Source organism: Adiantum capillus-veneris, chromosome 9 (assembly GCF_014529385.1).
Source record: "Adiantum capillus-veneris isolate H3 chromosome 9, ASM1452938v2, whole genome shotgun sequence".
NCBI lineage: Eukaryota > Viridiplantae > Streptophyta > Polypodiopsida > Polypodiales > Pteridaceae > Adiantum > Adiantum capillus-veneris.
Genome location: NC_140939.1, coordinates 26,748,382 through 26,892,560, shown reverse-complemented (window position 1 = coordinate 26,892,560; position 144,179 = coordinate 26,748,382). Strand labels below are relative to the sequence as shown.

Below are 144,179 nucleotides of genomic sequence, written 5' to 3'. Positions count from 1 at the left end.
GCATTGGGTAGAGTGTAGTAGGAGGGATTGACACCATCACCATCACCATCACGGGGGAGGGGGTCTTGTGTGTTGGGTTTGCCTTGGAAATTGCACCATGCAAAGGGAACCACATCCACCTCTCGACTCCAATGGTCGATGCACACACGTATGCATGCTCTTGGCAATGAGCATTCACGGTCATTGAGTCGCCCTAGAGAACGCACCAAGTAGGTTGCACCATCTCCTCTCCCCACCTCTCTACCATCACGGCATGCCACCTTGTAAATATTGCAGAAATAACTCACCCTCACACCCCCGAGGTTGTTTTCATCAATTGCAAGTATTCTCTCTCTCTCTCTCTCTCTCTCTCTCTCTCTCTCTCTCTCTCTCTCTCTCTCTCTCTCTCTCTCTCTCTCTCTCTCTCTCTCTCTCTCCCCTTTTCTCTCTCTCGGTGTGTAGGCTTGCGGTGTTCATATCACCGTGGGCTTTGCGTCCTAGCCGCTCAAAGCTAGGTGGTGTCCCCTATTCGCTTTACCGTGGCAGGCTCGAGGCGAGCCATTTGGCCCCCGGCGTTTTAGAGGCCGTCGGGGTTCGGGGTCCGCTTTGCGTCCGTCAACGTAAAAAGATAAGTCCAAGAGGCTGTTACATCCAATAAAGAAGTTTTATGGCATAGACCACCTAAGGGAATTCTCGAATTGGGTAGCCTCCCAGGAAGAGTCTGAGGAGTATGCAACAAAAATCATGGAGGAGTTCTTCCCAAAGCTGCCAAGAGAAATCAAAATTGCAATTGCTCACAAGGTAGTTACGTCATTTTTACCTTTTGGTGCATGCAATTTTCCTTTGTGTTATAGCTTGTATGAAAGGAAAGTTTTGGTATAGTACTTAAGCCAAAAGAGAAGAAGGAATGCATGAGTGAGTCAGAGCAAGGGTTCAATGTATCACAACACTCATAAGGTACAAGGTTTACATTAAGGAGAGAATTCTCTACAAGGGAGGGCAGGAAGAAGAGTCGGGTAGTAATGCCCAAGAAGAACATGTAAGGGGAGTAGTTGCAGGAGTAGAGATTGTTGGGGTGGTGACTGAACTGCAAGGACTTGAACACGGGTTGCAAGAGACCCCACTTACAAACCAACAAGGCCAACAAACAACTCCTCCCACTGTAGAGCCACTTTTGGGACAATTGGTTAATGTACTGCTATCTCAGATAGTCTTAAGGGCAAGAAGATAGTTGTAGTTTGTACCAACAAGGACAACCTACCTTATAGCACTCGAAGCACTCCCAATACCTCGAATGGCCGCACCAAATCTCGAAGTGGACGTGGAAAAGTTCAGCGGGAAATGTCCCACGATGCTAACAGTCACGTTGGTCAGTTTCAAACAAGGTGGTCTGCAAGTGGTTATGGGGCATTACATCCAGATGCGGTAAAGAAGGAAAATTTTGCGGTAACACTACAGGGCAAAGCCATGGTTTGGTTCCTGCAGTATAGCATGGCCGCCTTTGTTGCTAACTATAATAATTTGAAGCAAAGATTTTTATCAAGGTTCAAGGAGATAAATCACCCGAGGATATTTTAAAGAAGATGAGGAAATTGAAACAAAAAGTCTTGTTGGTTGAATATTATGCACAAAAGTTTAGAAATTTGAATAGTAGGGTTGAAGCAGCACATCAGTCTTCCATGGAGCAATTGCTGGGAGATTACTTTTGTAAGGGCATCAAAAAGGAATTTAGAAGTGCAGTAGTAGGGAGACCTCCGTTAGCAAATGCGAAACATTTTATTGATATGGTTGAAGCAGCTGCAAGAGTTGAAAGAAGATATGGAGGTAAGGTAGAACTAAAGGAAAAGAAGAAAAAGCAGAGTGAGGATTCAGACTCAGAATCGGATGATTTCGAGTCACAAGATGAAGATTTGGATCCAGATACTGAAGAGGAAACCGATACTGAGGATGAAGATTGGTCAAAAAAGAAGAAGAAAAAGCAGGAAAAGAAGAAGCAAAAGAAGGATAAGGATAAGGATAAGTAGAAGAAGGAAAAGAAGCAGGTAAAGGAAGTAGTAATTGCATATGCAGTCAACAAAATTATTGACGATAAACTACAAACAGTTGGAACCAGTTTGGAATGACAGGGAAACCATATTATCAGGTATGTCAAAGGTTTGGGCATGAGTATGAAAATTGTTATTATAACCCAAATTTCATGGGAAGAATACCTGAGCATATTACTCAAAAGATGAGGGAGGCATCTGCAAATGTGATAGCTCTTCAAGGTCCTAACAGAAGATATCAGAGACCAGCACCTCAAAGAAGGTTCCAAAACCCGAATAATTGGGGGTAATAGAACAGAGGTCAAAACAATATGCAACAATTACAAAGCAATTATTGTGGACTTTGTGGGACATAGACAAGGACTTGATTGTGAATTGTGGTGGAGACATAGGATTGATAGGGGTAGTCGTATTATCACGTACAACAATAACAATAGACCTCCTAAACAATATTAACAAACTCCACCAAAGCAGCAACAAAGACCTCCAGGTCATGCCAATTTAGTGATGTTGGAGGAATGGATTGAGGAAAAATGGACTCAGGTCAGGGTAGAGTTTCATAAGGAGGAACAAAAAACTAATCAAAAAGTACAGGAGTGTCAATTTGTTCAGGGAATAGCTAAGAATTACAATTGTGATTGTGCAGCGTGTATCCCGATTGAGGATATTTCAAAGAGCAGTGGATGCATTGAAGTCATGGTTGTAACAAGGTCAAAAGCAAAGCCAAGAAGAAAATTGTGCAGAAAAAAGAAGATGTGGGTAGACTGAATTGGAAGGAGCAGAATGCAGTAAGAATAGAAGCATTCAAGGAAGTGCAAGAGTCCCAAAGAGGGATTTACCACCCAAAGAATGGAATTTTTTTGTAGGATCCTTGGTTGACCAGGGGAGAAGAGCATCAAAACAAAAAGAGCATGATAGTGGTGATGAATTTTATGAAGCTTTATTTTCAGCTCCAATAGTAATTACTATGTTGAGGTTGGTACCTGCATTTTCACAAAAATTGTTGAAAAGACTGACTAAAGAAGTAGATGAAATGAATCATGGAATAGGAAGGACAGTTGAGGAATTTTTTTGTGGTGAAGTATGTGAAGTCCTACCTATGGATGTCGGTCCCAGTAGTGGGGGCATCTATTGGAGGTGTTTTTTCTAGGTGTGCTCTTGGATGGGGGGTCAGGAGTTATATTCTCTCGGAGTCAATCTGCAAACTTCTGAATCTCTTAAATGGGATCCATCAACTTTTCAAGTGAATATGGCAAACCAAAGATGGGTTCAACCTTTGGGAATTTTGAGAAGTTTGCAGATCTCAATTGGGGGACTGCGGTTTGTAGCCAACTTTCTATTTCTCAAGCTGGAAGAGTCTGCTTCCTCTTATCCAATGATGTTGGGAAGGCCCTGGTTAAGAGCAACAAGAGTAAACCAATTATGGGGAGCAAAATCCATAGTGATCAAAGGAGGAAAGAAGAAAGTTAGAATACATATGGATGCAAAAAAGGTAATACCACCTGGTTTCAGGGCATTGCATGCAAAAGGACTGAATGAGGTAGAAGAGATTGGAAAGGATGTAGAGGAAGAATTTCTTAGAACTAATTCATCAGTTGTACATATCTTTGAAGTTGTTGTGCAAAAAATACTAACCAAGTATGTGTACAACCAGAAGATGATGGGATCCAATCAATAACTCAGAAACCAATAATTGCTCAGGAGGGTAAGCAATCAACTAACAAAATGGATAATGAGAATTCCCCTACAACCTATCTTACCTTTAAAACCATTTCAAAAGTGGGGATTAGATTTTTTTGGTCCCATCAAGCCACTTACAAGCTTCACACAGGACAGGTACATCTTGGTTCTGAAGATTGTTATTGCACAAAATGGGTAGAAGCTATGGCCTTGAGGGATAAAAAAGCAAGGAGTGTGGCTAAATTTTTGTACAAAAATATTATGACAAGGTTTGGATGTCCTATTGAGTTGGTTTCTGATCAAGGAGATCATTTTCTCAACAAAGTGATAAATTAATTGACAAAATTGCACATAATGCTGCACAAGAAATCAACAATGTATTATCCTCAAGCAAATGGGCAGGCATAGCGTACCAATAGGATCTTGATCAGAATAACCAAGAAGTTGGTGAATCAAAACAAAACAAATTGGGATGAGCAATTGGATTCAACACTCTGGGCTTTCAGAATAGCATTTAAGGTGACTACTGGCATGACACCATTTAGATTGATATATGAATTGGAAGTAGTAGTCCTCCTATGGAGTTTCTAGTACCAAGTCTCAGGGTTGCAGTTCAGGGAAGTGTCTCTTGAAGAGTCAATAAACTACAGAAAAGAAGCATTACTACAGAAAGGTAAGGTGGTTCATTGAGAGGGTTTTTCTATTTGTGAAGTCTGAATACATAAGTAGGGAGAATTATAGAATTAGGGTGGTAGAAAGTTGGGATTGGCCAATATCCAGTTTGATAGGAATAAGTTTGTGAATTACACAAAGCAAAGGAGGAAGGACATAACTACCAAAGTGGGGCCTTATTTGGCTACAATTAGTCAGTATGTTTGTGATGGAAATGGCCTATGAACTTTGAGAACATCGGAATTAAGAGAATTAAAGTGAGCATTTTTGTGAGGTCACTTTGAAAACATAGAGGGCGAACTTAATTGATGGTAGCAACATAAACATGGTACTTAATTAACTTGTCATGAACACCACTTTTGCAAGAGAGGAGTATTAGAGAACATAACAATAGTTGTGGACCTGATTTACTTAGAGCCGATCTCCCCTCCAAAAGGCTTTTGTATTATAGATTCTCCCATCAAGAGAGACTTGGTACAATACAATCTTTGTGTTCCTTGTGACCTTGGTGACTCTATGAAGATGGAAAGCTTCATGCATCACGAGCATAACATAAACTTTGCAAGAAGCATTAACTATCCCAAGCCTCAGTCCCAAGGCCTCAAACACCTTCGAAGGTGAAGAGAGCTAGCGGGGAATGAGGGTAGAAAAGAGGAAGAATAATCATTCATAGGAGAAAGAAATATAGCTCCTCACTTATCATCACTCTTCTTGCTTAGCATAGCAATAATAGCATAGTAATGAAGATGCAGAAGATGGCAAGCTTAAGCATTGAAGCATGGCTCTTGGTTGTATTTGCATTCCATAGCCAAGAGTGTTGGTGTAGGCTCTCCACTTTTCAACAAGCTTGGAGAAAGAGATGGATCTCTTGCACTTTGCACTTCACATAATGAGTGTGTGTGTGTGTGTGGGAGAGTACACCTCTCTCTCTCTCTCTCTCTCTCTCTCTCTCTCTCTCTCTCTCTCTCGTATTATTTAATTATATCATTTGGACATGTGTCCTCTTTTTCCTCTTTGAGAGAAAGAACTTAATTATTTATTTTTATGCATCTAAATTCTCATTGGACTCCTCTAAAGCCTATCCAATAGTATTCGAGCACATCATGAGGGCCACAGGTGGAGGATTTTGACATGTGTCTTTTATGCTCTTTTTATGCTTCTTAAGTCATTTGGTTTGAATACTCATCTATCATAAAAGATAGATCATTGTGAGTTGCTATAGACACCACATTTACCCTTGGCCGTTGTGAAAGTGCATCGACCACTTGATTGTGCTTGCCAGCAATGTGAGCAATATGAAATTTAATTGCGAAAGAAAATTTGCCCACCTCATTTTTTTTGCTGGAAAACTTGGTTTGCGTCATGAAATACTTGAGACTTTGATGATCTATTTGTAAAATGAATGGAGTCCTCAATAAATAGTGATTTTATGTGTCTAGGCATGTAGAACAACTAAAAACTCTTTCTCGTAAATTTCCAAGACCCGTTCATCCATATTGAGACTTTGGCTCTCATATGCTATGGCATGCCCTTCTTGAAGCAAGACTGCTCCAAGGCAATCACCACAAGCATCACATTGGACCTCAAATGGCTTTGAGAGATCCGGAATCATGAGGACTGGTTGAGAGGTAAGCTTCTCTTTGAGCTTGTCAAAAGAATTTTGCTCCTTAGTAGTTCATGAATACTTAACATTCTTCTTTGTTAAGTCATGTAATGATCCTACTATTTGAGAAAATTTTGCTATGAAGCATCTATAGTATGCACATGTACCAATAAAGCTTCTTAGATCATTTAGATTCCTTGGATTAGGCCATGCTTTTATTACCTCCAACTTTGATGGATCCATACGGATACCATCTTGAGAGATAATGTGACTTGAATATTAAATCTCTTGTAGAAAAAAATCACTTTTCTTTTGATTAATGAAAAGCTTATTCTCTCTCACAACTTGAAAGATTACCTGGAGGTGTCACTTGTACTCCTCAAAAGAATTTGGGTGGCCTGAAGATTTTTGTCCATCATGAGTTTGAATGCAGCTGGATCATTTATAAGGCCAAAACTTGTAACTTATCAATAGATCTTCTACCCGTGGCACGGGAAATCCTTTTTTTTATAGTAACCCTATTTAGTGCTCTATAGTCGACACACGTGTAATATGTGCCATCTTTCTTTTGCACTAAAAGTAATGGTGAATAGAATGGAGAGGAGCTAGGCCTCACCATCCCTTTTTTCACCAATTTATGCACTTGCCTCATGATCTCCTCTTGTTGAGCTTGTGAAACTCAATAAGGAGGTTTATTAGGCAGTGAGCTTCCTAGTAGAAGCTCTATTGCATGGTCATCATCCCCTCGTTTTGGAGGTAGCTCACTAGGGATGTCATCAATGAAAACATCTTGGAATCCATTTAGGAAATTAGACAACTTTAATTCCTCTTCATTACCTTTATTGCTACTTGTGAAAACATTAGAATCATTTACAGATTCTCTAACAAAAATCATATACGCAAAAAATAGAGGTTTTCATTGACTTATCAAAAGCAAGCGTATTTACCAGGGATATGGTGTTCCCCGACTCATTAGCATCTATGTACATGCTCTTTTCCCTGTAGGTGAAATAGATTCTCCTTTCATGGAACTTCATGTTGGCAGCCATGTGGTTGAACCATGGTGCCCCTAGGATAGCATCCTCATGTTGGAGAGGAGAGATAAAAAAGTCTTCTTTGTCCACATAGCTTTGGACATGAAGCATCAAATTCCCAATCAAGGGAGTAATGGAGGCTTGCTGGCCCTTGAAAGCTGTGTCAGTAGTTACAATATCTCCCATCTCAAAAGCTTGAATGCCCAACTAGGTGGCCAACTCTATTGATATGAAGTTATGAGTAGAGCCACGTTCAAACAAGATGAAGCCATCATGTTCCCTTACCTTTCCCCAAGCATAGGAGAGGAATGAGCCTTTGCAATCAGTATCCTCTTTTGGAGCTTCAACCATGGAAGCTCTAGGAGTGTCATTGTGTACATTTCTTTTGGGGCAAGAATGATAACCATGTCCTTGCTCCCCACACTTAAAGCATTTATGGTCTTTATGAAAGGCCTCTATTTCTTCGGGAGAGAGCTTATTTTTATCTTTTTAAACTCCTTTCTCCTTGGCCTTGTTGTTGTTGGTGTTGGTGTTGCTTTGGGAGGAGTTTTGAGTATTGCTCTTCCCTTTAGCTTCATTTCAATCCTTGTTTTCCATGGGCTTGAAATTTCTTCTCGCCCCTTGTTGGAAATTGATCCTTGAAGCAACCATAGTGTGGTGGATGACTTCAGTGATAATGCTAGGCCGTTGTGAGTTGACATACTCGGCCATTTCTTCAGGTAATACCGCACAAAATTGTTGCTTTTTTTTGACAAAGTCTATCCTTTGAAAGACTGTAGTGTTGAGATGTAAATCCAAAAACTTGTCTACATATTTGTGGATAGACTCGTTGAAGAGCAGCTTCAAGCTCTGCCATTCAGTAAGCACTTTGTCCTTTGCATCGCTTGCAAGGAATTGCTTCATGATGGAAACTCATAGAGTTTTGCATGTCTTTGGGGCCTCTCCATTGCCACAAAGGCTAGCCTACCATTGACGAGCAGATTTCTCGAAGTGCATAGCTACATGTCATAGCTTGGAGGACTCCGTGAAGTCCTCGTCTCCAAAGGCTAAATGAATTTGTTGGATGAAGGCCAATACATTGTCTGCGGCACCAAAGGTGCCATCACAGGTGAGAAAACATAAACTTTCCAAAAAGCATTAACTATCCCAAGCCTCGGTCCCAAGGCCTCAAACACCTTCGAAGGCGGAGAGAGCTAGCGGGGAATGAGGGTAGGGAAGAGGAAGAAGAATCATTCATAGGAGAAAGAATAGCTTCTCACTTATCATCACTCTTATTGCTTAGCATAGCATAACAGAATAGTAATGAAGATGAAGAAGATGGCAAGATTAAGCATTGAAGCATGGCTCTTGGTTGTATTTGCATTCCATAGCCAAGAGTGTTGGTGTAGGCTCTCCACTTCTCAACAAGCTTGGAGAAAGAGACGGAGCTCTTGCACTTTGCACTTTACATAAGAGTGTGTGTGTGTGTGTGTGTGTGTGGGTGGGAGAGTATAACCCCCCCTCTCAAGCTTGGTCCACCTCTCTCTCTCTCTCTCTCTCTCTCTCTCTCTCTCTCTCTCTCTCTCTCTCTCTCTCTCTTTCGTATTATTTCATTATATCATTTGGACATGTGTCCTCTTTTTCCTTTTTGAGAGAAAGAACTTAATTATTTATTTTATGCATCTAAATTCTCATTGGACTCCTCTAAAGCCTATCCAATAGTATTCGAGCATATCATGAGGGCCACATGTGGAGGATTTTGAAATGCGTCTTTTATGTTTCTTACGTCATTTGGTTTGAATTGAACACTTCAAGCACTTAGTCAATTAAGCATGGAAACCGTTTATGCCTTTTGAGAGTTTATCTTTGAATTGAATGCTTCAAGAACCTTAGTCATTTAAGCATGAGAATCACCTCAAGCTTGGAAAAGGTTCCCACAAACACTTTAAGCACTTTAGTTAGCAAGCCGACAAGCACCTCATGCTTGGGTAGGATTCCCACCTTAAGGTCAGCCCTAGCTTGTCTAAGGTCAAAGGACTTTTCAACACTAACCTTTGGAGGTCTTTAATGAAGCTAAACCTAAGGTCTTTTAAGCTCCATTAGATGCACGTTGCTGTTACCATATACATGTGGTAGTAATGTGTGTGAACACACTAGGACCGCCGGGCATTTTTTCCCTCTTTAGGAGGTTTTTTCCCCTGTGCATTGTATATACGCCCATCACTCTAGGGCTATCAATCTTTCCATTGCACACTAAGTAACACACTCTCTATTGTGTGCCTTGAGCTTCCTTCGTCTTCTCCAAGCTGTGTGTGTTTCTCTACAACCCTAATTCCAACAATTGGTATCAGAGCAAGTCACGTCCTCCCGGGCTTAGTCTCCAGCTGCTCCAGCACACGCCTGTTGACTTTCTCCGATTTCAATGAGCTTTGGCAGGCGTTCGCAGGTCGACAAAATTTTTGGGAAAGCTCGAAGTGCATGGTCTGCTCAGAATTTTGATTTGGGCTCATTTCAGCCTCCGTTTCCACTACAGGCAGTACTGCACAGGCTATTTCGTCATTTTGTGCAGAATTTCTGTCAGTGCCGTTTTCTGCATAACAGGTGCCTTATAGTCTTCTACGGTTTGTGCTATATAGCACAGGTTGTTCCCGCTCCATTTCTCCTATTTTCGGGCAGTTTTCACATCAGGTGCAGCATTTACCATGGCTGACAACAACAACACAGATGTGTTCAAGATGTTTGCTGCTGAGGACAGGTTGGATGGGGACAACTACCCTATGTGGGCTTATATGATGCAACATGTTCTTGTGTCAAAAGGTGTCTGGAACATTGTGCAGGGCATTGATGTACGTCCTGGTTCTCAGGATGTAGGCGATGTTGAGGATGTTGCAGGTCTTGCTGCAAGGATTGCAGCTGTTAGAGTTGTTTTGCCTACGGCAGAACAAGCTCGTTGGGGATTTGAAGGATGTGCAGGATCATGCATTGATTGCGTTGTCTGTGAAGCGCACCATTGTTCCTCACATCCGTTCAGCAAAATCTGCAAAACAGGCTTGGGATATTCTAGTAGGTCTTTATGCAAGCCGCAATGAGGCTAAAATTGCTTTGCTGCGTAAAGAGCTGGAGTCAAAGATTATGCATGAGGAAGATGATATGGACACTTTCCTTGCTAGTGTCAAGGATATCAATGAGCAACTCATTTCTGCAGGTGAAGTCATTTCAGACAGTTCCCTAGTGCAGACTGTTCTTCATGCCTTACCAGATTCCTACCAGACTTTTGCTAGTACTTGGAGACTGATGACCCAAGGAAATCCTGAAGTTGTCAAGTTTGATGCATTATGCACATTGCTGTTGCAAGAGTCACTCTCCAGAAAAAATAGGACTAGACAGCGTGCAGTTGAACAGGCTTTTATTGCTTCTCAAAGAAAGGGTGGTAACAGTAATGCAGCAACTTCTTATGGTTATGCTGCGAGTGGCAAAAATTATGTTCTACTGGCAGCACTTCGTCTGGCAATTCTGGTGATAAGGGCAAAAAGAAGATGCGTTGCCATTATTGTAAAGCCAATGATCACTTGATCAAGTCGTGTCCTAAGTTGAAGGCCAAAGAGGCTAAGAAGAAAGAGGGTGGTTCCACTGCAAATGCTGGTTCCACTACAAATGCAGCCATTGTTGAGTCTTCTGTGAAAGGAGACTGTGTTGCTGATGTTGATGCAGAATGGGCGTTTAGCACAGAGTGCACTTACAATCCTGTTGTCCATGATGCATGCTTGTCAGTTGCTGCACATTCACATGTGTGGTATTTCGACAGTGGTGCTACAAAGCACATTACCTCACATCGTGAATTGTTTACCTCTCTCGAGTCTGTCCCTCATGGGAATTTAGTCACTTGTGCCAACAACGCCTCTTATCCAGTTCAGGGAGTTGGAAAGATTGTGCTCACTGCTGCTAATGGCAGTTCCTTCACACTTGTTGATGCATTGTATGTACCTGGGATCAAGAAGAATCTCTTGTCTGTATCCGCACTTGCTAGACTTGGACTTGTAGTCAAATTTGTGGATGATAGATGTACAGTTCATGATCTCAGTTTTGGTGATGAAATTGTTGCATCTGGCCTTTTGTGCCGTGGGCTGTATAAGCTCACTTTGTATGACAAGTGTGGACAAAATTTTGCAAATGCTGTTGTAGATTCAAGGGCTATTTCAGATGCAAAACTTTGGCATGCACGTTTTGGTCATCTAAATTTTTCCAGTTTGCTGCGTTTGCAGAAATCTGATATGGTTGCTTCTTTGCCGCCTCTTGAAGTACCTGTCAAACATGTTTGTGAAGGCTATATTTTGGGTAAGATGCAGCATTCTAAGTTTCCAAAGGATGGTTCAGTTTGGGCCACATGTAGGTTGCAGCTTGTGCATAGTGATGTTTGTGGGCCCATGCAAACTCCATCCTTGGGCAATTACCTGTACTTCGTGACTTTCATTGATGATTACTCCAGGCATGCATGGGTATTTTCGCTTAAAGTGAAGTCCGAAGTTTTTATGTGCTTCAAACAATTTATGGCTATGGCTGAAAATGTCTCGAAATGTACTATGGGCACCCTCCGTTCCGATCGAGGGGGGGAGTATATGTCTCATGAATTTAATGCATTTCTGGCTAGTCGTGGGATAAAACACCAATGTACAGTGCCTTATACGCCTCAGCAAAATGGTGTTGCTGAGAGGAAAAACAGGTCACTGACGGAAATGGCACGATGTATGGTCAAAAGTCAAGCTTTACCGCATTCTTTTTGGCTTGAGGCCATCATGTGTGCCACTTATGTTCTTAACAGGTGTCCTACAAAAGCTTTGCAGTCTATTACTCCATATGAAGCATGGCATGATAGAAAGCTTTCTATTGAGCACATGCGTGTTTTTGGTTGTTTGGCATATGCTTTGGTGCCACAAGTGCAGCGCAGAAAATTGGATGATAAGGCTGTCAAATGTATTTTTGTTGGTTATAGTGCTGAAAGCAAAGGTTACAGGTTGTATCATCCGCAAACAAAACGTATTCTGGTTTCTCGGAATATAGTGTTTGTGGAAGATTCTGTTCAGCCCTTGCTGTCATGTACTAGAGACAGTAATGTAAGCTCACAGGACATTTATGACACTTTGTTGCCTCTTTTTAGTGGTGGAAATACGAATGTAAGTTCCAATGAGGCAAATGTACAGCCTATGGGGGTTTCTGAAAATGTTTTAGATCAGCCTATTACTGATGCAGATGTACATGATGTACTTGATGAGGAAAGGGCTGAAAAAGAGCAGGCTAGAGGTATGCCAAAATGGCTGGTGCACACTTTGCGTGACAGTAAATTGGATGCACCTTTGTCTAGTCGTACTCGTTCAGGCTCTCGCCATGCATCCTATGCATCAGATTGTTATGCTTTGGCTGTGTCTAGTTTACATGATGTTGAGGAGCCTCTATCTTTTGATGAAGCACAGAATTCAGAAAATTGGATGGCTGCCATGCAATCAGAATATGATGCACTTATAGAAAATGACACATGGACTTTTTGTGATTTGCCTCCTGGCAAAAAGGCCATTGGTACGAAGTGGGTTTACAAGTTGAAACGCAAGCCGGATGGTGAGATTGATCGCCATAAGGCTCGACTTGTTGCAAAGGGTTATGCACAGCAAAAAGGCATAGATTATGAAGAGACTTTTTCTCCCACTTGTCGTATGACTACTGTGCATTTTCTATGTGCATTGGCAGCTCATTTTGGTTGGGATGTACATCAATCAGACATTGTTACTGCTTTCTTGAATGGTGACATATTTGAGGAAGTTTATGTAACGCAGCCTCGCGGTTTTGTCATAAAAGGACAAGAGGACAAAGTGTGCAAATGTAACAAGGCTTTGTATGGGTTGAAGCAATCTCCTCGTGCTTGGTATGAGAAAGCTGACACTCATTTGGTCAAACAAGGCTTTCGTAACAGTCCAACAGAAAGCACATTGTATGTAAAGCGTGAGGGTGATGTATTTCTCATCGTGGTTCTTTATGTTGATGATTTGCTGATCACTGGACCAAATGAGAGACATATTGCTGAATTTAAGGCTGATTTGAATGCTACTTTCAAGATGAAATATTTGGGGCTGTTGCATCATTACTTGGGTATACAGTTTAAGCAGTGTGATGGTGGTATTGCCTTGTGTCAGAAAAGTTACATAGAGACATTGCTATGTAAGTTTGGACTTGAGGATTGCGAACCTATTGCCACTCCCATGGAAACAGGTTTGAAGTTAAGTCTACATAATGCTGGCGATCCTGCTAATGTCACTCTTTACCAAACTGCTGTTGGCTGCCTCATTTATGTATGCAACACGAGGCCGGATATTCAATTTGCAGTCTCACAGGTCAGCAGATTTATGCATAGCCCAGGGTCTAAGCATTGGCAGGCTGTCAAGAGGATTTTCCGCTACCTTAGTGGCACTTTACATCTTCGCTTGTTTTATCCCGAGTGGGGATCATTGCCGCCATACTTACATGCTTTTTTGGACTTAGATTGGGCTGGTTGTTTTGACACGAGAGTGTCTACAAGTGGTTTTTGTTTCATGCTTGGCAGTTCATGTATATCATGGTTGAGCAAGAAGCAACCTACTGTGGCCACTTCGAGTTGTGAGGCTGAGTACAGGGCAGTCTTCACAGCTACAGTTGAGTGTGTATGGCTCAGACGCCTTATGGCTGATTTGGGTGTTGGATAGGACAGTGCCAACACTATCTACACTGACACTCAGAGCGCATTGGCAGTTGCGAGGAACCCATTTTTTCATGCTCACACAAATCACATTGAGGTGCATTACCACTATGTCAGGGAGAGGCTCTCAGTAGGAGAGATCAGCTTGGCTTATGTGCCAACAACCTTGCAGATCTTTTCACAAAGGCATTGTCTCGTGAGAAGCTTGAAGCTTTCCGCAAAGCTTTGGGCTTACTCCCCTTTGTGGACTGATCCTGTCCTCAAGGCACGGAACTTCCCTTTACTCATGTGCTAGCTCTCATTCACCGCATCACTCCAGGGGGGATTTGTTACCATATACATGTGGTAGTGATGTGTGTGAACACACTAGGACCGCCGGGGCATTTTTTCCCTCTTTAGGAGGTTTTTTCCCCTGTGCATTGTATATATGCCCATCACTCTAGGGCTATCAATCTTTCCATTGCACACTAAGTAACACACTCTCTATTGTGTGCCTTGAGCTTCCTTCGTCTTCTCCAAGCTGTGTGTGTTTCTCTGCAACCCTAATTCCAACAGTTGCTCTTTGATAGACTACCTCCTGTTGGACCCCTATTGAGATGTAGCCATCTCTCCTCTTGGTTCCTTGCTGAGGTAAATGTAGAAGCACTTATTGCACATTGCTCTTGGTAGACCATCTCCTTTTGGACCCCCATTGAGATGCAACCATTTCTCATTTTGGTCCCCTATTGAGATAGGTCTAGAAACACATATTTATATCCTAACTCTTATTCCCCTTTTATCTTCCCATATTAAATGATAAATTTAATATGAGAAAATCATTTGGTAAAGTTAGATATTATATTTTATGACAATTTTAATAATAATAGTATTTTGTAGGGCAAAAAGTTTCAGATGTTAGGATAGTTATCTGAAGAATCAAGGTTTATACAAAGGAAAGAGTAGAGGCAAATACTGAATCAGGACCAGAGAACAATTCAAATGACCAAGGATGTGGAGAGTTTGATGGATGCAGGTTATTCCAAGACCGATTCTTTGGAAGCAGTTAAGGGAAGGTTGGACAAGGAGTTTGGGGATTTATTCCCTACATCTGATTTGGAACTAAGTGAGAAATCGGTAGTCCTAATGTTAGCTAAAATTGGTTTTAAAATCAAAAGGGTAAAAGAGAAAACTGCAAGGGAAGCAATTGTAGTAAAGGGTGGAGTAAGTGGTATGGAACAAACTGGTATTGCTAAGACTTATTTTTCAAATGTGTCATTTGATGAAGTGCAACAAGCACTACATTTGGTGAAGGAATATGTGGAGCAGCAGTCTATGGACCTAACATTGTTGAACATGGAGAAGAATGGTCTCCATAGTGAATTGAAGTAGATAAAGGAGGGAGCACTTAGAGACAAGAAGAAGAAAACTCAAATTGTGACATTGCAAGAGAAAGTAAGGGAGTTGACTGACAGTTGTGAATTGATGCAACAACAGTTAGCCTACTACAAGTAGGTGGTAGCAACCAGAGAAAAAACTTCATTTAAAATTAGTCAATGGAAAGAGGAGTGGTTTCAAGTGCTCTAGGAACAGTTGACTGAAATGGCTAGTTTAAATGCTACAATGGAAAGCAGTAACAGGGTGTTGGAAGTATAGTTACAGCTTGCAGAAAGGTGGAAGAAAAGATCAGTCAAATGTCAAAAGAAGAATTGGATGTTGAAGGATGGTACTTAAACTCGGGGGATGTAGAGAAAATGAAAATTGAAATGATGGAGCATATAAAGGGAGTTTCGGAGTAGATCAAATTCAGAATGTATGATGTGTTCAATAATCCCTATCAAGTTTTTGCAGAGGAAGAAGCAAAGGAGGAGAATTTGCTATTACAGAAGTAGTATGATGAATTGAAGCAGCAGTATGAGCAGTTGGAGAAGCAATTAGAGTAGCAGGCACATGATCAACCTGACCAAATGGAAGTTTAGGATGATGCTGCAATGTTTGACAAAGTTCAGAGTGAAGTGTAAATGCAGTTGACTAAATATGCAGTCACAATTGCAGAAGCAGGAAACATAGGTAAACAATAGCAAGTTCAAGACCAGTTAATGGATACTTTGAAAAACATGGCGGGTAAGGAGACTCCTGAAGCAATTGAAGTGGATGCAAACATTGGGGAGTTTAGCAGGACAACTGATGCTGAAGGTGTAGATGGAAAGGAGCAGCAGAGTGAAGTAGAGGATCATTTTGATTTTGATGTTTCTAATCAAGGGATGGGTCCTCATAATGTTTGTTAAACATTGCCCATCGGGTGTGCCAGGTGTTAGTGCATGACATGTCAATATTTACCTTTAACTTACTTTTTGGTTGTAACTAAGGCTGAAGCTTTGGACCTTAATGGCATATTTACATAAGTGCCAAAGTAGTTATATTTACCCAAAGAGTATTATGGCTAGAGGAGGCACTTGTTCATGAGACTATCGTGTAGATTGTAGTTATTCAGCAGTTGTACTGCCTTTATGCAGGTGTATCTTGATGTTGATGATGAACACCTAGTGATCAATACTCTTTCTTTTCTCAGTCATGGTGTTTTTTCTACTTCTACTTTGCAATTTTATAGCTTAATGTGCAGTTTTTTGTCATCTTTATTCATGCATTGCATGTTATCAATATTGCACTCTTGTTAGGCATGTGAGCCCCTAACATTGAGGACACATAATATTGTCAAGGGAGGAAGCGTAAGAAGATAAGAGAGTAAGGAACGTTTTGAGTTACAATGTAGAAGCTTAAGTGTAAACTCTTAAGGCTAAAGACTAGCAACCAATCAAGAGCTCAATGTAAGTCTCAAAGGACAATAAATGTTCATTCTACATAATGAGGGAGACTTACAAGTCCTATTTACTCAATTCCCAACTATGAATGGCACATACATCTATGGGAAAAGCAAGATTATTGTGTTAGAAAGTAGTAAGTTATTGGGTAGAAGGCCACATATGCAAAATCAATAATAGTGAACCTTGAATAAGTGTTCTTTAATACTTGGAGTTCTCACTGGGCCAGTGGTTTGTAGAGAAACCTTTGCAGACAAAAAGCTCATCATATGCTGCACAACAAAGAGCCCTTTGGCTCATCTACAACCCTGATAGTACCTATATAATTGCGTTGTTGCCTACTTTGCATACCAAGAAAGTGACTTGCATCTTCCAAATCCTTCAAAGCAAATTGTGTGCTAAGTGACTTTTTCAAGATGGCAATCTCATCTTTAGACTTCTCCGTAATGAGCAACATAAAGTATCAAGATGACAAGTGAACCATTGGTCAATTTTTGGGTATGCAAGCACTGGTCTTCTTAGCTTTGTTCATACCCTTGGACTACATGTTCTTGTCAAAATTCATGTACCACTACCTTGAGCCTTGTTTCAGACCATACAATGCCTCACACAATCTACACACTAGCCTTGCCCTCGTAGGCTTCTCAAGTTTGACTTAAACCCTATGGCTATTTCATGTAGAAATCCTCAACAAGATCCTCGTGAAGAGAAGTGTAAGAGATTGGGGACTACCACATCTCCAGCCAACCACCCCATATATAGACCCTTGACCTGCTAAATATAGGCCCCATGTACTGCACGTGTGTCCTGACCCTTGGTTAGACCCATCTTACCCTAGGCTAGACATTTACTTCCCCCCTTGAAGAAGCATTTTTGTCCTCAAAAACAAAAATATCTTTGTAAGAACACTAATGTTGTCCACAATGACATCCCTCACAAATCTAGCTGTCATTTGTTGTTTGACCCATACACAGTCGAGTAGTGTTGGGGTAAAGCCCCATGTGGCCGGTTAGGCCAGGTGCCTGCCCACTATACTTATTCATTATGTACATAATAGAATAAGGGGGCTCACATATTGTGAGTGAGCTTTAGCCCCTGCAAACACAAGGTCTCTTCTTCTCCTCTCTTCTCCATTGTTGCACACACACACACACACACTCTCTCGCACGTGCACTTCAACTATTGTTGGGGTAAAACCCCATATGGCCGGTTAGGCCAGTTGCCCGTCCACTATACTTATTCATTATATACATAATAGAATAAGGGGGCTCACATATTGTGAGTGAGTTTTAGCCCCTGCGAACATAAGGTCTCTTCTTCTCCTCTCTTCTCCATTGCTGTACACACACACACGCTCTCACACACGCACTTCAATTGGTATCAGAGCTCAGGGATTGGGAGCACCATAGGAGCTCAATGGGGAAGCAGGCAAAGAAGCAGCAAAAACTGCAGCACGTTTTTGCATATCTATTTTGACATAACGTCTTCATTCAAGCCAACTCCCGTGATTCCTGACCGAGTTTTTGTCCTCTTCAACTTTGCAGAAGAAAGTTCTCTCAATATCTTCACCAATTTTGAGATACGTCACTCAGACTGTCTGCACGTCTAGGGTACATAGCTGCAGATTTTTACAGATCTATTTGGACCTGTAAAAACAACACATTTCAGGTCCATTCCCACGATTCCCAACCATTTTTGTGTGGTCTACAACTTTGCAGATAAAAGTTTCTGCAAATTCTGAACGGTTTGGGAGATATGGGTTGACCGGATGTAGGGTATTCAGAAAGTTGAAGATTATGTATGCCTATTGTGGTGATTTGCTACATTCGGAGAGCTTGGATCGAGCTTTGTCATTCTCTTGTTTTGTGCATTGATTTTTTTCTCTCAGTGAAGAGAGTGTGGGTTGAGATTTTCAACAAATTTATGCGCATAAGTTGAGAACACTTTGTGGATGTATGCATTCTTGTGGGACTCTTAGGATTCGAGAGTCGGATTCATCACAGATTATGTACATTGACTTGTGCGATTAAGCAGATTTCAAGAGTGTGGTGCACGGATTCACACAGAGTTTTGTAAGCATTTTTAGCATGATTGTGAGCTGAATTTTCAGCTAATTTGGATGTTCATTTGCTACACATTTGGTACATGCTCGATGCTCGTTTATATTGCCATGTGGATGCACATGATGTGCACTTTTTGGAGGATGATATTCTTCACCTTGCAATGACATATGTGGGCTGATTTTCAACTATTTTGAGCATCAATTTGTGCCATATTTTGGTTGGTTTGCATCCAAGTTTATGCTAGTATATGCCTCGCTTGTAGAGTGCGATTGATGCACTTTGTGTTTTGGATTACATGATTGTTTTCCAAGTTTAAGGAGTTGAGACTTTGGGGCAGCTCATGTATGCTTGAGTGTGGATTTTGCGCATGATTTGCTCATGGTTTTGAGTATGTTTATGGCATGTACGGTTATTATGGTTAGATAGCCAAATATTGCCGAAACTCTGCCCGATTTTTTTCTTGCAAGTTTATTTGTTTATGTGCATGGTTTGCAATTGTGTTTTGATTGCATGTGGCACTCAATGGTTGCTTTGTCATAGTGTTTTGCCATCACATTGTGAGAGTGTTTGCTCATCCGATTATGTCATTTGACATATATGTGGTAATCTCTTCACGAGGGAGATTGTTGATGATAGTTTCATCGATTACCACGTAGTGCTCTTGGATTATAGCAGGTTTTTTGGCATCATTTGAGGGGTTTTGCTCATTTTGTTTTTTGTTACATTGATCACCATATTTTCTGATACTTCTCTTAGACAGCTTATGCCAGCTTATGTTGTATTTTGACAGTACTTGGTATATGAGTTAGCCAGGCTTTGCCTATTGTCAGTTGATCAATTTGTGCTTGGTCTTGTCACAGGTTATCGCCATGGATTTGGCATGTACATCATTGTCAGGGTTTGTGATTTTCTATACAAAATTTGATGGTTCAAACTTTGAGCATTGGAAAGCAGGTATGCATGATGGATTGACTCAGTTGGGCCAAGTGTTGCCACTACAAGGCAAGGATACTAGGCCAAAGTCTATGACTGACGATGAGTGGGAGGACTTGGATGAGCTTGCATGTTCGATGATCATGTTACACCTTGGTGAGTCTATCTATCGCATTGGTTTGATGCATGTACAGCTAGAGAGTTATGGCAAAGATTGTGCAATGCTTTTGGCACAAATGAGTCTTGAGAGATGCCTACAGTCAAGGGACAATCTTGCAGATATAGAGATGTTGTGTGTTGGCATTGTGGTCATACAGGGCATGTACGTAGGCACTGTTTTCGATGGATGAGACAGCACAGGAGATAGCACAAGAGGGATGCTATCACTTTGGATGATGTGGGAGCAGATGTAGTGTATGTGGCTATGCATGATGGAGAAAATGACTCTGCTTCCATGTTTACTCTTGACTTTCTTATGTCGGTTTTAGACGACACATTACCTTCGCATTGGATACTAGATGTGAGTGCTAGATTTCATGTCACACCAAGTCGTGAGCACATATGGTAGTGGTATGCTTGGACATGTGTGTCTAGCTGATGGTTCAGTGCATGACATGGTTGGTGCAGGAGATGTCAGACTATTGTTATCGAGTGGTGCATCATACATTTTGCGAGATGTACACCATGTGCCAGGTTTAACGTAGAGCTTGATCTCTGTGAGTCAGTTACGAGATAGCTGGATGAGCACAATTTTAGATTGCATCGTGGACAGCTAGTCATAGCAAGAGGTGCTAGTGTTGGCACGATTCGTGCCATGTGAGTACGTCGTGTACGAGACGACACAATCTTCATGAGTACGCAGCCATGCAGAGAGACAAGGCATGTCTCCTTTGTGGATAGGTTGCATGATGCTCCAGTTTGTGAGCATGTTGAGCCAGTTGTGCAGACAGTTGTGAAGCAGGGTATGTCATTCGTGGATATGATGATAGATATGGATGACTTGAGTACTGAGGATTCAGCCATGATTCAGTCATTCATGGATATGCTTAGGTCAGAGGGTGATGTGTGTGAGTTAGAGCTAGGCATTTCTCTTACCACACAGGGTTCATGACAAACAGATGCTCTTGGTGTGCATGTGACATGCGATGGACACGAGGATGGATTCCAAGGATCGTAGTTCGGGTGTCAGAGTGATTTCCATGATAGTTCTGAGCCAGATTTGACTGAGATGGTCAGATTGGCAAATATTGTTAGGATTGCATCAGCATTTGGGAGTCTCATGTACGAGATACTGATCTCGAGACTCAAGATTGCATTTGCAATAGGTGCATTTGCAATGGGAGCAGTTAGTCATGCAGTGACTGACGTTGGCCTTGAGCATAGGGACACTTTGCACCATATGGTGAGATACCTTCAGGATGTGTGCGGCTTTGGTGAGGAGTATGGTGTCGATCGCTCTATACTTTCTCTATGATTAGAGCAGGATGCACGCAGATTCAGTGAATCAGTGGGTGTTGGCTGAGGTCATACTTGTGATGGCCTTGTACAAGTTTTGTACGGTTTTCTTTTCTCTCTCATGGCCACATTGGCCTTTACGTGGGAGGTTGTTGGGGTAAAGCCCCATGTGGCCCATTAGGCCAAGTGCCCGCCCACTATACACATTCATTTTGCGTAACTGGCTTATATCCAAAATAGTGTATAGACTCATTTTATAGCTCACTTGAGTACTTTAAAGGAGGTACCACAACTAAGAGTTGTCTAAAAGAACACCTCTTCTCAACTTTGCGTGAAAGTGACATGCTTACATAACTTATTAGCAAAGATTAAGTCCTTGCCTTGCTATCGGTGCTCATCAAGAAACGACCCCACCATAAGTGGTGATCGAGTTTGAAAAGCTGACCTAAACATGAAGGGACTAAACCTAGATGCAACATGCATTGCCTCATGGTAAGCAAACTCTAACTAGAGAGATAACCTTTCCAATTGGATTGCTTCATAATAACATAGGCACTTAGCATATCCTTTAATACATGATTAACACTTGCAAACTATCTATCCATCTCCGAATGGCTAGCATTACTAATATAGAGTTATTTCTCCCCAGTCGTTTATAGACATTCCTCCAAAAATGACTGGTAAACATGGGTAATTATGACTACCAATATTTCTAAACAAGCTATATAATCCATAAAAATTATAAACAACCAACTTGGTTAACTTTAGAGATTGAATAGTGAATTGAATAAATTGTACAAAGTTTAGTCAACTTATCTATAAGCATCCAAACTGAGCCATGACCTCTTATGGTGATTGTAGATCCACAATTAAACTCATAGTAGAGATACTTCACATAGAGTGTAAAATGCTTCATAATCTATCAATTTCATGAATTTACATGTTGGTTCCAAATAGGCCTCTACTAAACACCAGGTCCCATAACACCTAGTGTGCATGCATTTAGCAAAAATTGATCCAAATTTGCATTTTCATGACTATGCGAATGCTTATGGCAGATGTGGTGCTCATAGCACACATGAAAGAGGAGGATAAATAGTCTTATGAAAAGAAACTAAATACTTCCTACTACAATCACTTGAAAACCTTGCTAAGACGTTTGAATCATAATAGAATGTGAAAAAAAAATCACATGTAGGTACAAACAATGAAACATTTTCATTAACAATACATAGCCTTGCTATATGCACAAGCAACCATCTTGAATGTTATTCAATAGTACTTGTAAGCTTCACAAGTCTTGCAAAGTGAGTGCCACGTATCCGAAAATTTCTGGCCACTGAAAATGTCCTAATACGATGAGCTTAAAATTGTCTAATATACGAATGTGACTAACACGTAGGGACTTTGTCACGACAGATAGTTGAAATAATAGTCGTAGTGTCAGTCTCATATTCTCCACATGTGGAATATGTCTCATATAATTATGTTTAAAAATATGACACCCATCAAGTAGGAGATGTATCTTTGTGTGGAGGTAATTGTAAACACTCAATGATGAGTGAGAGAGACCCTCATAACTTTTGCTCCACAATTGGCTAAACCAAAATCCATGAATTTATAAACTGTGTCGCATCCCTTGCATCTAATGCATGTGTCAAGGAAAACCCCACCATGTAGGTCTGTAACTACAGGGTACATAAATGTATCGAGTGCACTAATGTCTACTATTTTTGCTCCTACATGACCTTGTCGTATGTTTAAAGAGAAAAATGGATAAAATCTTTCTAGCATTTGCATCACACTTGGAAAATTCAATCAAAGCATTTACAAAATGAAATGAACCCAAATAATATGGTTACCTCGTCATATGTTTGAAGAGAAACTAGCATATGCATCCCATTTGGAAAACTCAATCAAAGCATATTCAAAAATGAAATGAAACCAAATGATATGATTAACTAGAGGTTGAAAATAACACTCTTCAAACCTGAAAGCTACATTGCTAAAGATCGAGCCTGAAAAGGCTCAGTATATCGTTGACCTGTAAAACATTAAATGAGAGATTAGTAAAAATAAACCAATATTTAGCTAATAACCTTGGGTGTTGCCTTGGTAATCCAAACCCCTTGGTTAAAATCTGCAAAGAACTAATTAAACTATCAATTAACTTTGACCATTATAATTTAACGTGTCACCCATAGTGATTGTAAGCAAACTTGATAAGGTGAACTTATCTACTATCCCTTGGCAGATTGAGGATTTCTTTCCTTGAAAGTATAATGGTGAAGAGACCAAATTGTGACCCGCAACACCTATGGAGTGATTTTGCATTAGCTAGGTCACACCCCTAAAAATACCACTCTTATAAACACAATCAATGCTATAAAGTAAACAACAGATCCTCTCAAGATGGAATCATATGCACAACTAGATCTTGAAACCATCATATTTTCCCATGAAAAGAAGAGAAAGATCCCAATACTTAAAAGAAGGTAGTCATACCAGATTTTCTTTGGTGTTTGAAATAAGATATTACCTGGTTGGAGGCTCTCTTGGTCGATTCATGCTATTCCATGAATTAATTGATTGATAGGGAGGCCAAGCTTACTTGCTATCCACAAAATCCATTATTCGTATTGGCTTGCACCTTGTGCATAGAGCCAATGATGTAAAGTATCCACCGCTATAGTCATATACAATGATCACAAGTAAGTATACCATCATAAATTGTTATCGAGCAAAAGGTTGTAGCTATGGGTAACCCCTGCAACAATACCAACAGGAGAAGCTTTAAGAAAGAACATTGAAAACAAATCAGGTCTTATCTCATCTTAAAAATCATGTGAGTCCAATGCATGTGGACACCACAGCAAGTAAATTCACCATGACAATGAGGCGGATAAGGATGTCCTTGACATAGTAGCTAATGTTACAGTGGAAGCGTAGACAATGATTCATTTGAATTGATCCCACCGTATTGGCACGCCATGCATGCATTTTAAAAAAAGGAGTGATAAGCCATTGGCTTCAATGGCGGTCTCAACAAATGCCACGCGTGCCTTGCACAATTTTTAGTGGCAAGGATACATCACACTTCAACATTGCCAAACATAAAATGTGAACTTATATCCATATTTTGCCAATTTTCCAAAGCTATGTGCCATTACGCTTGATCCAAATTCAAAGGGTAGTACTTTGGCACATAATAGGAGCCTTATTTTTTGTTAAGTATGTCAAAGCACTTTGCTTTGCACTACAGGGAAATCTTTTCCAAATGAAAGATTTTAACACAAAAAAAGAAGAACTTAAACTTGTCTAACCTTGTCGCTCCTCTGTGGCTAGTTGTTCTCGCTCAAATCTGGCTCATAGCCATATATACTCTTAAATTGAGAGATGTCGAATGTACCATGCATGCCCTCGTAGCTTGGTTCATACCAAATTCCAGTTAAAAATCATGCAGACATGTTGCAAAGTTTCCCCAAGTTCGTATGCTAATAGCATATTTCAAACTTTGGGAACTTCTATTGCAATATGCCCTAAATTGAAGCCTTGTTTCGCATAAGTACATTAGAAGGATAAAACATGATGGAACATCTGTGCTCTTAGCTAACAGGTGCTCTTGTTGACATACAGATGTCAAGGTAAAAGCAAATAGACCTTGCAGAACTTTCATAGAGTCGACTGTGTCAAATGGTTTATCTTATTGAGAATCATAAAATTAGCATAGATTATTCAACATTGAAAGGAGATAGCTCAGGAGACTTAGCTATCAAATTTCCTCCGACTGCAAGCTACTTCTTGACTGAAGCAACCTTTGCTTGCTAAGCTAGCTTATAGAAAAACTTGCAGCGTGGAATAAGTTCAAAATTTAAAACTCAAATTAATGTGCTTACCAATTTTCTTGAATCATCACCCTTGGCACTGCAATTTGTATCACCCTGTGGTGTGATTTGATGATGTGGGATGCCTCACATGTGTAGAAGTCGTGCTTCACCATGGACAATTGCCTTGATTGACTAAAGCTCAACAAAACTTTGCCTAGGAGCTATGCCTTAACAAAAATTCAAACTCCAAACTTGAAGATGAAAAAATTAGACTCTTGCCAGTTTCTTGAATGGAAACAAAGAGTGCCTAGCATGTTTGCCTCCTTTGTCAAGCATAGACATGAGAAAGAGAGCTTTGTCTTACGAGGAGGAAGCCGGCCATGCCAAATGGCTTGCATGCTTTATCAAATCTATGCATGAGACACATGGGAGTTGAACCTCACACTCCTGCCATACTCTAGCCGCAATCCTTGCCTTTGCTTCAAAAATCAACTTTTGGAGACCTCTTGGAGATCTCGTGCACTATAAAATCATATATAAAGCTAAAAAGCCCATAAAAATATGAAATCTCAAACTTGATGATCATACGTAGTCAAGGTGCTCTGTCTAATGTCATGCATGGGAGAAGACGTGCTTCTTGATCATGTTGTTTATCGACTGCTCAAGCATGAACTCGTGAAATTTTGTGATGGCACTGGCCACGCTAGTTGTAGCCTTGCCTGCTTGGTTCAGCTTTTTCAAGTTCACTCTGCTTGCTATCCCAACCAATCTGCACAAGCTTTTCTTCACTTCACATGGCCTTTGACCTCATGAATTCACTCTTATGGTCGATAAATTTATACAAGCCTTGCAAGGTCTTCCTAAGCCATCCTATTCCTTGCATGGATTTCTTCTTGCTTTACCATACCTTGTGAGCTTCACATGCCTCCCCCTTTGAGTGGGAATGGACACCTTATTGGGAATGGCCACTTAACCAACCCCAAAGGAGCGCCCAAAAGCTTACCATATGAATACAAAAGCTTGCATGCTGATCTACATTGTAAAGGAAGAGAAAGAGGCTTGCGCAGCTTGCTCTACTACTCCAATGGTAGCACTTCAACAATGAAACATGCTCGCAAATGCATAGCGATGCTTTGTGGAGCCATTTTTGTGGATTCTACCTAGTCTAAACTGCGGCCTTTCCTTCATGCACATCGCCTTTCCCACACTGTGGGTCGCCAAGCTCCTCCCCGACTCGTCTCTTTAGGGGCTACGTCCTACAACCTCTCATCCTCTGTCGAGCTTGTGTGTCCTCGCCCTTGGCTTGGCTCGTCTTACCCTAGGTCTGACAAAAAATTATCTTCACATCCATCTGGACCAATAATACTCAATCTCTTTCATAGGCTATCTATGCATCTTTGATTCATTAAAGACACTCGTGAGTTGTAAATAACTATCAAAGATTCTAAAGCTAGAAACAATAACTCATCTCTCCATCTACACCACAGCCCATGCACTTGTGTGACTTGGGGTCCAGATTTTTTGTAAGCTCTTTAGGCACATGTGAGAATTCCTCACACCCAAACACACGTAATTTATCATAAGTAGGCTTCTTGCCTATCCACATCTCCTACCGGATCTTGTACTGACCTATTGATTATATACATTGGTGTCATAACAACCTTTCCCCAAAACTTGAGGTAAATTTGTCATATATAGCATGGAAGTGACTCTCTTCTAAATAGTCCCATTCATGAGCTCAACAACTCCATTTTGAGCAAGTGTGCATGGTGTAGTAAATTGTTGCCGAAATCCTCTTTTGCTACAAAAGCCCTAAATCTCAATGGAGATGTACTCTCCCCCATTGTCAAGGCGCAAAGCCTTCAACTTCTTGCCCGACTGGTTTTTGACCATAGCTAGGAAATTCTGGAAGACACTAAAGACTTTGTCTTTTCTCTTTAAGAGGTAGACCCACACCTTGCGAGTAGATATAATGTCCCCCTAGAGACTTATGAAGCATAGGTCCACATAGATCACTATGAACCGAATCGAGAGGATTCTCTAACTTTCCATTTAATGGCAAATTGGTATGCCTAGTCTGTTTCTCGTATATACAATGTTCTTACAAATTAAAATTAGAATAGTTTAACATAGGGATATAGCCAAAACACTGCAATTGCTTCATTCCCTTTTGACTCATATGAGCAAGCTGACTATGCCACAACTCAATAGAAGGCAACTCGGCTACATAGATGAAGTTCTCTTTCATAGAAGAGACATATAAGGAATATAACGAGCTAGACTTTTGTCCTTTGAGCATGACCAAAATACCTTTTTTGATAATCCAGGAACCATTGCAAAACATTGCAGTGTATCCAAGTTGTCTTGTTGAAACCAAGCTCTTAGTTAGCTTTGGTACATGTATGACACCGCACAACATAAACTCAGTACCGTTGCATACGCAATTTCACATATCCAATGCCACATATCTCAAGCTGATAAGAATCACCCACCTTGATTGAACCATGTGTAGAAGCTTAGTTGGAGAACCACTCCTTGTGAAGAGTAACATGAAAACTGGCATTTGAATCAATAATCCAATTTTGCGTATAACATTTGCTAAGAGCTAACAACACCTCTGGTCTCAAATCAAAAGTGAAGACTAGTATATCTAATCGTTGTGGCACATTAAGAACAATTCAATACATGGAGACTCAACAAAATTGAGGTCCTATATCTTCACATTGCTCTTAGGAGGTGCAAAGTTACGACAATGGCTTTACTCTTCTCTCTCTGGAACAAACACCAAACTTTTTTTATGTGTCCTTTCTTGTGACAATAGTAGCATTCAATGTTCCTTGTGTCACATCCATGCTTTTGCTAAATGCATTCTCACAATTTTGAGAACGAGCGCGACTCTAATTACGACTTCTTTGCCTTTGATTGTTCCTTTGGCTACTGCTACTAGCTAAATACGCATTGCCATACCCACTAGCGTTAAGAGGCTGACATCGAATTTCTTCTGTGAGCAAAGCACTAGTAACATTACTTAAACCAAGCTTGCCTTTAGATGCAAAGTTACTAATGGTAGTATTAAATTTATTCCATGATGTACGCAAAGAACATAGCAAGAAAATGGCTTTCATTTCATTATCAAAATTAAGCCCCTTTGATGCCAACTAAGTAAACACATTGTAAAATTTGTTCAGGAGTGAGCTGACATTGCTACCTTCTTTCATGTTAGGACGCATATGCTTTTTGATCAGAATCACTTTGTTTGATGCACTTTTACCATCCCATGCTGAGCATAAAGACTCCCACGGTTCTTTAGCATTGATCTTGTCTATAATTTTGAGGAATATAGACTCACCAAGATGCAATTTAGCAATTGCCATCGCACATCTATGGCACGAGCATGAAGCTCCTCCCACTAATCATCAATGTAAAAACCCTCTCTTTCAATGGCTCTGTAAGTCCTTTGTTGAATAGCACTTCAAGCATTATCTACTTCCATATATTGAAATTAGTGCTATCAAACTTCTTAATGTAGTAATCTTCTTGCTCATAAGTGTTTAAGATTATTTTGAGGTTGGTGGAGAGTGAAGGGGCACAAAACCCATATGCAATGTAGTGCTTCTTATGAACTTGTGATCACTTGCACTCAACTCAAGATCGTGTTTATGAGTCCAAGCTAACCTATCTTGGAACCTTATTCGCTTGAGTCATACTGTTATTTACACTTCTCTCTCCCTCTCTCACTTATGCATTATGGGTAGGCATCACCCACCCTAGTTTCCTTGAATCCATAGTATCTAACATGGTATTGAAGCCATGGTAACTATGGTTGAAGCGCTCTTATGGGAATAAGAGCTTAGTGGAAGGAGGTCTTGATTTGTGTATCAGGAGAGGTTTTCATCGAGCGTGGGTAGAGCTCATATTTAATCACCCTAATGACCCTTAAATAAGCTCTCTTCTAGTCCATTGCAAATGTGTGGAGAGAATACCTAGCACAAGGTTCCTTTTTTATCTGAAGCATGACTTCAAGATGGTGTTGAAGGTATAACACGGTTGAGAGAAAGTTTAACTCATTTTTTAATCAAAAGTAATATAACTCAGAATGACCAAGCAAAGGAGAGCTCGTGGGCACTGGCATTTGCATCTACCTCTTCTCACGTACCAAAGCTGACCAGGCAAAGGAGAGATTGTTGGCACTGGTGTTGGCTGCAACATTTTGCTAAGGCTATGGTCACGCGAGGCTTGGTTTCCACAGACAACATTCGACCAAGCCTGACAGCGTGCACCTTTCCACCGGCATAGTGGTGTGAAATTTTGTAACTATGCCTTTTTTGGTTTAGTTTTCAAACTAAGCCCGTTGCCTGTCAGTGACTTCTCCTTTTCTCTCTCCTATCTGCGCCTCACACTCCCTCTCACTACTGGCTGCTCCCCGTTACCCTCTGAGCTGCCGTACCTATTGTGGTCAGATTCTGTCGCGAGTTACTGAAAACTAAGCTTCGCGTGACCATGCTCTAAGCCGCACACGGATTTGTAAGCCAGCTGCACGTGAAGGTTGCAAGGCTAAAATGCGCACAAATTTGCAGGGCACTGCAATACAACAACCGCCACCAAGGCTGAGGGTTTTCATTAGTATTGCGCACGGCTCAGGTTTTCTTATTCTCAGTAGGCAAAGCGCATCCGCTCATGTCACTTTTGCTCACGACAAGGGAAGCAAATTTCATATTCAATTACCTTAACATTTCTTGGTCTTGTCAGCGTTAAAGTTGCTGACTTCTAAAAGAATTGATTAAAGTCATCTTCTTGATCTTGGTTAAGGCACCATTCCCACGTTTGTCTTTTTATCTTTGTGTGCTAACCCTGGGACACTTGTACTCTGTTGTTGACAAAAATAAATTGGCAAGCCTATGGTAAAAGCACATTGTAAGCACATGACCTTTGTATTGATCATTTGTGTGTGCGAACTGTAAGAGGATCATAGACACTGCTTGAGTCGAAAGTGACTAAGTAAGACTACCTCATGGAGCACAAGCTAGTGTGTGTGGCTACATATCAATACAATTCTACAAATTAAAGAAGAAGGATGATGGGTCGTTCGTGGCTCACCCCAGCAAGTTCAAAGCATTAAAGCAACAATTGTTAGGAGTACAAAAGCAGATCTCCGATGATGAAACCATTGCAATTCTACTGAACAGAGTTGACAAGGAACATTTTGATGTGCTTGTGTCTACTTTGCAAAATATGGGAAAGAAGCTTGATGAAGTAATTTTTGCACTTTTGGAATTTGATTCAAAGCACAGGATTGAGCCAGAAGGTATGGCTCTAACATAAATACTAAGAGATCGAGTATTCTTCAACCAAGGAGGATTCAAAGGAAGAAGATCAACCATGACAAGAGGAAGAGGACGACACCGAGGTGGCAATAGAGGAAAACTAGGACATTTTGCTAGAGGTTGCCCTCAACAAGAGGCAAAACTCATTGGAAGAAGAGAAGAGGAAGAAGAAGAAGAGGCACCAACCAAGGAAGTAGCTTCCAAGAGGATTGAAAATCTATTTTAGAATATGTTGTAAATTCCCCATAATGTATGTATGCACATGTGAAGACTTGGGCTAATCTCTAGGGATGAGAAATTCGGGCTAGATTATAGAAGTCTGGGGCACCTTTTCCAGGCTACTCATTGTGGAGCAAGGGGATTAGGAAGTTCAAAGATCGTATCTTTGCACTTCCTGGAAAAGATCGTATCTTTTCCAGGCTACTCATTGTGGAGCAAGGGGATTAGGAAGTGCAAAGATCGTATGTTTAAAGGGGGGTGTTGAAGATTATGATGAGGTTGGTAGAGAGTGAAGGGGCACAAAACCCATATGCAATGTAGTAGTGTATGACCTAGTATAAAAGAGGTCCATTTCTCAATGAAAAGGATATCCAAGTTTGTGTACATGACGTGCAATGCTTCTTATGAACTTGTGATCACTTGTACTCAACTCAAGATCGTATTTATGAGTCCAAGCTAATCTATCTGGCTTGAGTCATATCGTTTGTTCACACTTCTCTCTCTCACTTATGCATTATGGTTAGGCATCACCACCCTGGTTTCCTTGATCCATAGTATTTAACAAGAAGATATAGCCACGTTGACAAGAGCTAATTGCAAGAGAGTAACATTGAGAACTTATGAAATTTTTTTGCAAAAAATTCAACAGTCTTCTCTATTTAGAGATAAAAATTTCTATTATAAACTCAACAAAAACCACTGCAATGTCAATGCAAAGGAGTGTGATAAGCAAACTAAAGGATGCACAAAAAATCTAGCAAAGTCTCTTCTATACAAAGATCAAAATCTCAAGTATAACAAAGAAAAAAATAATGCATAAACAAACGAAATTGTTGACTAGGCATAAACTAGCGTATACTGCTCAAAGAAACTATCGAAGGATTGCCAAAGCATCTATACCGGTCTATACATGTCCTATGGCGAGGCCATGAATGGATATCTCTAGCCACCTAATCCACCTCACATTGGGTAACCTGGCCCCCAGTGCTCCTCTTTAAAAAACCTCATGCAACGAACCTCACAAAAGGTTATGCATACGCGACTAGTTTCAAAAAGGGCTCTTCCAAATCGAGTTTCAAAAATGACCGAGACTGCCAAAATTGGCTCCACAACAAGGCACAATGGTAGTATCCAATGCAACAGAGCGTACATCCAAAATGTAAATGTTTGTCACGGCAAGACCGCAAGACACGCGCTCAAACGTACGCCACTGAGATGCAAGAAAAATATGGACTCTACTGAGCTCCTTTCAGGGAGTAAAACGCTCTCAATAGAGCACAGGCACTCTAAAGAGCTAGTCACTATAAGAGTGCAAGACACGCACTCAGACAAATGCCATTGAGATGCAAGAAAAATATGGACTCAATTGAGCTCCCTATCGAAAGTAAAACAATCTCACCAAAGCACAAGCACTCTCAAGTGCTAGTCACACATAAATCATATGCATCCAAAGTCCCACTGGAATTGTAATGGCTCACTACCAATGATGATCGAAGATCTACTGAGTCAAGAGAGCTTGTAACTATCCCTGTGCGTGTAAAAATGTGTCTGAGAGATGTCTCTGAGAAGCCGTCAATGGCTATGCATAGGCAATAGCACAGAGATCATACATCATGGACAAACGCATATGGAAATCCAAAAAAAAGGCTCTAAAAAATGCACGAGGCTATTGCTCATTGCCAAAAACCGTCTATGTCTCGCTCTCTATAATGCCAAAGAGTGTGTGAAAATCTGTAGTCTATGTCACCAAAGTTGATGTCGTCTATCGGGTGTCACTCCTTTATGGAAGAGGCATCTCACTCATGCACATTGATGCCGGAGGAGAAGCCGATGCTGCAAGCCGAGAAAACGGGTTTTCGATGTCAAGAAAATGGGTATTGATGCCAACTTCCACAGTCGCGAACGAAAGTGTCTCGCTTGCTTGAAGATGCCGGAGTCGCCAAAGCCAAAAAACTGTGTGTGCGCGCGTGCGCAAAGATATTGATATGGTGCACATTGCTACATAAAATGTGATCAAAATTAAGTCAAGTGGATACCGCCGTTCCGTTTGGAACATGCCAAACCCCCCTAAACTACTCTTGGGCTACCCACATATGAGTCCGCATGAGGAAACTATGGCCAAAAATACGTTTTTTCAGGCCAAAAATGCACCTACATAAACTTGTTTCTGCTAATTTTCCACATTGTGGGTTAAATAACCACAACAAAATGGTCCGAAATCTCAAAAAAATCAGCTCCTAAACGAGTTGAACACAACCTAAAGATCTCAGCTCCACAATTCCATACATGGCTGCAAACTTCTTGCTGCAAATCTTGTTTGAAGCACGTACCAATGTACTCCAATGTGTGTGCAATCAAAGGAAAACACTCTAGTTGAATACTCTCCTCCGTAAGCACTTAAGCGCAAGTGCAAATCAGCTCTGAATAGTGCACGAAGCACTTACGATGATGAAGCTCTTTCACCGGCAACCAATAGGCTCAGATACCACTTGTGAAGAGTGCATGCATGCTTGACGTTGTGAAGAAGTGCACAATGCAGCTAGGAAAGCGTCGGGCCTCTGATTGCGAGGGTTCGGAGCAAAATCAAGGGAGTCGTAGAACCTTTGAAGCTAAAGACACACTCAAAAAGCCCAAAACTCTAGTCATGAGATCGTCACTCTAGGAAACAACCAATATCAACTCAAAACTCTTGCGTGGGTGATGATTCAGTGTAGCCTCACTCCCAATTAAACAGTTACGGTGCTCTTTCACCCTGATAAAAACCCTGCATTTACGCTTCAATTCTTCATCCTGGACGTTTCATGGAAGCTTCAAAACTTCCTTAGAGAAGACCAAGTGATTATAATTGGTGGCCTCACAACCTCAAACATGTAGCGGAAACAACGAGAGACTGCAATAGCACCCTTGGCTTGGAATGATAGTATCTCCTTTGCTAGATGTCCAAAAGAGCTTCTTGGCTCTTTAAACTCACCCTCAAATTGAACAAGAATGGAACCGTCATTGATGTGGCATTTTGAGCTGATTTTAGGCTATTTTTTATCATTTTATGACCATTTTTATCCCTTGCCATTTTTTGTTTGTAAAAAGCCCAAACAAGCTGGGGAAAAATCCCTAAATTTATGGAAAATTTCCATTAGGCTTAGATTTCATGTTGAACCTTGTTTTCCTACTTGGCAAGCACTTTGGACACATCTTTTACGACCACGCATGAAACTTGCTATGTTTGGTCGAGATTGTCTGCATTGAACTTTCTAGGCAAAACAAGCGTGCCACTTTGAAACACTTGACATTCGTACATATTTAAAGCAAAACAGGCATATTTTAATATGATTAAACACGCATCAGTGCCACGTCTAGGGACTTGCCTCCTTGGTAAGGTATGTACCCCGGGGGCTTCATTATGGATTTTCGTATGGTATCACGTGAGTGTACAAGAGGGGGTTTTTAGAGGTCATACATAAGCGTATACAATAGGGGTAGCCCCCTATTATTTCATGCTTGTACTGTATGCATAAGGGAGGGGGGGACCTGGGGGGGGATATTAAGTGCTTATACCATAAGACACATGCCCTAACAAGCCAATTAAAGAATCTTTCACATGATGGTGTTGTTATTGGTATTTCAAAGAGTTAATTCACTCCACTAGCAAACTAAGATAGCTATACCAATGAGAAGATATGGTACCTCCCGGTCCTCTCCCTTAGCTAACATCTCTCCCTTAGCTAACATCTTTAAGACTTATTGAACAAGCTTCTAGATTTGTTGGGGTTGATGCTACCATAAAGTTGACTAACCCTATTTCTATGTAGCCACTAGGCATCAATGTCTTGGACATTCAGATCCTCATTAGCCTCTTCAACAACATCATCATCATCAATATCACCATATGCATAGCTTTGTCTCCACATCTGCACCTTCATTTTATTTATTGTTATCTTCAAGAGTTATTTAGATTGTTTATTCAATTTTCTTTTCAAGAGTTTTGGCTTTGATCCTTTGAATTCTAGTAACCTAGCTTGATTGCAAGCTTTTCTTAAAGTGAACCAGAAGCGCTTTTAGCAAAAGCTTCAAATTTTGACCTAAAACAGGAGACTTTGAAGTTTGCCTTTATTTTATAGTTCTAATACTCTATTACACATTGTTTGCAAAAGTTAGAATGAATAGAAACGTTTGAGTTTGGTACATGATATGTGTGTGTGTGTGTGTGTGCGTGTATGTGTGCGTGTGTGTGTGTGTGTGTGTGTGTGTGTGTGTGTGTATGTGTGTGTGTGTAAGTAGAGGAAGGAGGACTATGCCTTGCAAAGGAAAAGAAGGGAGAAGCGAAACTTGTTTAACTGACTCACTTTCCTTAGATGATGCATCAAAAGAGAAAGATAGCTCTCAGTTTTTGTCACCCATGGCAAATGTACAAGGGAAACATTCAAATGGGCTTAACCTAGAAGGCACGGAACGTGTGGGAGTTTTACTTTTGAATCTGGGTGGCCCAGTAGGGGGTACCCAGCTGGGGAAAATGCTTAAATATTGAGAATCGTAAGAAGATTCCCAGGAAGTTTTAGGCTGGGTTCACATCAGCCCGGTGGAAATGTTTTAGTTTAGCTTGGACCAATGAAAAATTGTCATGTGGCTTGCCCCGTTCACATAGGGCGGTGGAGGTAACAAAAAGTTCCTCCACGTCATGGAAAAAGGGGGCCTCTTCTCTTCCACCCCCCCAAATTGATCTTCCGAACCCCCCCGGGAAGAACGCCTCTTCCACCATGACAGCAGTCCCTCAGGCCAATTATTGCACTCCACGCAGGCTGCTCGCTCCCTCTCTACCACCGCTCTATGTAAATCGTTGGAGGGTGGAATCCATAGGTGCTTACATCTTCCGCCCGGAAGCTGCAGAAAAGTTTACTTTCTTCCACCGCGCGGTCTGAACTGGGCCTTAAAAGAGTGAAAAGGGGGACTCTAGAGGCAGGCGATGTGGAGGCCATGCTCCTCTCTCTCTCTCTCTCTCTCTCTCTCTCTCTCTCTCTCTCTCTCTCTCTCTCTCTCTCTCTCTCTCTCTCTCTCTCTCTCTCTCTCTCTCTGTGGACCAATGTTAGAAAAGAACCGGGGTCCAATGTATTTTAACCGGCTAAAATCCTAAAATCCTGGTTAGATTTTGAGCTTGCTTTGAAGAAAACCGGGAAGTTTTCACAATTTTTAGTGTAATTATCGGCAAAAAGCTTTAAATTTTAACCTAAAAACCGAGAGAATTTCAAGCTTGCCCTTATTTTCTTCGGTTATTTTTCTAGCCCTGCGCATCACACAGCTAGGGCATCTCTCTCTCTCTCTCTCTCTCTCTCTCTCTCTCTCTCTCTCTCTCTCTCTCTCTCTCTCTCTCTCTCTCTCTCTCTCCCGTCTTGTCCGAGGATGTGTGTAGTGGTGATGAAGCTCGAGATCTTCTCTGTAGGTGTAGCCTTGTGAGTGGTAGGGGGAGCTGCGGTGCAGGCTCACGAGGAAGGAGGAGTTCCAGGTGGGAGGGGCACATCAGCCTCGAGAGGTAAGGAGGGAAGGAAGGCAAATAAGAGAGGCCTTCCAGTATGACAGAAACGACGTGCATCCATTTTTATACAATCGTTTTGCAGATCCAATAAGCTTCAAGCCATTCTTCATTTGTGACTGTTTTTGTATGGTACCCTAGATTGATATAGTTCAAGGAGCTTTCATGGGTTATTTATATGCATATTCAAAAGTGGGATGTTTGGCACATATATCATGGTGCAACCATGTATCGTAAGAAGGTGTGGATATATACGTGCAAACATGGGTTCCCAATCCCTCTTTGTGCTGTATCCTGAGTGAATAATTCCAGCTTATTCTCTGTGTGAATAGTCAGTTACATTTTACTATTTTTTCAGTGCAACTTTTGTGAATGTTCTATTGCTATGTATTAAGACATATTCAGCTTCCAAGGCTGTTAAAAGTTTTTCAACAACCTCTTGCAAAATTCATATCACTTGTACGAGCTCTTAAAGCAAAAAGGGATATGCTGCCATTGGTGGAGGATCACCTCTGCAAAGAATAACTGAGGATCAGGTACGAATACTTGCTGTGACTTGTTGATCTCAACTTTTTAAGTGTGGATAATGTCTTACAATACCTTTAGCAATTGTTACTTGGAGCTTTTTGAGTCTTCTAACAGTTCTATTTGTTACATTGAACATGTCGTCTTTTAGCTTTGGCAACTTATTATCTCATCTTATATAAATGAAGTTGGAAACCGTAATATGCCATATGTTTTCAAGATTTTTCTTTGGCTATGTTTGACTAATGCTTGTTAGCAAGGAGTTTAAGTTTTGAGGTAGTGTAACTTTGCCTGTTCCTTTAGTGTTGATTGAAGAGTTTTCTTGGTCAATATCACATGATGGGTTATATGAATAGTGCAGATGGATGTATGTATGCATGTGAGGATGTTTTTTTCCCATTCATGGACACATGCATGCATTATATGTGCTTGTGCATGCACATGCACGCTGCATGCGCTTGCTTGCACAGTTTTAGTCGTACTTTCACTAGTCAAGAAAATTTGTTTATGCATTTGTACAAGTCAAGGAAATTTGTTTATGCATTTGTATTTTTTCAATATTGTTTGACAATTTGCTTATGTTTGTTGATTTTAAAGCTTCGAGTTAAAGTAATTTTTCTACCTCTATTGCTTCTAAATAGTCAATTCAGATATCCCTTATCTCGCCATTGCATGTGAAAGGGCATAGGGAGATAGACATGCCAATAACCACCCAACCATACGTATATATAGGCCCTTGGCCCTCTGGCTCTTAACTATATATAGCCCCTGTACCACATGTGTATTCATCGGCCCTTGGCGAGGGCTGTGCCCTCCTATAGTCCTACCCTTGGCGTGACATTACTCCCCCCTTGGAGAAGCGTTTTTGTCCGCGAAAACAAGTGGTAGGATCTTCATAAGAACACTAATGTTTTCCAGAGTGGTATCCTTTATGGATCCAGGTGTTTGTTTGATCAAAACACGGTGCAGTAGGAGGTTCCATGAAATAAAAAATAACATCTTGATTTTGCACATTGTTGTCCATTTGCAACCATCTAGTGTGTAGACTCCATTTAGAATGCACATGAGCATGCTTAAACGAGTTATCACAACAAAGATGTACATGAAAGAGGACTGCTTTTCACTTTCCATGAAAGTAACTTGCTGACATAACTCATCAGCCAAGTGTAAGTCCTTGACTTGTTCTCAAATTTGATCAGTAAACAACCCCACCATAGCTAGTGTTCAAGATTGAGAACCTGATTTAAACATGAAGAGACTAAACCTAATCGCAAACATGCTTTATCGATGGTAAGCAAACTCCAAGTAGAGCAATAAATGCTTATTAATTGGATTGCTTGGTGCTAATGTACGCACTTTGCATATCCTTTAGCACAAGATTACACTTTGTAATTTTCCTATCCCCTTGGATAACTGACAGTATTGAGGTGTGTTTCCCCCACGGTTTACAAAGAGTCTTTCCAGATGGCTGGTAAACGGGGATCACAATATCATACAACATTGTTGAGGAATCAACAATTGGCTGAATAACCATCGTGGTTAACTTGAAAAATCCACAAGCACCCAAACCAAGCCATGACCTCTATTGGTGATTGGTAGACCAAAAAGTAAACTTAGCGAGATACTGCACATGGAGTGCAAAATGCTTCATAAGCAACTAATGTTATGAATATGCATGCCGCTCAAAAATCGGCCTTTGCTAAACACTAGGACCCATAACACCTAGTGTGCATGCATTTAGCAAAAAACAGATCCGCCATGATCATCCTTGCCAATACTTATGGCGAATGTGATCGTAGCACACAGTAAAGAGGAATGTAAATAATTCCGAAAAGAAACTAAATACTTTCAGTGGCAATCATTTTCAAGCCTTGCTAAAATGTTTGAACCATAATAGAAGATGAAACATTAATCACTTCTAAGGACAAACAATGAAACTATTTCATTAACAACTCAGAGCCTTGCTATATGTATAAACAACCATCTGTAATGTTGTTTAGTACTACTTGTACCTGAACAAGTCATTCTAAGTATATGAGAATTTTTGGCCATCGAAATTGCTCCTGATACGTCGTGCTGTAAATGGTCTAGAAAACAAATGTGACCAGCACCTAGGGACTTTATCGTGACACATATTTGAAATAGTGGGTGCCAGTGTCAGTCCCAGAGACTCATATTCGCCACATGTGGAATATGTCTCAACTAAGGATGACAAAAAAAAGAACATCCTACAAGTACAAGATGTACATGTGTGTGGAGCTAACTGCAAACACTCGACGACAGGAGTGAGAGGGACCCTCATCAACCTTGCTCCACACTGGCTAAACCAAACTCCGTGAGTCCCTAGACCATGTAGTAACCCATGTGACAACACGTGCTAACTAAACCCTACAAGTGGGTCTATAACTGCATAATGCAGAAATTGATTTTGGACAGTACAACCCAAATGGCTTGGCTCTTACACGACCGTGTCAATTCTCTTAAGAGCAAAATTGGATGATAACATAGTGTGCGCATCCGACGTGGAAAAAAAAAAAACCAAATTAGATGCGTACCTGAAGGTTGAACTTAAAGTTCACTTACCCGTGTTCAAATGCATAGGAGCACTAATGGAAAAATGAAAAATAAGAAACATTGCAATGGAAAGCCTGGATGTTACCTTTGCAATCCAAACTCGTTGGTTAGAATCTCTGTAGTCAAACCCCTTGGCCTGACCTGTGAGAGAAATTGCACAAGTAGCAGTTAATGGTAACTAACATAGTCAACAATGTACAAAATGATTGGAATCGACTGAAAAAACTGAATTTATCCACCAACGCGTGGTAGATTGCGGAATTCTTTACTTGAAAGTATGACGGGAATAGATCAAACTATGATCCTCAATGCCTATGGAGTGATTTAGTAATCACCCACTGGGTCTTACCCCAAAATTGTGCTTCCATAGACACTCGTAGTGCTATAGAGAGAGCAGGAGATCCACACAAGTGAAATGCCTAGATCTTATGGACAACCCTGTTGTCTCAACTTTTTGCTGCCTCTAGACTCCATGGTATAGATCAGCATATGTGAGTTTAAGATTATCAAAACTCAACTTGAGCACTGCACTAAAAACACGTAGTGCAAAAATGACACCCTAAACATCTGTAATGATAAGAATCTTGCTTGTCCATTAATGTCGATGTATTCGATGTGTACTCTACTGGGCAGATCTGTTTGATCTTAAGAACAATCACCCAAGGAATGCCAATAGTTGGGTCTTACCCAAGATCTAACAATGGCTCTTAGCCAGCCTGTGTGTGGCTCATAGCCCTTATGGTAATTAGTGTTCAATCGATGAACCAATGAAGACTAATGTGAATGGCATCTTGGCCAAGTTCTAGCTGAGCATTAGAGCACCTTGGCTCAAACTGACTCACAAGCAAAACATGTATCAAAGAGCTTCTTAGAAAGTTTTCCTTATTCTTCAAAAGAGAGAGAGAAATAAGGAGAGTTAAGAAGAGCATACTGGGCTGAGGAACTTTCCATAAATTTCTAGAGTGTGTGCCCAATTTGTGTGCTCTTACACATCTTATGCCTGACTTGCAGCTTATCCTATAAGCATGCAACAATCTGCCTGTATAACACTCTCATCGAGAGAGGTAACAGAAAACACAAGCCACAGCTTGACCCACTTACCATCTATGGGGTCGTGAATTTTTTTTTAAAATGACTTTAAAAATGGCACTTTGCTTGTGAAAGAAGTACTAGATTTAGGTTCCTTTTGATTTTGGTGTGTGTTGACAGCAACCCAAAAATCATGTTAAACAATCCCGAACCTATCTTGTCCTTGACAGAGTTGCGAGTGGGATAGCGGAAGCGTATTTCATGAGGTGGTGGAATTCATGCCACCTAGTTAGCATGCCTTGAATGCAGAATTGTATGCCCTTGGAGATTATGACGACTACAAACATGAGAGCCGAAACCATAAGTGCCTTGCACAGTCTATACTTGTAGAGATTTGGTGAGATGGAATTCCTATTGTACCAGTTCCCAAACTTGGGTGCCAATGCCCTTGATTTGAAGTCAATGGGCTGTGTCGTGGCACACGGTAGAAGCCATGCTTCACGTGAAACTGTCAAAGCACTTTGCTTTGCACAACAACAACAGTTTCCAAAGTAAACGTGAAAACATGGAAAAATACAAGAAAACTTAAAATTATCTAACCTGGTCGTTCTGTTGTAACCAGTTGTCTTGGGATGTTAAGAAAAAACTCACTCAAATGCAGGTCATAGTCCTATCTGGTGCGCGAAAGAGAATTGTCTTGTACGTTTTGAAAAAACGTTCAATTATATTGCCAAATCCTTGCCAAGTTTGTACGCTCATAGCATATGCCAAACGTGAGCATTCACAATGCCAGATGCCCAAATAAAGCCTTGCTTCACATAAATACTTTTGTGCTTGTAGCTAATAGATGCTACTATCGACATACGGAGATCGACCTTGTCAAACACTTTTGGTTGATATGGGCTACTAGTGTTGTAGATTAAGTATCTCCGTGGACTTTTAGAAGTGGTGAGAAGTAGTTGGCCATGCCAAACACATAGCACCTTGTATCAAGCCATTCAACAAGCAGTGCTAATCTCCTTGAGATACTAAAACATTGCCAATTTGCTATGCTGTTGCATCAAAATGGAACTGCTGAGGAGTCAAGCTCCGGCTCAATATGGTTGGGAGTCAAGCCGTGCTTGATTCGAAGTTGTAAGGAAATCTGTGGACTTCTACGGACAATGTATGCAACAAAATATCAATGGATCAAACCGACACAAGCTGTGCTTGTACATAAAGTGCATCATGCGAGTCTCAAACATGACTTTATGTAGAGATACGGCAATAATGATAGATCAAGTTATGCAGATAACAAGGAAGCAAGAGCATCTGGAGGTATCGACAAAGCATACTTGAAATTTTTTTCTGTTGCCGAAAAATGTAGTGCAAACTCTCATTAACCAAACACATCTGGCCTAACTTCCAAGACATGCCGTGCATGTCAGATTGTGATGATGATCGACAAACCATCGCGCTGGTCATGCTGACACATTTCGGAATGTCTGCAAATGCAGCTAGGCCTCGGACATTCTGTAATTGTAATTCATTTCCCATGCAATCGCCATGGCTCCTCATGCTTGTACGTGAGTATCGACATGCAGGCCATGCAAGCCTCTGATGGGAGGGGCACTCGTGGGACGGCCCCCTAGGGTACCTCATGGGTGCCCAAGCAACCTTGGCCAGAATTTCAAAAAAAATAAAAAATAAGAGAGAAAAAAACCTTACCTCAGCGATGGCGGAAACTGTCTGCAGCGCCGACGAGAGCTGGAGACCTAGCGTCTTCCAAGTTGCCTTCCAGGCTTCGGCAAGGTGATGAAACTTGTTGTGCTGGTGAGGGCGCCGTCGAAGAGCCCCTTGTTGCTTGATTTGGTGGAGGTTGAAGCCTTGCTCCCTCCCGCCTTAGCGGCCCTGCACACGGTCGTCTTCGACCTTGGCTACTGCTCCTGTCAAGGGCTGTTGCCCATGCCCGTTTCCATGGAACTTCGTGTGGGAGAGAGAGAGAGAGAGAGAGAGAGAGAGAGAGAGAGAGAGAGAGAGAGAGAGAGAGAGAGAGAGAGAGAGAGAGAGAGAGAGAGAGAGAGAGAGAGAGAGGAGACATGCAATAAGCCATGCAAAAAGCAAGCCGACCCTTCTCCTTCCCCCCTCCATGGCCTTCCTCTCCCCTAGCTCTGATACCAGTGAAAGGGCATAGGGAGATAGACATGCCAATAATCACCCAACCATACCCATATATAGGCCCTTGGCCCTCTGACTCATAGCTATATATAGCCCCTGTATCGCATGTGTATCCATCGGCCCTTGGCCAGGGTTGTGCCCTCCTATAGTCCTACCCTTGGCATGACAACATGTATTTGTGACGAACACGAGCTAGACAATTCATGGTTATTACACATGATTTTTGTGTGGGTGACCAACATGACTTCTGTGATGTGGAAAATGGCATTATTCCATGATGATTCAAGGACTCATAGGGCAGCCCTTTGATTGTACACAGGGCATAAATGCCTCTTAAACCTATTGTTTCTGTAATTAGGGTTATTTTAGTTGGGAAACATGAGTGTATATTTTTTATCAGGTGCAGATAGTGAGCTTTATAAGGTGTTTAAAGTGTTTAAATAATCCGTGGCTTTACTAGAAAAGAACGTTTCGGCAAAAGGATACATTGGAATGAGGTACTGGCATCCTTTTATAGAAGAGGCACTTGAGCAGGTATGCCTTTTCATCCTTTTCTAGTTCTTGGACTTTGCTAGCAGTTTTGGCCTGTTATGCCGTGGAATTTTAGTTCCACAATTACACTTCATCACTCCCCTCCCTAAAGCCATATGGGAGATGTGATTTGCTTAAACTGTATTGGTGTTGTTTTTTTACCTAAAGTAAGATTTTCTTATGCAGTTAAAAAGAGATCAAATCACAAGGCTTGTCATATTACCTCTTTATCCTCAGCTTTCTATCTCAACAAGTGGTTCGAGCCTTCGTCTTTTGGAAGAATTTTTTAGGTTTTGCTTTTCCCAAAACTTTTATGTAGTACACATGTAAAGGAGATAATAACTCCCAATAACTTGCAGGAAAGATCAATACCTTGCATCTTTGCAGCATTCGATGATTCCCTTGTGGTATCAAAGGGAAGGATATGTGCAAGCAATGGCAGATCTAGTAGGCAAGGAACTTGATACTTTCAAGGAGACAAATGAGGTACTTAAAGTTTGTTTACATTTACTCGTTTCCTTAACCGGATTTTTGATTTGTTAAAACGTTGTTTTTTCGTCATGACATTCTGTACAAAATTCGTATGAGGGGGGATGACTCATTGCGAGAACGTCCGTATTTTGTTTGTATGTAGGGGGGTAGGTTAGCATGTAAGATACCGTACATAGGGGGGTTTCTCACGCAGGTGACATCCCCCATTAATAATAGTGAATCTCCCGGGGTATGTACATGACTATGACCATGGCATCTGTTGCCACGACATGACATCGTACTATGCAAGGAAGGAGAACATAAAGAGGTTTGGGTGGAGCTCTCAATGAAGATTGGAATCCCTTGCTACTCCTTGTTGTTCTATATGATAAAAAGAATGGATAACATTAGTACGGTTAGTGAGATGGGTGTCCTTAGCCACAACGAGCCTCTAATATGATGTAAATAGATGGAGAAAAAGAGAGATCGAACTCTTGCAAGCACACGCACACATAAGCAAAAGAGCACATAGTTTAGTGGAAGCATAAAGCTTCTTCTTCTTCTTCACCGCTTAAAATGATGATAAGATTTACAAAAACATAAGTGGAAAATAGAGCATAATAAGAACTATGTACAATAGATCAATCTGAAACTACTAGTGAGCGAGCTGACAAGATTGACTTGGTAGGTAGACCATATCATGAAGTCCACCTATAGTACCACTAGTGACAATCCTCGTGCCCACTTACCTTGTGCCAGTGATAAATGTAGATGAGGTCATCTAGGTGTACTGTGTGTTGAGATTGATATTTCAACACTACGCCAATTTTCCATAGACTCTCAAAGTAATGCAATGTTGCTGGTAACATGAGGCTTATGGATTAGTTAATCATTGATGTTAAATACCTAAGCTTACCTCTTTGCAATTCATTGCAAAACTCTCACAGAACTAAGAATTTTTGCGTTGTGCACATGTAAGGGAAGAAGATAAGCACGTTTATAGCGTACAAGTACATTGAGCCTTGTGTGACCCACTTGCGAGCATGCAAGGCTTTGCTATTCCAAAGCATAAATGCTAACAAAGGGCCTCATTTCCCCAACGCATGGGACGCTAGTTGCACTACAAACACTCACGAAAGAGGTTCTGTAGAATAGTTGTGGCCCTTAAGGGGGCAACCAGTGCATTCCAAGCGCAACACGGAGGTGCCACCTTCAAACAAGATTTTACAACGCATGAAACCAACTAGCTACAAGCTTTCACAAGTTTGTCGAGCCTCAAAAATATTGCATGCTAATTACCAAAGATTTCGGGGATAGAAAACAACACCATTCACAACCAATAATGAGGAAAACATGTGAAACATCATTTCCAATGAATTTAGGGACAAACTACTACGCAATTCACCACCAATCACAAGGAAAATATGATGAACCAAAATGGTAGCCTGATCATAATTGGCTTTATAACATCATTTCCAATGAATTCATGGACAAAATACTACGCAATTCACCACCAATCACAAGGAAAATATGATGAACCAAAATGGTAGTCTAACCACAATTGGCTTTTATGGTGCATGCATGAATGGAACTTCCCCACTAGCGAGACAAGGCTCTAAGGCACACAATGAACGAGCTCTTGTGGCCAATTGTATTTGGGGTGTGTAAAGCGACCTGCAACTTGAAAAGGTCGAATGGGGGGAATGAAACTGTGGGTGAGCAGGGGGTGATAAAATCTTTTTAGTCTAGTCACGTGTGGTCTAATCAGGGTTAAGGGACAAGGGAGGTTAGGTTAGGTGGGGCAAAAAGAGCGAGGGAGACAGGTGACAGCCTGCAGGGGTATATTGAGAGAGAGGAGAGAGTCAGAGAGAGAGAGAACGTAGGCTTAAGGCAGCAATAGGATTTATCGCATCCTTGTCTGAAGGGAGGCTGCTGCTCCAGTGCTCCTCTCCTCGCTTTTTGGGATCTGCGCATTCTGCGTTTCCCACCTCTGCGCGAAGTGTCCGGCAAGCAAGTTCTGAAGGCCTTCAATCTCTCTCCCCCCCCTCTCTCTCTCTCTCTCTCTCGGATTTTTCTCACACCAGAGTCCAGTCTCCAGACAGCACATTCGCTTTCACTCCTCTCTTTCTCTCTCTTTTTTTCATGCAGGCAAAATAAGCTCTGCTTACACATGTAGTCTTCCTGTCTTTAAGGTTCACCTGAATCGCCTCGACTCTCAGGTGCTCTCTTTCTCTCTCTTCCCCAAGGTCCCCATGCGTTCTTTCTTAGCGCCGCCCAATGTACTTGGGTCTTCTTCTCGCAGCTAGCTCTTCTGCCTCTGTGTCTCTCCTGCATTTCTGTGATTGCGGCGTTGAGTCCTGCTTGTAACTCCGACTTCGCATTTTTCACGCCATCCCATATCCCCCAAAAAAACACACACACCCACATACACACACGCACACGCACACACAAACAACTGCTCCGGCTATGGCGGGGGAGCCACCCTCTACTTTTAAGTAGCTACAATCACACCCTCTTGCTTTGTACTGCAAGCTCTTTTTGTCCAACTGTAAAAGGACATCAACACGCTGTCCTTTCTCTCTGAACACACTCTCTCACAACTCGCGAGCGCAAGCTCCGAGCTATGGCGGGCATTTAACTGGTGTTGTCAAAGTTCCCTCTCTCTCTTTCGTCATCAAAGGCTTACTGACAGGCTCTGGCTATTGCGGGAGGTTTCCATTCACTTTGTTTCTAATTTTCCGGCTACAGCAGGGGATTGTGCTTCCCCTGTTTTTGCTGAAGCTTGAGTTTCCTCTTCTCCCGTTGTTACACAAGAATGCCGGTCAAGTGAAAGAGGGTAAAAGGGCTGGCTCTGCTTTCCCAGATCTGTGTCCTCGTAATAGACTACCTCCGGACTTCAAACCTCTGCAGTAGCCCATCAACGCTCTTGCCATCTGGGTGTCGCCATTGCGGTATGTCATATTTACATTTCTGATAAGAATGGTGGTCACACAGCGTTGCTCATAGTTGTCTGGCTTGCTACTTGATTGAGCACAAACACATTGTGTGTAACTGCGTTTAAAGAAAATTCCAGTAAAGCTACATGCGACAGCTCTGCGAGCTTGCGCACATGCAGTTTATATCCATGAAGCGAGTTTCTTAAAGCTTGGGAAGAAGCTTTGCAACTAACTCTACAATTAGGTACTGTCTCGTGCTGGGATATCATGATGGACATGCGACAACATAGTGGAGGGGCAATGCCTTCGAATTCGCTTCAATATAGCCCCCAGTCTGCACTCAGCAATGAGAACCTCTTCCTTCTTGACCCCAATTTCAGCTCATCCCCGTCTATGGACATGTGCGGTCTTAATCCATCCTTCTCTTCACAGATGAACTCGGACTTTTCTTCAGTTTTCATGGATTCAGCATTCCCCAACAGCCTTGGATTCAACATGGGATCCTCCATGGAAAGCTCGCAAGGCCAGGGGCAATCGATGAATGGGTTTTATGCGGCAGATGAATGGTCTGGGACTACAAATTCAAGCTGTGGAGCTAGCAATGCACAGCAAAATCAACAGCCGCAGCAACAACAGCACATGAGTGCATTGTTGAATCAGCGACAAAGCATGCATACTCAGAGTTCAGTCGATCAGTCCACCTCTCTAGATGTCAAATCCAAGCTAAATTCATTTGAAAACAGCCTGTCGGCCACTTCTCAAGTTGATCATGGGGTGCTAGGAGCTGTTAACAAAGGCTCAAATGAGGGCGGGGATACGGTTTCAAGGCATTCACGGTTGCAGGGAATGGTAAAGCAATTGAGTGCATTGGCTCAAGGTCCCATGGGAGCTGCCCACCAACTGCAAGGAAATAATCAGCAGGGGCAGCAACCAGATGTTAGGGAGACTGGTGGATTTTATGGAGCTGAGCAGCAATCCCACTCGGAAAGCTTGCCGTCTCCCAATGTACGTGTCATTTCATCTCACGAAGAAAGCTTGCAAGATAATCAGTTCATGCAGATGCAAGCATTGGAATTCCGCAACCATCAAGCAGGGCTTGGAAATGGCAGCCTCAGATCTGGGTTTCAAATTATGCATGGACAGCAGGGCTCCTCACAGAACCTGGTGTATAATGTCAGGGGTGGTGATGTTTCGGCCGCTAACTATCAAGGCTTACAATCAGAAACGCTTTTTCAATCTGGGCGTGGTGAGAATAGTGCAGGCCTTATTACTGCTGGTTCACAACTCGGACAAGAGCAAAGTGAACAAAATTTGCAGGCTGTTAGGAACTTAGCTCTTCAGTTGCAAGGGAAGTTGTCGCAGTCGGCCTTACAGAATCAGCTCTCAAACAAGTACATGAGTCTCTCAGGACAAACAGCAAATGTGTCTGCCCAACAGTTAGCGTTCCATGCTCAGCAGAGTCAAGGTTCTTCAGATCAACTCAGCTCTTTGCAGTCTCATGTGAGTATATACGCTGGACTTTGTAACTTTGAATCATGAAAACACTTTTTCTCTATCTTTTCTACCTTTTGACATCATGCTGCCCCTGATTAAGCAGTCAAACAATCATCCACTCTCGATGCTGCTTCAATCCCAAGCTTCTGCCCAGTTTCAGTCTCTTTCTCAAGCTCAGGTCCAAGCCCAAGCCCAGGCACATCAAGCTCAAGCTCAAGCACAAGCAGCTAATCAGCAGGCAGCATTCCATGCTAGGCAATTGCAAAATGGATCCCAGCAGCCCCTGCTGACGCACAACTCTTTTCAGTCCATACAATCAGGAGCAAACCAGGCTCTCTCTGGAGGAAATCGTGGGCTCCACTTGAATGGCACGCAGCAGATGATGGCTCAACTGCAACCAAGGCTTCTCAATCCCACTTTTCAAGGTTTGAAGGCTGGAGGTCCTCAAGTTTTGCAGCCCTCCTCACCAGCAGCTTCCCTAAGCTCTGCAAACAGCAATGAATCAAATGCGAAGACGCCAATGCCTGGCACAATTGCAGCTCGTTGCATTCAGGTCCTTCTGCGATATATTCAAGAGCAACGAAAAAGACCTCCTGTAAGTTGATTGAAGAAATGCCTTTGGGATTGAAATGTGGTTGGATCGTTGAAGACACAGGGGTGTTAAGTAAAATGATTGGAAAGAAGTGGCTGGCTTTTGTTTGGGTTGCTGGATGTGGCTTAAGCTTTGTTTAGCAATGATAGCTTCATTGACAGCTGATGACTGTATGACACACAGTCAATTGCCAAGGTGAAAACAAGGACCATGCTTGCTGCATTTTGCTAAGAAGAAGGTTATGCCATTTAAGCTGAACGTTTTCTTTCAGTAAACTCCTAGCTAGTGGTGGGATGGTCTTTCCCCATAGGGTAAAACAAGGTTTGTATCAAAGCGACATATTACTTCAATCACAAAGTGGTTCGATGCTGCATGTAAAATGTGTTGTATGTTAAATAGGGTTCACATGGGCCGAGTTTTGCAGTGGCCCCATGGCCCTATCGCTTTTGACGGTCAACCCTGCGCGTGTTGTCCTTGCTTTCACTTAGGAGCAATTTAAGACAATATATCGACAATACCTGTGCCAATGCTCTTCAGAGTTGGGCCGAACTGGGTCAAATCTACTCACGTTGATGTTCTTCAATTGCAAGTCTTTAGTTGTGAGAGTAAGCCAAGCCTTTATACTAGCATTTTTAAAACTGTCAGAGTGAGCCTATCTTGTCTGAAGGTCGTATGCAAAAAGTGTTTATACATGATTCCTACATCACAACTTATATTTCCTGTCAATACTGTAATATACAACGTGTGAACTAGGCGGTTCAAGCACTAGCCAAGAACCTGTTGTCAGTTGAAATGGTCTTGTCTATCTCTATGGTTGGCTCTGGTCTGAATTAGGACTCGGTGGGAATGGAATATTTTTTTAAGTACGAAGATTCTGTAACTCGAGACACTGCCCTACAGCATTTGTTCTTTCTTTCCGTGCAGCAAAAGGCAAAACGTGGCATCAATGACATTCTGTTATCTTAGCTACTCCAATCAAAATTTTAATTGTGTAAATTTTTACTTTTTTTGGAGCTTGAAATGCCTGCTGCTTTTGACATAATAACTCGCTTTCTGCCCACCTTCTTGGTTTATAATTGTATGAAAAACATTTCATTCAACAGGCCAATGACATCCTTTTCTGGAAGAGCCTTGTCAATGAGTTCTTTGTCCCTGGGGCAACAAAAAGATGGTGCTTGTCAAGCTACAATTCAATGCCGATGGGTAGACATGCACAAAACCTCTTTCCAATGGTTGGTAACAGCTTCAATCTTTATTAATTGTTTATAACTGAAGTGCTTGCTTTCATTGTACCGTCTTGCACCATTTTGACCCAGTTGCTAAAACTTCTCAGACCTCACGAGTAATGTTTCCTAGGTGTGCTTGACTTGTAACTCACGGTTTAGCCATTGTGTGTGTCATGGTACCTCACAAGGTTCTTGAACATGGCGAGCCTGATGTCCTGTCTGTCATTTAAGTTTGTGTGTGCACGCTATATCAGGTAAAAGCTCTAATGATCTACCCAAAACTTGTAAGATCTGGGCTCATTAAGTTCATTGAACAAACAGGTCAACAGGTGATTTGAATCCATAGGGATGGACATTCGGCTTAAGTCAGCCACTTCAAATGTGTGCATGTGCTTTCAAGTGGTGCTCATGTTAGATCCATGTCTTGGGCAGAGATTATCTCATTTCAGCTGTAATAGAAGTCTTTTGTGACTGAATCTATTTAATGAACACAGGACTACTGGTTTTGCAATCTATGTGGTGTCCATCCAGGACGGGGATTTGGTTAGTATTTTTATTATGGCCGCTGTCTGTTTTGACCTGTTCTCCAATGTAAAAGCTCAGCCATTGGCACATGGCTATATGAAAATTTTTTGACTGTTTGAGATAATGATCTCAAATGACAACCTTGGTTGTTTCACAGAGTCGAGCACAGATGTTCTTCCCAGGCTCTTCAAGATCAAGTATGCAAGTGGATTAGAGGATGAGCTATTGTTTCTAGACATTGCTGAAGGGTATGTGCATCTAATGCGGCACAATGCTCACTCTTGTTGCAAATATTTTGTAGATTTGATCTCTTTTCTGTAAGCGCTGGCAGGTGCATGCATATAAAAAGAACATGATCATCTCAACTAATAAGGTTTTTGTGTGCAGGAGGTACATGCTCCCAAATGGAAGGCTAGTTTTGGAGTTTCCAAGGGCTGTTCATGAGTCCAAGTTTCCAGAGCTGAGAGTAAGGAGTCCCTCATTGCTTGAAGATTAGTTGGAACACAAAGGACCTCTAAAAGTTTGCTAATCATAGCTGAGCATGTGGAAGTGATGTAGGTTGTACGATACGGCAGGCTGCGTGTTACTTTCAGTAGCTCCTTTAAGGTGTGTTGGGATGCGGAGTTTTGCATTTTGCAAAAGTGCTTGAATTTCATTTTGGTCACCTTTTCACCATTTCAAGACAGATATGTTCATGGGAGTTCTGTACAAAGATGCATGAGGAGGTTGTTCCTAGAAAAGACCTGTTGCTGCAGGTATGTATACCTTACTTAGATTTTGTAGATAAAAATTGTGTAGGCCTCGGACTCTTAACTTTTGACCTCTTAATGGGGGATTATGTTCAAACTGCAGGCACAACAATTGGCAAAACTCGTCAAGGATTGTGAGCAGGAAGGATTTGAAAAGAGTGCAACAAATTTCAAAGCCTACTGTAATGAGTAAGCATATGTCTCTGCTGTGATTTACTGCGCTTTGCTACTACCTGTGTTACATGTGAAGTTTGCTTGTCGACAAGTGGAGAGCTGGAGAATTTTTGGAGATATATACTTTCAGGCAGAAAGAGGATATCATACTTGCTGACCTATTGAAGGTTGTGCTGAAAGGAATTTTGATGTTTTTTTTAAGGTTGTATTGAAGTACAAAGGTGTGGCAACAAGACGTGTGATTGGCTGAAATGCTGCAGTTGCACATGCAAATAGAGTTCTTTTAGCTCAAAGAGAAGGTACATGAGATGGAGAGACTACAAAGAAATCAAGGAAGAGGTCAAGGAACTGGACTGACAGAGGGAATGAGGAGGTGAAGGTGCTTGTACATGCAAGGGGAGAAAGGGATTGGCGAATGCACCTTTAAGACGCAAACAATGGGTAGGGCACAATGAAGGTGATGGTTCAAGAGAGATGGTGCATGGAGCTCTTGTCTAAAGATGTTCACCAAATTGTAGACCTTTTGAACAACTTTGATTGGGAGAGCCATATGTGGAAACTTATCTACTTAACCTTGACGCTAATAAAAAGATAACTGAAAGAGAAGATAGAAATGATAAAGATTGAGACAAGTACTAGAATAAACACACCAAGATTGAATTCACTATTGAATTAATGACAGAGTACCATGTGTTTATGTACAACATGAGGGATGAAGTAGGTGTGATTTGGGACTACTTTTAGGTGACTGATCGAGGAGAAGTAGATCCCACTGATCTAGGGTAGGGGACTAAAGTTGGTGAATCTAACTAGATCTAAATCTAGGTGAATCTAATTCACCATTACATTTCAACATCCCCCCTTAAGGGTAGATTAGATTGTTGACTGAACTGCATCCTCCCTTCAACAAGCTAAGCTAGGCAGCATTGGCAACTATGGGTGGAGAGACAATCCAATGTAGAATGTGCATTGCTTTGGTCCTGGAATAGATTTGGTGAGGAAATCTGCCCAATTGGTCTATAGGAACATACTCCAAAGATGTGAAACTCTTAGTGACAAGCTCCTTTAGAAAGTGATAGCCAATTCGCACAAGTTCGATTTTGGGGAAAAGCTGGGAATTTCGGAGAGTTTGATAGCGGATTTATTGTTGTAGTAGAGGCAGATGGGCGCCGAATTAATGGTTACATGGAAGCTGAACAGACTTTTGCCACTTTGTTTGCCAAGAAGTTGGCCCACGTGATAGCATAATCACATAACCGACCGTAGACAAGAAATTGTTACATCCGAGACATCAAGATGGGCGCTTGAGCTATCTTGGCGTGTGAACTAATCTTGCGTGTGAACGCACCCTTAGTTGATGGGAGGTTAAGAAGTCCTATAAATAGTATTGCGGTCTCATTTGGTAGCTCTACCCACACACCCGCTTGGCGTGGGCTGGTGGTATGGGACTCCATCCCTTGTGGTAGAGGATTGCCCGTTAGATGCAACTTGCAGTATTCACCAAAAACTTTTGTAGGAACCAATGGAAAAAAGGAAAGCTTTGAAAATCTACCGGTTTTTAGAGAAATTTAACCAGCTTTTACACTAAAATCCTCAAAATTCAGCTGGTTTCCTTCAAGGCAGCCCTCAAAACCAACCAGAAATTTTCAATCTTTGTCCTTTTAAAATACACTAAAGGCTGGTTTTCTGTGAACACTGGATGCAAGCTCCTAGGCTCGAGGGTGAGCCCATATTGGCTCTTATTGCTGGGAAGTGAGTCTGATGTCCGCTCTCTATGCTTGTCTTTAAGTGAGTATGGCACGTCATGTGTGCAAGTTGGATCTGGCGAGGGAGTAACATTGGTATCAAGGCTTCTTCCTGCTCGTACATACGTCATGGCAATGTGCAAAAAACCATTAGAGCTCATAAGGCAGTGATGGCATAGCTTGACAGGTTCTATACCCTCTTGTTTAGGGTGGTATGGGACGCTACTAGCAAGAGAAGAAAGCAAGGGGGGACACATTCAATTCGATGGTGAGAATCTATGCCAAGTCTTTTTTCCTTTTTGTGATTTGCACATGGATTCTTGTGTGTGGAGGTCGATGCTAGCGACAATCACATGGTTGTTGGGTGTGCTTTTCAAGTTTTAGCTAATCTCTTGGTTGTTGTTTATGAACCATACGGCAAGTGAAATCTGTCCTAGGTTTCACTGGATTGTTCAAGAAATTCATCAAAGACTATGCCAAGATTGTCAAATCTCTTACGCATTTGCTAAAGGGCATTAAAAGCACAAATCATAGTGTTAATCTATCTATCACGTCGACCGATGAGCTCGATCAATAATTTCAAACGTTGAAGTAACTCGTTACATCTGCATGGATGTTGCAGATAGTGGATCCGAATAAACCCTTTGTAGTGAAAACGGAGGCCAACAATTATGCCATGGGTGCTGTTCTCTATCAAGATGGTTGACTTGTAGTATTTGAAAGTCGCAAGCTCACAAACATGCAAACCCGTTACTCCACATAGGAGAAGGAATTGTTGACAGTCATCCATGCATTGAACATTTGGCGTCATTACCTCTATGGTGCCCGCTTCATAGTATGGATTGGCCACCATTCATCAAAATATTTATGTGATCAGCCTGACCTTCGAGGTCGCGAGGCAAGGTGGACCAAGCTCATGTAGGAGTTTGACTTTCAGATATGCTACCGTACCAATGCGGTGGCTGATGCCCTTAGTAGGATCTTGGAGATGAATGATCTTTCGTACATTGAAATCTCGATTGATTTCTATATTTCTCTCAAAGGGCGTTGCCAAACAAAACCTCACTTTGGTGAGATTTGGCGATGAGTCCAAGAGGGATTACGTAGCTTGGAGAGCAATGGCGGTCTGAACGCGCATCTGTTGGCTACGCAGAGGAGGGTAGCGGAAAAGTATTCCATTCGTGGTGGATTACTTTTTAAGCAAGGCAAAAAGTGTGCCCGTTGATGAGATATCTGCAAGAAAATTTTGTTTGAGTGTCACAATGCTCCAAGCACGGGACACCGTGGTATACACCATACTTTGGCTTTAGTAAGCCGATACTTCTATTGGCCGTACACGACTACTACCTTCTCTGCAAATTCCTTAAAAGAAATAGACTATCATCTCTATGGAATTTGTAATTGGATTGCCTCGGACTAATCGTGGTCATGATGCCATTTAGGTGGTGGTTGACAAACTCACAAAAATGACACGTCCTATTCCTACTAGCACTACTGTAAATAGCCATGAGTTAGCTCAACTCTTTGTGGAGCACTTATATAAGTTATATAGTGTGGCCAAGGAGATTGTTAGTGAGTGTGATCCTAAGTTTTTGGGCAATTTCTGGCAAACGGATTTCTAGAAACTGGAGACCCGCTTGGCTATGTTGTCCTTGGATCATCTTGAGACCGATAGATAGATTGAATGCCCTAATCAAACCATGGAGGATACGCTATGTGCATATGTCTCCTACGGTCAATATGTTTGGGAATATCATCTCCCATAGATTGAATTCGCTTATAACGATACTAAGCACTCGTCTACATGCTAAAGCCCATTCATGCTTATGTACGGTTATGAGCGGAAACCACCAATCGCCAAGGGGGCTAAGGACCGCTTTGCCGCGAGTCCGCTTAGGGGTCTGGGGAGCACTTGAGGAGTGGTTTGGAGGAGCACCAACCCACTTGCATGGAGGAGCGCTTGAGACAACCACTTGTTTGGAACCCCATTGTAAGGTGCAACGGAATGATTGTTTGCACTTTGCTCAAGATGAGTGCTCCGAACTATGCTCAAGGTTCCTTTTGTTCTTATGGAAGGGAGAGCCTTCCGTTCTTAATGAGAGAATGCTATGATCACAAACAAAGTGAATGGACACTGTGCGTGCAAGTGTATGAGACTGAGAGATAGAGAGAGAAGAGAGATACGACACCAGAGACGTTGTAAAACCCTCCTCTGAAGGCCCCACTTTCGTCGGCGAGAGTGGTCTACTTATGATTGCACAATCTGGTACAAACTAAATGCATGGGACTGATGCGCATCTAGGCTGTGACGACGATGACGACGGGAATGACGACACTGGTCTAAGGGCTGAAATCTGCAAGTGAGTATCTGCTGTCCAAAAACACTATGGGCTGAAATCTGCGACTAGTCCAAAAACGCTGATTCTTGGACTCTGTAGGTCTTTGATGCTGAAAATCTTCAGGTTTAGGCTGAAAACTAAGGTTCTTAAGGGCTGAAACTGAGGGTCTTTCAGGGCTGAATCTGCTACTCTTTAGGGGCTGAACTTGATGGTCTTTCTACTGCTGAAGAATCGCCAGGGTTGAAGATTGCAAAGGCTGAAATCTGCATACGCTGGGATCCAAAAACGCTAGCTGATGGGGTTTCTGTGGCGATGATGCTGAGGCAAAAATGCCAGTTGTGGTAGGCTAGGGCGATGATGCCTTGTTGAGAAAACGCTAGAGGATGCTGATGAAGAAAAGGCTAGCATGGGGGAAGGTTCTTCTTGCTTGGAGGAAATCCACCAAGGTCTTGTTGGAGAAGTTGCCTACTGAGCTTGGCTCCTGTTGCCTCTTCTGCCATTTAGTGCTAGTCTAGGTTTGCTTATATACAAACTTACTGAATTTGCCCTACCTACTTTCCAACAAAAGTCACTTAAAAATAATAAGTGAAAAATGTCAAAAATAGGGAAAATAGGCTAAATGTACTGGAAAATTTCCCTGAAGGATTCTGATGGGAATGCTTATGATCATGTTGTGTGCAATCAGAGGATATGCATCTACACTAAGTGACTGGGCATGCACGGTCTACGAATAGACTCACAAAAGTGCCAGATCACTTCTAATCTAGACTGACTGGATTGATTGAACCCTGATCATGCTGTAGCTTGTCCACGGACACATAGGGTTGGATGTGTCACGTGACATCCCCTCCTTTTCAAAGTGAGGTACTGGTACCGAACTGTATGGCGTCGAGGGAGATCGCCAATAGCATCCGGAATCCTGGAAGGGACTCTTCGCCGGCCCACTCTAATGTGTGGGTGGTGCGGTAATTGAACTTCAAAAAGGTCTGCAACGCTTGCTTCTTTGGACCGCGCCGAAAGTGAGTCTTTTGTGGCTCCTTTAATGCTTCAACTTTGTTGAGAGTCATGCTTCTTTCTTCTTCAAGAATCTCCATGGCTGAAGACATGCACGGCCTGCTCACAAGCTCACAAAGGTGCCTTAACACTTCCTAAGCTGACCTGAACCCTAGACCTGAGATAGCTTGTCCACATGCGCCCTCATTATGGCATCAATGAAGTCCCATTGCACAATGTCAAAAGCCTTCTCAATATCAACTTGCATGACCAGCACATCTTGTTGCGTGTACTTAATGTCAATCATAACATTAGCCAAATTGTCCATGATTTGACGACGAGGGATGAAACCATTTTGAGCCTCGTGAAGTCTTGTATATAGATGGTCCTTAATGCGATGCAACAACATTTTAGCCAGTATCTTGTAAACCACCGGTATCAAAGTTATGGGCCGCCAATGAGAGAATTGCTTGCAAAGCGCTTGCTTGGGCAACAATTTAAGTAAACCCTCTTTCCATGATACTGGCAAATCCTGTTTCTCCCATGTCGCATTTAACATGAAAAGCAAGGGCTGTTCAAGAGCATCTTAAAAGGAGAGGAAGAATTCCACGGTAAGTCCGTCCCAACCGGGAGATTTCCAACGGCCCAATGCAAGCAACGCACCATGCAATTTTGAATCAGTGAAAGGATCCTCAAGGCATTGTGCATCGTGCGAAGACAGGATCGGTCGAACATAAGAAAGCAACAATTGACGCGCTTGGCAAGCTGCCGAAGATGGCTAAGATGGGGCAACAAACACCTGACGATAAGGTGAAACCCTAACATAAGCAAGTTTCTGCTTCGAAGAAGTCCAAGCACTCGAGGGAAGCATAACCCGCTTAATTGATTGTGAGACCCTAGTATGATGCAGATGGTTAAATTGTTTTTTTCGAAGCACAACCCTTATCCATAAAAGCCTGTTAACGCGCAGACGTCTGCCATTTAGCAATTTTCCACTCATCATTTTGTTGAATATACATATAAGCTTCACATAACTCCACCATTTCAGAGTCAGATAGTTGCCGTAAATCAACCAATTCTTGCAATTGTTGACTAACTTGTTTCGCATCAACGATGTCCCCCTGAATGCGTTGCATAATGCATGCCATAGTCACCAATAACACTTTGTACCCTCATGATAAAGCGATGCGAGGCAACATCCATATCAATATGCATGTGAGCCAGCAACGGGGGTGTCACGTGACACATCTAACCCTATGTGTCCGTGGACATGCTACAACATAACAGGGTTCAGTCACTCCAGTCAATCTAGATTTAGCAGTGATGTGGCACTTTTGTGAGTCTATTCGTAGACTGTGCATGCCTAGTCACTTAGTGTAGATGCATATCCTCTGGTTGCTGCGTTTAAGAGATTTCATGCATTTGTGACCACCCAAACTGGTAGAAAGCTAAAATGCTTGCGTACAGACAATGGGGGGGAGTACACAAGTGCTGAATTTAACAAGTTTTGTGAAAATTTGGGCATTAAGAGGGAGCTTACTGTGCCATACAGCCCCTCTGCTAATGGTGTGGCTGAAAGATTCAATAGGACACTTGGTGAGAGGGTGAGATGCATGCTGTCCACAGCTAATCTCTCTCATGGATTTTGGGGAGAAGCTTTGAAAACTGCAGTGCATATATGCAATCGATCCCCTCACATGTCTTTGAAAGGTGACATCCCTGAAGAGGTTTGGTCTGGCAAGCCTGCTTCATATGATCACTTACGCATTTTTGGTTGCGAAGCTTTTGTGCATGTTAGACCTGAGGTTGAGGAGTAAGCTAGATGCGAAGTCCATTAAAGGCCTCTTTATGGGATATGGTGAAGAAGGCGAAATGGGTTACAGGATTTGGTTACCTCAGCTCAAAAGGGTTGTACGCAGCCAGGATGTTGTTTTTAATGAGGCAAGGTTGCTTCAAAACAATTGTGCCTCAAAGCATGACCATAAAAGGGTGAAATTTCAGCATGACCAGCCACCTGTTAGGTCTATTTTTGACCCTCAGAATGCACCACAAATGGCTGAAAATGTAGATGATCCAGTGGTGTTTGAGCCAGATGATGTTGGACAACACATTGAGGCTCCTGAAGGGCATTTGCAGCCAAGAAACAATGCTGAAAATGGTGCTGAAAATGATGTACAGCAGCCCATTGTTGATGATTTTGTAGTGCCACCTGATGTAAACCCATTGCCGGACAATGTGGATCATTGGGTGAGGCGGTCTACTCGTCAAAGACTGCATGTGAGTCGATATGACCCCTCTTTGCATTACATTGTGTTGATAGATGAGCGAGAGACTCTTACGTATAAAGAGGCAAAGACATGTGAGCACAGCGACAAGTGGGAGCTTGCTATGCAGGAAGAGATTAAAGCTTTGCATGCTAATCATATTTGGGATTTGGTTGAATTGCCCAATGGAAGGAAGGCTATTCCTAACAAATGGGTGTATAAAATCAAAACTGTTGATGCAAAACCCAAGTATAAGACAAGGCTTGTGGCAAAGGGATATGTTCAAACTAAGGGCATAGACTTTCAGGAAGTGTTCTCTCCTGTTGTGAAGATGACCACTTTGCGTGTATTGTTTGCCATTGTGGCCCCTCTTGATTTGGAAATGGACCAAATGGATGTACATACCGCTTTCTTGCATGGTGATGTGGAAGAAGAGCTTTACATGAAGCAACCCGAGGGTTTTGTCATCCTTGGCAAGGAACATTTGGTATGTATGCTCAATAGAAGCTTGTATGGGCTGAAACAATCATGTAGATAGTGGTACAAGAAGTTTGATTGCTTCATGCTTCAACATGGTTACAAAAGAAGCCATGCATACCATTGTTTGTATACCAAACGTGATGAGGATGGCAGCCCGATCATTCTTGTGCTCTATGTAGCCGATATGTTGATAGCTGCAAAGAAAAGAAGCACTGTAGATGCTCTTAAAGGGCAGCTGAAATCTGCGTTCTCAATGAAAGACCTTGGGCCAGCTGAACATATACTTGGAGTGCGTGTTACACGGCAAAGAGACAAGTGCCTATTGTATTTGTCGCAAGAAAAGTACATTGAAAAGGTGCTGGACAGATTTAACATGGCTGAAGCAAAGCCTCTTGGTGTGCCATTACAGCCATATGTCAAGATCTCCAAGGATGATTGTCCCAAGTCAAAGGAAGAAGCCAATGACATGCAAAGTGTGCCTTATGCTTCAGCTTGTGGTTCACTTATTTATGCTATAGTTGGCATAGCCTATGCAGTGGGAGTTGTGAGCCGATTCACGGCTAATCCAGGCAGATTGCATTGGGATGCAATAAAGTCCATTATGAGGTACTTGAAAGGGGCTAAAAACAAATGCCTCTGCTATGGTAAAGGACCAATGGAATTGAAAGGATTTGTGACTCTGACATGGCTGGTGATGTAGATACACGGAAATCCACAAGTGGCTATGTATTTACTCTTGCGGGAGGTGCTGTTTCATGGTGTTCTAGATTGCAAAAGATTGTTGCATTGTCTACGACGGAGGCTGAACATATTTCAGGCATTGAGGCTTCCAAAGAAGCTATTTGGTTAGCACGCCTATGCAGTGAGTTTGGTTTGCTTGCCAAGGCACCTATGCTTGGTTGTGATAGCCAGAGTGCCATATGTCTGGCAAAGAACGCCATGTTTCATGCATGCACAAAGCATATTGATGTGCGGTATCACTTCATACGAGAAGTGCTTGAGGATGGGCTTATTACATTGGTTAAGGTCCATACATCACAAAATCCAGCCGATGCTCTCACTAAGTGCTTACCCAAAGCACAACATCATCTATGTATAGAGATGGTGGGAGTCACGTAGCTTAAAGGCGCTATGCCTTTAAGTGGGAGGTTGTTGGATTAAAGGCAAATGGCCCCCTTTAATGTACATTTTAAAGGTTAGTAACCTTTGGCCAAGTTCACATTGAATGTGGCCACTAACTTATAAATTGGTCCTTATACAATAATAAAAGGGATAGTGAGTTTTTACAAACTCACTCACTTATTCCCTTTGAAGAAAGCGTGCCCTCTCTCTCTCTCTCTCCAACGATCTGCTAGCGCCTCCCCTCTTGCTGGCCTACGCCACTCCTCTCTGCACACACTCTGCACTTCCTCACGTGCTCTTTCACTTGCACACGCCGCCGCGCGCTCATCAATAGTCCTAGATTTTCGGCCATAGCGTTTTTATGGACAGCAAATAGAAGACCGCAGATTTCAGCCCTTAAGTCGTCGTCGTCATCCCCGCCGCCGTCACCGGCATAGTCCCAAGTTGCATTAGTCTCATGCATACCATTTGTACCAGATTGTGCAATCATAAGTAGACCACTCTCGCCAACGACAGTGGGGCCTTCGGAGGAGGGTTTTACAACGTCTCTGGTGTCGTATCTCTCTTCTCTCTCTATCTCTCAGTCTCATAGACTTGCACGCACAGTGTCCATTCACTTTGTTTGTGATCATAGCATTCTCTCATTAAGAACGGAAGACTCTCCCTTCCATAAGAACGAAAAGGAACCTTGAGCACAGTTCGAAGCACTCATCTTGAGCAAAGCGCAAACATTCATTCCGCTGCACCTAACAGGGGGAATAATGTCGGCAATCATGTGTCGAAAAACTTCATGAGTAAGATGGGCATTCTTAACATGCAACAAGCGTTTCTTAGAAAGAGGCCGATCACAAAGAGACTGCCCAAAGTACAAAGGCAACAAAAGAGAACAATGATCCGAGAACTGCACGGCGTAATCTATCGTCATATCGCATACATATTCTCCATATTGTTGCCCATTAAGCAAGTACCAACGATCCAACCGTGCTCTATAAGAAGAATGAGCAGCATGCTGAAAGGTAAATCCAGAAGCATTTGGATGCAAACAACGCCATAGATCAATCCTTTGAGCAAAGGCAAAGAGAAGATTCCATTCTTGCTTTTCCGCTAGCGACATATGCGAATTGTCTGTGGTACTATCATTCATATATATTGAAATCTCCACAGAGAAATGCATTGGGTGAGACTATATTTCTCGCCATAAAGCAACTCTTTGCCCAAAGGCCGTGTATGCATAAGTACCTCCAAATTCATGTACTTGACAATTCAACAAACATTGTACAACCATCCACCGGCCATGCGGATCGTTGTATAGCAGAACAGGCTGAAGCTCATGACGAACCAGCATCAATAAACCCGAGAAATCTTGCAAGCCATCTTACGCAATCCAATAACCGGCAAAATAGAAACATTGACCAACAAACTCGTGCTGATTATGCTCTTGCAAAACAACTATGTCTGCCCTACATGTATGTACATAGTGCCAGGTCACACGCCATTTGTCAGGGTTACATAACCTACGCACATTGTATGAGATGCATTTAGTGTGACTTTGCATTAGGAATCATATGTACAATAGGCAACATACATAGCAATCAAGTAGAGGTGCCCATAGACACGTCTCCATCCACTACATCCATATGAGGACCCAACCTCTGAGTCAATGCAGGAAACGTGTCCACAAGGTTCACATGCGAGGTGGAAGTCTCACCAAGGAGTACATCTTTATAAGAATGCATCACTTTTTCCCATGCATCAATCAATGTGCGATTGTCATTACATGGAAGTTACTTAAACGATGCATTCTTGTTGGCATTAACAGAAGGAACATAATTACGAGAAGAAAGATGGGTGCAAATCTTCATTGATTTTTTAGGTACCACCCATGAGTTGACATCAATAGGTCCAACATTTTTACCTTTCGCAGCAGTCCCATTCCCAGGATGAGTGAGTTGTGGTGTCTTGCCTTTCCCTTTTTCCACATTCGAAACCACCTTAGCAGTAGAGTCTCTATCTTGCTTAACTTCACCTGTAGGTTTACCTACAGGGATAGAGGTTGCAAGACCGGATCCGGACATTCAGATTGCATATGACCGAATTTGCCACACAAAAGTAGGAATTTGCAAATTTACTCCATTTAAGTTTACGGGGACGCTTGCCCACCCATGGATCTCCTGAATCAACCATAATTCCTTCAGGTGTTTGTTTGTGAGTGTCCTAAAGAATGCAAAACCTGTTGGTGTTTGCATCCAATCTTGGGGGACAAATGATCTTTACCAAGCTGTGCGGCCAACAAGGCAGGAAATGTGTCCACGTGCGAGGGAAATCAACAATTTCCACCCACACCGGGCATTTGTGACGAATAAGACTCTAGTAATCTTTAGTGAGTGTCTACAGTAGAACATTCGTCATCTGCGTATAGGGAGACATCTCAAGCAAAAGATTTATAGCTTCCGTATCTGCAAGCAAAACTTCATAAAATCCACGCGCCTCGAAGTAGACACCACGGACATCTTGTCGTTTAAGGAGAAAATCAAGCTGTGAAGGTTTTCGGTTTAGGAGCCATGTTGTAGAAGAACAGGGGTGCTGGAAATCAGCCCTTGGAAAGCGGCCCCCCCCCCCCCCCTCTCCTTTATTTTGTATTTTGAGGTTTAGTCCCTAACCCCTATCCAAGCGGGTGTGTAGACTGCACAGGCTGAAAGCTGAAAGCGTGCAAACTGCGCAAGCTGGGCGGGGATGAAGGCCTGAAAAGATCAGGCACACCGACTGAGGCTGAGGGGAGGTGTTAGCGAGCTGGGGCAAGGGCAGGCACGCGAGAGCGGCAGGAAGGAGAGAGAGAGAGAGAGAGAGAGAGAGAGAGAGAGAGAGAGATGCTAGTGATAGCAAAGGGAATGGCAGCAAGGGAGAGGAGGGCACCGCAATTAAGAGGCTGGCTGGCTGGCTGGCTACCGATATAGGCACTCAGCCCTACGTGGGCCAGCCCCAATTGATACCCCATGACCCCCAATCTGGAAAATATGCATGGACCATCTTCCATCATTTCAAAATGATGGATGTTCTGTGCATCCACCTCACATGGATGAGAGAGAGAGAGAGAGAGAGAGAGAGAGAGAGAGAGAGAGAGAGAGAGAGAGAGATGATGAAATGAAATGAAATGATATATTAACGTCTACAAAAGGCCAAAATGACCTATGAGACCAACTGATTACAATGATGAGTCTAGTATCAAGTCTGGGTAAAAACAAAGAAAACTACAAACTAAAAACTGAGATAGGAGTGCTACCGACTCCTATGGGTGGCTGGTAGGTTGAGCAATGGTATAATGCCACAAAGGTACAAAGTGGGGATAAGTGTCACCATGATACAATATAGCAGTAGCATGAAGCCTATCCTGATCGACACTCTGGATGTCGTGCTAGAATCCTGTGGATCCTCTGCCGCAATCTCCGCCATGCTGCGTGGCTCCCCTCCTCAGTCACGGTCGTCTCAATCTCCCCAACTCTATAGCTCGGTCAGTGAGAGTACCGCTGGTGTGTGTATGGGTGGGAACCGACCTCTATGATGGTGGTGTCCCCTCTGCCGCTGTGGTACTCAGACTGAAAAAATTTGAGATGCGTCTCTGGGGCATTCTCTGCCTATGCCCTCTCAATAGAGAGTCTCTATGTCTCTGTATCTCAAGTAGAAATAATAAGAGACATCTCTGATCTTGATATCTCATGACTCTATCTAACGAGTCAAAACCATCTCTGAATAAACAATGAAAGCGTCCCCGTATCTCATAGTAGACTGTGTAGTGACATATGTAGTGACTTTGTCTCTGGCTCTGCATGGCATAACTGACATATCCTACTGTCTGTTGGTATGCCTCTGAATCTACCTGTCTCAATCCCAAGTTGGTGTGAAGATGTGTGAATCTGGCCTATGGCACATCGTAACACATGAGATGGATGTTTGTCCATGTAGTTGGGCCGTGTGACAAATCCGTCTGTCGTGAGTTGGAGAAGATGCTCTCTATAGAAAGCCCTCTTCGTACACAACTCTCGTGATGGCTCTATCCATGTCCTCTTACTATCAAGCTGGATAAGATACTGCCGAATGAGTAGTAATCTCCATCCGTATAAGAGCCAAAGATGGTGCATCAAGAGAATACTGGAAAGGGGGCAGCCTGTCCATGCTGAAACCATGCCTCTGAAACCATGAGCTCATCTGTGCATTACAACATGATGTATCTCCCTGTAGTGCCAATTGTCTGGATAACTCAAGAGCAAGCCTAGCATACCTGTCCCTGGTGGTGTCCCATAAGCTGTGTACAAATGATACTGATCTGGTGAGTGCCTCAACCATCATAGGTGGGGCAGCCAGCTCCGCTCGTATGATATCATGTGGAACTGAGGCCTTGGCTCTAATCAGCCTAGAAATCATAGATACCAAGGGCCTCTCCATATTACTTTATCCAGCACTGTCAACAGACGGTCCCCAAACCTGAACCCCGTAGTGCATTACTGAAGCGACCAAAGTGTCGAACAGCCAGAGCTTTGTTCGAGGTTCTTGGAACTAAACGTGCGAACAAGTCCTTTCTAAACCGCATAGGCACGAGTCAATCTAGTGTCTGCTGCCACTTTCAGTGTGAACCTTGGTCCACTAAAGACCACCCCAAGATATGTGTATGCATCAGTGTACTCCATACTGTCTTGACCATATGTGAATGTAGGTGTTGATCGCCTAACCCACTGTGGCGTGGTATTAAATACCATGACCTTGGTTTTACCAAGGTTGACAGACAATCCACTATCCCCTACAAAACTATGCAATGCGTCCAAATGTCTCTGCATACCCTTTGGTGAGTCTGATATCGACACACGATATCGTCAGCATACAATAAAAGAGGGATCCATGTCCCTACAAGCTGAGCACCTCTATCTGCTCCTCTGTCAATATAATCATAGACCTCATCAACATACATACCAAATAAAGTAGAGGACAATGGGCATCCCTGTTTCACTCCGATAGTGGAGTGAATGTCACGTGACACATCCAACCCAATGTGTCCGTGGACAAGCTACAGCATGATTAGGGTTCAGTCAGTCAAGTCAGTCTAGATTAGAAGTGATGTGGCACTTTTGTGAGTCTATTCGTAGACCGTGCATGCCCAGTCACTTAGTGTAGATGCATATCCTTTGGTTGCACACAGCATGATCATCAGAATTCCCATCAGAATCCATTAGAATCAGTTAGGGGAAGTTTCCAGTGCATTTAGCCTATTTTCCCTATTTTTGACATTTTTCACTTATTATTTTTAAGCGACTTTCCAACAAAAGTAGGTAAGGCAATTTTGCTAAGTTAATATATAAGCAAAACCAAGTTAGCACTTTCTGGCAGTAGAGGTAGCAGGAGCTTCCCGCTCAACAGGCATTCTTCTCAGCAAGAACCCCCAAGTATCATCAACCCTCGCGTTTTTGGACATCCTCAGCACCTCCCCATCCTTGGCGTTTTTTCAGCTTTGCAACATTGCCAGCAATCCCCAATACCTAGCGTTTTCCATCAACATCTCAGCCAGCGTTTCCTCAAGCAGCAGAAAGACATAGCGTTTTTGACATCAACAGAATCGCCAGCACATCAGCCTTGCGTTTTTGCAAGAGGTAGCGTTTTCAGCCCTTGATCATTGGCAGCACAAAACGCAGCAGATGGTCAGCGTTTTCAGCCTTCTTGGACAGCAGCAGATTCAGCCCTAGATGCATGCAGAAGACCCCCATTTTCAGCCCTAAAAAACGCAGCCAAAACAGTCATTTTCAGCCACCGAAACAGCCCCGAAATTCAGCAGTTAGAAGACCACAGATTTCATCCCTAAAGTCGTCGTCGTCATCCCCGTCGTCGTCATCGGCATAGTCCCAAGTTGCATCAGTCCATTGCATCCGCATTGTACCACTTTGTGCAATCATAAGTAGACCACTCTCGCCGACGAGAGTGGGGCCTTCGGAGGAGGGTTTTATGTCTCTGGTGTATATCTCTCTTCTCTCTCTATCTCTCAGTCTCATACACTTGCACGCACAGTGTCCATTCACTTTGTTTGTGATCATAGTACTTTCCATTAAGAATGGAAGGCTCTCCCTTCCATAAGTACTAAAAGGAACCTTGAGCACAGTTCGGAGCACTCATCTTGAGCAAAGCGCAAACATTCATTCCGCTGCACCTAACATTGGTATCAGAGCTTTGACAGTGTTCTGTATCACTCAAGGAAAGAACCACAAGAATCACAAGAATTCTTTTTGCTTGTTGCGGTCGCACGAACCCAAGTTTGCTTGGGCGTGTTGATTCCTAATCGTGTTGTTGAAGAGTGACAGGAATCCCAGGAAAGAAGGGCTTGTCCAACCTTCCCTTGTGTCTCTTTTCACTCATTAAGAGCGGACCGTGCACTTAGCGGCCGGCCAATCGACGTGATGTGGGAAAAAGCAACCTTGGTGTGAGTGCAAGGCCGCCAAGGGGTGCGCCTGTAGAAAGGAGTAGAACTCGGGTGAAGAGAAGATTCTTCTCAAATGCGATTTGCAAGCAAAAGAAAACCTCAAGATCCTCAAGAACCCAAGAGTCCAAGAACCGAAGACCCTCAAGAACCCAAGTTCCTCGTGCACTTACGAACCAAAGATCATAGTGCATGGTCGTCACCCGAAGCGGAATGGATACTTCGCATACAGGTGATGAGCATGAGAGAGGCGACGAAGAATTTTTCCCACCAGGAGGCTTTTTCCACCCTCCCCCTTCGCCATCTATGCCACCAAGTGTACCAAACCCTATGGAGGAAATGGTCAAGCAAATGATGGCCATGATGGACAAACAAGAAGCAAATCGCCTTGCTAGGGACCACGAGCAAGAAGCAAACTGCCTTGCTAAGGACCGCGAGCAAGAAGCAAATCGCCTTGCTTTAGAATGCGAGCGCGACGCACGCAAAGAAAGAAAACAACAAAGAAAGACGGAAGAGGCAGCTCAAAGAGCGGCCTTGGAGATTGAGCGTGAGGCTCAACGAGAACTACGCACTCAAGAATTGATTCGACAAGTACTTGCCTCGAGACCGAACCACCCAAAGATTGTGGGAGTTCATCAAGTGGCGCAAGCCACGATACGGATTCCAACCATCCAGTCACAGAGAAGTTGACTTTCAGTAGGTATGACGGTAAGCTGGTGATGCCATTAATTGGTACCACGCATGGCAAGAGGCACAGTTAGCCGTGCACCTAGAGGAAGCTGACGAATTCACGCCCCTTTCCTTCAATTGGGCTGATTTCCAGGACAAGCTCAAGGTGCGGATTATGCCACCTTAGTACCTCACACGATTTGCGCGCTCTCAAGCAAAATGGTATGCCGGTTATGTCTTTCTCTAATCGTGTTTTGCAGCTAGGTACCTAATTACGCAAGTCGGATGATGAACGCAAAGAGGCATTTCTCTTTGGATTGGATGAGCATATCAAGTACGATGTCGAGGTGCTCGATCCAATCGATCTCAACAAGGCAGTAGCGATTGCTCTCGCACATGAGATGAAGCACAACAAGGGAAAGCCTAAGGACAACAAGACTTCCACAAGTATCTCGTAGACTTCTCAGAATCCTCATAACAGTAAGAACGGTAAGAATGGTAAGAATGGTAACTCTTCTAACCAATCTTCCAACAGTCTCTCAGAAAAGAATTCTGCCACTGAATTCAAGGGCAAGGCTAACACAATTGCTAAACCTAAGCTTACTCTAGATGAAAAGGTAGCACAAGGAATTGTAGTTGGATACATCACGTCGGAAGAGCAAAGCACTTATTCTAAGGAAGGTCGTTGTTTTCATTGTCACATTAAGGGTCACATAAAAAGAACATGTCCTAAGCTTGAATCGAATGCATCTAAAGAATCCACAGAACCCACTTCCTGTGTCAATGCAATGAATGATAACACGAGTGTACCCCACGTTTCTCTTGACCCTCCCATTGATGATTCTCTCATTAAATGTTATGGTCGTACGTCGGGGCAACGTTTTGTCATATTGTTTGACCCAGGTAGTATGCATGATGTGATCAGTCCCTCTCTTGTTGAGAGAGCCCGCCTCGAAGTTAGTCCGAGCTCCTATCGAGGTCTCTGGCTTTGTTCCCGGTATAGACGCTCTCATCACGGAGGAGTGCCTTGATGTGTTGTAGGAGTTCAACAAGCCGCCTTCACTAGAAGATTTGTTGTTTCTTCTCTCTCAGGATGTGATATGATTTTGGGCATTCGATGGTTTCATGATAATAACGCTCTCATGGATTTTGCGGCTAACACTTTAACTCTCAATGCCAAAAGGAATTCTCCTATTGTCATTCATGGAGAGATCATTGTTCATTCTCCATCTCTCATTGCTAATATGTAGGACAAGATTGAAAGGATTCCGAAGAAGGAGACTCTCTCAGTCTCTTTTTCTCCAAAGCATGACACACATGATTTGCATGATGATTTGATTGACAATGATCAGCATGATGATTTGGATAATAAAGACAAGCATGATGATTTGCATGATCAAGATGTGATTTTTCACAAGCATGATGAGTTGCATAACAACGATGTGATTGTTCACAAGGATGATGTGTTAGTTGATGCTTTTTCTAGCGAAGCTAACCTCGTTGCAGATTCGATCAATCACGAAGAATCGATCTTGGCTCTTGATCCTAGGTCCAAAGAACCCTCACAGGAAGTATTATGTGTTCTCATGATTGATACGCACACATTGTTCGAATGTTTCATTCGTGATCGTTTCCTGTATTTTAGTCAGCCTCGTTATGTGATCCCTTTTCCTAGGCATGACATATTGTATGTTGAGCACGTTTCTCTCATGGATGAGCACGAATGTATGCGGATTTTTCGTGAAAAGCTGAAAAGTATGTATGTAAGGAAGTCACATTCCATGTCTCTTCCTTGGCATGACAGTTTCCGAACGAGCACATGAAAGTATGAGCACCAAGCGTGGGCATTTCCATTGTGTTTTGCCACAGTTGATTGCTCTAGATCATAAGAGAAAGATTCGATCTCATTGTTTGCATGTGTTTGATGAATGGGTTGTCACTCCATCTCTATGTTCATCTACATTGTATACACTGCCTTTAGCGAAGACAAGATTTTTTCCACTCACTTTACATGGAATGGGTATGTTCATGGTTTTGTGTTGGAAATGGTTTCATGAATTTTCAGCCATGGAGATTCTTGAAGAAGAAAAAAGCTCGACTCTAGACGAAGTTGAAGCATTGAAGGAGCCACAAAAGACTTTGAGTCGCTTTCGGCGCGGCCCAAAGAAGCAAGCGTTGCAGACCTTTCTGAAGTTCAAGTACCGCACGACCCACACAGCAGAGTGGGCCGGCGAAGAGTCCCTTCCAGGATTCCGGATGCTATTGGCGATCTCCCTCGACGCCATATAGTTCGGTACCTCACTTTGAAAAGAAGGGGATGTCACGTGACACATCCGACCCAATGTGAATGTGTCCGTGGACAAGCTACAACATGATCAGGTTCAGTTAGTCCAGTCAGTCTAGATTAGAAGTGATCTGGCACTTTTGTGAGTCTATTTGTAGACTGTGCATGCCCAGTCACTTAGTATAGATGCATATCCTCTGGTTGCACACAGCATGATCATCAGAATTCCCATCAGAATCCATTAGAATCAGTTAGGGGAAGTTTCCAGTGCATTTAGCCTATTTTCCCTATTTTTGACATTTTTCACTTATTATTTTTAAGTGACTTTCCAACAAAAGTAGGTAGGGCAATTTTTCTAAGTTAATGTATAAGCAAAACCAAGTTACCACTTTCTCGCAGAAGAGGCAGCAGGAGCTTCCCGCTTAACATGCATTCTTCTCAGCAAGAACCTCCAAGCACCATTAACCGTAGCGTTTTTGGACATGCTCAGCATCTCCCCATCCCTGGCGTTTTTTCAGCTTTGCAACATCGCAAGCAATCCCCAATACCTAGAGTTTTCCATCAACATCTCAGCCAGCGTTTCCTCAAGCTGCAGAAAGACATAGCGTTTTTGAAATAAGCAGAATCGCCAGCACATCAGCCTTCCATTTTTGCAGAGGTAGCGTTTTCAGCCCTTGATCATTTGCAGCACAAAACGCAGCAGATGGTCAGCGTTTTCAGCCTTCTTGGACAGCAGCAGATTCAGCCCTAGATGCATGCAGAAGACCCCCATTTTCAGCCCTCAAAAACGCAGCAAAACAGTCATTTTCAGCCACCGAAACAGCCCCGAAATTCAGCAGTTAGAAGACCACAGATTTCAGCCCTAAAGTCGTCGTCGTCGTCCCCGTCGTCGTCATCGGCATAGTCCCAAGTTGCATCCGCATTGTACCACTTTGTGCAATCATAAGTAGACCACTCTCGTTGACGAGAGTGGGGCCTTCGGAGGAGGGTTTTACAACGTTTCCGGTGTCGTATCTCTCTTCTCTCTCTATCTCTCAGTCTCATACACTTGCACGCACAGTGTCCATTCACTTTGTTTGTGATCATAGCACTTTCCATTAAGAACGGAAGGCTCTCCCTTCCATAAGAACTAAAAGGAACCTTGAGCACAGTTCGGAGCACTTATCTTGAGGAAAGCGCAAACATTCATTCCGTTGCACCTAACAGTGAACTATGTCAGATATCCCCTCTGATGTGCATACATGACCCATCACTGAATTTTACAATGCCATAACCCCCATATCAGCTCTGTGGGTACCCCCAATTCCATAAGTCGGCGCATCAATCTAGCCCTCGGTACTGTGTCAAAAGCTTTGCGGAAGTCCACAAAGCTGCAATATATCCGTCTACCATGTGCTCGACCTCCTCAATGATAGCTCTGAGTGTAAAGACATGATCCAGTGTGGAGAAACCCCTCCTGAAACCAGCCTGCTCAGGTGCTCGTATGTCCATAGTCTCTGCCCAACTGCTCAGCCTATGCTCAAGGATGGATGCATACAACCGTGCCAGTGTGTGTCCTACCATGATATGGTAATTCCCCGGCACTGTGGGGTCTCATGTCTTGAAGATAGGTACAATAGTAGATAATCTCCAAGACTCAAGATAGCCCTCACACGTGACACGGTTGAATAACCGTGTAAGCATCTCTGCCAACAAGTCCCCAGCATGTACCAAACCCTATGATCCTGTGCCCGTTTGGTCTTCATCCTATCAATGGCCTCCTTTACCATCTCAGTGGTAAAGAAGGTGCTCGTAGTCGGACATGGCTGTGGTGGATCTGATAGTGGTGGCTGTCAAGGTACAATGTATAAAGATGCTGCATACTGCCCCCATATCTCTGTAGAAGTAATCACTGGTGGGGCAGATTGTCCATGAAATAGACGCCAAGCCTCTCTTGAATCTCTACTAAGGAAGAGCTGATATAAATCTTGCTCCATCTGGACCAAGAAAGCTCGCTTCTTCCGTCGCACTAGTCGTCGTGTAGCAATACGAGACTGTCTATAGTTGATCACTCCCAAAGCAAGCTCCGCTGTATCTGAGCTCTCCTCTGTCGACACTCCTCATTATACCAGCTGTTCTGAGGCATGTGCCCAGAACGACGTCTCTAACCAGGTTGAGTATGTGGGTATGCCTGTGTCGCTGTCCCATGGAATGTCACTGTCAGCATAGATGTGATCTCCTTCATTGTGTATAGTGGCTCTGATGTGCCTAAAAGCCTACGTATCTCCTCTGCATAGACTGAGTCAGTCTTTGGTGTAAAAGTATAGCGTGGATGTCTACCACCCCGTGAGGCCTGAGATGTATTGTACTCAAAGGAGACTGATAATGTCAAAAGTGCATGATCAACTGCTATCCCAACATGGCCCCACAGTGAAATCCTGAATGTGAGAGATAAAGCTCGGATGTGTCAGAACTTAGTCTACGGTACTGGACCCATGTCTGTGTGGAAAACAAGTAAAACCTGTAGACGATAGGAAAGTCGGTAAGCCATTCAGTATGGCTAAACTGTGAATAGTCGTCATCTCCCTTAGGTATCTCTTATACTCTGTATGCTCTCTGTCGTGTGAGCATCTCTTAAGCCCCATCTCCTCTGGCTCTAGCTCTCTGAGCATCTCCTCTGAGGTGTCATAGAAAACCGTCTGTGAACTACCTGTACGGGCATTGAAATCCCCCAAAAGTATGATGTCTCCATCCTTGGAGAACTCCCAGATATCATCATCAAGTACAGAGTAAGGAGACTGTCCTGTGGGTGAAGCATATACTGAAGTGTTGGGAGGAAAATAGCATATGGCGATGTACAAGAAACGTCCAGTCTCTGCCCTTAGCCTCACCCACAAGTATCTGGCCTGACTATCTCTCCGAACTATGTGCAGTAGTGGCTGGAGCTCCTCTCTGAAAAGAACTGCTACACCTCCTGATCCTCTAGTCCCATGCTCAGAACTGGTGCATGTCCGGCAAGCTGTAACCCATCTGTATCCTGATATATGCGGCATCAACTGTCCTGGAGCCTGATGAGTCTCTGAGTAGAAAATAATGTCTCTGTCTCTGAAGCTGTCCTCAAAGGCCCCCACATCAAGTCTATACGAACCATTACAGTTCCAAACCGCCATCTTGAGAGTGGTCCCATAGGTCTCGCACCGTCATGTAGAGCGGTGTTCCGTAATCACTACTCGTCCATTTCTGTAGAAGGCTGACTTTCCCTTCTCCCTTGCTGCTATAATCTCCGGCATGACCTCTCTCATATGTGCAAGCTGTGAGAGGGTAAGGTCATCTCCTAAAAAGAACCTGTTTTCTTGAGGGTTGGCCTGTTCTTTAAAAAGTCTTTCTTTTCTTCCATGGAGGGAAAGCGCAAAATGAGAGCCTATTCTTTTGAACTCTCCCCATTGCCTTCACTCTTCTTGCCCACTCTCCAAGCTTGTGTGTGCGAGGGCTTCTCCACCCCCATCATTGACATGAGGCTCTTCACCTCTTGGTCCACCTTATTTGAATCTTTTAGGCCGGTCACTCTCACGTGTAGAGCGTGTACCCTTCTTCGTTGTTCCTCTTTAAGTGTCTGGTTGATGATGTCGGGTGTAGTCGGAATCTCCTTGTCCTTCCCCTTCTTGACAACTTCAATCCACTTTTCAGCCTCTTCCACCTTCTTTTGCGTTTTGGAGAGAACCTCCACCATGAGGTCTTCTTTTCTCCTTCCTCCTTTATTTCTTTGACTTGTGCTCGTATACTATTCAGCTCATCTATCATTGATGGCTGAATTTCTCCATTTTCAAGGTGTCCTCTCTCTTTGGTTTCGTCGAGTTCCTTCCGAAGGGCTGAGATGCTATCTTTTAGAGCTTGAATTTCAGCCCGGAACTCGTTGCGCTCTAGTTCCCTTTCCCTCGCCTGTCCCTCCCTCTTTTTCCATTCAAGAATTGAGTTCTTCTCTTTCTTCCACTCATCCATGTGAGCTTTGCATTCTTTTTCAACTCTCTTTCAATGGCTGTCATCCTCTTGCTTGTGACCATGTAGTGCGCCCCCATCTTTCTTGCCTACTTGTTTCACTTCCAAAGAGAGAGAGAGAGAGAGAGAGAGAGAGAGAGAGAGAGAGAGAGAGAGAGAGAGAGAGAGAGAGAGAGAGAGAGAGAGACCTGAAAAAGAAATTGGAAGCTGCTCTCGGTAGCGACGCAACTATGATCATCGAATTTGTTTCAAAATCAAAGTGCTGGAGTTGTGGCTCATCATCCTCATGTTGCAAGTGATTGGCTCCTTGCTGTGAGGTCTCCTTTGCGCAGATGATGACCTTCAAAGTGAGAGCGAGCACGCAAGTGATGACCTTCAGATATAATAGACACCAGTGCAGCAGAAAACAAGGTCGAGGAGATTGCCAGAGAGATGCAAGAGAGAGAGTGTGAAAAGCCTGCGCCTCTGCCTCTGTTTTGCCCTGCACGCGAGACAGCCTGCGTCTCTGCCTCTGCCCTGCCCTGTGCGCAAGACAGCTTGTGTGAGTACTGCGCAGTGCGTTCCCAGCTCCCTGTCGCCCTGTCCCTGCACGCACTGCTGTTGTAACAGAGAAAGAGATGCTGCGCGTCCCCTTCTCCCTGCCGCCTTGTCCCTGCTCGCGCTGCTGCTGTTTCAGAGAGAGAGAGAGAGAGAGAGAGAGAGAGAGAGAGAGAGAGAGAGAGAGAGAGAGAGAGAGAGAGAGAGAGAGAGAGAGAGAGAGAGAGAGAGAACCTGTGCGCGCTGCTGAACCAGCTCCTGAGAGAGAACCTGCGCGTTGCTCCTGGGAGAGAACCTGCTCGCGTTGCTGCTGAGAGAGAGAGAGAGAGAGAGAGAGAGAGAGAGAGAGAGAGAGAGAGAGAGAGAGAGAGAGAGAGAGAGAGAGAGAGACCAAATCCTACTTGCGATAGTTTCAAATTAATAGGTTCTTTTCGCATCTGAGAGAGAGAAATGAAATGAAATGAAATGTTATATTAACGTCTTCAAAAGGCCAAAGTGACCTATGAGACCAGAAAGTTACAATGTGGTGGATCTGATACAAAGTCAGAGTAACAAAAAATGACAAAATAAAATACTATGGAATCCTAAACCACTAGGTGTGAGCTAAGCAGCTATGTGGGATGACTAATCACAAAAGATCCAGCATCGGTCGCTGGCGGATCTCATCAATCTCCTCCATGGTCAAAAGCCTGACCGAGTGTCGTGCATGTCGGGCCAAAGTGATTCGAATCCTCCGTAGTCGTGGGCGTCTGGATCTCCCTAGCTCGGTCGCTCGGTCGATCAGTGTGCCTCTGGTGTGAGACGACGAGCTCTCTTGTGGTAGTAGCTCCTCCGGGTGCCCGATGTCTGCTCTAAAGAAGTCTGTAATCCTTCTCTGAGACTGGCTAGCCTCTCCTCTCATCAAGCTCTCTCTATGTTTGTGCAGCTCGAGCAAAAACAGACCCAAGCATCTCTGATCCTCGTACTGCATGACTCTGGAGAGTGGTCCGAAACCCTATCTGAACAAGCAGTGGAAGCGGCCACGCATCTCGTAGTAGACGGGGCAGTGGCATGTGTAGTGCAACTCTGTCTCAGGCTCCATGTTACACAGGAGGCATGTCCTGGCCTCTGCCGGTACTCCACTGTATCTCCTAGTCTCGATCCGCAGCTGGTGTGAGGATGTGCGTATCTGGCCAATAGCACATCGTATCCCATGAGACAAGTGGGTGTCCATGTATTTGGGTCTCGTCACAAAATGTAACACACTTGGACACCCAAGTCAAGAATCAATCGCAACAGCACCAAATAACCTCTTCAAAACAATTCACAGATCACAATAGATCTGCACTGGCCCGACGGAGTTCCGTGCCTAGATATATTGGCCGCAAAGACTGGCGCCCCTTTCGGTATTTCTTTTTATATTAATCAGATCAAAGTACAAGAGAGTGGCTAGGGTTTCACTCTCAGACTTTGCGTCCGGATGCTCTGAGAAGTGAGACCCTCTTCACTAATTTAAAGGTTACAAGGGATGCCCAAAAGCAGAGCCCCAAAAGCTTCAAATCAAAAGAAATTGCTCTCTCTCACAGAGAATCAAAACTTGAAAGCAAAAGCATTCTCTCTCTCTTTTTCATTAGATAGAGAAAAAGCAAAATTTGCGTCGCTCATCTTTTAAATTTTTTTTTTCAGCCTCCGCGATTTTCAAAAATTAGGGTTTCTGGCAGCAGTTAGGGTTTGTAGGAATTTTAGGGTTTCTGCTGTCCACCACGTCATCACTTTGTGACATACCCTCCTCTTGAAGGCATTGTAATCGACCGCGATTACGCCTGCAAAACCGACAAAAGCCATAAACCGTCTTAGCAGACACTGACTGTTAGTACCTACGTACTAGGGACTCACATCTAGCACATGTACCAAATCGACAGTCACATCAGACGACATCAAAGGACATCACCAGACATCACAGGACATCACATGACATTCAACATTCATTCGGATTTTAGACCATGATTTATCGGCAATGTAGCTAGCAATCACATCTAGGTCCAATCGGGACCTCATCGATGTCCGATTGACTAACCCCTATTGCAACCATGTCTATTCGAGATCAATCAGACCAAAATGCTTCAGTCATTTCGTCTATCAGTTCTTGCACTCACAAGAAGTCAAGAACAAATCAGTATCATAATCAGGAATTCCATTTCATAAAGTCATCCAACAGAATACTGTCAGCTCTCAGTATCCCTGAAGCTCAAAGAGACATCAGTGACTTTAGTATCAAAATCAAGGCATCTGTTGACAAAGGAGCGGAGTGACTCCCCTCTTGTGCATCCCACTGCACCAGATCTGCGGCCAAGCTGAATTCTGGGTTCCGTTTGGAGTAGACTATGCTAAACCAAAACATCGAGGTAAAGTTTCACAATCCGAGGAGTATCTGCTAGGTCCTCCTCCTCCATCCACTTCGCATCAAATGCAGGAAAGTTTTTGAACTTAACCAAGAACCGCCTTCGGACTTTACCTTTCTTCGTATCATTATGTGCCAAAATTTGTTCAAGAATAAGGATCTCCTCGTTTTCTTCCACTTCGGGTTGCTCGTCAGGCTCCCCATCATCAGGCACATCACCCTTAACAGGTTTCAAGAGATTCACATGCAATGCATTGTGAATCCTCCAAGTATCTGGCAGTTTCAATCGGAAGGAGACATCATTTATCTTTTCAGTTATTTGGAAAGGTCTGTAGTATCGCATACTAAGCTTTGGAAAAAGCCTCTCCTTTCCCTTTTTCTTCCTTAGGCGTGCCTTCTCAAAAGTAAGAGCACCCAATCATCCTCCTTCAGTTTCAAGTTGCGACGATGGCGATCCGCTGCCTTTTTCTGTCGTTCTTGAGACTCCTGCAAAGTCTCGCGAACCTTGGCAAAAGCCGTATCCAAATCTCGCGAATATTCATCCGCTTCCAATATCTAATCTTTCGTGCTCAGGAAGGATGGAACCTTCGCAGCACTTTCAACAATCTCACATGGCGTCTTCCCTGTCGAAGAGTATCGTATTATTGTAGGCAAATTCCACCAAAGGTAAGCTCTTTTCCCATTGAGTCTTCTGATCCGACATACAAGACTTCAATAAATCTAAAACCACTGAATTGGATATCTCACATTGCCCATCAGTCTGTAAGTGGAACGATGACGAGAACTGCAACCGCGTGCCAATGTTCTCCCCAATTGCCTTCCAAAACAAACTCATAAATCTGGGGTCTCTGTTGGAGACAATCGTCTTAGACGTGCCATATAATCGGAAAATCATCGTGATCATTCTGTGTAATCGGGAGATCAAAAAATGAAGTCCATTTCAATACTTTCCTTCGCTCGAGTCTGAAGAGCTAGAAGAACTGTCAGAAGAAGAAGAAGAAGAACTGGGTAAGCCTTCAAACTTGACGCGCTTCTTCAGTTTCTTTGCCTTGTCGAATGTCGACCGACGACAAGCAGAGCCCCAAAAGCTTCAAATCAAAAGCAATTGCTCTCTCTCTCTCTCTCTCTCTCTCTCTCTCTCTCTCTCTCTCTCTCTCTCACAGAGAGTCAAAACTTGAAAGCAAAAGCATTCTCTCTCTCTTTTTCATTAGGTAGAGAAAAAACAAAATTTGCATCGCTCATCTTTTTAATATTAATTTTTTTTTGCACACTAAGATTCTTCATAAGACCTACAACCTCTTGCATCTCTTTGCGAAAAGCATTCACATCATGAGAAGCTTGTTGATCATAACCTGGCTCCCTAATGAGGACCCTTGGTTGCTCTACCGCTTTCACTTCAACCTTTGGCTCGACATTGATCCAAGTTGATGAAGACGCTCTGCTTTCCGGTCTTTATTCTTTGCAATTTCAACTGCCTCTTCAAAGGTCCTTGGCTGCTTGAGCTCTACCTTCAAGGGTAGGTTACTCTTCAAACTTGCAAGAAACCTGTCCTTCTTCAACATGGCTGGAGGAATTTCAGCCCCCAAAGAGGTACACCACTTTGTCCATAATGCATTGAATGCCTTCACAAAGTCTTCTATGGTTTGGCCTTCACCCTGTACCAAGCCTTGAATAGACTGCCATACCTTTTGTGGGTCTTCCACCTGTTGAAAGTGTGTAAGAAAAGCATGCCTTACCATTTCATAAGTCATAACTTGAGAAGGTTGGGCTGATTGTAACTCCTTTTCGTAGCCTTCCAACCATTCCCTAGCATCTCCCTTCAAACAGAAGTAGAAGATTCGTAGCACCAACGCTGGGTCTTGCTTGTCAGCAAGAAGGCAAGCAAACCTCCATTCTCTCAATGAAACCTTTGGAACTTTCATTTGATTTCCCACTAAACTGTGGAAAATTAAACGCCATGTCTTCTAAAACCTGTAAACTGAAGGTAACTTGAAGCGATTCCTCGGTGGCGGGCACCAAAACACTGTTGGGAAATAAGAAAACCGGAACACCTCTATAGCGATGTCACCCAACAACGTTGAAAGAGCACTACAAGAACACCAAAAGCTTTGGAAAATCCCTTTGAAACACCACAAGTCCAGCAAGAGTAGTTCCCTTGGGAATTTACTGGCCGTCGCCTACCCAAGAGACTGTCACATAGGAGCAAAACCCTGCCAAAGCATTGATTTACAGCACACGCCGACCAATGCATATGAAGACAAGGGTCTCCCCTTTCACCATTGAACACCACAAACCCACAACTTCAACATCAATTCCACAATTCATAGATACATGCCCTCCCAATCTGCCTGTACACAATTTGCCACTAGGCTGCCATAGCCATAACCCTGCAGAGAACTAGTCGTAACCTGAAGAGCACAACTCCAATTGGGGCACTTTAAAGCTTGAAAAATGACTGGCGAGAAAGCTAAAGATGACCAAAATTGAATCTACACGCCGCTACATGCAAAATTGATGCGAGCAGGGAGCTGTCCCAACACGACTACACGTAGAGTAGGCAAGGCGAGGGCAAAAACTGCAACGGAAACCATCAAGGAGGCACAACGAGCTCAAACCTGTAATTTTTTGAAGTTTGGTTGAACTTTTTTAAGTTTGTACATGAGTTTAAGTTATATACAAGTCTCACTTCAAAAAACTCACTCACGGGCACTTACAGTAGCTCGACAATTGTCACTAAACTAGCGACTTGCAGTGCATGTACATGTGCTTGCTAAAGCAGGATAAAAAAACCCACAAAAAGAAAGCCCACACACCCTTTTGACATCGGGCGTCATGTCCGTATGTACAAATTCACAAAAAACGGGGCGTCAGAAATGCGCCTAACAACGTCATCTCCCCATACCAGCAGGTTGTATCTCCCTGCATGGCTAACTGTCGAGAGGACTCAAGCGCAAGGCGGGCATATCTGTCTCTAGGAAGTTCCCACATGCGGTGTATGAAGGAGACGGATTTGGTGAGCGCCTCCGCTACTAGTGGGGGACAGCTAGTTCTGCCCGGATAATGGCACGCGGCATTGAAGCCTTGGCTCTAATGAGCCACGAGATCATAGAGACTAGTGGCTTCTCCATGTCCCCCCATCCATCAGTGCGACCTGTCCTCCCGTGATGGTCCAATGAAGGTCCCCAAATCTCAGCTCCATAGAGTAGTGTAGAAGCCACCAAAGTATCAAAGAGCCATAGCTTTGTCCGAAGCTCCTGAAACTGAACATGTGAACACATCGTCTCCAATCTGCCCAATGCTGCATGGGCTCTGGTCAGTCTAGTCTCTGCTCCTCTCCTCAATGAAAATGCTGGTCCAGTGAAAACCACTCCAAGGTAAGTGTAAGCATCTGTATACTCCACCGTCTTCGTCCACATTGTCTTTGTCTTTAAGGCCGCAAATTCTCACATGTAGAGAGCGCACACACCTTTGCTCCTCTTCTAATGCCAGATTAATTATGTTGGGTGTGGACGTTGTTTCCTTGCTTTTCCCTTTCTTGGCAATCTCAATCCATTTCTCGGCCTCATCGGCCTTTTGTTGAGTTTTTGTAATAACGTCTGCCCAAGAGGTCGTCATTTCTTTGTGCTGCTCTTCCCCCTCTTTGATGGCTCGCACTTGCTCTTTGATTGTGAACTCTTCTATTACTGAAGGTTGCAGTTCTCCTTCTTCAAGTGTATTTCGTGATCGTGCTTCAGCGAGCTCCCTCTTGAGTGATGCAATCTCTTCGTCTTGGGCCGTCACACGATCTCCCAGTGCAATGATCTTGCTTTCTTGGGCTAGAGCGCGATCTTCGAGCAGATTTATTGTACCTAAAAGGTGGCGGTTAATCTTGTTAATGGTCTCGACCATTTCTTCTTTGCATTTTTGGACTGCGTCTGCTAGGGGGCCAGGCTTGTCATTCTGCTTCCTCATGGTTGGTCGTTACTAACAGACGAGGCGAGAGAAAATATTGCGGAGATCTACACGCACCCGGGCTTATGCATACATGTTCCCGCATTAAGCATACATGGCATATTCCATTTCTGCAATTTCCTGCAATTTTCTAGAAACCTGCAATTTCTGAGTTTTGCTGTGTCTGAAAACTGCTATTTCCTGTTATTTCTGAGAAACTGCAGAAATTGGAATATTGGAAATCTGCTCTGCTCTGATATTTGAAAGAGACCGTCTGTTACACTTTTGATTGCTGTATTCGAATGACAGCTGGATTTTAAACTTAGCTGTTTTGACTGCAGGGGGTGTGTGTGTGTGTGTGCCGGACTGCAGGGGTGGCAGTTGGCACGACAGTGCTGAAGGGGGGGGCGGGGGGGCGCTGGGAATGTCACGCTGCAGAAACCCTGCAGGGGGCGGGACCAGCACGCTGGCGCTGGGGCTGGGGGGTGATGTGCGCTGGGGCTGCGTGCAGCTCGTAGCTGCAGCAGGTCACTGCAGCAAGTCGCGCGAGCAGAACACGCCAGCAGGCTGCAGGTTACCTCCCGCGAGAGAGAGAGAGAGAGAGAGAGAGAGAGAGAGAGAGAGAGAGAGAGAGAGAGAGAGATTGATTTGAGACAAGACCTATGGCAGCTTTACACGGAGAGACATGGATCTCACCTAGTCAGCTGTCTCCACCAAAGATGCTATAGTACAGAAGGCCGAGGCCACTGTCTGAGAATCTTGATCATACAGAGACCCAGATATATAGAGGAATGTTATTACATTTTTCCAGGGTGGCTCAAATTGCATTGAGCTGGTGGAGTAGCTCGGACTCCCAACCCAGAGATGATCTGCAGAATATACCGAGAGTAGGTAGAGAGGTGGAGCATTTTTGTGTGCAAGTGCAGAGGGTACACTACCATCTGAGAGAGAAATTCCACTCTTTGGGGGGGAGCCAGTCTCCTGCCGTTAGCTCCTAGAGTCAGCAGACTACGCCAAATTGGGGCAGTTTCTACTAGATATGTAGCGCCACAGAGAGAGCTCGTTGCAACATAGAAGACAGGCAGGAGGGCAACAGCTACATACGACCTACTCATTAAGAGGGGTATCTTCCTGCTCTTGCTCAGACAGAGTGGATTCACAGTTCAGCTGGCAGAGTCTTGATTCTTCGAGCCCAGTAAGAGAAAAAGAGTTCCAGGCTACCACATAGCTGAACTGTTGTTATAGTGATCACAAAGATCTGAGCCCGAGCTAGCTAGATAATGCATATCATGATTGTACACCCAATGCATATAGCCTTGCATTTTGAGCCCGTAGTGATAGACCTCCATCCTCATCTGACATTCACCCTACTCTCCCACAGCTATTTCATGTTTGCAGGTGCCCACCTTAGTTTCAAATTATCTCGTTTTACTTTTAGCTACCCAAGAATATGTGACAGCTATGCATTGATTTTGTAGCATACGCTGAGATCTGCTTTTAGCAGCTAGAAGCAGTTTTTATAATCCCTCCCCCTCTCGCCCCATGCATTACTTGATTTCAAAAACTTTATGCTATATCTTAACTTCACTTTTTTCTTGTTACAGATTCACAGCCACTGCTAGACAGCTGGCAAGCAAACTTGAGGCTCCTAGTGTGAATGATCTTGGGTTTTCAAAACGCTACGTGAGGTGTTTGCAAGTATGAGAAGAGTTTCTGTGACCCTATTTTACATGACATCAATTTAGCCTGCTTCTGTCTTCAATAAAGGGTTATGTGAATTTGCTCTGTGCAGATTGCAGAAGTTGTTAATAGTATGAAAGACTTAATTTCCTTTGAAAGAAGGACTTGCTCAGGACCTATCGGTGAGTATCTACGCTCTCAATTATACAAGCTTTCTCCTTGGACCACATTTCTTACAAGCAAAGCAATGCTACACGTTATGTTCTCCCTTTGTAAAAGCCAGTTTTGGGGGAGATAAATAAAAGGATGAATAAAGGACAACCACATGCACATTTTCTTGAGACACATGCACATTTTCTTAGACTTTCGATGGTTAGCAAATAGCAAGGGTTCCATAATGAGCCTGGGAAATTCTCTGGAACCCGGATATGCTTTCTTCCTTGCATTGTTCTCTGTTGTGGGATTCTCCCACTCTCTGCGCACACACTTTAATTGGAAGCTCCAATAAAACTGCTTGGGGTATGTGAGATGGTGCTTAAAAGAATTCTTTGAAGAGAAGGAAACATCATCAGTGAAGCTTCCAACAAATAATACATCTATTCTTGTGATCTGTTTCTTCAGTTACAGTTCAGTTTTTTTTTTTTTTTGAATCATTGAATCAAGGAAGTGTTCCTTCAATTGAGGAAGCCACCCAATTGAGTGCTATGTGCTACATGGATGGCTTGCGATAGGATCATGTTTTGTTAGCTTGCCATTGAATATTCACTATTCTTTCCTATTTAATTCTCTTTTAGTGCTAGGCTTCATTATGGCTGAGTCTGCCCTGCACCTCTAAACTTATGAATGAAACTCCGTATGCAGATCTTTGTATTGATGTATGCTAGCATTTGAGTGCTATGTTCTACATGGATGGCTTGCGATAGAGGCCTAATTCCCACATCCCTCAGCTCGTGCCGACGCCATATCAACACCTCCTTGAACTCCTTCATTGGAAATAATCCCACCATCCTCAACCAGCTAGTAAGGATCATGCTGCATTAGCCTGCCATTGAATTTTCACTAATCTTTCCTAATTGATTCTCTTTTAGTGCTAGGCTTCAGACTTCGTTATGGCTGAGTCTTCCCTGCATCTCTAGAGTTATGACACATACTCCTTAGGCAAATCTTTGTATTGATGTATGCTAGCGTGCATGTGGACCATATATTAGTACCTAGTTCTACACCCACTATTGGGCATTGACGACACTAGTGGGGATGTTGCAGTATTTAGTCAATACTGTGCATCATGCAGCTGATTGTTATTTTGTCTTGTGGATGACTACCTTGAGTCGATACTTTGCACTTTCCTTTAAAGGTGAATCTGGGCTTTTCCTGGATTTATCTAGGCATATATATTGAACTTGCACCTTTTTCGATCCCTCCAATACCAAAATTTTGTGATCATTGACAGTTGTCAGCTCTGAACGACTTCCTTATGAAGCTTATTCTCCACAGCTTTAGTAGATTAATTTCTACCGCTCTGTATTGAATGGTCATTGCTCATTGCAAATGTTGATAGGTTTTCTCTATGTAGATGTTCTGAGAAGCTTTGTGTTGGAAGGTTATTTTGATTCAAGAGAGCTTACAGGATAGACATTTAGAGTTGTTATGGGTGTATAGAAACAAATTTAGTGTTGTTTCCTTTACAAAGGAATAGGTCTCAAGGATTTCCATGTCGACAAGCTGTAGGGAAGATTGTAAGGCCACAAATGGAGGGGTGGAAGAGAAAAGAAATATATATTTTCTTATGCAGAAGACCTAAGCAAGCCATAAGACCTAAACATAGCACAATTAATGTAAGTATCCCATCATGGAACACATGGAAAATATTAGTCTACCTAGGCCAGAAACTATCCTAGTCTAAAACAATAAGCTGTAAATGAAGGTAAAGTACACATGTGAAAGATATCGCTGCCTTCAATATGTTGTGATTAATGTGCTGAGCTCAACTCATTATCTCTTTCAGAAGATATCAAAGGAAGGAGGCTTGGAATGTCGCTGGCCACCTCTTTCCATCGATGACGATGCCTTAACAATAGTGGATGTGAAGCGAGATGAATACGATCTGGCAGACATGGCACCTTGCTTCATAAAGGTGTGGCGTTCAAGGTGACTCGTTTGGAGCATGGTAGTTTGTGAAATTGCTTACCGGGAGACTGCATAGATGGTGAAGATGTAGACATGGCTTTAAGGAAGTCTGTCATACAACTCTTTGCCGAGTGTTTTCAAATACACTAATCACCTCTCTCAAGCATGCGCCTCGACAATGGGTGAGCCAAGTAAGAAGATCCCTAGTCATTCTACTCTTCAAACTCCATGACCAGTCGCCATGGTCCAAATCGTTCCCCAAGGCATTAAATGCCTTGAATAATCCGTAGGTGGTACTCTACATGCTTGATCTATTTGGACTACCACCAGAGTACCATAATGAGGTTAGCAGAATTTTGTCAACTCCTTCTAGGACATCAACAAGTTTGCCGAGAACGACATCAACGCTAGCTATAACTCGAGCTAGCTAGGCAGAGGGAGACACCTCTCAACCCAGTTCCTTTATTTTTAAACAAAAGAAAACCCCTTTTGAATCTCCGAGCAAGAAGCTGTTCGAAGTGGCAGCGGAAGATGAACGGATATGGCTGTGACTGCAGCAATGGGTGCACAATCTCTCATCTCCAATGTTGGACAAAAGCAACCTTCCAGAGCAACCCCATCATGGTACATGCCTTAAAGCGCAAGAGATCTGGTACAGGGGTCGCCTAGGGTAAGAGGGCATAGAAGGAGAACACGTGCAAGGCAGAGGAAAGGGAGTGCGATTTGGAATAAGAACGCCAGACGTTGCTAGAGAGAGAAAAATTGGAGAGTGACCCAAAACGTTCTCTCTCATTGCTTATGCTCCAAAATGATGCATGCTTGAAGACCATGGATATTTAAATCCATGAAGATTTTGGGAGACAAAAAAATGTAGGCCATGATCGAGGCTAAAATGTAAGACAAGAAATTTCATGTGATCAAAAGGTGAGCACTCAAGTAAGGTATGATATCTATACTCTCAAATTTTCAAGGGACATAACGTGTATACAAGAAGAGGCTCTCCTACAATGCCTCAATGTTTGGTCTCACATTTAAGGGAGCAAGAGCTAAGCCAAATGGTTGGTATGACATAGATTGTGCGTATGGGAATAGGCTCAAGCATGTAGATGGTTGAATATAGTTTGCTCTCTCAACAAGGAACATGCTGGGGAGAGAGGGAGATAGAGATCAATGACATGCATGATTTGAGGTCACAACCTCAATTTGCGCCACGTCCTTCAATTTAACATAATGGCCAAAACTCTTGCAAAAATAAGCAATTGAGTGACCTTATTGTGCTTTCATTTCTATCACATTTAAAGGTGAAAATGATGTGAAAGTGTACATGAACAGGGTGGGTACCTCCCCCCTAGATATAGACACAAGAGAGTATCTGGATCAGACAAAAACTGGAAAAAATAGGAAGAGTACAAAATGAAGGGGACAAAAAATGGACAGAAAATCTAAAGTATAGGTTTGTGATACATCGACGGGTAGGTGGGTGGGTAACAGAGTAAGCATGGTGACCAGGGTAGGAGATATGAGAGTTAGAGGCTATCATATACATCAATATACGTGAGGAGTGGGGGAGTAGGGAGTAGAGGCTCAAGGTGTACAACAACTCATCTCAAGAGATCAAGCATTGGTCTTTGCGGTAGGGTTGTCAATGCGCTCGTGGTGACATGCCGCGCTTGATGTCGATCAATGATCCGCCTATGTATGCGTCTTCGGGCGATGTGAGGATCCTCGTAGCTTGGGACGTCAAACTTGTCCCAGCTAGACAACTCTCTCAAGTGATGCCTTGTATCTAGCAAGTAGTGTCTCCTCTATGTCGTGGTGTTGCTAAGTGGGTGACTCTAAAGAAATCCTTGATGTGTCTTTGTGTAGGCCCTCTCTTAGTGAGGTGTCCACCTCTGAGGGGAGTCTCTTTGAATCTGTGTCTCTCTAAGAGGTTCAACCCCATACATCTCTAATCACAGTAGTTTATGACCTTGGCCAATGGTCCAAAGCCTTCTCTGAACAAGAAGTGGAAGCATCCTCTAATCTCATGATAGGTGGTACATCTACATATGTAGTGCTCCTTTGTCTCTAGCTCATGCTCGCATACCTGATGAATCCTTTCCTTTGGTGGTACTCTCCTATATCTACCTATCTCTATCTCGAGCTGGTGTGAAGAAGTGCGGATCTGGCTACACACACATCTCAAGCTGTGTGATAGGGGCGTGTCTGTGTAGCTGGCTCATACTATAAAACCATCATGTGTAGTAAAAAAAAAATGTTCTGTGTAGAAAGCCATCTTTGTCTCCAACACCTATGTGGGCTCTAGCCATATCCTCTCAGTGTCTAGCTAGATAAGGTCCTGTGTAATGACTCTAGTAATCTCCTGATGTGTCAAGGTGAGGGAGGGTGCGTCTAGAGAGTATTGAAAGGGGGATAGTCTGTTTATGCTGAACCCATGAAGCTCAAACCATGATTGATCTATGCATACCAGCATGATGTGTCTCCCTCCATGGTAAGCTGCCTAGAAGACTCGAGCAAGTCGGGCATATCTAACTTGGGGCAGGCTGCAACACCCATACACTGTGGAGAAACAATAGTGATCTAGATTAGCCCTCAACCACGATTGGTTTGCTGCCATCTCAGCTTTGATGATCTCGTTGATAAATAGATGGATGGACGGATGGAATAGATGGATAGATTGATAGACTGAATAGATAGATGGATATATAGATCGATAGAATGATGAATGGATAGGAAAGGGAAGGAAATGAAAACTTATATTAATGTCTATAAAAGGCCAAAATGACCTATGGGACCAAAAGTTTAAATCCATGTGTGGCTCTAGTACAATGTATGGGGAACGTAAAATAAAAACAAATGAGGGCACCTAGAGTGGGTAGGTATGTAAGTCTAACCTACGTCCTCATCATCAGCGTCAACATCACATGGTACATATCATCTCAAAACATATGGGGAGGGGTACAATCATATGAGGGCTAATGAGGTGTACAATGTTGAATAATGATCATCCCATGAAAACCCACACCGAAGTTACACCTATGGATGTTGCAACTTCTCCCCTAGAGATTATGTATCGTCTTGTGTTGATTGAAAATACTAAAGATCAGCCACAAGAAGGTTGGGAGTCTCTTTTGGAGTTTGCTAATTCCTTGCCACACGAATAAGCTAAAAGCCATGCTTTAGATGTCACAAGCTAGTGATGTGGCAAGGCCAAATCCCTATGGGGGTTAGAGAATACCCCAACTTGGGACTAACTTGCCGAGGAACCCAAATCCTTAAAATTTTCAAAAATCTGCTGACGTGGCAGCATGTACGGTGTCACAAACTGCTGACGTGTCAAGCCACTGAAGAACGGATCCAACCTTCAGATCCTGGCCGAGGGGTCTAAACCCTAAGTGAAGAAGCAACATAAGAAGAACAAGCAGCAAAAAATTTTTACCAACTTGCAAAGTCTTGCCGAGTGGCCTTTTTTTAAAGACGACTTTCCACAAACTTACGGGACCCCGTCCGATGGGGCCCTGTCTCGTGTCGTGCATCTCTTTCAGTTCGGTTGTTATTTGAAGTGCTTAAAGTAGTTCAATCTGTTCTTTTCCGTTGGCACGTGGTGCTCGTCGCCATTATAGTGGTATTAGAGCTTCAGGCACGTGCTTTTATGAAAGCATATCGGTCCTACCAAAGAGCAGACAGAGCAAGATTGCGCTTCAAAGTTTCATAGGGAATTTTACTTGAGAATCTTCGTGTCCCGACCCGGACTTATTAGCCACTCCCACCCTTACTACATTGCGCATCGGATGCGCTTCCGTCTTCATTGCTCTATCTTATAAGGCATAAGCCATGGTGAATTAATCAAAAGAATCAAAGATCTCTCGAGCCACAAATTATTTTTTTCTCAGAGACAGTGCTATGCAATGGTGGATGTCTATAGCTACCAAGCCGCTCACTCCTTGGCAAGTTTCAAGAAATTTTTTGCCTGAAGTTATATGCCTTAAGACATCTTTCTTTGCAATGTAGCTTCTAGCAGAGTGGGGTATTGTGAAATGCTTGCCACATAAACCCTAGCAGGTTATAATTTGAAATTTCTCGACATCTCTCAGCATGTGTCACTTCTTGAAGATCCAGTGTGATCTGTATATCTTGGGGCTACCATCACCGCCACCTGAACGTTGTCTGTCGAGGCTTGTTTCGATGATTCAAGAGCTTATGGACTATGCTGTGGTCAGCTAAAACTTTATGGAAGAAATCTAACCCTAATCTTGGTGAAGGTTTCAGGATGGAAAGCCAGTCGTCTTTTTGAGCTTGAGTGATGTCGAGATTGCTTTTTAAATTTGAGTTTTGAAAACTTGTTTGGTGATCCTGTTTGGAATTTGTTTGAAATGGATGGTATTTGTTTTGAACTTGTCTTGGTATTGAGTTGAATTGTTTGATTGTGGTTTTAATATTGGTTTCAATGCTTAGTGATTTACTCTCCGATGGAATAGTGAGAAATTTTGTTTTGGTATTGTCAGAACCTCGGAATGATGTAGACGGGATGTGTGGGGAGCGTTTTGTTGTATATTGCAAAACCTCCAAACGATGCAGACGAGATGTCTGGGGAGCGTTTGGTTGTGTGCTTGAACCTCCAAACGAGCATGCTGCGGTCAGGGGGACGTTCGGTTGTAAAAGGCCTCTATATCTTTGGGCCCGAACCTTTTTAGGTTATGCGGGAGGAGGGATTAGGGAGTCATTGAGCAACTCATGGCCCAGACCTGGATGGTTATTTGCAGGGGGAGTGTTCATTGGCGACTATGTTTCTATATCTTGTAACATGCATATGTGAGCATTTGTGTTGCATATGGACCTATATGTTTTACGAAAATATTATTGACGTGGCCATAAAACGCGAAATCAGTCCTAGGACGTGAGCTTTTCATATTCGACGCTTTTTAAACAAGCTTTGCGTAGATGCTTTTAAGCCAAGGGCCTTTAAATAAGAGAGCCCTATAGGCTCACTTTGGCATTCTAGGTGTGGAAGCAGAGATTGAGTCCCCCGGCCGTTGTATTTTATGAAGCAGCAATGAAGAAAGAAATATCATAAGGGGCTCGAGACCTTGGGGTCAGTGTATGTGGGAGCGGAATTACGCCGCTTCGTGTCGAATCTCCCCTCTCTCTCTCTCTCTCTCTCTCTCTCTCTCTCTCTCTCTCTCTCCAAGTTCAATTGTTGCAGTTTTTGAAAGTGTCTTGCTATCTCGCTTGGTGTCCAAGCTTGTTATAATGGTATCAGAGCTCGAATGATTCTTCCTCCATGAAGGATTTGATTCTTTTTGTGGAGCACACATGGGTTCTAGCATTGAATCTGAAAACGATGACACCCCTCCACCGACTACACGGAAGGATGAAGAGCACTCCACCCCCAGTGGAGTAACGGAAGGAATGAAGATAAATTCTAATGGGAGCAAGCCTTTTTCTGAGGACTCGGGAAAAGACAACGACATGTTTTTGACGGGGGATCTTGACAAAAAGAAGAACAAGCGTCAATTGTAGGTTGACACGTGCGTAAAGAGAACGATCAAGTACTCCAAGGATCCGAAGTATGTGAAGTACGTGAAGAATCATCCGCTTAAGGAGGTTCAACCTCGATGGTGAGATAATTTCATTCACCTCTCAAGTTGGCCATGAGACTAAGACAAAGCCGGGTGTAGAAAAGCAGAAAATGTACTTGCAAGAAGAGTTTGACAAATCTCTTCTGCAGAAGATCAGTCAGATGATGAAATCCAAAAAGCACTCTCAGAAGAAAAGCAAGTCAAAGGACTATCCTGGTTATCTAGGTCAGAAATCGACTTTGAGGTGGCTAGTGGATCCAAGAAGCGTGTTCACTTCGAGGATGACCCCAATTCTTCTTCGTGTTCAGAGAGTTCACACAGTTCCTCTTCCTCTAGTTCCATTGATGATGAGAAATGTTGGAAGAAGCGGAGTAAGACCAAGAAGTCTAGAAAGCGCAAAAAGCAATCTAGCAGTTCAGAGGAGGAGACCTCAACCTCTTTTGATAGTTCAAACAATGACATCCACGCTTTTGGTACCATTTATGGTAAGAAGCATAATCACCTACTGAAAGGCACTTAGTACGACAACTTTGAGAAGAAGAAAAAGATGGCTAAAGAGTTCAAGGATGGAGGTCAAGCAGTAAATTTTGACACTTAAAGGATTTCCATCGACCTGCTGACATATAGCAGTTTGACAACGCTTTCATTCGAGGTAACTTTTTTGAAGCCTCAAAGTATGAAAGGTGGCATATTTTTGGAAGGGCAATGCTTAGACATGGTGGCCGACCATGCTCTTGCATAAGAAAGCATTGAATATATGGGTGAAGTTCAAGAAACTTTACTTTGGTAAGGTTGATCGAGAAGTATGAAGCGGAAGTCATCATCGCTTGAAATCATTTGAGGATTATGAAAGATGATACCTTGGCTACGTATAGTCAACGATTTTGGAAGGCCTTTTTTCCAGTGGCTTCTTTTTGAAAGATCCCTTTTTTGGAGCAGATAGAGTGGTTTTGTTGTGGATTGCCTAAAGATATTCGACGATACTACTCGAAGAAAAATTCCAAGAGCATTTAAAAGATCATGGGACACGCAAAGGGCGGATTCTGCATGCATTCAAGCTCCTTGACTCATTCAATGGGCCAGCCAGTGTCCAAGTCAACGGGGAAGAAGTCTTCCAAGGAGAAGAAGGAGGGCAAGAAGCCGAAGAAGAAATCCACAGAGCCCAAATTTACAAAAGAGGAGTGTGTTGAGTACTTCAAAGAGGACTAAGTGTTATGGTTGTGGGGAATAAGGGCACATCTTTGCGAAGTGTCCAAAGAAGAACCAAAGAAAACTGTTGATGGTAAATCAAAGAGTTCCAAAGATTCCACATGATGTGTTTGTGGAGAAGAAGCCAGAGCAACAACCATGAGATTCTAAGGCAAAAGAAAAAGAACAAAAGGGTAAGCTGATCCACCGATAATTTGGTCAAGGGCAAGATCTATCCGGTTCTTGATCCAAAGTGAATGGAGGAGGAGGACTTGATAGATTCTCCTCAATACTAGAGCTGTACCTTGAGGCTTTTTGTTTTAGCAGTGTCTATTCCTGTAGTGCACCTCCAATCAGCATATTGAATGTGGTGCAGTGCGTGTTGCATGAGAGGGGAGCCACTCCACTCCTTTGTCATAGTTTTCCTCAAATGGAATAAGTCACTAATTTCTTCATGAGATTTTTAGGGGCATTGATAGGTTGACAGTAATTTGCAGAATAAGTTTATGAAAATACGTACATTGACTTGGAAATTTCCTAGATTTAACATGTTACATGTACTTTTTGATGTGTGTATTGTTTATGCGTTGAAAGATGAAATATCTGCAACATTTTGTCTGATGATTGATATGATGAATTTAGTAATCTAGACATTTGGTAGAGATCAGTGAGATCTGGATGTGATGGCCAAATGAGTCATGAATGCGATGCTAGTGCATCAAGAGTTCCAAAAGGATGAGTTGGCTAGACAATGTTCTAAGTGCATCAAAGATTTGGAGTCTGGACTAGATGAGATGACTAGATTGATTGTTTGCATCTGAGTGTTGAGTAATTGATTTGTAGAATACATGCTTCGTGTTTTACTGTCTTGTGGGGATGGTTATTGGCATGTCTGCATGAAATGTAAGAAAGGATGTGAATGTGATAGTGAGGAGATTTAGTAGATCAAGACATCCGTGATCAGATTAGCACGGTCTGGACTTTGGATGTGATTGCTAAATGAGGTTACGATGATCATGATTTGTATCTGAGATCTCAACGGAAATATGATGTGATTGTTCAGTGATTGGTGTCTTTGTGCAAGTGCTAGATATGTGGAGTGTGGTGCATGGGTAGATAGTCAATGTCTACCAAGCTAGTTTTTGTCCTTCCTTTGTTTTGTAGGCATAATCAAGGGCGATTAGTACCTTTAGTACCCTTCAGTATCTCAGTAGTACCCAACATCAGTAGCATTAGTACCCATTAGCATGAACATCTCAGCATTTAGTCATTGTATCAGCATTGTGCAAGAATAAAGAAAGTACTTGCTCTGGCAATAGAGCAAGGGGGCCCTTGAGGGTTTGGGACCCGACATTCGGTGTCGTCTCTTTTCTCTCTCTCTCTCTCTTGTGTCTCTCTCTTTCATTCTATTCAGTTAGTCCTTTCAAGTGAAGTAAAGTGTCCCTTGTGTTTGTGCAGAGTACTAGATCCGAGCTAAACCCTTCAACACTCGCGGTGCACTTGACATTGGTATCAGAGCTCGGTGCGTGCTTCGACTTCGCGAACTCAAGGGAAGAACCCCAAGTACCCAAGAAATCTCAAGAACCACCAAGAACCCAAGGAAAACCAAGAATCCAAAGAACCTCGCTTCGTGTTCCAATCCAAGACTTATTAGCTCCCATCTTCATTGCTATGTCTCTGAAGGAAGATTTACATCAGATACAGGAAAACCTAGGTGTTGAGTACATAATTTACTTGCGTCGTATGCGGACATGGAAGGAGTTGGAGACAGGATCCCTAACATTCTTCTTCATTCGCATTCGCATGTAGCGTGCATCCACTTCCGTCGACAAGCAACCCTTGGAAATGTTACCTTTCAGTTTCACCCGCAATGTTTTCACGATAGGACTATTCGAGTGGTCGTACTTGCTCGCAATGTAGAGTCAGCACCAAGGCTGGTATTCTGCGACAATACTAAGGCTACCTAGTGTTGGGGTGGCGGGTGATGCCGGAGGGGGTTCATGGCGTGATGATGAGCAGCAGAAAACGAGAGAGAGAGAGAGAGAGCGACTCAGCTTGAAAAGAAAAAGAACACACTATTTTGCTTGTAAAAAATACCTTACATATATAGCCTTTATCCTTGCCATGCGAACTTTACTTTAACTGAGCCTCCCTGCATGCTATAGGCAGTGCTCCCACGGATTTGACACTTCTTGGGCTTGGAAACCCAACAACCCCCCCCCCCTCAAGCCCAAACTAATGACAATGGACTCGAGACAGACAGACCATGGCAGAGTCCAATCACCTGAAACCATGAGTAGAAGCCCTCCCCTTGACTATAGCATAGGTGTGTGTGTGTGTGTACTTCCCTCAAACAACCATCAGTGTGAGACATACCAGAATCCGACCAAACCACAAAGGGTGGTCGTACCATTTTATTTTATGGCAGTGTCTATAACCCGTACAATTTCAACATGATGACAACTGACAAGCATGACAATAACTGACACAAGGCTTTGGATAATGATGTTGACAATGGACAAAACCATAGATCTATGACACTAAACTGGTTTTGCAAAAATTGTACTATAGTCACGAAGCAGATACTCATGTGAGATATGTAGCATTTGTTGATGTATCGAGTGCTTGAAGCAGAACCGTTGCAAAGGTTGGATGGTTCTTCACTTGCTTTCTTTATTGATAAGCTTTGATTGTGGAGTCACAATTTTGTTCTTCTCTTATTGACCTTGATTTCAATATCCTGCATCGCAACAATGCCAATATGCAAACCCATTTGTATTCTTTAAGCTCTACAAAGCAGTCAAACCGTTCTCTCAAAAACCAAATCTTTTTAAAAAGAAGCTGCAGTCTTGAGATGTCGTCAAGACCTTGGTCGAGTCACACATTGACTTGGATAGGGAGTTCAAGACCAAATCGGGTGGCCCTTTGCTTTCAGTGTGAAAATCAACAAAAAAAACACAACAAAGAAAGCGAGTTTTCTGTAGCAGCCGAAACAGGGCGATGGCGTGGATGGTAGAATTGCTCACAGCAGGCTGGGAAGGCAGAATTGGCAGGAGCGCAAGAGACGAAAACTGATCAGCAAGCCAGGGCGACCATCTGGATGATGTTTATGCTCGGTGTGTTGTAGGTCGACAATGTCTTCTTTCTCTCTGCAAGTGGCTGATCCCGCGCCGGTTTCCGAGCACAAGGCCAAGAGCACCTTGCTTAGGCGGCCCACCTGGGCTCTGATACCAAGTGTTGGGGTTGCAGCTATGGCGGGTGATGTCGGAGGGGGTTCATGGCGAGAGGATGAGCAGCAGAAAACGAGAGAGAAAGAAAGAAAGAAAGAAAGATATATTAACGTCTCGAAAGAGCCAAAATGGCCCATGAGACAAGAAACCATACATTTGGTCATACATCTCTCGTCGACTGAAACAGAAAAAAAAAAAGATCTACTCAACATCATAGTGATGTTTGAGTCTACAAAGCTAAAACTAAGCTAAAATTGAGAATATGTACAAATACATGACTGATCCCATCCAAATCTGACCATCAACTCTCTTATCTCCCTGTCCTCTATCCGAGAGAGAGAGAGAGAGAGAGAGAGAGAGAGAGAGAGAGAGAGAGAGAGAGAGAGAGAGAGAGAGAGAGAGAGAGAGAGAGAGAGAGAGAGAGAGAGAGAGAGAGAGAGAGAGAGAGAGAGAGAAATGAAATGATATATTAACGTCTACAAAAGGCCAAAATAACCTATGAGACCAACTGATTACAATGATGAGTCTAGTACCAAGTTTGGGTACAAACAAAGAAAACTACAAACAAAGAACTGATAGGAGTGCTACCGACTCCTATGGGTGGTTGGTAGGCTGAGCAATGGTATCATGCCATAAAGGTACAAAGTGGGGATAAGTGTCACCATGATACAATATAGCAGTAGCATGAAGCCTATCCTGATCGACACTCTGGGTGTCGTGCTAGAATCATGTGGATCCTCTGCCGCAATCTCCGCCGGTGCTGCGTGGCTCCCCTCCTTAGTCGCGGTCGTCTCGATCTCCTTAACTCTATAGCTCGATCAATGAGAGTACCGTTGGGTGTGTGTATGGGTGGGAACCGAGCTCTGTGGTGGAGGTGTCCCCTCTGCCTCTGTGGTACTCAGACTGAAGAAATCTGAGATGCGTCTCTGGGACTGTCTGTGTCTTTGCCCATTCAATAGAGCGTCTCTATGTCTCTGTATCTCAAGTAGAAATAATCCGAGACATCTTTGATCCTGATATCTCATGACTCTGTCTAACGAGTCAAAACCATCTCTGAATAGACAATGAAAGCGTCCCCGAATCTCATAGTAGACTGTGCAGCGACATATGTAGTGAAACTCTGTCTCTGGCTCTGCATGGCATAACTGACATATCCTACTGTCTGCTGGTATGCCTCTGAATCTACCTGTCTCAATCCCAAGCTGGTGTGAAGATGTGCGAATCTGGCCTATAGCACATCGTAACCTATGAGATAGATGTGGGTCCATGTAACTGGGCCGTGTGACAAATCCGTCTGTCGTGAGTTGAAGAAGATGTTCTCTATAGAAAACCCTCTTCGTACCCAACTCCCGTGATGGTTCTATCCATGTCCTCTTGCTATCAAGCTGGATAAGATCCTGCCGAATGAGTCTAGTAGTCTCCATCCGTGTAAGAGCCAAGGATGGTGCATCAAGAGAATACTGGAAAGGGGGCAACCTATCCATGCTGAAACCATGCCTGTGAAACCATGAGCTCATCTGTGCATACCAACATGATGTATCTCCCTGTAATGCCAGCTGTCTGGATGACTCAAGAGCAAGCATGGCATACCTGTCCTTGGTGGTGTCCCATAAGCTGTGTACAAATGATACTGATCTAGTGAGTGCCTCAACCTCCATAGGTGGGGCAGCCAGCTCCGCTCGTATGATGTCACATGGGACTGAGGCCTTGGCTCTAATCAGCCTAGAAATCATAGATATCAGGGGTCTCTCCATATTACTCCATCCAGCACTGTCAATAGACGGTCCCCAAACCTGAACCCCGTAGTGCATAACTGAAGCGACCAAAGTATCGAAAAGCCAGAGCTTTGTTTGAGGTTCCTGGAACTGAACCTGCGAACAAATCCTCTCTAAACCACCTAGGGCTGCATAGGCACGAGTCGATCTAGTGTCTGCTGCCACTTTCAGTGTGAACCTCGGTCCACTAAAGACCACCCCAAGATATGTGTATGCATCAGTGTACTCCATACTGTCTTGTCCATATGTGAAAGTAGGTGCTGATCTCCTAACCCACTGTGGCGTGGTATTAAATACCATGACCTTGGTTTTACCAAGGTTGACAGACAATCCACTATCCTCTGCAAAACTATGCAATGCGTCCAAATGTCTCTGCATACCCTTTGGCGAGTCTGATATCAACACGATATCGTCAGCATACAATAAAAGAGGGATCCATGTCCCTACAAGCTGAGCACCTCTATCTCCTCCTCTGTCAATATAATTAGAGACCCCATCAACATACATACCAAATAAAGTAGAGGATAGTGGGCATCCCTGTTTCACTTCGATAGTGGAGTGAACTATGCCAGATATCCCCTCTGATGTGCGTACATGACCCATCACTGAACTGTACAATGCCATGATCCCCCACATCAGCTCTGTGGGTACCCCCAATTCCATAAGCCGGTACATCAATCTGGCCCTTGGCACTGTGTCAAAGGCTTTGCGGAAATCCACAAAGTTGCAGTATATCTGTCTACCATGTGCTCGACCCTCCTCAATGATAGCTCTGAGTGTAAAGACATGATCTAGTGTGGAGAAACCCCTTCTGAAACCAGCCTGCCCAGGTGCTCGTATGCCCATAATCTCTGCCCAACTGCTCAGCCTATGCTCGAGGATGGATGGATATAACCGTGCCAATGTGTGTCCTACCATGATAGTACGGTAATTCCCCAGCACTGTGGGGTCACCTGTCTTGAAGATAGGTACAATAGTAGATAATCTCCAAGACTCAGGGAAGCCCTCACACATGACACGGTTGAAAAGCCGTGCAAGCATCTCTGCCAACAAATCCCCAGCATGTATAATGTGCTCTGCTACCAAACCCTCATGATCCTGTGCCCGTCTGGTCTTCATCCTGTCAATGGCCTCCTTTACCATCTCAGTGGTAAAGAAGGTGCTCGTAGCCGGACATGGCTGTGGTGGGTCTGGTAGTGGTGGTTGTCCAGGTACAATGTATAAAGATGCTGCATACTGTCCCCATATCTCTGTAGAAGTAATCACTGGTGGGGGAGACTTCTCATGGAATAGACGCCAAGCCTCTCCTGAATCTCTACTAAGGAAGAGCTGATATAAATCTTGCTCCATTTGGACCAAGAAAGCTCGCTTCTTTCGTCGCACTAGTCGTCATGTAGCAATGCGAGACTGTCTATAGGTGATCACTCCCAATGTAAGGTCCCGCTATATCTGAGCTCTCCTCTGTCGACACTCCTCATCATACCAGTTGTTCTGAGGCATGTGCCTAGAACGACGTCCCTGCCGAGGCTGAGTGTGTGGATATGCCTCTGTCGCTGCCCCATGTAATGTCACTGTCAACATAGATGTGATCTCCTCCACTGTGTATACTGGCTCTGATGTGCATAAAAGCCTACGTATCTCTTCTACATAGACTGAGTCAGTCTCTGGTGTAAAAGTATAGCGTGGATGTCCACCACCCCGTGAGGCCTGAGATGTATTGTACTCAAAGGAGACTGATAATGTTAAAAGTGCATGATCTACTGCTATCCCAACAAGCCTCGGCCCCATTGTGAAATCCTGAATGTGAGAGATAAAGCTCGGATGTGTCAGAACATAGTCTACAGTGCTGGACCCATGTCTGTGTGGAAAACAAGTAAAACCTGTAGACAATGGGAAAGTCGTTAAGCCATTCAGTATGGCTAAACCGTGAGTAGTCGTCATCTCTCTCAGGTATCTCCCATACTCTGTATGCTCTCTGTCGTGTGAGCATCTCTCAAGTCCCAACTCCTCTGGCTCTAGCTCTCTAAGCGTCTCCTCTGATGTGTCATAGAAGACTGTCTGTGAGCTGCCTGTACGGGCATTGAAATCCCCCAGGAGTATGATGTCTCCATCTTTGGAGAACTCCCAGATATCATCATCAAGTACAGAGTAAGGAGACTGTCCTCTGGGTGAAGCATATACTGAAGTGCTGGGAGGAAAATAGCATATGGCGATGTACAAGAAACGTCTAGTCTCTGCCCTCAGCCTCACCCACACGTTGGCCTGATCATCTCTCCGAACTATGTGCAGTAGTGGTTGGAGCTCCTGTCTGAAAAGAACTGCTACACCTCCTGATCCTCTAGTCCCATGCGCAGTTCTGGTGCATGTCCTACAAGCTGTCTCCCATCTGTATCCTGATATATGCGGCATCAACTGTCCTGGAGCCTGATGTGTCTCTGAGTAGAAGACAATGTCTCTGTCTCTGAAGCTGTCCTCAAAGGCCCCCACATCAAGTCTATACGAACCATTACAGTTCCAAACTGCCATCCTGAGAGTGGTCCCATAGGTCTCGCACCGTCATGTAGAGCGGTGCTCTGTAATCACTACTCGTCCATTTCTGTAACAAGCTAACTTCCCCTTCTCCCTTGCTGCTATATTCTTTGGCATTACCTCTCTCATATGTGCAAGCTGTGAGAGCGTAAGATCTTCTCCTAAAAAGATACCTGTTTTCTTGAGGGTTGGCCTCTTCTTTAAAAAGTCTTTCTTTTCTTCCATGGAGGGAAAGCGCAAAATGAGAGCCCGTCCTTTTGAACTCTCCCCATTACCTTCACTCTTCTTGCCCACTCTCCAAGCTTGTGTGTGCTAGGGCTTCTCCACCCCCATCATGGACATGAGGCTCTTCACCTCTTGGTCCACCTTATCTGAATCTTTTAGGCCGGTCACTCTCATGTGTAGAGCGCGTACCCTTCTTCGTTGTTCCTCTTCTAGTGTTTTGTTGATGATGTCGGGGGTAGTCGGAATTTCCTTGCCCTTTCCCTTCTTGACAACTTCAATCCATTTTTCAGCCTCATCCATTTTCTTTTGCGTTTTGGAGAGAACCTCCACCCATGAGGTCTGCATTTCTCCTTCCTCCTTCATTTTTTTGACTTGTGCTCGTATACTATTCAGCTCGTCAATCATTGATGGCTGAATTTCTCCATCTTCAAGGCGTCCTCCCTCTTTGGTTTCGTCGAGTTCCTCCCGAAGGGTTGAGATGTTACTTTTTAAAGCTTGAATTTCATCCCGGAACTCCTTGCGTTCTAGTTCCCTCGCCTGTTCCTCCCTCTTTTTCCATTCGAGAATTAAATTCTTCTCTTTCTTCCACTCATCCATGTGGGCTTTGCATTCTTTCAACTCCTTTTCAATGGCTGTCATCCTCTTGCTTGTGACCGTGTAGTGCGCCGCCATTTGTCTTGCCTTATTTGTTTCACTTTCTAGAGAGAGGAGAGAGCAACTTATACGCACCGCATTATGCATACATATGTTTCCACATTCAGCCTACATGGCGTATATTCGCTTTCTGTATGTGTCAATTTGCAATTTCCGTGAGCTCTGCAGTTTCCAAATTCCTTGCAAATAAATCCCTGCAGGTCTGAAAGTACAGGATTTTGAGAATGCGAAAATTCGGAAATCCAGAGAGAGAGAGAGAGAGAGAGAGAGAGAGAGAGAGAGAGAGAGAGAGAGAGAGAGAGAGAGAGAGAGAGAGAGAGAGAGAGAGAGAGAGAGAGAGAGAGAGAGAGAGAGAGAGAGAGAGAGAGAGAGACTCAATACCTTACATATATAGCCTTTATCCTTGCCATGCAAACTTAACTTTAACTCAGCTTGCCTGCATGCTACAGGCAGTGCTCCCACGGATTTGACACTTCTTGGGCTTGGTGTTTACATCGTAGCTGATCTACATTTGTGGCATCCACCCGTTTGGAGGAATCTTCATCGGTTATGCATCCACAAGCATCAGAAGCATTCAGCCTCAGAAGTACAGAGAGAGTCCAAAGATAGAAGTTCGGCAGTTGTGCCACCTTTAATAGGGGAGGATGTAACGTGTGCAATTCACTTGCACCATGTGGACATGCTTCTGCTACAATTTAGCATAAGTCATTAGCTTAGAACCTGGCGTGGCACTTTCTAAGCCTCTAGCAGGACGTGCATGTGCAGGCCGGTCATAGTTGCATACCCTCTCTTGCACAATACCACATTTCAGCATGTAGGCAATTTACTGCGTGTGAACCGCCTCTAGCATGTCATTAAGTTATTAAAGTGATCTTTGGCATTCCAAATCCTGGGGTTCAGCCAGCCACTGCTCGACCCAGCCTTTTCCACCTATAAAGGCAGCCCTATGCAGTGCTAGAAGAGCAGGAAGCAGGAGGAAGAGAAGTATCGCATGTGCTCTCAGCTTCATTGCCATTTTTGAGCTAAATCGTCAATAGTTCCTCAGACTTTCCTCAGCGCTTTAAGCCCAGAGAGGTCAGCGTTTTCAGCCCAAGACAGTCAGCGTTTTCATCCTTTTACCGTCATCAGAATTCAGCCCTTAGCCTTGTCATGGTTGCAGAGTTGAGCCATCGACATCGCTAGGAGTTTCCAGCATTCAGCCATAGCTTCGTCGTCATCGTCGTCGACAGACTACCCCAACACCTAGTACCCCTTGTGTTTTGGCTTGGCTCTGGCCTAGCTCAGCATAAGGACTCACAAAACCCATCAGTACCTCGTCGTCGGTGTCATCGTCGTCGACATAGAACATATCAGTTTCTTGTCGTCGTCATCATGGGCGTCGACACAAAACCCATCAGTACCTTGTCATCGTCTTCGACACAGAACCCATCAGTATCTTAACACCCCTCTGTACCCCTTGTATTTTGGCTTGGCTCTTGCCTAGCACAACATAGGGATCATCAGTATCCCAGTACCCATAGTGCCCCCGTACCTTCAGTACCCCCAATACCCTTCAGTATCTTAGTAGTACCCGACAACAGTAGCATCAGTACCCATTAGCATCAGTATCTCAGCATTAGGTCATTGTATCAGCATTGTGTAAGAATAAAGAAAGTACTTGCTCTGGCAACAAAGGAAGGGGGCCCTTGATGGTTTGGGACTTGACATTCGGTGTCGTCTCTTTTCTCTCTCTCGTGTCTCTCTCTTTCATTCAGTTCAGTTTAGTTCTTTCAAGTGAAGTTAAGTGTCCCTTGTGTTTGTGCGGAGTACTAGATCCGAGCTAAACCCTTAAACACTTCCATTGCACATGAGAGGATTTGTTTAAAACCTTGCCGGCAAAGGCTCCTCTGTAGTTCAATATCTCCTTTTGGAAGCGCTTTGTCTTCAAAGGTTATATGGCTTAGCTCATTGCTAGCTTTATTGCTGTATTCCCCTCTTTTGATCTTCATGCTTGGGGTGTATTTATTGCCAATTTTGCAAAGGGTGGCACGACAATATGGTATTCATAATGCATACGTGCGCCACCTATATTTGATGCTATTTGAGGCCTTGTTGTATGCGCTTGTTGTGGATACCAATAATGAAACTTTTGTTTTTGACTGCAGAGTGCATAACCAAACACACAATTGATTCGCGTATGACTTTGTATCAAAAAGCTAGAATGGTAGCTATTAGGAGACATGATTGTGCATCCTTCTGTGTTGGTTTCTACGTGTCATGCATTCTTTGCGTCTTTGTTGGGTCCCTTTAAGAATGTAAATGTTGACGGAGGGACAGCTAGAGGTTCAATATGATTTGGGGAAAGCTGTTGATCACCTTAGCTGGCCTTTCATTGCTGACTTGATGCTTTCTATGATTTTTGGGTCTCGTATGAAAGGTGGTGTCACCGACAGCATATCATTGACTTGTTTGTGAGCCAGGGTTGTCCTCCAAGCCCCATACTTTCTCCATTCATTTGGCAATGAATAATTATATTGCGGGAATTTCCTTACATTTGAGTAGGCCAAGCACGGGTTAATGATTCGTTTATGTTCCTCAAGGTAGACAAAGCAGTGCAAGCATGGTCTCTCTATGCATTTGTGTCTGGTGTGTGCATAAACATGTGTAAACGTGCCCTTATTAGTTACACAGAGGAGCGTTTGTAGGCCTTGGGGTGGCAAGGACATGCGGTGCACAAACATACTATGTTTAGGCACCTTGGCTATCGGTGGGTGTGGATGTTAGTGTCAATTAGTTCCTGTCTTGGATGTCTGGCAAGATCATGAAAAAAGTTTTTTTATTGGAAATTGCAGTCTTGGTCTTTTCATGTGTGGCTAATAGTAGCTCAAACAATCGTGCTTCCTATACTCGTCTTTCATGCCTTCGTTGCCTTGGAATTCTAAAGCAGTTTTGAGAACTACTAAACCCATCTGCTTCATGCTTTGGAAGAAAAACAACTTTAAGTCACACTGGTCAAGGATGGTTTGGGTCTTATGGAAACACTTATCCACCCCTAAACAAGTGGGTGGAGTAGCAAATTGTAGTCTTGGTCTTTTCATGTGTGGCTAATAGTAGCTCAAACAATCGTGCTTCCTATAGTCGTCTTTCATGCCTTCGTTGCCTTGGAATTCTAAAGCAGTTTTGAGAACTACTAAAACCCATCTGCTTCATGCTTTGGAAGAAAAACAACTTTAAGTCACACTGGTCAAGGATGGTTTGGGTCTTATGGAAACACTTATCCACCCCTAAACAAATGGGTGGAGTAGCAAATTGTGGATGTATGGAATTTGCCCTTTTTCAAGATGTGTGTGTTGATTCCATGTAGCAATGGTTTCTACTGCTCGAGTATTTCATATGCTAATATAGATCTCCCTCATGGCAAGACTCTGATAGAGACACCCTGGTGGCAAATTGTAAATTTCAATCAGCCATTCAAATGTAACGAGTTGTCTTTGCTCACATGCCCGGTGCTTTCATGGCAAGAGGTGTTGAAATTTGCTAACTGGAAGCCACCCTCTTGTAGAGAGGCCGCAAATTGTCTACTATCTGAGGTGCTTGCCACCTCTAGAATTATTATTTGGCTTGGCAAAGAGCACGTGGTCGACACTTCAACCGTATGGCAAGGCTTGGTATTGTTTACCGCTCTGATACCATGTTCACACAAAGCAGCCGGCTTCTGTCTTTTCGTAGAGTATGGCATCGATATCATATTTTTCATGCATATGGAGGTATTTGCGAGCGAGTTTGTGGTTGACTCTCTTCTTTCGAGGGATATTGAGGTATTTGGGAGCGACTTCGTGGTTTACTCTCTTCCTTTTTGTGCTCCCTACCTTGCTTGTTGATTAGCTCGGCAAGATTGGGAGTTCAAAGACAAAAAGCCCATTACTGACAGTTCTGCTGGTTATGTCTACCACTCTCTTATTCGACAAAAGCATTTGTTGGTTGACAAGGTGAACAAGGCTTGATGGGTCAAAGAATCTGCTGCTTGGTAGAGAGATGTATTGTGTTGAGCCGAGCATACTGAACTTATAAGGAAGAGGTGCTTCTTTGATGGGCTTGCATTGGGAGGGAGTTTGCACCGTCGTCGTCTTTCCAATGGCATGTGTTTTTTGCACCACTTTCTAAGAAGAGAATAGACATGGCTTCATTACTTGCCCTCTTGCCAAGAAAATATGGGCCTCTGTTTCGTTCGTCTAGTTCCATGTTTTGTTGAACCTTCTCCTCGTGACCAAGTGCTCTCATGCATATCATCTTCAGCATTTTCAGCTGCTTTTCGATATGCTTCGTTACTGGGTTTTTGGCAGAATGGGACCACGAGGGATGCCTTCATTTTTCATGGTACAAGTGGTCCAATTCATTTTTTGTAGAGTATGGCATCGATATCATATTTTTCATGGTCAGTCATAATCTTGCACTTTTAAGTAACACGTGCTCAACCATGTGAGGTTATAACAAATGTCTAGGAGATTTGGATTGTTTTGTCTTTCTCATTTCTCCGTTTGTCCCCCCCCCCCCCCCCCCTTCTTTTTTTGGACCTAAAGGACCGCAATAGAGTCGTTGAGGAAGGAGTAACTAATTGCAAAACCATTTTTCGAGCTCGTAGTTACTAAGCTCTCACTTTGTTGTTTTGCAGCTAGCCTTGCTAATTTCCCCTCTGTAAGAAAGGTGCCTGAAGATCTTTTAGCATGTTCTACATCAAGCCAGATAGTGAATCAGCTGAGTCAAGCAAATGTAAGCTCCAGTGCTTCGTATTCAAATGTGCAGATGACACAGCAAGGGCAGATGTTGAAGGATTTGCATTCTGCGATCATACAGAACTCTGATGTGTCGGGAGCTCATTCAAGTAGCCAGCAGGCAGATCCCCAGAGTGATGGAATGAAAGCTCAATTGCAGGCGCAAGTTATCCATCATTTGCAACCACAATCTGCTAATAATCAGCTGTTGGCAGCCCAACCGAGCAGTCGGTCTATGTCAGCATTGCAGGGGTCTTCTTTTGGGCACGGGCAATCACATATGTCCTCTCAGGTTATGAGCAATTTTGGGCAGCTCGCACAACAGATTTATGAGTCGGCCGGAAACCGACAACTGTTGCAACAACAGCCCCTTAATCAACCCATCACACATACACAATTGCTCAACCATACAGGTCAGCAGAGCCTTCCTGGCACTCCTCAGAGTGAGATGAGTGACATGAGAACTAATACCTAACTCATGTCAATAGACTCTTGATTTGTCTGTACAAATAGTTCCCCTTTTACACACAAACTTTGGCAAAGCTCCAAAGAAGTTGATAGTCTGTGATGAAGTGGGCATTGCTTTTACACATGTATTCAAATACCATTTGTATGCTGAAAAACTTCATATGTGACATGATGTCATGGAAGGCTTGCACCAAAGCAGATGAAAGAAGCTACAAGCAGGTTTACTGTATTGTGTGACATAACTGACTTATGTGGCTTTCTGCGAATTTAAACATTTAACATTCCAATAGTAGTTGTTTTTTGGGTGGGGGAGGGGGTCAATAAAACATATTGGCTTGATTTTCATCTCTCCCCTCTTTTTGGCGAGAACAGGGGTTGTATTCTGTATACGAAAGAGACCTTTGGAGATGCTCAGGGGCGTATCACCCAGGTCCTATGTAATATGCCAAGGTGGTCTGTATGATGAGTGTATAATGAAATACCAGGAAGGTGCATTGTGCCATGTGATGTGTCCCATGTGTAAAGAAAGGTGCATCTATGTTGCTCTGCTGCCTTTTGAGGAGCCGGCTCAAGTATCCCACTGACTTTGAAGAGTATGCAACATCTCAGTCCAGATGGTTCATTATTGGAAGGGAACCGGAAAATGCAACATAGCATGTCAATCTCTCTCTCTCTCTCTCTCTCTCTCTCTCTCTCTCTCTCTCTCTCTCAATGGCACGAGTATGACAGATTATGGAACTCATTTTCTTTATCTGTCCATGGATGGCTTCACAATCTAGTCAAGCTATATGGATTAGCCAGCTATCACATTGAACACGTATAGGTATCAATCAGATCGGCACCTCATCACACCAGTTGAGAATGCAGTAGGTGGACCGATGAAGAGGCAGAGGATCGGATTACTGGCTTTAAAAGGGAGCTGGAGATGGAGAACCATCGCATTTGTAGATCTACAATGTATTATGTTATTTGGGTGAGATACCATTGCTTGATTTTGAGGTCTACAGAGAGAGGCCTTTTGAGGACGAGATGTTTTGGGCTCTTTCTCTTGGAGCTACAGAGACGTGGAGCAGCCATCTTGCGATAAAACACATCCCCCCCTCACTCTCTCTCCCAACATTTTAGAGCTTTCCCAACAATTTCAGCCATGAGCTCTCCTCTCCCAACCACGTTGTGGAATCTCGTCACTTCTCTACACCACATGGGGCCACATGTTACCCTCAAAGGTGAATGAAATCTCTCTCTCTCTCTCTCTCTCTCTCTCTCATATTACTAGTTGAAATCACGATGGTTGATCGTGATATCAAATCCATCGTGATTTCAACTAGTAATATGAGGGAGAGAAGAAGAAGAGAGTTTTAACGTCGCAGGAAACTATCCCAAGAGACCTCAAAGATCTAGCCGGAGAGAGAGAGAGAGAGAGAGAGAGAGAGAGAGAGAGAGAGAGATGTTCCAAGTAATAATAATTCTTAGAGTTTTTGGGGTGCTCCTGAGGTCGTATATTGTTGTAATGAGTAAGGTGAATTCTCATGTTGAGGTCCTATATTGTTGTAGTGAGCAAGCTGAATTCTAATGATGGTTTGCCTACATAAGGAGACATTATATGTACAAAATAATGAGAACATGAAGTTCAGAAGGAAGCTCTCTCTCTCTCTCTCTCTCTCTCTCTCTCTCTCTCTCAATGTGGTCACATCGCTTACCTAAAAGAAATGTACATGGTCAAATGACCAATCAACACTATGTTTAAAGGCTAGAAGTCCAATATTGGACATGAACATGAAAAGCCCATAACAAAATGGCCATGTTTGATGACCAAGCAATGAATGTGGCCGCCAAGCAGCCATCCTTCTAGATCGTGTGTTTGCCACAAAAATGACCCTTACAGAGGTAAGCGAGGAAGCATTCCAAAGCAAATGCCTCTCGACCTTAATACATGTTAAATACCAGTTGCATCATTAAAAATAAAGGCATTCTATGTGGTCCAGTTATGCCAGAAACCCTAGTAACAAAGCATATCAAAAAGCAGCTAAAAATGATGAGGATGACATGCATGATATAGCTAGCAATAAGAGAATGATAGACATAAATAGTAGAATTGTTAGGAATCGGCTTTTTTGCCTTCAACTTTCAAATCTTGCTAAGGTTAATCAACAAGTGAGGCAAGAACACATGAAAAGAGGAAAGGAAACCATGAACCTTGATATCCTCGGGGGAAACAATATCTAGAGAAGCTGGTTGCATTGCGACAACATTGTATCATAGAGGTAACCAATACCAGGCCTTGCCATACGATTGCATTAGCAATGAAGATCTTTGCCATGCCAAGTGATAATTCTCCTTGTGGAAAGCACCTCAGATTATAAAGAATTTGCTACCTCTCGAAAAGAGGGTGGTTTACAATGAGCATACTTCAATAATTCTTGCCATGGAGGTACCGATCACGCGAGAAAAGATGATTGCTTACACTTGAAAGTCTAATTTGCATTTACAATGTGCCATCATGTTGTCTCATCAAAGTGTTGCCATGCACGAGATGTGATTGGAATATGGAATACTCAACGATAGAAACCCATGGTTGTAACACACATATCCCGAGGAGAGATCCAATGCCTAGCTATCATATATGTCCATACATTCAAAATTGTTGCCCCACCCACTTTTTTACACTTGTTTATGCCAAGACCGTATGCAAGTGCATAGAGAGAGAATACTTTGAGCAACATGAAAGAATCATTAGCTGATGCTTTGCATATAGTTTTTTTCCTCTACGGTGAAGAACATCCCACAATCTCATTATTCATTACCAAATGAGAAGGAAGCATTAGTATGGGGTGCGTAGCTATGGAAAAAAGTAAAGGCTTGAGAGGACAACCCTACCTCATGGAATGAGGCAATGATATGCTGTTAGTGACACCATCATTCATCATGACATGAGAGGATGTCCGTGCATTGCCGGTATGTTTAATAGTTTCTATTTGAGGGCCAAAACCCATAGCATGCATCGATTTCACAATGCTAATATGATCAAAGACTTTCTATAAAGCGAATCCTAGGTGAACATTAAGAATATTATATAAAACATTGCATTTTTTGATAGAACCATATTGTGTTGAGTGAATGACTTGTGCAAAAGTCCAACGGAAATGAGTATCAATGAATTTTTGAACATCTTATACATTCCTCTCATTAAGGAAACCTACGGTCCCCATTGTTTTAAGTTACATGAGGAAGGGGACTTCAATAAGCCCAAAGTTTCAAAAATTGGACATGTTGTTAGAAGCCTAAACATGCTGACGACGGGTTGTGGGACATTAATTCATTTGTAAGGCCATCCTATCTTGGACTTTTGTTTTTGGGAAGTGAAGCAAGACAACCTCAACCTCATCATCTGTAGTGTTGGACTCAAGAGTATCAACCATATTAGGTGACACATGAACACACACAAAGTCAAACATAGAGTTTCTAGCTGCCCTTGAGTCAACATTTACAATTTGTGCTTCATCACATGACAAAGGTTCTTCCTCATTATGTATACTAGGGATAACCAAAACATAACAATCTAATGCATAAGAGTCATATAGAGAACCTGATTGAGTATAACTAGACAAAGGCACCCACCCAATTTATTGTCATATGATTTTGCACTACCCATCTTGGTATACTCAAGGGATCTTTCTTAGGCCTATCCTCATCAATCAAATCTTGCAAATCTGCATAAAAAATGATTGATCTGTAACAAAATTTGTAATCTACATAGGGTAGCTATGTACATCATTAGAACTTACAATCATACTCCCACCGTTAAATTGAGACAACTCCATATCGTGAGCTCGTATTTTTGTTTTGGTACATTTAACAAGAGTTTCATAGAACCTTCCAAAAAATATTTCCTCAACTACTCAATGTACGCTTCTTTTTTGGATTATACAACTTCCTTATCATCCCACTTTTCATGCACCAAAGCATAAGCCAAGCAACCAAACACAAGCAAGCGATCAATGGATGGCTTCTTGCCATGCCATGCCCTATATGAAGTGATAGACTACAATGCTTTAGTATGACACCTATTTAGTCATATGGAGCATAGATAATAGCATGGACTAATTATCAATAAAAGTCACAAAATACAAATGATCATCAAAAGATGGACTATGCATCAAACCACAAACGTCACTATGGACAATAAGCAATTTGCGAGTAGTCAACATAAAACCTTCCTTAGGAAACTTAGGAATGTTGTATTTTGTCCAAAGTACACTTTTCACATTCATTTTGCAATGGTGCCTTGAGAGGAGGCAATCAAGCAACCATATCAAATTGCTACAAACTGACATAATTCAGATGACTAAAAGTATATCCAAAGTGTTGACAATAGCAAAGTCCAATTTACTTCTTGGTAGGAAGTGATTATACAATATCCAAAGTGTTGACAATAGCAAAGTCCAATTTACTTCTTGGTAGGAAGTGATTATGCAATTTGGCCATTGAAATACTATGGCCAACATCAACAAACAAAAGAGGATTTTTTGTCTAGCTTTAGAGGCACCATGCTATTCACTTACTCTAACCTATTTTAATGAATGTCCTTATCCTTTGGAGTTCCTTTAAGCCCAATGATTCATTACTCAAATTTGTGGGTGAATAAAGTATGGCCAATTTATTGATAGTTGCAAGTTGACGACCTTGCCTAGTGAAGAACTCTATGACTTATTCATTTAAGCTTGACCTAGAGGATAACAAGCAATTGCAAAGAATCATGCGTAAGTTCACAAGGTTTCATTTTCCATAAATAGATTATCTAGATTTATAATGTAAGAGTAATTGCTATACTCTACCTCTATCCAAATTTTGCCAAAGGAATATGCACATACCCTAAAATATTCCATAACAACTATCTTTTTGATGCATCATCTTTTTTTGTTAGTCTTTCTAAAGGGAATGTAAATACTTTATTGATTCTAGAAGCCGATGATCTTCAAAATCTTGTTCTTGGTATAGTTGTTTGTCCATCTTAACTCATTGATGGAGATTAAAATGTCCTTCTACTATGTTTGCCAATAAATCCTCACAAAAATTATTTATCTAAGTTGTAATTTTTGAGTAAATTGAAGTACAAAAAAGGAGGTACCCCTGTGACTATTCATGTCAAGTCATTTAAGAATATTCTTAACTTGTCCTTGTTGATCCTATTTTTGGCACTTACTTGGTACCACATTGTTACCATATACATGTGGTAGTGATGTGTGTGAACACACTAGGACCGCCGGGGCATTTTTTCCCTCTTTAGGAGGTTTTTTCCCCCGTGCATTGTATATATGTCCATCACTCTAGGGCTATCTATCTTTCATTTGCACACTAAGTAACACACTCTCTATTGTGTGCCTCGAGCTTCCTTTGTCTTCTCCAAGCTGTGTGTGTTTCTCTGCAACCCTAATTCCAACAATTGGTATCAGAGCAGGTCACGTCCTCCCGGGCTTAGTCGCCAGTTGCTCTAGCATACGCTTGCTCACTTTCTCCGATTTCAGTGAGCTTTGGCAAGCGTTCGCAGGTCGACAAATATTTTGGGCTACTCAGAATTTTGATTTGGGCTCATTTCGGCCTCCGTTTCCACTACAGACAGTACTGCACAGGCTATTTCGTCATTTTGTGCAGAATTTCTGTCAGTTCCGTTTTCTGCATAATAGGTGCCTTATAGTCTTCTACGGTTTGTGCTATATAGCATAGGTTGTTCCCGCTCCGTTTTTCCTATTTTCGGGCAGTTTTCACATCAGATGTAGCATTTACCATGGCTGACAACAACAACACAGATGTGTTCAAGATGTTTTTTACTGAGGACAGGTTGGATGGGGACAACTACCCTATGTGGGCTTATATGATGCAACATGTTCTTGTGTCAAAGGGCGTCTGGAACATTGTGCATGGCATTGATGTACGTCCTGGTTCTGAAGATGTAGGCGATGTTGAGGATGTTGCAGGTCTTGCTGCTGTTAGAGTTGTTTTGCCTATGGCAGAACAAGCTCGTTGGGATGTAAAGGATGCGCAGGCTCATGCATTGATTGCGTTGTCTGTGAAGCGCACCATTGTTCCTCACATCCGTTTAGCAAAATCTTCAAAACAGGCTTGGAACATTCTAGCAGATCTTTATGCAAGTCGCAATGAGGCTAAAATTGCTTTGCTGCGTAAAGAGCTGGAGTCGAAGATTATGCATGTGGAAAATGATATGGACACTTTCCTTGATAGTGTCAAGGATATCAATGAGCAACTTATTTCTGCAGGATAAGTCATTTCAGACAGTTCCCTTGTACAGACTATTTTTTAATGCCTTACCAGATTCCTACCAGACTTTTGCTAGTACTTGGAGATTGATGACCCAAGGAAATCCTGAAGTTGTCAAGTTTGATACATTATGCACATTGCTGTTGCAAGAGTCACTTTCTAGAAAAAACAGGACTAGACAACGTGCAGTTGAACAGGCTTTTATTGCTTCTCAAAGAAAGGGTGGTAACAACAATGCAGCCACTTCTTATGGTTCTGCTGCGAGTGGCAAAAATTATGTTCCTAATGCTTCTGCTGGCAGCAATTCGTCTGGAAATTCTGGTGATAAGGGCAAAAAGAAGATCCGTTGCCATTATTGTAAAGTCAATGATCACTTGATCAAGTCGTGTCCTAAGTTAAAGGCCAAAGAGGCTAAGAAGAAAGAGGGTGGTTCTAATGCAAATGCTGGTTCCACTACAAATGCAGCCATTGTTGAGTCTTCTGTGAAAGGAGACTGTAATGCTGATGTTGATGCAGAATGGGCTTTTAGTGCAGAGTGCACTTACAATCCTGCTGTCCATGATGCATGCTTGTCAGTTGCTGCAGATTCACATGTGTGGTATTTTGACAGTGGTGCTACAAAGCACATTACCTCACATCGTGAATTGTTTACCTCTCTCGAGTCTGTCCCTCATGGGAATTCAGTCACTTGTGCCAACAACCCCTCTTATCCAGTTCAAGGAGTTGGAAAGATTGTGCTCACAGCTGCTAATGGCAGTTCCTGCACACTTGTTGATGCACTTAATGTGCCTGGGATCAAGAAGAATCTCTTGTCTGTATCCACACTTGCTCGACTTGGACTTGTAGTCAAATTTGTGGATGACAGATGTACAGTTCATGATCTCAGTTTTGGTGATGAAATTGTTGCATCTGGGCTTTTGTGCCGTGGGATGTATAAGCTCACTTTGTATGACAAGTGTGGACAAAATTTTGCAAATGTTGTTGCAGATTCAAGGGCTATTTCAGATGAAAAACTTTGGCATGCACGTTTTGGTCATCTGAATTTTGCCAGTTTACTGCGTTTGCAGAAATCTGATATGGTTGCTTCTTTGCCGCCTCTTGAAGCACCTGTCAAACATGTTTGTGAAGGCTGTATTTTGGGTAAGATGCAGCGTTCGAAGTTTCCAAAGGATGGTTCAGTTCGGGCCACATGCAGGTTGCAACTTGTGCATAGTGATGTTTGTGGGCCCATGCAAACTCCGTCCTTGGGCAATTACCTGTACTTCGTGAATTTCATTGATGATTACTCCACGCATGCATGGGTATTTCCACTTAAAGCGAAGTCCGAAGTTTTAATGTGCTTCAAACAATTTCTGGCTATGGCTGAAAATGTCTCGAAATGTACTATGGGCACCCTCCGTTCCGATCGAGGGGGGGAGTATATGTCTCATGAATTTAATGCATTTCTGGCTAGTCGTGGGATAAAACACCAATGTACAGTGCCTTATATGCCTCAACAAAATGGTGTTGCTGAGAGGAAAAACAGGTCACTGACGGAAATGGCACGATGTATTGATCGCCATAAGGCTCGACTTGTTGCAAAGGGTTATGCACAGCAAAAAGGCATAGATTATGAAGAGACTTTTGCTCCCACTTGTCGTATGACTACTGTGCGTTTTCTATGTGCATTGGCAGCTCATTTTGGTTGGGATGTACATCAATCAGACATTGTTACTGCTTTCTTGAATGGTGACATATTTGACAAAGTTTATGTAATGTAGCCTCGCGGTTTTGTCAGAAAAGGACAAGAGGACAAAGTGTGCAGATGTAAGAAGGCTTTGTATGGGTTGAAGCAATCTCCTCGTGCTTGGTATGAGAAAGCTGACACTCATTTGGTCAAACAAGGCTTTCGTAACAGTCCAACAGAAAGCACATTGTATGTAAAGCGTGAGGGTGATGTATTTCTCATCGTGGTTCTTTATGTTGATGATTTGCTGATCACTGGACCAAATGAGAGACATATTGTTGAATTTAAGGCTGATTTGAATGCTACTTTCAAGATGAAAGATTTGGGGCTGTTGCATCATTACTTGGGTATACAATTTAAGCAGTGTGATGGTGGTATTGCCTTGTGTCAGAAAAGTTACATAGAGACATTGCTATGTAAGTTTGGACTTGAGGATTGCAAACCTATTGCCAGTCCCATGGAAACAGGTTTGAAGTTGAGTCTACATGATGCTGGCGATCCTGCTGATGTCACTCTTTATCAAACTGCTGTTGGCTGCCTCATTTATGTATGCAGCATGAGGCCGGATAGTCAGTTTGCAGTCTCACAGGTCAGCAGATTTATGCATAGCCCAGGGTCTAAGCATTGGAAGGCTGTCAAGAGGATTTTCTGCTACCTTAGTGGCACTTTACATCTTCGCTTGTTTTGTCCTGAGGGGGGATCATTGCCGCCAGACTTACATGCTTTTTTGGACTTAGATTGGGCTGGTTGTTTTGACACGAGAGTGTCCACAAGTGGTTTTTGTTTCATGCTTGGCAGTTCATGTATATCATGGTTGAGCAAGAATCAACCTACTGTGGCCACTTCGAGTTGTGAGGCTGAGTGCAGGGCAGTCTTCACAGCTACGGTTGAGTGTGTATGGCTCAGACGCCTTATGGATGATTTGGGTGTTGGACAGGACACTGCCAACACTATCTACACTGACAGTCAGAGCGCATTGGCAGTTGCGAGGAACCCAATTTTTCATGCTCGCACAAAGCACATTGAGGTGCATTACCACTATGTCAGGAAAAGGCTCTCAGTAGGAGAGATCAGCTTGGCTTATGTGCCAACACAGGACAACCTTGCAGATCTTTTCACAAAGGCATTGTCTCGTGAGAAGCTTGAAGCTTTACGCAAAGCTTTGGGCTTACTCCCCTTTGTGGATTGATCCTGTCCTCAGGGCATGGCATTTCCCTTTACTCATGTGCCAGCTCTCGTTCACCGCATCACTCCAGGGGGGATTTGTTACCATATACATGTGGTAGTGATGTGTGTGAACACACTAGGACCGCCGGGGCATTTTTTCCCTCTTTAGGAGGTTTTTTCCCCCGTGCATTGTGTATATGCCCATCACTCTAGGGCTATCTATCTTTCCATTGCACACTAAGTAACACACTCTCTATTGTGTGCCTTGAGCTTCCTTTGTCTTCTCCAAGCTGTGTGTGTTTCTCTGCAACCCTAATTCCAACACACATCTTCTTGATAGTATAATAATTCCTCTTATGATAAGATTTTTACTATATCAACTGATAAGGATGGGATTAATCATAATTATCTTTCTTGATTGAATACTCTCAGCAACACAAGTGTCTTCTATTTAGTCATAAGCCACTTACAATCAGCCATGAGCATCTTACATGAAGTCATGACACTATTATGATTGTAAAAGTAAACACAATTTGGAGAAAATGGTGAAAATACCAGGAGGGGTTGTGGTGATACAAGATCCACACAGCAAAGTGATCTTTTCAAAATCTTAGGATTTGGAAGATGTCCACACCAACATTTACTCTACATTTGGGATTGAAATAGTGCATGGAGTTTGGCATATCTAGGTTGGTGGTAGATGGAGTCCTTGACATGTCTCTAGGACTAATAAAAACTAGAGTCTCTAGGTAAGACAAATCTAGGGAGTCGACCCTTACCATTGGCAATGGCTTGGGACTATAATCTTGAAAAAAAGGTTTAGTCCTATCTTGCAAGCAAAAACATGAGAAAATCTACAAGACCTAAATCATTTTTGGCCTATAACCTCTAAAAATAGACTAAGGAATCTTCTTCCAATGCTTTCTTCCTTCTATGCAAGTGAGGGTACAACCATGGTTGATTCCTCTTCCACTAAAGAAGTTTACTAAACATTAATGCATGTGCATTGGATAGTTACCCAACTAATCAGGTCCATTCGTCCATGATTCGACAACCTTAGTTGATCCCCATTTACCACCCCACACTCACACATATTTCTGTATTTTCTAATTACTATCACTTTTTTTCTACAATTAAAGTAATGATTCCTTTTAATTTTCAATAACATTGATTCCTTAAAATAAGTATTGAAAATAGCATTGAAGAACATTCTTAACAAACAAACATCTTTAACTTAAGACAATGTACTATCAACAAAACATTGATCATAGAATTCCTAACCAATACCCCTCTTGTCTCAAGCACACCTATACATGGATGAAAAAGGACACCCTTTCCTTTATTCATAATCCAGGGTGAAAACGATATCACCCACAAGTTCGGGGCACCCATATACCAAACCAAAACTTGGCGGCTCCCCTAGGATAAAAGAACGATATCATAAGATATGTACATGCATGGAGTAAAGACTCTTTGCACATGGAGGTAACTGCCCTATCATTGGTTGAAAAGCCTTCATTGCTCATCACCTCTGGGAATGGTCCAGAATCCGAATAGGCTTGAAGACACGAACACTCCCATCCGTCGGAATGCTACTAGGACTAGCCTCAGGGTCATGACTGGCCCTGGCCCTCTTGGTGGTGATATCCTCCTTGGTTGGTTGAATTGTATGGGTTCTTTTGGGGGCCATATTATTTATCCTTAATTAGCCATTGAGAGTTTTGGCTCTTTTAGTGATTTTGGGAAAGACTCTCTCTAAGCTAGAGAGAAATCTCTAGGGTCTCCAAATCTGAGGGAAAATATGAAGAATAGGGGTCTCTTTACAGTTTTTAGGCAATTTAGGCTGGAATCAGTACCCCGGTCAGAATGCGATATAGCCTGCACGGGATAAAGTTGGAAACCAAGGTTTTTGTAGGGATTTCACAGATTGAGAGTTGAATCAGCGAGAGCAGTAAGTGGCAAGGGATGGAACCAAGAGGAAAAAATATTGTCAATGAAATTTTTAAGTGATTTTGGGAATGCCTTTGGAGGCCTTTGAGGCTCAACTCGTGAGCATGTGCCACGTGGGCATACAAAAATCCCACATGGGGTGTCGTATGTGAGTAGCACATTGTACTCATAGAGAAGTGGGCGCGTTTAGTTGGCAACGGGTTGTAGGCATTGTACTCCTTGGCTATGGCATCTTGTTGGGCGAAGTTGGGTGCTGCTTGGGCGGTGACCCACCGTATTTTGGCGCCTTCAAGCGGATCCAGGCAATGGTGGCGCGTTGTGAGCGGTAGCCTAAGCGGTGTAGCGTGCTCAATTGATGATGTGGTGCTAGTTGGGGTATGATCTCACGCCCGTAAGGGCCAAATCACTTTTGAGAAGGAGATTGGGAGCACCGACGACGTTATCGATGCTCTAGTTAAGGGAAAGTTCATGTGGATTGGGGTGCAAGCAAGTGTGCCGAAAGGGGTGGCCTTTCACACACCATGCAAGAATAATAATAGAAGGGGTCGATAGAAATAGAAAAGGGGCCCATGCACACACTCAAGAGGAGACCTAATTTTTGGAAGGGGGAGTTCTCCAGGGGGTGTTCCTGGGCTGCAAAAGAGAGGAAGGAGAGCTTCTTTTGGGAGCCGAAGAAGGAGAAGACGGAGCTCCCAGCTGTGGCAAACGAGAGGGAGCTCTTGTTTTTGGTGGGGAAGGAGGCCGAGGAAGGGTTTTCCAAGGAGAAGAGTGATCGGAGTTCAAGAAGGTGGTTTTGGAGGAGGAGAAGCTCGGAGAGAGCTCTGGAGCAACAGTTTAGAGCTAACAAGGGCTTTGAAAACATTGTTTTTTCTTTTCTTGCCGCTCTCGAGAGGAGGGCCGCACGGAGGTGAATCCGAAGGTTGTCCAAGATTTTGTTGCTTGTCGTGTTCATGCCGACGGAGCCTTTGTAGTCAAGGTTTGATGGTGTTGTAGAGGAGTTTTTTTTTCCAGTAATTGAAGAAAACCATGTCGATTCTTGGTGACGTTTCTTCCCTTTTCCTCCCCTCTTCTCTTTGTTCTTCTCCAGCTATATGGTGCTGGTGTTTGAGATATGTGTGCCTCCCTGGACCTCTGTGTGTGTTAGTGAGAAAGAGAGAGTGGTGTGTGGTGCGGCATGGCCATAAACGGGCGGATCGATGTGGATTGCTGTCGATTGTGTGAGTTTTTGAAGGTGAACTCTAGTGGATTGGAGTGCAATGATTATCCTGGGCTATAGAGAAGCAAATTTCTTGGGTTACGGGTGTATTCCCCTTTGCCCCTATCCATCTTCTGGTGCCCCCATGGAGGATCACTGATGCTCCGATTTGAGGTTTAAAGCAACGTTTGAAGGTTGACAAGCGGGTTGGCCGGTGATTGTGAAATATTTGATGGGCGGAATTGAAGCTGGCAAAGATGATGGAGCCAGATTTTGGCCCCATATTTACAGGTGTTGAAGACCCTAAAGATCGGTTAGCAAATTTTGAATTGTGGATGATGTCGATGCATATGTTGACAGATGCGGAGAAGTTGCATACGGTGCCGTTGTTGATGTACGGACGTGCAAAGATTTGGTACGATGATTTGAAGGACGCTGGTCAAAGTTCATGGCAGGAATTGCAGAGGTAGTTTCTAGAGCGGTCATGAAGACTAAGACAAAGCCGGGTGTAGAAAAGCAGAAACTGTACTTGCAAGAAGAGTTTGATAAATCTTTTCTACAGAAGACCAGTCAGATGATGAAATCCAAAAAGAACTCTCAGAAGAAAAGCAAGTCAAAGGACTATCTCGGTTATCTAGGTCAAAAATCAACTTTGAGGCGGCTAGTGGATCCAAGAAACGTGTTCTCTTCGAGGATGACCCCAATTCTTCTTCGTCTTCAGAGAGTTCACACAGTTCCTCTTCCTCTAGTTCCATTGATGATGAGAAATGTTTGAAGAAGCGGAGTAAGACCAAGAAGTCTAGAAAGCGCAAAAAGCAATCTAGCAGTTCAGAGGAGGAGACCTCAACCACTTTTGATAGTTCAAACAATCATATCCACACTTTTGGTACCGTTTATGGTTAGAAGCATAATCACCTATCGAGAGGCACTTAGTACGACAACTTTGAGAAGAAGAAAAAGAAGGCTAAAGAGTTCAAGGATAGAGGTTAAGCAGTAAAATTTGACACTTAAAGGATTTCCATCGACCTGTTGCTTACATATAGCAGTTTGACACCGCTTTCATTCGAGGTAACTTTTGTGAAGCCTCAAAGTATAAAAGGTGGCATATTTTTGGAAGGGCGATGCTTAGACATGGTGGGCGACCATGCTCTTGCATAAGAAAGCACTGAAAATATGGGTGAAGTTTAAGAAACTTCACTTTGGTAAGGTTGATCGAGAAGTACGAAGCGGAAGTCATCATAGCTTGAAACCATTTGAGGATTATGAAAGATGATACCTTGGGTACGTATAGTCAACGATTTCGGAAGGCCTTTTTTCTAGTGGCTTCTTTTCGAAAGATCCCTTTTTGGAGCAGATAGAGTGGTTTTGTTGTGGATTGCCTACAGATATTCGACGATACTACTTGAAGCAAAAGTCCAAGAGCATTTAAAAGATCATGGGACACGCAAAGGGTGGATTCTCCATGCATTCAAGCTCCTTGACTCATTCAATGGGCCAGCCAGTGTCCAAGTCAACGGGGAAGAAGTCTTCCAAGGAGAAGGAGGGCAAGAAGCCGAAGAAGAAACCCATAGGGCCCAAATTTACAAAAGAGGCGTGTGTTGAGTACTTCAAAGAGGACTAAGTGTTATGGTTGTGGGGAATAAGGGCACATCTTTGCGAAGTATCTAAAGAAAGAACCAAAGAAAACAGTTGATGGTAAATCAAAGAGTTCCAAAGATTCCAAATGATGTGTTTGTGGACAAGAAGCCAGAGCAACAACCATGAGATTCTAAGGCAAAAGAAAAAGAACAGAAGGGAAAGCTGATCCACCGATTATTTGGTCAAGGGCAAGATCTATCCGGTTCTTGATCCAAAGTGAATGGAGGAGGAGGACTTGATAGATTCTCCTCAATACTAGAGCTGTACCTTGAGGCTTTTTGTTTTAGCAGTGTCTATTCCTGTAGTGCACCTCCAATTAGCAGATTGAATGTGGTGCAGTGCGTGTTTCACGAGAGGGGAGTCACTCCACTCCTTTGTCATAGTTTTCCTAGAATGGAATAAGTCACTAATTTTCTCATGAGATTTTAGGGGCATTGATAGGTTGACAGTAATTTGCGGAATAAGTTTATGAAAATAAGTACATTGACTTGGAAATTTCCTAGATTTAACATGTTACATGTACTTTTTGATGTGTGTATTGTTTATGCGTTGAAAGATGAAATATCTGCAACATTTTGTCTGATGATTGATATGATGAATTTAGTAATCTAGACATTTGGTAGAGATTAGTGAGGTCTGGATATGATGGCTAAATGAGTCATGAATGCGATGCTAGTGCATCAAGAGTTCCAAAAGGATGAGTTGGCTAGACAATGTTCTAAGTGCATCAATAGTTTTGGAGTCTGGACTGGATGAGATGACTAGATTGATTGTTTGCATCCGAGTGTTTAGAGTAAGTTCAGTGATTGATTTGTAGAATACATGCTTCGTGTTTTTACTGTCTTGTGGGGATGGTTATTGGCATGTCTGCATGAAATGTAAGAAAGGATGTGAATGTGATAGTGAGGAGATTTAGTAGATCAAGACATCCATGAATAGATTAGTACAGTCTGGACTCTGGATGTGATTGCTAAATAAGTTACTATGATCATGATTCGTATCTGAGATCTCAACGGAAATATGATGTGATTGTTCAGTGATTGGTGTCTTTGTGCAAGTGCTAGATGTGTGGAGTGTGGTGCATGGGTAGATAGTCAATGTCTACTAAGCTAGTTTTTGTCCTTCCTTTGTTTTGCAGGCATAATCAAGGGCAATTAGTACCTTCAGTACCCCAGTACCTTTAGTACCCTTGAATATCTCAGTAGTATCTAGCATCAGTAGCATTAGTACCCATTAGCATCAACATCTCATCATTTAGTCAATGTATCAACATTGTGAAAGAATAAAGAAAGTACTTGCTCTAGCAACAGAGCAATGGGGCCCTTGAGGGTTTGGGACCCGACATTCGGTGTCGTCTTTTCTCTCTCTCTCTCTCTCTCTCTCTCTCTCTCTCTTGTGTCTCTTTCTTTCATTCAATTCAGTTAGTTCTTTCAAGTGAAGTCAGAAGTAAAGTGTCCCTTGTGTTTGTGTAGAGTACTAGATCTCAGCTAAACCGTTAAACACTTGCACTGCACTTGACATTGGTATATGAGCTTGGTGCGTGCTTCGACTTTGCGAACTCAAGGGAAGAGTCCCAAGTACCCAAGAAATCTCAAGAACCGCCAAGAACCCAAGGAAAACCAAGAATCCAAAGAACATCGCTCAGTTTCTTTTCCCCGAAGGAATCTTCGAGTCCCGATCCCAGACTTAATAGCTCCCATCTTCATTGCTATGTCTTTGAAGGAAGATTGACATCAGATACAGGAAAACCCAGATGTTGAGTACAGAATCTACTTGCGTCGTATGGGGACATGGAAGGAGTTGGAGACAGGATCCCTAACATTCTTCTTCATTCGCATTCGCATGTAGCGTGCATCCACTTCCGTCGACAAGCAACCCCTGGAAATACCTTTGAGCATCCTTACCTTTCAGTTTCACTTGCATTGTTTTCACGATAGGACTATTCTAGTGGTTGTACTTGCTCGCAATGTAGAGTCAGCACCAAGGCTGGTATTCTGCAACAATACTAAGGCTACCTAGTAACTCGTGTGGTCGGTGTTTACATTGCAGCCAATCTACATCTGTAGCATCCACTCGTTTGAAGGAATGTTCATCGGTTATGCATCCACAAGCAGCAGAAGCATTCAGCCTCAGAAGTACTGAAAGAGTCCAAAGATAGAAGTTCGGCAGTTGTGCCACCTTTAACAGGGGGGGATGTCACGTGCGCAATTCACTTGCACTATGTGGACATGCTTCTACTACAATTTAGCATAAGTCATTAGCTTAGGACCTAGAATGGCACTTTGTAAGCCTCTAGCAGGACGTGCATGTGTAGGCAGGTCATAGTTGCATACCCTCTCTTGCACAATACCACATTTCAGCATGTAGGCAATTTATTGCGTGTGAAATCGTCAACAGTTCCTCAGACTTTCCTCAGCGCTTTGAGCCCAGAAAGGCCAGCCTTTTCAGCCCAAGACAGTCAGCATTTTCATCCTTTGATCGCCATCAGAATTCAGCCCTTAGCCTTGCCATGGTTGCAAAGTTGAGCCATCGACATCGCTAGGAGTTTCCAGCATTCAGCCATAGCTTCATCGTCATCGTCGTCGACAGAGTACCCCAACACCTAGTACCCCTTGTGTTTTGGCTTGGCTCTGGCCTAACTCAGCATAAGGACTCACAAAACCCATCAGTGCCTCGTCGTCGGTGTCATCGTCCTCAACATAGAGCATATGAGTTTCTTGTCGTCGTCATCATGGGCGTCGACACAAAACCCATCAATACCTTGTCATCGGCGTCGACATAGAACCCAACAATATCTTAACACCCCTCAATACCCCTTGTGTTTTGGCTGTTGGCTCTTGCCTAGCTCAACATAGGGATCATCAGTATCCCAGTACCCGTAGTGCCCCCGTACCTTCAGTACCCACAATACCCTTCAGTATCTCAGTAGTACCCGACATCAGTAGCATCAGTACCCATTAGCATCAGTATCTCAGCATTAGGTCATTGTATCAGCATTGTGCAAGAATAAAGAAAGTACTTTCTTTGGCAACAAAGAAAGGGGGCCCTTGAGGAATTGGGACTTGACATTCGGTGTCATCTCTTTTCTCTCTCTCGTGTCTCTCTCTTTCATTCAGTTCAGTTTAGTTCTTTCAAGTGAAGTTAAGTGTCCCTTGTGTTTGTGTGGAGTACTAGATCCGAGCTAAACCCTTAAACACTTCCGTTGCACATGAGAGGATTTGCTCAAAACCTTGCCGGCAAAGGCTCCTCTGTAGTTCAATATCTGCTTTTGGAAGCACTTTGTCTTCAAAGGTTATATGGCTTAGCTCATTGCTAGCTTTATTGCTATATTCCCCTCTTTTGATCTTCATGCTTGGGGTGTATTTATTGCCAATTTTGCAAATGGTGGCACGACAATATGGCATTCATAATGCATATGTGCGCCACCAATATTTGGTGATATTTGAGGCCTTATTGTATGCGCTTGTTGTGGATACCAATAATGAAACTTTTGTTTTCGACTGCAGAATGCATAACCAAACACACCATTGATTTGCGTATGACTCCCTATCAAAAAGCTAGAATGGTAGCTATTAAGAGACATGATTGTGAATCCTTCCGTGTTGGTTTCTACGTGTCATGCCTTCTTTGCGTCTTTGTTGGGTCCCTTTAAGAATGTAAATGTTGACGGAGGGACAGCTAGAGGTTTAATATGATTTGGGGAAAGCTGTTGATCACCTTAGCTGGCCTTTCATTGCTGACTTGATGCTTTCTATGATTCTTGGGTCTCGCATGAAAGGTGGTGTCACTGACAGTATATCATTGACTTGTTTGTGAGCCAGGGTTGTTCTCTAAGCCCCATACTTTTTCCATTCATTTGGCAATGAATAATTAGATTGCGGGAACTTCCTTACATTTGAGTAGGCCAAGCACGGGTTGATGATTCGTTTATGTTCCTCAAGGTAGACAAAGCAGTGCAAGCATGGTCTCTCTATGCATTTGTGTCTGGTGTGTGCATAAACATGTGTAAACGTGCCCTTATTAGTTACACAGAGGAGCATTTGTAGGCCTTGGGGTGGCAAGGACATGCGGTGCACAAACATACTATGTTTAGGCACCTTGGCTATCGGTGGATGTGGATGTTAGTGTCAATTAGTTGCTGTCTTGGATGTCTGGCAAGATCATGAAAAAAGTTTATTTATTGGAAATTGCAGTCTTGGTCTTTTCATGTGCGGCTAATAGTAGCTCAAACAATCGTGCTTCCTATACTCGTCTTTCATGCCTTCGTTGCCTTGGAATTCTAAAGCAGTTTTGAGAACTACTAAACCCATCTGCTTCATGCTTTGGAAGAAAAACAACTTTAAGTCACACTGGTCAAGGATGGTTTGGGTCAAGCAAATTTTGGATGTATGGAATTCACCCTTTTTCAAGATGTGTGTGTTGATTCCATGTAGCAATGGTGTCTATTGCATGAGTATTTCATATTCTAATATAGATCTCCCTCATGGCAAGACTCTAATAGAGACACCCTGGGTCGTCTTTGCTCACATGCGTGGTTCTTTCATGGCAAGAGGTATTGAAATTTGCTAACTGGAAGCCACCCTCTCGTAGAGAGGCCGCAAATTCTCTACGATCTGAGGTGCTTGCCACCTCTAGAATTATTATTTGGCTTGGCAAAGAGCACGTGGTCGACACCTCAACCGTATGGCAAGGCTTGGTATTGTTTACCTCTCTGATACCATGTTCACACAAAGCAGCCAGCTTCTCTCTTTTCATAGAGTATGGCATTGATATCATATTTTTCATGGATATCGAGGTATTCGCGACTGAGTTTGTGGTTGACTCTCTTCTTTCGAGGGATATGGGAGCGACTTCGTGGTTTACTCTCTTCTTTTTTGTTGGTTAGCTCGTCAAGATTGGGAGTTCAAAGACAAAAAGCCCATTACTGACAGTTCTGTTGGTTATGTGTACCACTCTCTTATTGGACAAAAGCATTTGTTGGTTGACAAGGTGAACAAGGCTTGATGGGTCAAAGAATTTGCTGCTTGGTAGAGAGATGTATTGTGTTGAGGCTAGCATACTGAACTTATAAGGAAGAGGTGCTTCTTTGATGGGCTTGCATTGGGAGGGAGTTTGCACCGTCGTCGTCTTTCCAATGGCATGTGTTTTTTGCACCACTTTCTAAGAAGAGAATAGACATGGCTTCATTACTTGCCCTCTTGCCAAGAAAATATGGGCCTTTGTTTCGTTCGTCTAGTTCCATGTTTTGTTGTCCCAAGAGACCTTAAAGATCTAGCCGACGGCCCGGGGGGGGGGGGAGAGAGAGAGAGAGAGAGAGAGAGAGAGAGAGAGAGAGAGAGTGATGTTCCGAGTAATAATAATTCTTAGAGTTTTTGGGGTGCCCTTGAGGTCGTATATTGTTGTAATGAGTGAGGTGAATTCTCATGTTGAGGTCCTACATTGTTGTAGTGAGCAAGGTGAATTCTCATGATGGTTTGCCTACACAAGGAGACATTATACGTACAAAATAATGAGAACATGGAGTTCGGAAGAAAGCTCTCTCTCTCTCTCTCTCTCTCTCTCTCTCTCTCTCTCTCTCTCTCAACCTCATCCTCAACCTCATCCTCTGTAATGTTGGACTCAAGAGTACCAACCATATCAGGTGACACATGAACACACACAAAGTCAAACATAGAGTTTCTAGCTGCCCTTGAGTCAACATTTACAATTTGTGCTTCATCACATGACAAAGGTTCTTCCTCATTATGTATACTAGGCATAACCAAAACATAACAATCTTATGCATAAGAGGCATACAGAGAACCTGATTGAGTATAACTAGACAAAGGCACACACCCAATTTATTGTCATATGATGTTTGCACTACCCATATTGGTATACTCAAGGGATCTTTCTCAGCCCCATCCTCATCAATCAAATCTATTAAATCTGCATAAAAAATGAATGATCTGTAACAAAATTTGAAATTTACATAGGGTAGCTATGTACATCATTAGAACTTACAATCATACTCTCACCATTAAATTGAGACAACTCCATATCATAAACACTGTGTGAGCTCGTATTTTTTGTTTTGGTACATTTAACAAGAGTTTCATAGAACCTTCCAAAAAATATTTCCTCAACTACTCAATATACGCTTCTTTTTTGGACGATACAACTTCCTTATCATCCCACTTTTCATGCACCAAAGCATAAGCCAAGCAACCAAACACAAACAAGCGATCAATTGATGTCTTCTTGCCATGCCATGCCCTATATGAAGTGATAGACTACAATGCTTTAGTATGACACTGAAGCGGTCCGGGGCGGGCAACAAGAAGAGCAACCTCTAGACACCCTTCAAGGCTCCCGTGTTGCTCAATTGGGTTGGGGTTGGAAAAACAACAAACACACACACAAACCCGCAACCTAACCCTACACAAATTTGGGGCACCACCTAGTTTTGGATGCGAACTAGGACGCGTAAAGAGAGAGAGAGAGAGAGAGAGAGAGAGAGAGAGAGAGAGAGAGAGAGAGAGAGAGAGAGAGAGAGAGAGAGAGAGAGAGAGATAGTGCTCGGGTTGGCTTTGAAACGTATCGGCAATGATCAAGCAAACACAATTATATATGTAAGAAAGAGAGAGAAGGGGGAGGGGGTGTTTGTTGCACTAATACCTTCTTACAAATTTGTCATGACCAATCAAAGTGATATTAGTATTTGTTCAACATAGCTTGAGTAAATTACACCACAACACATCACAAGAAAAGCCACCCCACTCACTGTCTTAAGGCCAGGGGAGTCCTCTCCACCCTGTCGCCCTCTTACAGTATGTGGGATTTATGGCTAAATTGATGACAACACTAGAGACACGCTATCAAGAACTTAACAAAAAAAAAAAACACCAAGACACTTACACATCATTGTTGTCCATTACTTCACGTGGGAAGAGAGATAAAGTATCCAAGCTTAGTCCAAATCCACCCTCCTTGATTCAGCAAATATTGGGCTTACACTAGTAGGAGAAATGATAGATTTCCTACTCTCAATTGAGTGATCACTCTCTCTCTTACAATGGCATAGAGTTCCCTTGCTAATCTCCTATTACAACACATGCACATGCATAAGACAATGAGCTTCCACTCAAGAGCTCGTTCTAGAGAGGTTGAGCTTGGCTTCTTAAGCTATAGCATAGTGCTCTTGCTTATGGCTCCCCCTTTTGTGCTAGCTACACCCTCCTTTTATAGCAATTTTGAAGGCTAGGGCTACTCCTCTAACCATGGTTGGGTTAGATTTTCAGCAATTTATCTAATTTCTTTTGCTTGGAATTATCAAGAAGTTGGTGGGGAAAGAGAGAGGAGAGAAATGGAGGTGATAGGACTTTTCATAGTGGGTTAGTGTTAGTAGAGTTAGTATTAATTTACAAATGGAATTGGATATTTACAATGGGAGTATCCATGTAGGATACAAATAAGGAAGAAAAACTCTTAAGAGGTAAGAAAAGGTGGATTTCTTACAAGGTTGATGCTCCAAGTGTCTTGAGTAGGGCCAATTTTGACGCTTGTTGACGGTCCACTAGCTTTGACGGTACATTTTTTCTCCACTCTTGACCTTCCTTGAGAGACAAGGTAATTGAAGCTGAGTAATCAACCACCATGATGCTGTCTTTTAAGAGAAGAGGCTGAATTTTGTGGTTTTTTTGATAGATATGGGTAAATTGGAGGAGGAAAAATGAGACTAGGTGGTCAATTTTGGAATGGAATTGTGTGTGGGAGGTATGAGTTCACCATGGTTTCTCTTATTCTTCAAGGTTGAGGAGAAGGTGAGTAGGGTGCAGAGAGGAGTGGTGAGAGAGGTGGGGACGATGAGTGGAGAAGTGTGTGTGAAAGAGGAAAATGATAAAGTGGAAGAGAGAGTGTGGCTGCATAGTATGGGAAAACTGGGGTCCACTAATAAAATCATAGCTCATAGCTCATAGCTCAAAAAAATATGAAAAAATTTGAGGCAAAAGTTCAGCCCACGAGCTACAACTTTTGTTTGTATCACCTTTTCAAATTCGGAGAGCAAGTGCACTTTAAAAATTCAGCAAAACCGATCGTTTTTTTCCACTGCACAAGGTCCTTGTGGGGTCCTTCTTTGGATGATTCTTTTGAATACCTCCAAGAGTGAGCCCTCCATAGTGCATGTATGCATGCCACCTACCCTTGACCTTATTTGGTAGGTCTAATATTGAAGATATTGTTGAGATTATGATATAAGTGAATAGTACAACTAAGAAAATCAAATATTGAGGGGTCTAAAAAATATGTACATGTCAAATATAAATAATATAAGAGGAAAAAATATAAAGGGGTCAAAAGAAATCTCTGTCATTATGAGGCTACCATAAAAAGATAAATATTTTTGGTGTTCTAATTTTTTAGAAAAAAAAACAAAATAGATGTAGGAAGGGAAAAATCACAATAGTGAAAAAATATACACATAAATAAAACTAGTTTTTTTGGATTTTTGTTGGGGTGGAGTTACACCAAATATACGAGAAGCTTACATGAAAATATTTCTATATGGAATAAAGAGTATGAAAAATGGTAAGAAAAATTGTGGTAATGGTGAGGCAATGTACAGAGCATAAATAACACACACCTAGGTAGAAATATTTAAATAAATACCAAAATAATTATGAAAAAATCTTTTATTTAGGCCCTATATACAAAGAAATATTTACATACGCATGGGCCATAATATACTTATATTTTTTTTTATTTTTTATTTTTTTGGCTCAACTAACCCAATGACTAGCTAATTGAGGGTTTTTTAAGAAGATATGGGAAAAGTCCCGTGACTCACGCACGCCTATGTACAATGAAATGGTAGGGATAGCCACAGTGTTTGGGTGATTTTGGTAGGGTGAGGTAACTCACTGTGGCAATTACAAAGAGCCGAAAAACGGCTCTCAACACCCATTTAGTCATATAGAGCATAGATAATAGCATAGACTAATCATCAATAAAAGTTACAAAATACAAATGACCATCAAAAGATGGACTATGCATCAAACGACAAACTCCACTATGGACAACAAGCAATTTGTGAGTAGCCAACATAAAACCTTTCTTAGGAAACTTAGGAATGCTGTATTTTGTCCACCTTTCACATTCATGTTGCAATGGTGCCTCGAGAGGAGGCAATCAAGCAACCATATCAGATTGCTACAAACTGACATAATTCAGATGACTAAAAGTATATCCAAAGTGTAGACAATAGCAAAGTCCAATTTACTTCCTGGTAGGAAGTGATTATACAATTTGGCCATTGAAATACTATGGCCAACATCAACAAACAAAAGAGGAATTTCTTGTCTAGCTTTAGAGGCACCATGCTATTCAGTCACTCTAACCTATTTTAATGAATGTCCTTATCCTTTGGAGTTCCTTTAAGCCCAATGATTCATTACTCAAATTTGTGGGTGAATAAAGTATGGACAATTTATTCATAGTTGCAAGTTGAGGACCTTGCTTAGTGAAGAACTCTATGACTTATTCATTAAGCTTGACCTAGAGGATAATAAGCAATTGCAGAGAATCATGCTTAAGTTTACAAGCTTTCATTTTCCATAAATAGATTATCTAGATTTATAATGCAAGAGTAATTGCTATACTCTACCTCTATCCAAATTTTGCCAAAGGGATATGCACATACCCTAAAATATTCCATAGCAGCTATCTTTTTGATGCATCATCTTTTGTTGTTAGTTTTTCTAAACACTGACCAAAGTGGCTAAACTCGCAAGATAGAATCTCAAAGAAGTGTCACTGTCAGTGTCTCCAACTCTAGAAGAGTGTCTCTGACCAACTGAACATTGTCAAACACATACGCATAAAGATGACAGCAATGCCAACAATGGCGGGTCAGCAGATGCACACCAATACTGCACTAACTGTATAAACATACATCCTATGTCGATGCCGAAATTATGGGGATGTTGGGGGCTCACTCCAAAACCTATATAACCGAAAGGATCTCCACATTTGAGAATCCCCCAGCTCAATAAAACCTTACCACGACCCTTAACAATAGGTTTTGCATATTTCCATCACAATACATAAATCGCATAAGATCTTACATCAACAAGAGAAACCCTTTTCTATAACTGCTGTGGCGGTTTGTTTGATTTAACAAACCCTCAAGATCTTACATCAAATATGCATGTGATAGAGATTGCAAAAAGATTCTGCAACAAAAACCTGTACGTAGAAGAACCAACGAAGGTACACCACCCTGCTGTTTGAACTGAATATCTTTCAAACTGTGTAGAATTTGCAGAAACTTCCTTCTGCAAAGTTGTAGACAACGCAAAAATGGTTGCGAAATGAGGGAATGGACAAGAAATAAGCTATTTTTATAGGTCAAAATAGATCTATAAAAATCTGTAGCTTGTACTTCACGACACCTACAGGCAGTCTGAGTGACGTATCTCAAAATTGGTAAAGATTTTGAGAAAAAATTCTTCTGCAAAGTTGAAGAGGACAAAAAACCAGTCAAAAACATGGCGAATCAGCTTGTATGAAGACATTTTGATAGGCCAAAATAGATGTGCAAAAATGTGCTGCAGTTTTTGTTGCTTCTCTGCCTGCTTTCCCGTTGAGCTTTAATGGTGCTCCCAATCCTTGAGCTCTGATACCAGTTGAAGTGCGTATGCGAGAGCGTGTGTGTGAGTGTAGCAATGGAGAAGAGATGAGACACAAGTTTGGGTGGACTCCAAACACAAATAGTGTTAGGGTTGTGAGTCCTTATTCTTTTATGTAGAATGAATGGTCAATGTTAGTTCCCGGTTAGTCTCCATCCGCCCAACACTTAGATAGGCACATTGGGATTTAGCACCCCAACACCTTGTTGAAGTAAGCGAATGTGCCAAAGAGGTAGCAATTGTTGGGTTTCCAGAGTAGATTAAAGAGGTAGAGCGCCTGTTCTTGTGGAAAGCTTGTATGCGAAGGTAGAAAATTGCAATCAAGTTGCAAAAACCGAGGGTTCAAAAGGGGATGAAGAAAGTGAGAAAATCCTAGAGGAATGCCAAGCTTTTGTGGAGAAGCAAGCAGTTAAAGATGCTGATACCGAGTCATTGTATGATGCTGATGAAGATGGAGAGGCTAGTTCCAATTTTTGGGAGACAAGCGAGGAAGATGGACCGGATGAGCCCACATCCTATGGTGAGGAGAACGAGTCTGATGAGCCAATGATGGTAAAGGTAAAGGTGCCTTCTTGTTTAGCTGATGATGTGGTCATAGCCAATGTGGAAGAAGAACATGATGAAGTCCAAAGCAAATGAGAGAGGATGTGATGTCAAAGGTGACATGCAGTGCTCTATTGGTGGCCATGATGATGAAGGTAGCAGTGGAAATCACTGTGGCGGTACAATTTATTCAAAGCTTTGCAACGGAGGATAGTTATGAGTCTATGAATAGCCAAGGTGGCCCATCAAATTGGCAAGGAGATGATGATGAAGCAGAGACCGAGGGGGTTGACAACTTTTTGATGCTCATGATCTATTAGGTGTTGACCAAAGAGAAGAGCAGCTGGAGGTGCCTATGAATTGCCATGATGATACTATGGACACAGGTTTTTTGGATCATGTATGCTGTGAAAGTGAAGCTGATTGGGGCTCTAATGATGCCGAGGATGCCATGGATGAAGAGATGCAAGTGCTTGTGGATAAAGCTTTGACCAGTGTACAGGTGATGCGAGGGTTAGTCCCTCTATAGGTGGAGATTCCAGTGCCACGTGCATGCTCTATGGTGAAGAAAAGAGATGTTGAGGGTGAGTCGAAGCTGTTAAAGAGGTACACTACATGGTTGAAATGTATGCTTGTTAGTGCATCAGTGAGGTATGTTATCTGCTAGATACGGAGTTCCATTGAGAGGAACTTTGCTTTACATAGTTGTGAGGGAGGGTTAGAACTGTTGATCGGTTCAGATGATGTGATTGCGTGGCCGATTCATTAGTTGGTTCAGGTAATGTGCTTCTAGGGCCAAGGGTGTCAGTAAGGTAGGTAAATGTGCAAAGAACTGCTAAAGTGATTTGGGCCTATTGTGTGCATGGATGGTTGCGGACATGGGTAAAACACTATTGGAGGGTGATGTAGATGGATGGAGAAAATCGTTTCAAGATTTTTTATCCAGGCGGAAGCTATATGATGCAAGGGTTGGGAAACCCAGTTGAGGTTTGGCAATAGTGTACACATGGTAGGCTTTTTGTGGTTTGCTCACAATTTTGGATAGTGCTTGCCAGTTTTTGCAATTGGTAGAAGAATAAAGCAATTTTTTGGTTGGACATTCAAATCTTCAACAAGGGGGTTGGGCAATGAAGGTGCAACCAAAGTGTGTTGACCCTAGAAGAGGGCACAAATAGTGATGTGTATGCTTATAGATGCATGGAGGAGGGCTAGAGCATATGGGAATAGCCTGGGTAGGCAAGTGGCAGCGGATGTGTATGCATAATGTGGTTATTTAGACCATATGGACTCCAAGATGGGCTAATTAGGGTGGCTCGTGAAGAATTATCAAGGTGCTAGTTTTTGGCTAGATATGTAGAGCTTGAAGTTTTGAAGGAGCAAGTCCAGACAGCTCGTCAAACGGAGCCACGGTATGCGAGATAGAGTGCTTTGAATTTTTGGCTAGATATGTAGAGCTTGAAGTTTTGAAGGAGCAAGTCCAGACAACTCGTCAAACGGAGCCACGATATGCGAGATACAGTGCTTTGAAGCTAAAGGTGTCTGCAGATCTGAGACGGATAGGCCAGGTGATGCCAGGTAATCCGAGCCAGTTCGGAGCTATGGTGTGTAGTGCTTGATTTAGGAAGCTTTCTAGTCTTTAAAGATTGGAAATTGGACCTTTGGATGTCAAGTTATTAGTAGTCGAAGTTTTGCTAGGGGCCACGTTTATGTCAGGTTGGTCACCTCGGTTGGTGTGCCATCTGAGGTTTATGGAGCTTTACCAATGTTTTATGTGTTCTATGTGGCAAGTGAAGACCATGGGAAGCTACAGTGCGTCAATTGAAGTCCAGATGGACAACTTATAAAAAGTCCGAAGTTGATGATGGTGGTCGACTGGGAGCAATCTGGTGCTTTTAGACATTTTTGTCGTGTTGATCAACAAGCCACGTGGGGTCTGAATGAGATATAGCTTGCATGGGATAAAGTCAACAACCAAGGTTTTTGTGGGGATTTCACAAATTCAGAGTCGGATCACTAAGCAGTAAGTGACAGGGGATGGAAACCAAGAGGAAAAAAGGTTGTCAATGAAGTTTTTTAATGATATTGGGAATGCCTTTGGAGGCCTTTGAGGCTCAACTCACGAGCATGTGCCACATGGGCATACAAAAATCCCACATGGGGTATCATATGCAAGTAGCACGTGCTACTTATGGAGCAGTGGACGCGTTCAGTTGGCAACAAGTTGGAGGCGTTAAACTCCTGGCTATGGCGTCCTATTGGGCGGAGTTGGGTGCTGCTTGGGCGGCGGCTTGCCATATTTTGGCACCTTCAAGCAGATCCAGGCGGTGGTGGTCTGCTACAAGCGGTGGCGTGGCAATGTAGCGTGCTCAGTTAATGACATGGCACCCACTAGGGTATGATCCCATGCTCGTAAGGGACAAATCACTTTTGAGAAGGAGATTGGGAGCACCGACGGCACCGTCGGTGTCCCGGTTAAGGGAAAGTTCATGTGGATTGGGGTGCAAGCAAGTGCCGAAAGGGGCAGCCTTTCACATACCATGCAAGACTAATAATAGAAGGGTGATAGAAATAGAAAAGGGGCCCTTGCACACGCTCAAGGGGAAGCCTGGTTTTTGGAAGGGGCAGTTCTCCTTGGGGCCGGATTTTTTGCAAGAGGGGCCGCTTCATCTTGGGCAAGAGGAGGGCTTCTTTGAAGGGGAGAGCTAGGAGGGGGTATTCCCAGGCTGCAAAAGAGAGGAAGGAGAGCTTCTTTTGGGAGCCAAAGGAGAAGAAGACGGAGCTTGAGGTGGAGCTCCCAGTTGTGCCAAAGGAGAGGGAGCTCTTGTTTTTGGTGGGGAAGGAGGCCGAGGAAGGGTTTTCCAAGGAGAAGAGTGCTTGGAGTTCAAGAAGGTGAGTTTGGAGGAGGAGAAGCTCGGAGAGAGCTCTTGAGGAACAGTTAGAAGCCAACAAGGGCTTTGACGACATTTTTTTTTATTTTCTTGCCGCTCTCGAGAGGAGGGCTGCGTGAAGGTGAATCCAAAGGTTGTCCGAGTTTTTGTTGCTCATCGTGTTCATGCCAACGGAGCCTTTGTAGTCGAGGTTTAATGGTGTTGTAGAGGAGTTTTCTTTGTAGTATTTGAAGCAAACCATGTTGGTTCTTGGTGCTGTTTCTTCCCTTTTCCTCGCCTCTTCTCTTTGTTCCGTTCCAGCTGTATGGTGCCGATGTTTGAGATGTGTGTGCCTCCCTGAACCTCTCTGTTTGTGAGTGAGAAAGAGAGAGCGGCATGTGTTGTGGCACGATCGTAAACAACCGGTGTGGATTGCTGTTGATTGTTTGAGTTTTGATGGTGAAATCTAGTGGATTGGGGTGTAGTGATTATCATGGGCTATAGAGAGGCAGCTTGCTTGGGTTCCGGGTGTGTTCCCCTTTCCCCCTATCCAACGGCCAGTTGCACCTCGAGCTCCTCTACCCTCGGCTGCAGAATCCTACTTGCCAACTCGATTCTTGACCTCGTCTTGTGTAAATTCTGCTACCTTCCAACTTTTCCCCACCCGCCAATTGAGAGTACCAAAACGGAAAAAAGTTATCGGACCTCCTCGAACTGGCAATCATCGCCAACTTCAATTGTCTATATCTTCCCGATCCAGATTCCTTTGATGACCCGTAAATTCCCATTGCGTTCACTTGCCACTAATTTCACATACAAAACTTGGTGAGGCCCCAAAAATCTCAGATGGCATGCTCCCCAATACGATCAGGCAGGCACAGAACTTGCCCCCAAATTTTTTTGGAATGGCCATAACTTTCCCCTTGGAGCTCCGATTGACGATCTTTTAGAAGGGGGGTTTTACCCTAGGTACACACTAAGACTAGAGTTTTGACAAACTCTTGACACGCAAAAGACAAAAGACGGAGTTTTTGAAACAAAAAATAGAAAAACTTGTGATTTAGAGCACATTGTTGCATGAAAATTGGTAAAAGTGCTTGAAAACCAGTGCTTGAGACTTGGGGATGCTTGTGAATGAATTTTGTCCAAAAATTCATCAACAGACATCATATGTGTATGATGTCTGAGGGGTGATTCTGGCACCAAAAATAAACTTTTGACATTATACCCATCTTCACATGTTGTGTTGAGCACATACACCAAATTTCATATCATTTGGGCTTATAGATTGAAAACTGGGGGGGCTTTATCATAATCATAATTTTAAGTTGTCGTCGACTGTGTGTGTGAGAGAAAGAGAGAGTGTGTGAGCTTTATCTTGATGCAACTTCCCACTCATTCATCACATTGGAGATCCGATTGCACCATTATGCTAGGCTTGACAAAAGCTACGCGACAACGCCAAGCATTCCACGGGAGACAAAGGCACGTGCCGACACACCTACGAGCTATTTGTGGTCGTAAGTGTATCAAACAATCTTTGTTTTTTGTGTGCAAGTAGTCATTAGAATTGTGGCTACACTACACATAGGTACTCATGGATTTCAATTTCGGGCACTTCCAACATACTGCTCTTTTTTTATACGTATTTTTTGCATATGGGTTTTGAATTTAGAGGCTTTGGGACAGGTGTATCCTAGTGAGGGGATGATGTTTCTTAAGTTTTGTACAATTTTGGCATGATTTGATGGGTTTCCTTCCGTTGTGTGTATGTGGGTAGGTGGTGTAGTTGAGAGCAGTGAGATTCTAGATTGTCGTTTAGTTGGCCTTCCAGAGAGTGTTGTATGTGTAGGATGGTCTCAGCCTGGCAAGCTAAAGATATTTTCTCCGTGTGCCTATCGTGTCATCTGTGTCCTCGATTGACATTATGTTGATCTAGGTTGTGTTGCATACACTTTATGGGTGGTGCGATTCGCTTTCGCAACATTGGCCCCGTTATGGTTTCTTTCCTGCGATGCCACATTGCTGTTTTTTGGAGTTTTTCACAAAGGGAGTATAGAACAAGAAGAGTACATAGTAAGGAATCTAACTCTCATGTCTAGTGCTGGTCAGTGTATCGTGTGCGTCGTACGGAGTCGAAGAAGGTCCGCTCGCTCTAGGTCTCTCAAGCTCTCTTTCACTTGTGAATAGTGAAAATGAGCTAATAAATGGCCCAAATAAACTTATATCGGGGTTTCTCGGACCACTTTTTACCAAATTTGACATGTGCTTTTATCTTGTTTGCGAAATGCACTTTAGGCTAAAAAATTTCTTCATTTGGATTCCGTTGCTCTATTTTTGAAAATTTTGTCATTTCTTCTCAAAATTGGCAAAATCGGCTCTTCGCAACCCATTTTGCATACCCTAAACATGGAGCACATAAGATTTCATAAGATATGGAGCCAATTAGGGTACTCAAAACCCAAAAAACGCAAAGTCTCAGCTTAATCCCATAATTTGACTTTGGACTTATCAAAGTGCTTCAAATCAAGTGAAATTTTACACATAGCATATACATAGCCTATACACCATCTGCCTATGCTTAGAAATACATTTTGCAAAAGTAGACATCATACGCATATAATGTCTATACCTGTCTCACAGAGGAATTCTGCCAACACTTTGAACATCCATATTTGTAAAGCATATCACATATAGCTTCTATAGCAAGTTTGGGCAGCTTTGGGCATGTTTTGATCACTACTCACATCAATTTCAAATCAAAGTGGCATAAATGGTTTCTATGACCTTGAGATCATGAGAACTAGCCCAATTTCATATTTGCACCTATCAGAGCCATACACACATCATGAGCTACCTCTACCACAAGTTAAGCCAAAAATTCCAAAGTAGACATTATACGCGTTGTCATGAGTTTTTTGGAGCAAGGGATTGCGCATATGTACATATACATGCATGGTGCATCAAATAAAGAATTGCCCATTTTTCAGAGCCAGGTGGTTACGTGGGGCCCACATGTGTACAGGTAGGACAGGGTGTACATAGTGCATCGATTTTCACTATTACCAGTACCACTGTGTTTTTTCTACAATAAGGAGGAGTTGGTAGCGTGTAAAACTTCTTGAGGAAGCTATCCGCGGGCCGACGACATGAGGTAAGCAGGTGCGTCAGATGGCATCAAGTGGCGTCAGGAGGCCGAACGGGGTCAATATTTGCACGTGGATGAATACGGACACAAAGTGGTGTTTTCTTGTGAGAGTTATGCAGAAAGGTCATCATTAGGACCACTTTTTGGGGCCACTTCACGTGGTTGCGCGACGCATTATTGAAAAGAAATGAGTGCCAGGTGTGCGGATGATGCAAAAAAGGTGACAACTATGCACTGCGAGGTCAGTTTTTGGCCTGTTCGGGGTCCGTTTGAGGTCATCTAAAAGGCCAAGGGTGCCCAACTAATAAATCTAAGTGTGGGAACTGAAAAAACTGAGAGAAGACCAGAAAAAACGTGGAGAAGAGAGGATGAACAGCCGCAGCTGTGTTTTTGCTCATTTTGGAGCCTGTTTTGGCCGTAAACTGCTCATCCGAGGTCGGATTTGAGCACTTTGACATTGTAGACTGGGGTTTTGGGCCGTTCCGGACGCGATAGCGTTGTCCATTTTGCCAAATTCCTCCCTCTTTTTCTACTGTTTTGGCTGTGTAAGTTTCTCTTATGAGCGAAGTTTCTGCTCCAGTTTGGTATCTTTTACCCATATTGTGTGAGCTGTTTGCCCCATTGGTGTTGGCCCAAGCTCAATTGTATCTAAACATTAGAAATTATCCTCTTTTGAGCTGAGTTTTTTGGGTGTGTGTGTGTGTGTCTGTGTGGAGTGGGCAAGTGGATAGTCTCTCTCCTCTCACTCCAGAGGTGTTTCCCTGTCTCGGCCAGGAGTGTTGTCTAAGCCGAGTGGTGCCCCATAGTGTGTGTGTGTATCTTCCCAAGAGTGTGTGTCGGGTCGTTATAGAGGCGTTCTGTGTGTTTCCATCCCGCTCACATTCTTTTGGCACCCCCACGGAGGATCTTCTTCGAGTACCTTCTGCTTCGAGCTTCAAGCTTCGAAATTCCGGATTACAGGTTGCAGATTACAGGTTACAGGTTACAGGGATAGGTACAGGTACAGGTAGCTGGAGTTCAGTGATACATTGGCAAGTGGGAGTCACTTGCAGTTGCCGTGGGTATGCATCAGTTGGCGCCTATTTGAGCGCATTGTCTGCTGGTATTGTACGTTACTTGTGGAAACTGCCATTGTACGTCTTTGTGGAGCCATATTTGGTTTTATTTGGCAGTCCCAGCCATTTCTGAGACTTGGTCTGGAAGATAGTCATTTCTGAGACTTGACTATACGCGATTTGCATTAGCCTTCATGTGAGGGTCGATAGCGTGAGGTTTTATTGAGCTGGGAGATTCTCAAATGTGAAGATCCTTTCGGTGATACAGGTAGCTGGAGCACCCTTTTCGTGACCTCACCATAGGCTATGTACTAGTGATTCCTACTTGATGCTCGGGTTCTATTGTTGAAAATTTATGCATACATATACAGTCTATATTTTGGGTTCTCACTGCTCTACTTCTAGGGAAACTCTGTCAAAAGTTTTTCAAGTTATGATGGCTGGTTTTTTGGTCTTTTGAGCCATTTATGCTGTTATGCTACTGAAATTTTGGCAAAATCAGAGGATAAGTCAGGTGTGCTTTCTTGGGAGCTTCATGGTTGGCTTTAATGGATGATCAAAATGGACCTCAATTCACTCCTTTTCATTTAACTCAGAGAATCCAGATAAATGTTCATGTGTCCAGGAAGATTTTTTTCCAGCAACGCATAGTCTTTATGTTTGGGCCAAGAAGATTACGAGAGATCCTGGAATGTCCTTTGCCTGTTGTAATTCCGGTGATCAACTATGAAAACTCATTTGATGTGCATGTGTTTGTCCTTATCTAAAGTTGAGCTCCATTGAAGTTTCTAGGGATTGGGTAGTCAAAAGTTTTGGGTTCTTGCACGTGTGTTCAAAGGGGTTCTCAAAGCATTGAAACTTGGGTAGCCATGGCTTTCTCTTATCCGGAGTTTCACGGAAGAAGTGATGAAGATGTGGAAGAATTTGTGGAAAAGATGGAGGTTGCATGCATTAGCAACCAGATTCATGACCCTACGCAAATGTTACACCTTCTCCAAATTTGTTTGAAGAGTGATGCACGAGTTTGGTCCAAGGCATTTGAAGAGGAGTTGCGTGTAGCGGATCCACCTGTAAGATTGAGTTGGGACAATCTAAGGCATGGATTGGAAGTGGAGTTTGTGAAGATAGAAGATCCTGACAAAGTGTGGCAAGAAGTACAAGGTTTGGTGCAGAAGGAAGGTGAGCCAGTAGATGCGTACATATGTAAGTTTTCATTGGCATGGGAGCAAATGTGCAAGGCCTTAGCACCGCAGGTACCCCCGCCTGACATGATGAAGAAGGACAGGTTCTTAGCTGGTCTTTGGGAGAATATACGTTGGAGAGTGGAGCTAAAGAAGCCTAGGACATATGAAGATGCACTAGAGGTAGCAAGGAACAAAGAGTGGAAGTTGAGGAAAATGAGCCAGTTAGGGGTGGAGTCTTTGCCCATGAGGTTTGAATTTCAGCCTATAGAGTCTTTACAAGGTCGCATGTAAGGGGTTCATCACGAACCAATGGTTCCTGTTACTACTCAGGTTATGCCAGCAGTGGTCACTACAGCAGTGCAAGATGATGGGCTAAGGCAAGACATGAGGCAAATGGTAGATTTGATGAAGAATCTCAGCCTAAACATGCTAGGTCAAGTGGGAAATAATCGAGGTCGAGGGAGGTATGCAAATCAACCAGGAGGTGAAGAAAGACCTAGGAATGGTGTTCGACAAAGCAATGGTAGGTTTTGGAGGCAGACGCCCACCTGTTACAATTGTGGAGAGTTGGGTCACATCAGCCCGCAATGTGATAAGACACCAAGGATGGGGGGAGACATGTATCCATTGCCAAGACAGGTGTTAACTAGGTCAAACAATTATGGCATCGAAATTAAGGGAGACGAAGGAACCAGTGGATTGACCCAAGGAGGAAAAAGGAAAGACAAAAGTGCTAAGTGTAGTCACCTTGGAGAAGGCATCAAAGCTAGAGGATACATTAGTGATGCCTATTGGGAAGAGGACCACAGAGGATAAGGAAGGAAGAAGTGCCCCAGGTCCTAGTAAGAAGAAAGGAAAGAGCCATGAAGGCGAGGATGTCAAGGCCAAGAGGAAAAGGAGAGCTCGTCGAAAGTTTCATGTTTCAGATTTTCCACTAGGGGATGGGCAATTAAGCTATGACTTGAAGGAGGATCTGACGAGCAGGAAGGCAAATGTTACTTTTGGGCAGCTTATAGAGATGGTGCCTAAGCTAAAGCGACAGTGGAAGAGGATGGTTAACCCAATGGAGAAAGAGCCAGAGAGAGGTTCAGTAAAGGTGTTGGCAATGGATGAGCTACCAGACATTTGTCCAATAGTAGATGTGTGGCATAAAAGGAAAAATTTGGGACAAGGTTATGTGGATGGCGGAGCCCAAATATGCGTCATAACACACTCATGCGTTGAGAAGATGGGTCTCACAGTGGCAGGGGTGTCAGGTTTCCGGATTAGATTGGCAAACCATCAAAAAGTAAAATGCTTGGGTGTTGTAAAGAGCTTAGAAGTGGAGGCATATGATGCAAAGGCAGTGGTTGATTTTCATGTGATGCCAGCAGGGTTGGGAGCATATCCTATTATATGGGGCAGAACATGGTTACGTGCAGTGGGAGCTGTTCAAGATTGGTGACATGGTACGATTAGCCCCTATGGAAAGACAGGTACCAAGAAGCTTTATAATATGGACACAAGGAAACGATTAGAGGAGCTTTATGAAGATGAGGATGAGTCTAGTGATGAAGACTCTTCCATGGTGACAGATGAGGACAGTGATAGCACTACCAGCAGTGATGAGGATGCTGATGTTGCATTTCTTTTGATGGACAAAGAAATCCAGGAGTTTGGTTTAGTTGCATTTGCGAATGAGGTTGAAGATGAAAGTGAAGGGCCTTATGAAGTGATTGAAGGGCTGATGCAAACCAAGGTTGAGTTGTCAAAGAAGCAGGAATTGATGACACAAATGGTCAGTGGAGACCTCTCAACTATGGAGAAGGATATATATTTGCGCATGCTGGCTAGTTTTCCTGATTTGTTCATTACTTCATATGAAGAGATCAGAGGGTTCAAGGGAGAAGAGATGCATATAGAGCTGAAAGAAGGTGCTAAGCCAGTGCGGCAAAGGCTAAGAAGGATGGGTCAAGAGCAAATGGAAGCCTTGCGAGAAGAGGTGGACAAGTTATTGAAGGCAGGGTTCATAGTCCCTGTGGAGACTACAGAATGGGTGAGTCCAGTTGTAGTCAGTCCAAAGAAGGATGGGAAGTGGAGAATTTGTGTAGATTTTAAACCCTTAAACGCAGCCACTAAGAAAAACCCATATCCTCTTCCATTCATTGATCAGATCTTGGATTCAGTGGCAGGTTATGAGAGGTACAATGTGTGATGGTTTTTCAGGCTATTTTCAATTGAAGATTACTCTTAAAGACCGCACAAAGACAACTTTTATTACGCCATGGGGCTGCTATTGCTACATTGTATTTCCATTTGGGTTGTCAAATGGACCTTCCTTCTATCAAGAGAGAGCAAATTGGGTGTTGGAACCATTCATTGGTAGTTGTGTTAAAGCTTTTATGGATGACTTCTGTGTTTATAGCAGTAGGGCTGAACACCATGAGAAGCTGCAGATGGTATTGGCTCGATATGATGAATGTGGAGGACAACCAAATCCAAAGAAATGTCATCTAGCACAGCCAAGGGTGAAGTTATTGGGCCACATGGTGTTAAAAAATGGCATTGAGCTGATCCAGACAAGGTTAAGTCTATTATTCTTCTTCCATCACCTACGAGTACGAAGCAATTGGCAACCTTTATACAAAAATTGAAGTACATGGCAAGGTTTATTCCATTGTCTTCTCAGATTCTTTATCCATTACAACAAGTGGCAAAGCATGATCCATTGCAATGGGATGACAAGTGTGAAGAAGTGTTTCAAGAGGTGAAAGAGGTGTTAGGGGGTTTGTCAGCCATGCAGGCTCCTGATTGGGAGAAAGTTTTTTATGTAAATCCCTCAGTAGGGGATGATGCCATTGGAGCCATGCTATTGCAAAAGGGGAAGGGCAGCCATTATATGAGGCCAATGTATTGTGCAAGCCGAGTGAAGTTGGTAGCGGAGAGAAAGTTCTCGGAAGTAGAGCTAGTGATGGCCAGTGTAATATTTGCTTGTCGATGATTTCATCATTACTTGCTACCACGACCTTTTGTTTTCTTGACGAGTTATGCTTTATTGCCACAGTTAATTAATGGTACTAACATGTCAAATGTGGTGAAGAAATGGGTAATTGAGCTGCAAGAGTTTGAGTTCTCTTTTCTAGTGGAAGATAGTACAAGGGCTACCCTAGCTGATTTGTTGACCTACAAGGAGAATCCCCTTATTGTTAAGGAAGAGGTGGTGAGAAAGGTAGTTGAAGAAGTGCCACAGATCAGCAATGCACATGTGTTGTTCTTTGATGGTTCATTCAGAAAGAGCCATGATACAGCTTCAGGGGGTATAGCACTTTATGATCCAGAGGGGAAGCTAGTATGCAAGAGAGGGTTCAAATTGGATGCTCATAGTAACAATGAGGCTGAATATGCTACTCTAGAATCCGGATTACACATTTGTTTGAAGCATGGGGTTCGAAGGTTGAGCATAAAAGGTGATGCCTTGTTAGTGGTGAAGCAAGTGCTAGGTGTGTGGAAGAGCAAGAACACCTCATTGAAGGAAATGTGCTTCAGAATTAAAGGCCTATTAAAAAAGTTCGAAGCATGGATCATCAGACACATTGAACGTGCTCTAAATGGAGAGGCACATGAAGCAGCTCAAGGCTTGATTGGGGAGCTATTTGTGTTGAGGACCACTTTACCTCTTTATCATGGCCGGGAAAGATTGGATCAAGAAGAGGAGTTTTTGCTAGCAGGAATCATTCCAAAGGAGATTCAAAAGTCTCAGAAGTATGGCTTTGTGCGTAGAGCATACAGGTACAAATTGATTGGTGATGTCTTATACATGAAAGGGGCTGATCTCGTGTTGAGACGTGTACCTTGGCGGGAGGATCTTTACAGAGTGTTGGAAGAGAATCATGAAGGTGCATGTGGTGGCCATTTTGCTCTAAAGATCACCTTGCATAAGATTTTGCAAGAGGGGTATGTATGGCCTAGTTTGCACAAGGATGTTCACCATTGGTGTAGGTCTTGCAATAGGTGTCAAGCATTTGGGAAGAGAGTGTTGAAGCCAGAGCTACGAAAAACCATTATGGCGTTTGATGTGTTTGAAAAGTGGGGGATTGATGCAATAGGCCCGTTACCTATCACAAGCAGGGGCAAAAGCTATATTTTGACGGCAGTGGACTATCTTTCTAGATGGGCAGAGGCTATAGCAGTAAAACAGATCACTGCAAAGGATGTGGCAAAATTGGTGTATGATGAAATATGTTGCAAGTTTGGGGTGCCACTGGAGCTACTTTCAGATAAGGGGCCTGGCTTTAGAGCTAAACTGCTAGATTTTTTTTGTGCAAAGATGAAGATTAGGCACCAGCATACCACTCCTTATTACCCACAGTGTAATGGCTTAAATGAAAGATTCAATGGTGAGTTGGTACAAATTCTTTCGAAAGTGACAGAGCACCAAGGAAAGAATTGGGATTTGGAAATGCCTAGTACATTATGGGCTTACCGTACTTCGGTGAAGACAGGTACAGGGTTTACTCCATTTGATTTGGTGTATGGAAAAGAAGCACTATTGCCTGTGGAAGTAGAGTTGCCTACGGTCAAGATGTTAGAGAAGTTTCTTGGGCCACCTAGTGATGCATTCGAAGAGAGGCTCTTACAGCTACAAGAGGTTCAGCTGGATAGGATGAGTGCATTAGAACATTATGGGCAGATGCAAGATAGGGCTTTAGCAAAGATAAATGAAAAGGTCAAAAGTAAGGGTATCAAGAAGCATGACTTGGTTTTGCGCTACAACAGTAAGCTGGACAACACCTTCCAAAAGAAGTTTCAAATTAAGTGGGAAGGCCCTTTCAAGGTAGTGGAGTGTTTTCCAAATGGCACATATCAGCTGGCTAACCTGGATGGTGTTCTACATAAGTCAAGGGTAAATGGATTGCGTCTTAAATTGTATCATGCTAGATTGATGATGGTGGAGCAAGATGAACTGTCTGTGGAGCAAGCAATGTTGGTGAAGGATGAGGAGACCTGTGATGCGGCGAGTCTCATATCGCTCTTTGCTGCTGCTGATCATGAATGATCTAGCAGGTTAGGGGATGGGCAAATTATGTCAGGAGTTTTTTGGAGCAAGGGATTGCGCATATGTACATATACATGCATGGTGCATCAAATAAGGAATTGCCCATTTTTCAGAGCCAGGTGGTTACGTGGGGCCCACATGTGTACAGGTAGGACAGGGTGTACATAGTGCATCGATTTTCACTATTACCAGTACCACTGTGTTTTTTCTACAATAAGGAGGAGTTGGTAGCACGTAAAACTTATTGAGGAAGCTATCCGCGGGCTGACCACATGAGGTAAGCAAGTGCGTCAGATGGCATTGAGTGGCGTCAGGAGGCCGAACGGGGTCAATATTTGCACGTGGATGAATACGGACACAAAGTGGTGTTTTCTTGTGAGAGTTATGTAGAAAGATCATCATTAGGACCACTTTTTGGGGCCACTTCACGTGGTTGCGAGACACATTATTGAAAAGAAATGAGTGCCAGGTGTGCGGATGATGCAAAAAAGGTGACAACTATGCACTGTGAGGTCAGTTTTTGGCCTGTTCGGGGTCCGTTTGAGGTCATCTAAAACGCCAAGGGTGCCCAACTAATAAATCTAAGTGTGGGAACTGAAAAAACTGAGAAAAGACCAAAAAAAACGTGGAGAAGAGAGGAGGAACAGCCGCAGCTGTATTTTTGCTCATTTTGGAGCCTGTTTTGGCCGTAAACTGCTCATCCGAGGTCGGATTTGAGCACTTTGACATTGTAGACTGGGGTTTTGGGCCGTTCCGGACGCGATGGCGTTGTCCATTTTGCCAAATTCCTCCCTCTTTTTCTGCTGTTTTGTCTGTGTAAGTTTCTCCTATGAGCGAAGTTTCTGCTCCAGTTTGTGATTGTATCTGGTATCTTTTACCCATATTGTGTGAGCTGTTTGCCCCATTGGTGTTGGCCCAAGCTCAATTGTATCTAAACATCAGAAATTATCCTCTTTTGAGCTGAGTTTTTTGGGTGTGTGTGTGTGTGTGTGTGTGTGTCTGTGTGGAGTGGGCAAGTGGATAGTCTCTCTCCTCTCACTCCAGAGGTGTGTTCCCTGTCTCGGCCAGGAGTGTTATCTAAGCCGAGTGGTGCCCTATAGTGTGTGTGTGTGTATCTTCCCAAGAGTGTGTGTCGGGTCGTTATAGAGGCGTTCTGTGTGTTTCCATCCCGCTCACAGCGTATAGTGTCTGAAAGTATTGAATTGACATGATATTGTGATTTTGGAAATTCGAACTCTTTATACACATCATTATAAGCTCCCCATCACATTTTCATTGTTAGGAAATATGACGTAGCTAAGTAGATAATTGAGTAGATTACTTAATGGAGAGAGATAATTTTCACACACAAGGTAGATTATAGAGTAGAGAGAGAGAGAGAGAGAGAGTGCACACGATATACGTGGTTCACCCAATGTGGGCCACATCCAGGGGAAAGCAGCCACTTAATGGATTTAGTACTTCAAACAAGAAGTAGGCTACAAATGGATTATACCCTTAATAGATCTCTT

General features: G+C 42.9%; 1 protein-coding gene and 1 pseudogene across 3 annotated transcripts; both read left to right on the top strand.

The window, feature by feature from the left end:
- Positions 1 to 34,590: 34,590 nt before the first annotated feature.
- On the top strand, positions 34,591 to 43,215 carry LOC147450263 (ferrochelatase-2, chloroplastic-like; annotated as a pseudogene).
- Positions 43,216 to 45,018: 1,803 nt separating this feature from the next.
- Positions 45,019 to 104,506, top strand: LOC147450262 (uncharacterized). Of its 3 annotated transcripts, none has more exons than XM_086519540.1 (13): positions 45,019 to 46,094; positions 46,370 to 47,579; positions 47,677 to 48,168; positions 49,269 to 49,397; positions 49,886 to 49,934; positions 50,074 to 50,164; positions 50,304 to 50,382; positions 50,475 to 50,522; positions 50,603 to 50,671; positions 50,769 to 50,854; positions 81,616 to 81,709; positions 81,804 to 81,873; positions 103,650 to 104,506. In XM_086519540.1, the coding sequence occupies exons 2-13, from the start codon at positions 46,380 to 46,382 to the stop codon at positions 104,222 to 104,224; spliced, it is 2,982 nt and encodes a 993-aa protein (XP_086375666.1). In that variant the 5' UTR covers positions 45,019 to 46,094; positions 46,370 to 46,379; the 3' UTR covers positions 104,225 to 104,506. The 3 variants fall into 3 exon arrangements, with proteins under 3 accessions (XP_086375666.1, XP_086375665.1, XP_086375664.1); XM_086519539.1 differs by having other exon boundaries at positions 46,324 to 47,579; XM_086519538.1 differs by having other exon boundaries at positions 45,019 to 47,579.
- The last annotated feature ends 39,673 nt before the right edge of the window (positions 104,507 to 144,179 follow it).

Coding starts and splice junctions, on each gene's coding strand:
- LOC147450262 (XM_086519539.1), top strand. CDS start 46,347: ATGATGGACATGCGACAACATAGTGGAGGGGCAATGCCTTCGAATTCG. Junction 50,523..50,602: donor CTTTCAGTAGCTCCTTTAAG/GTGTGTTGGGAT, acceptor ATTTCAAGACAG/ATATGTTCATGGGAGTTCTG. Junction 50,855..81,615: donor TTCAAAGCCTACTGTAATGA/GTAAGCATATGT, acceptor TTCTTGTTACAG/ATTCACAGCCACTGCTAGAC.